The sequence below is a fragment of the Phaenicophaeus curvirostris genome, chromosome 5 (genome assembly GCF_032191515.1).
Source record: "Phaenicophaeus curvirostris isolate KB17595 chromosome 5, BPBGC_Pcur_1.0, whole genome shotgun sequence".
Taxonomy (NCBI): Eukaryota; Metazoa; Chordata; class Aves; order Cuculiformes; family Cuculidae; genus Phaenicophaeus; species Phaenicophaeus curvirostris.
The window spans coordinates 44,098,841-44,220,736 of record NC_091396.1 but is presented as its reverse complement, the minus strand read 5'-3'; the positions used below and the strand labels follow the sequence as shown (position 1 = coordinate 44,220,736).

Genomic DNA, 121,896 nt, shown 5'->3' with positions numbered 1-121,896 from the left:
CTGGGCACTGTGGGGGTGAAGCTGGCTTGCTTCCACTCCTCCCTAAAGGAGGCAGGGCTGTAAAGCAACATGGAAGTTAAACACCACTTGGCCTGAACTGGTAGGGGCAAGGGCAGGGTTATTTCTCAAAATAGTGATGAAGTATCTGATTGGGGTCTGTTTTTCTAGCAGCTTCCTTTCTGGTGCCCTGAAATGTTGTGGTGAAAGGCAGATGTCCAGTCTTGCCCCTTGTACCTGTGCCCAAAGTGTGCTCCCAAAGGCTGTGTTACCAGCCTCGAGAGAACCTCCGTGCAGGCTGTGAGATCTCAGCCTGGATTAAGTGGCAAAGGCAAATCCTCGGCTTTGGGAAGAGCACACTTGACCTTTGCCTCAGCAGAGTTATGCTTTCCCTTGGGAGGAAGTGTTGGCTTAGCTGATGAACAAAGCGCTGGCTGTCATGAGAGAGACCTGCCTGCCTCACAGAGGGAGGGCCTGAGCTAGGGGTCAGATTTATGCTCTGGAGGGGAGAAAGAGACAGCAGACCAGTGACCTGGAAGCTTAGAGGTGACCAGCTCAATTTACTGAGAAGCACAAAGCTATATTGCCTCCTCTTTTGTTAAAGTACACTGTCTGAGTTGGTCTGGGCAGATGTGAGGGGAGAAATTGCTTGGTAGGACTGAAATGATGTTTTGAATCCCCTTTCTCTCCTTATTTCCCATCCCATTCTTCTTTGTCATTGTCTTGCAGTGCCTCTTGTCCTAAATCGCTGCTAGCACCTTTGCAGGTGCTCCAGGTCCTGTGGCAGAAGTACTCAGTAACAAGCTTGGCCCTAGCGTGGACTTCATACAATGTTATATGTGCTTAGTGGTAGGTGCAGCTAAACCTGCTTGTTTTCCTCAGGCAGTGACACACATACAGCTCTTGCATTAATTCAGCCATTTTCTCCTTTGTTCCATGTAACGTGCCTCACTCTAGTGTCAGAAGGCCCAGCAAGAGTATGGACAAACAGTGGGTGTGTAGGGTGGTCTCTTTTCCGCTTTATACCTGAGGACTGAAGACAGATGGTTCATTTGAGATCACTGAAGCAGCCTGCACCAGAACCAGAACTGAACTCGAGTCCCAGCCCTGTTATCGTGGACTCTGTTTAGAAGTTGTCAGATCTCTATGCTGATGCTCTTCTGTGCTTTCACCTAAGTCAGGTAGTTCTTCTTTCCAGTTTTGTGGGTTTTTTTTTTTGAGAGCTCTGCAGCCTCAGGACCAGGCTTTTGAAACAAATACGTAAGAATGAAGAATCTGAGTGAATGCAAAGTGCTTTTGTATCGTCATCACTGCAGATAAGTGTTTGAAGGTTTTGTGTTACCCCTGATCTTCATGCCCATCCTTCCCCAGCCTCCTCCACTGGAGCTTGGAACCACTTTGAATAAGTGCCTCTAAAGAGGTAGCTCAATATTACTGAGAGCATGTGCATTAGAGAGGAAAGAGATTCACTCAGGTTGAGCCGATGACAGAATCAGATCTGACCTAGGCCATCTGAAGATCTTGTGGGAAAGAACCACCACTACGTTACCAAAGCATTCCTGCCTGCTGGGGGGCAAAGCTATCTCCCACTTCATCAGCTATACTGGTCTTCTGCGTCTCTTGCCTCTGTGTCACCCACACCTCCAAGTATCAGCTGTGTTTCTTTTGGCAAAGGATGTCTGGGAAGAGACCAAAATCAGAGCATGTTACTGAATGCTTGTATGGGAGGTCTGTTGTTAGCACAGGTGTGAGAGCTGCACATCTGAGAAACTAATATGATGAGAGGAACTGTGCACGTGAAACAACTTAGGGCAGCAGGCCACGTTCCTCCTTTAGATCTGCTTGGTGCTGACAAACCCATTTGTGGCAACTTGATGCTGATCTGGACTTTGCTGAGAGCAAAAGCCCTGGAGGCTCTTCGTGGCTGATTTCTGCACAGAACAAAGATGATGGAATCATTTATCCCCCCTAGCGCATACGGTGCAGAATCCCAACCAATTTTCTGAGCAGTGTTTCTGGAAGGTGTTTGGCTGAAGCTTAGGCTTGGTGCAGCTCTGTCAGCGGGTTCTGGGGTGGGAAGGGCACTAGATTTCACTTCCCTGTTTCCCTTCTAGAGCCTTGCTGACACAGCTTCCTCGACCACTAATGTCAGGAAGAGGCAGTTCAGTTTCTGGGGTGGGAGGGGGGGGCGCAGTGCAGCCTGCATGGAGCGTGAGAAGGGCACCAAATCATCCTGCTAGCCCAGCTGCTTCCTCCACTAAAGCATCGAGACAGAGTCTCTACCATACCCAGACTGTTTGGAAACATGTTGATAAACTTCCAAATGTCTGTTTTACAATCCAGATGTGCTAGCCTTGGCTGTAAATCCTCATCTGAAGAACAGGTGTGCTATAATGTTTCTAGCAGTGGCTCCAAAGCCAGCTGGAGGCTTGAGCTAAGCAGAGGCCAAGGGGCTGGTGCCATATAGGATATGGATACTGGGGCAGGCACAGGTGAGGCAGGGAACAATGGGTCAGCTGTAGTTCACAGCAATTGAGTCAGACTGCAAGAGAAGAAAGGGGCAAACCAGAACATCCCTCAGCCTCCAGCATCTTCTTAACAGCACTGGAGCCATCTGAGAAGAGGCTGCCCTGGCTATGTGGCTAACAAGGATGCATCTATGGGGTGCATCAGCGTTGGCTGGATTTGTCCTGGTGAGGAGGTACAGGGCTAGAGCTGGCCACCAGCCACTGTGGTACTTTCTGTGGTTGGCCTCAACCTCTCCAACAGTCCAGGAGTCACTGCAGGTCACAGCAGCTCCCTGCTGGCATTGCTGGGGAAGCTGAAATGGGGCAGCTGTTTCCTTGGGCCAAATTTCCCTTGTTGCCTTTGGCCTGAAAAGCAAGCATCCCCCTGGGCTGGACTGCTGCTGGACCTGGATCTGGCTCCCAAAAGCTGTGCTGGGGAGGACTGCAGTCCTAGGGGGAGGACTAGCAGCTGCAGTGGGCTGCCAGAGGGGTGGGCACCAGCGCTCTGATCTAGGGAGGACAGCTAGCCCTGGGTGCAGGCTGGCAGCAAGCCTGTGGGTGATATGGATAAGACAGGGCACAAGGTGCTGATACTACACTGCCTTAGCTACGCATTGTGCCTGCAGGCTCAGAGGTGAGAACCACACTGACAGGCTACTCCCCTACCCACCAAAGTCCTCAACTTGCCCTTACATAGGATTTTAACTCCATTGTACCACTGGGTGATTTGTAGCCTAAGGGCTTTGTCAGTGATGTTCATACCCTCCAGAGCTCACACAGAGCTGAACAAGCTTGCAGTAAAGCAGAGGCTGACTGAGGGCAACAAGATAGGCAGCATGTGCCACAGGGGCAGCTGCCTCTGCTGAAAGTGGGCAGCAAGGCAGGGCTAACTCAGGCCAAGGGCAGCTCTGAGGAAAGCCAAGGACGCTGTTGATTCCATCCCCTCAAGGAACAAGAGACAAAAGTGGCATTGAGAGGGGCAAGCACAGACAAGTGCTTTCTCCTGCACCTGGGGTGGCCCTGGCCATGCTCTGTGCCCAGCCAAGAGCCTTCAGCATCCCCTGGTCTCTTCTTGTGGGCATAAGGCAAGCTGTTGCTGTTGCTCCATTTTCATCTGCTCCCAGACTACACTCCTGGCTTGTTCAAACATCTTTCCTGCTCTGTACTCCTGGCTACCTGCCTTCCTCCTGCTTTTCTGTGGCAGGGGCTACCTGTAGACCAGCACAGCTCACACAGCCAGTGCAGGAGCAGGCAGTTCTGTCCTAATGCTGATGTGAAGGTGTTCCCCAGGGACATCAAAACCTCCCCATCTCCTTCAGCCATACAACCCTCCACAACATGCTTCCCTTGGCTCAGGGGATGGGAGGGAGGAAGAAGGTCTCTCCTTCCTCCAAGCTGCCAGTTGCCTTCTCAGCTGTCACCAGTGCCATTGGGACTTGCCAGTCATGAGGGAACACAGGTGGCCTTGTAGGTTGTTGGCACTGCTGAACATTTGAGCTGTGTGAGGCTGCCTTGCCTGCTCAGCTGGGCTAAGAGAGGGGAAGGGGAGAGAAATAAAAGGCAGAGACATGGCCTGAAAGTGCATGCCAGAGCTCAGCAGGAAGGCAGGTAATTTTTGGCAGAGAGGGCAGGCTTACATTGTCCCTGCTTCTGCACTGAGCTTCAAACCCAGATCTGGGAGAGGCAGGAGAATCATGAGGGCCATCTCTGTAATCCTGTTATGGATTTTTGTTCTGTGCCTGGAGTAGCCCTTGACTGGGTGGGAAGTGGATGCTTATCCATCCCAAGCTCCTTTTCCTTCTCAGTAGGTGATGGCTTGATGTGGTATGGCATGGAAAGGAGCTTTGGTCCTCTTCTCTGCAGTTGCCCTGCATTTATTTCCTTGCTAAATTCTCATTCATTATTGTTCTTTTTTTCTGTAAGAGTCTTGGCCCTTTCTTAAGGCTGTGCGCCACATCTACGTGTAGAGTGGGTGACAACAGAGTCAGGATGGCAAATGGTGAGGGAGATTTCTGGAGCTGTGATGTCAACAGAGAGCTGGATTCCCAGCCTGTGAAGTCATAGCTGGGAAATTGAGTACTCAGCCTAATCCCAATAATTACCCAATGGGACTGTAAAGCATCAATGAACTAGTCCTTTACTTGATGACTGACTGCTTTAGCTCTAACACACTCCACCTAATAATTGCCACTTTTTGCAGTTCCCTAAGATTCACTTATTAATAAGCTATTAAACATCCACTTGAAATCACTGCATTGTAATGAGCTGAAATCACTGCTCGCACAGTTATTTCAGTGCCTGAATTCATAGGAAAGCACCTAAAATCCTGTGATGAGAAGCAGGCATGAAATTTCAGAACAGCAGAATATAAAAAAAAATCAAACACAACCCCCAGAAATAATGTCAGCTCCACTGATCATTCTCATTTCAGGGTTTATGTGGCCATCATAAGTTTCCCTCTGATGTGCAAAGCTGATGAGTTGAAGGACTTCCACTCCATGTTGCCTATGATCTAGGCAGCCAAGGTGAAGGTCTAAAGGAACAGTAACTTGAAGGAAATTAAAGTCGCTGCTTTTTAGGAAGACGACTTTGGAATTAGAAGCAGGAATGAAATTACTTCTATACCAAACACTCAGTAGAATTCAAGGTTTGATTAAAGTTTGATTTTTTTTCTGGTATTTTTGTTGTTTAAGATAACATAAAGGAAATGTGGGGCTTTTGACAGAAATTCAGTGTTGGAGGAATTTCTCAGAAAGAGCATATTCAGTGCAGTTGTGGGATCACTTGGTTTCTTCTATCCCCGCTGTTGGGTCATATTGCTTGGATATCTATCTTTTCTCTCCTCCAGGTTGTGGGCTCCTTGGGAAGCACTGCCTGTGAATTGGTATCAGACACCAGGAAGAAAGACTTTCCACTGAGAACACCATGTGCTCCCTGCGCATCCTCAAGTTGTTAATCCCTCTTCACTGTTGCCTTCCAGCCTGTGACAAGCTGACATTCAACGGCTGTCTTGGGAAAAGCCTCCTGGCATTAGGACTCCAGCGAAAAGGGGAAGAGAAGGTTAGGGAAATTCACACTACTGTGGCCCTTTCCACACTCCTCTCAACGGTGCCCCAAACACAAGAGGAAGGCTCCCTTTTTGTGTGTCAGAGCCCTTAAAAATGGCAAGAGGTTCTGCACCATTCCTTCCTTTCCACCCTTAGTGAGGACAGCTAACTAATGAGCACTGCGGTTTAAGCCCCCCATCAGGCTGATGTCCTTAGCAGGCTTGCTCCTGCAGGGAATGTGTGATGGAATGGGTTTCCTGGTCAGGGCTGCCTCTGTGCTTCTGGGAGATGCTCAGGCTTTCCTGGTTTCTAGGCTCCTCTTCCCACCACGTGGGGTTCCACTGCTGGTATGGAAGAAGCAGAGAGGCTAGAGCAGCTTCCTGGAGAGAGAAGAGATTGCAGTTGGATCACTGCAAACAGGACTTAATTAATTATAAATGGGATAGGTTCCCCTGAGTCGCATTCTAGCTGTGGTGGTTTTTGGTTTTGGGTTTTTTTTCTCCTGAAGAGTTGCTGAAGGGGCTTGAAATAGCATGATGGATAAATAAGGAACCAGCTGTGCTCTGCAGCCAGTACCACCAGAGCCTTTCTGTAGCAGCAGCTCACAGCAATGTCCTCTCTGCTTCACTGCACTCACGTCCCTCGGGTTTTGCCATCGGGTCCTGCTCTCCAGGTTTCTTCTTCCTAGTGCTATGTTTTCACCTCCTGTTGTAACCTCTTTTCCAGCGTGTGGTCTCAGCCCTTGGTAATGCATGGACATACGTTTAGACAACAGCACAACCAAGGAATCCAGTTGTGGGACACCCGCTTAGCGGGTCTGTGCCTCCCTCTTCCACCTTGGAGATGGTTCTGTTTAAATGAAAGCACAAGAAACAATAAAGCCAGCAAACCTTGGCTTTTGACTACATGCTGGTGGACAGTTTTTTTCTGTTTTCTGACAACAAACCATCACTTACAGGGCTTTCAGCTGCCTGATGGCCTCCTTCTCAGAGGAAGAAGCCAGGATGTACCCTAAGGCTCTGATGGATACATCAAGAGCAGGTAGAGGTGGCTGGAGAGCCACAGTGTGTGTCTGACTAGAGTGGCTTGTCTATGGAAATGGTGTCCATGGAGGATTTGCTGGCTGTGTTCACAAATTCAGAAGCTGCTTTTCCTACTTCTCTCATGCCCATGGTTACAGAGGTCCTCTCTTGAGGTGTCTCTGGAAATGCTGCCTCAGAGTTGTTTCTCCATCCAGCTCCCCAGGACTGCTGTGTCCTCCCTCATAGTGTGAGATGGCTTTTTTTTCAGAGAAGCTGTGAGTTGTGTTTTTAAGATGCTGGCTCCACACCCTATTTTCAAGCCAATGGGGCTGGCCAGCTTTCCCCTGCCCTTCAGCCCAGAGCTGGGGGAGTGGTCCTTCTTCCTTTGTGGGAGCTGCAGGCAGCTCCTGAATCTGTGGAATGTGTCCCATCTGCAGCACGTTAGGGGTCTGCACACAGTGGAGGAAGAAGCACATGTGGGTTGTGAACCCTTCTGAAGGGGAAGAAAAAGGGCTAATTAATCTAAGGGATATGATGCCAGGAGCCACATCTGGGGGCCAACTGGCCCTGGAGGCATGGCTGCCAGGTGCTACCCTCCCTTGAGGAGGTCATGCAGAGGTGGTGTGGACCCAGTGGGTAGGAGAATGAGGATAGGAGGGTTCCTGGCACAGAGGGAAATCCATCAGCACAATGCTGAAGAGCCCCTTCTCCCTACCCTTTGAAAAGGCTCAAGGAGATACAACTCGTGTTCATCTCTCCAGGGCACAGCCCACCTCCGGCCCTGTGCCTTCCATCCTTAGCTGCCCAAGCACTCCTCCTCCTCAGCTACAGTGGTGGCAGGCAAGAAGGGCCATGCCATCAGCACAGTCTACCTCTGCTCCTCTCTTCTGCAGGGTCCAAGGAGCCCATTCCATTCTGTGCTGGCTCAGTGTCCTTGTCCCAGAAACCACAGCCTTGGAGAGGTGCTACAACAGCATTTGCCCTTGGCCTCTCCTCTGGTGTCATCTCTGCTGCCCAGATGCTCACACAGTCAATTAAGGGGAAATCAAGGCAGCAAAGAGCCCTTTGAGCTGCCCACCTGCAGCTTGCCCTTCTCTGGAGGAGCCCTGTGCTCCCTTGCTGTTGGGAGCTGTGCTGTCAAACCCTGTTTGCTGCCTCATCCTCTCTGTGCTGCTGCAGTTGCTTCCCGGGCGCAGGTTTGATCCCTGTGGCGAGCAGCCCAGCCGTGCACACTCTGCCTGCATGAGTTCCTGAGAAATGAGGTATTTCATGTTTGCCTGCTGAGCCCCCACTGAGCAGCATTCTGAAGCCCAACCTGTGCTACAACTCCACATGCACCCTGTGCTTCCCCTTTTCATAGAATCATTAGGTTGGAAGAGACCTTAGAGATCAGCAACTCCAACTATACCTGTCTACTACTAAATCATGTTGCCAAGCACCTCATCGACCTGCCTTTTAAACACCTCCAGGGGTAGTGACTCAACCACCTCCCTGGGCAGCCTTGGCCAGTGCTTGATAACACTCTCTGTGAAGTCATTGTTGCTAATGTCCAGTCTAAACTTCCCCTGACACAGCTTGAGGCCATTCCCTCTTGTCCTACTACCCATCACCTGGGAGAAGAAACCAACATCCACTTCTCTGCATCCTCCTTTTAGGTAGTTGTAGAGAGAAATAACGTCTCCCCTTAGCCTCTCAGCTAAACAACCCCAGTTCCCTCAGCTGCTCCTCATAAGATTTGTTTTCCGATGGGTTTGTTTTTGGGGATGGTAAAATATGAAATGAGCCATGCAGACGTGGGATCAAACAGTGCCGGCACCTCCCTGCGAAAGCAAATGAGTGTTTGCATGTGTGAGCTGTGAGCTCAGTGTCCAGCTCCGGGGGGTTACTGTAAACACAGAGTGAAGCTGATTCGAGGAGCAATGCCAGCTCCCTGGGCTGGAGTCCACTGCAGCCAGGGGCAGCTGTGAGAGGTACTGGAGGGCTGCCGATGGCTTTGTTGGGTTTGCACATCTCATTGCCTGACCCTGTTAGAGAGACATGGGCTCCTGCAGCCCCACTACAGTCGGGGGGCCCAGATGCAGGCTCCTGTGAAGGTGTGGTTCCTTGGGGTGACCCAGCACCTCCAAGGAGGAGGAATACACTTGCACCCTGACTAAGCCTGTGCCGAGGTTGCCTGCTTTAGCTTTGGGCTCTGCTCGGGCTCTGCTCAGGCTCTCGGCTGCTTTGTTTATGGCTTTGTTTATGGCATTGATAATTTTCTCGTGTCAGGTTTAGGCACAAGCATTCTTTCCACTGCTACATAAGAAAGTAATTAGGTGAGGATGGAAAGGACATTCCTCTTTGTTCTGATCCTCTTCCTCAGAACAAAGAAATGAGCCCCGGCTGTTACTGGGCACTGTTCACGGCATGCAGGGCCCTGCAAGCTCCTGCCCAAGTGGTGGCTTTGCCCTGGTGGGGCAGGCGGGTGAGCTGATGGCATCTCAGGAAGTGCCAATGCACCCACAGGTATTTCCTCTGATGATGCTGCCCTGTGAATCAGCTGCCAGTTCCAAGGTCAAAGCCTGAACCCACTCAGCCCCATTGCACGTGCTCTCCTGCCGAGTCACCTTTCTCCCTTGCCTGCTAGACTCCAGCTGGCAGGGATGTGCTGGGGTCCTGCTCTGCTCCAGACCCAGTGACAGGGCATTCATTCGCTGTGTTTACGCTCCTTTCCCAGCTTCCCACACCACAGAGGGCAGGCAGCAGTGCTCCAATCCCAAGGAGGGGACAGCTGTGGTCCAAGAGGACCTAAAAGCCAAGGGGCAGTGGGAAGAAGGGAGCTGGAACCACTATTTTCAAATGGGAGAAGCTTTAGGAGCACTGGGGGAGCTGGACACTTCTGCCATGAAGCTTTTGAGAAGCAGTGAGGGCCAGGGGAGGCGGCATCTGCACTGGGAGAGGCTGAAGTGAGAGGATTGTCAGTGGAAGCAGGTATTGCAAGGGGCTGGGGGAGCAGCGGGCACAGGAGAGCCAGCATTCTGTGTTGCAGCCACACCATGCATCAAAAGGGACAAAAGAAATCAGAGAAATTAACGTGCTGATATGACTATTTGCCTTTTAAAGGCAGTGGCTGAGATCTAGCAGAAGGTGCCCCTACCGCATGGGCTGCTGGAAGACATAAGGGTACAGACAAAGGAATTCCTCATGTTGTCCCACAGGCATCCAGCTGCTGTGCTCAGGGTTGGAACGTTTAGTGAGGTGCCGCCTTTCATCTCCCTGAGCTTGTCATGATGAAAATGGGCTGGTAAGTGTTACTGGCCACAGAACCCATCGCAGGGACACACACTAGTGAGCATCTCTTTCCCGTGAGCACCTGCCTCCTTGCGTTCAGAGATCCGGTGAGGGGTCTTTAGCCACACACCGCAGACACTGCTGTGGGCCAGAATGAACCCACCCCTAAAACACGGCGTTGCTGGCCCAGGAGTGAGTCTGCTTCGCTCTGGGAGGATTTGCTCCTCACCTGAGTTGACCAAGGGCAGCAGAGATGTGGCAGAGGACAAGGACAATCTGATGCATTAGGCTGAAAGGGGATGTCTGCCCCTTCTTCTCCCTCCTCCTACTCTTCCTTCAAGTCTTTCTCAGCGCACATAAAGCAGTCATTTTAAATCGTCCCTCGACCTCTAGGTGTCCACACAGAGACGGGATGGACATGTACTACTCGATGATCCTGTGGGTCTTCTCCAACCTAGTGATTCCGTGATTCTGTAAGCTGGTGGGATATGTCTCCTGAAAGACGTCTCAGCCGAAAAACCCGGAGCTTTTAGGTGGGTCCTTTCCTAGCCTGGACCTACACAAGCAAGAGCGTAAAGACTTGGGTTTGAGGGGATCTGAAAGCTCCGTAGCCAGGGTGGGATTCCAAACAAGGTTCTTCCCATCGCCGCGCCTCCCTCCCGTGAGAAGCTATCGAGAACCCCAAAGGGCTAGCGGTTCCGATGCTGCTCCAGGAGCCCCAGATGCCGGGGGCGTCGGGGTATCGCCCCGGTCTCCGCGCCTCCCGCTCCGCGCCCTCCCCACGCCGGGGGCTGCTCCCCCTCCCCGGGCGCTGCGGGCCGGGGGCTCCGGGGGCTGCACGGCCGCTCCCGGGCAGGCGGCGGACGGGTCTCCCGGTCAGGCAGGGGTTAAGGCTTCTCCGCTGTAGTTTGTTTCCCTTTGCCAAAGTGGGTGTTGCTGGAATGTCTCCTCTCCGAAGGAGGGGGGCCGAGCCGTGTCCTCCGGAGAGGGGGGGGGATGTCAGCATCAAAAAGACACAAAAGGGGGAGGTTTCCAAAAATAAAACCCTCCATCCCCTCCGGGCGCTGCCAGTGCCAGAGGCGGGCGCGAAGGTGCTCGGAGCCGCCCGGGGAGCTCGCCGGCAGCCCGGCGAGCGGGGCCGGCCGCCTTCCTCCTCCTCCTCCTCCTTCTCCTCCCGCACCCCAGCCCCGCCGTCCGCGCCCCCGGTCCCGGCGCGGGATGGGGCGGTGAGCGGAGGGCGGAGAGCCGGCGGTGCCCGCCGAGGATGCCGCCGAGGCGCTGAGCGCTCCGCGCAGCCCGCCACCGGCTGACACCATGCGGGGCGCCGCCGCCGCCGCCGGGCTCCTCCCGCTCACCTTCGCCGTCCTGCTGGGCTTGGCCGGCTGCCGGCCGGACTCGGCGGCGGGGCCGGAGCCGCGGGGCGCCGCGGGCCGCCCGTCCCCCGCGCCCGGCTCCCCGCCGCCCGCGCGGCCCCTCCCCAGCGCGCTCCACGTGCGGCGCGGCGCCGCGGCCGCTGCGGGCGGGAGGAGCCCCGCGCCCCGCGATGCCGGCCCCGGCCCGGGGCGGAGGAGCGGCCCGGAGCCCTCCCGCCAGAGGCAGGGCGGCGGGACGAAAGCCCGGGTCGCGCCGCGCGCCAAGGAGCCGAGCGGCAGAGGGAGGATGACGGGGTGAGTGCTGCGCGGAGGGTCCCCGCTCCGCGGCTCCGCGCCCCCCGCCCCGGGACGCGCCGGACGGGCGGAACGTCGCTTGCGGGGCGGTGGTGGTGGAGTCGCCGTCCCTGGGGGTGTTTCAAGGACGGGTGGGTGAGGTGCTGAGGAGCGCGGTTTGGTGGTTGACGGGAACGGTTGGGCTCGACGCTCCCGGAGGTCTTTGCCAGCCCGGTGATGCTGCGGTTAAGCGCCCTGAGCGTGCCGGAGGGGCCGCCCCGCTGCCCGGCGCGCGGGCAGGTGCAGCCGCGCCGCTCCCGCCGCTGCCCGGGCCCGTCCCGGGGAGCCGCCGGGGCCGCGGTCCGCAGGGTCGCTTGGCTCTGCGGGATGGAGCCCGGCCGCTCGCCCTGCGGCTACCTGGCCTCTCGGCTCCCTCCTCCCGCAGCGAGCCCCGTGTAAGCGCCTCGCACGGCACCTTCCCGTGGCTGGCTCGGCTGGGGAGGCTTCCTATGACCCGCCTGGCGGGGCTGCTTCCAGCTCCAGGCTCTGGCTACAGCCCCGTGGAGGTGGAAGGGAGATCGTGTGGCAAGGCCAGCTGCTCCGCAGCGAGAGGAGCCCGCGAGCAGGATGGCTGGTGCGGTACTGACGTACCCTTTGGCCTTGGGCCCCTGCTGTGGTGCCCTCTCTGCTTCCCTGTGGCTGAGGGACCTCACGATGGGCTCTTCTGTCACCTGCGAAGAGCTACTGAAGCCATCACAACAGGCGGTTTGACCAACCCGTGTGGCAGCACGTGCCCGTTCTCCGTGTGAACCGTGCCGAGGGAATACGATTTACACTAATGTAAAGAACTGATGAGGCACTGGCACAGGTTGCCCAGGGAAGCTGTGGCTGCCCCATCCCTGGAGGTGTTCAAGGCCAGGTTGGATGAGGCCTTGGGCAGCCTCATCTAGTGGGAAGTGTCCCTGCCCATGGCAGGGGGGTTGGAACTAGGTGATCTTTAAGTTCCCTTCCAACCCAAGCTATTCTGTGATACTAAGGGCAGGCTCCAGGCTTACTCTTCTCTGACGTGGGCAATAATGTCTTCTGCTAACGTTGTCTGGGGAGCTTCACTAGAATACAAAAGGCAGGTCAGTCTCTGAAGTTTCTCTCTCCCATACTCACCTCCTTGGAAAATTTCAAGACGGAGATATTCTCTGTGCCAGTCTGTGTACTTTCCTTCAACAAATCCACAGAAGCACCAAACTTGTCTTCTTCCATTATGTTTGATAGGTAAAGTATGTATTGCTAGCACCTACTCAACAGCAGGTGGTCCTGAGCAGATTTTGGCTTACCCAGTCCATTAGCCTTGGATTGTCAGCCGACCAGAGCAGGAGCCCTGGGAAGATCCGGTGCTGCTCAGTCAGGTTTGGGCTTTTTGAGCTCAGAAGGATTTTAGGCTTTCTGCAGTCAAAGTGTTGTCAGCATTACTTTGGGATTACGTGGTGGCTGAGTTGCATTTGAGTCACCTGAGATGTAGCCTGTTTCTTTTCAATGACTACCATGAATATTCTCCACCAGATTTTCGGGATGTATCTGCCTCCAGTGGCAACAGCTGGACTGCACCACTGTCAGGAGCAGGCAGGCAGCATTAAGGTTCATGCTATGTTCAAAAGAGTGCCGAATCTTTTTGCAAGTAGCTTTCTTCCATTGCTTAACGGAAGGTGTAAACGGGAATGGTTGGTCCAGCACTTAACACGCTGTTGACCTGTTATCAGCTAGATTTGTCTGCTTTGGGTATTGGACAGTGCTATTGCCTCCAAGCTTAGAGGAAGAGTCAGCTGCCTTGGTACTGTGTTCCCCACATGGGCTGTGAGGCCCTAGAAGATGAGGGCTGGGGATACGGAGCTTTCTCCAATCCCCAAGAACTTGAACTCTGGAAAGTGCATAAAATGACTTGTTGTTGGTAGCTTTCCATCTCTTCTGGAGCCCAAATTGGCACTTTTTAACCTTCTCTATGACCTACTGGCTTTGGAGCTTATGAGAAAGCCTAGCTGAAGTAATTGTCTGTGAGTAACCACATGGCGTTACTCCTTATGGAAAGCTAGCTGCTGCTGCCTCCAGCCTTTCGGTGAGACTCTATCCTTCCACTTCATCCATCTTCTTACACCCATGCTGCACCAGACACATTTCCATCCAGGAAACTCAGGGCCTCTAAAAAACTTCATTTCGTGATGTTTCTTTTTTTTTGCCAGGTTGGATATTTTCTGTTCTGCTATTTACACTGAACTTCTGCTGCTCTCTAGTATGTCAACCTTCATTTTCCCTTACTCGGGTACCTTTACAGGCTGCACCAAACCCCGCGCTATTTATTTATACAGTTACTTTGGCTTAAATTCTCAGCTCTTGCGTGGGTTGCCTTTCCTGATTCCCCAGTCAGAGTTCTCTGCTGGTACTTCCAGGGGTTCCACACAGTCCTGTAGTTGAAAAAACTGTTTATTAGTGCAATATCATTTTCTGGATAATTATTTTCTCACTTTGTTTGGTAGTGGCATATCCAAAATTGAGTTTCTTTGGTGGGGACTGTTTGGATGTGTCTGCCACCCTGTTTCTGTCTGACCTTGTTGCAGGCAAGACCAGCTCACACCCTTCCCTAAGTGCATCCAACCACAAGTCTTTCAAGAGCTTGGTTTTATTATTTTCTCTGGGAGGCTCATTGTGGGGTGACTTTTGACACTGGAGCAAAGACCACAAAAAATTACTGTCTTCTTACACTAAGTGAGGAAAACAATCCAGACTTGAAAGCATCTCCGCTTTGCTGTGTTCTGCTTAATCTAACTGTTTCTCCAGCCCCCCTGACTGGAAAGACTTTCCTCCCAGGTGTCGTGGGATAGGGAGCTCCCAAGCTCTGACACATGCCAGCCACGGCTGTACTCAGATATTGGCCAGTCCTGCTGGGAGGACACTGTAGGCATTTCCCTCCACCCCTGTGTCCCCTGGGATGTCACCTCCTCATTCCTCTGCCCCATGCCTGTGAGGATGAGTCCCAATGATGATCCTCAGGTAATGCACATGAAATCAGAGGAAGATAGGTGATAGGGGAATAGCCCAGGGAAGCCTCCACTGCTGGTACCTGCCTGTACAATTTTCAGAGGCATGTGAGGCTCCCCTAGTAATAGACTGGGCATCGCACACTCTCCCTGCTCCTTTCTCCTTTCCTTTTGTGCACTCTGCACCCCATTTCTTCTTTAATTGCTTTCATGGACACCGTTTGCAGCTAAATAGTCCTGCTTTACCCAGGCTTTGTGGGTTCTCACTGCAGTGTGTGTATAGGACTGCTGAGGAGCACAGGCAGTTAATGCTGATGTGGACTTGGCAGAGCATTTTCCGTGGCTCATTGATGCCAACAGCCTCTTACTAATGTTTTTCATTGGGTCTGCCTGCAAATATTTCATGTGCAGTTGGATGAAGTTCACTGTCCTGCAGTAGAAAGGCAGACCTGATGATCTAATGGTCCCCCTGGCCTTCTGCTAGGATGACCTGAATGGAGTCAGCCTATCTGGCAGCACAGAGTACAGCATGAGGTTGAAAGATGATGCATTGGTTGCTGTTAAAATAAATGGTGGAAAATGGTTTTACTGAATGCTTCAGAAACAGTATGTGATCATCACCGGGGCTGTGTGCATGCTCAAACTACTTGAAGTCATGATCTTACTACTGTTCTCTTGTTTTTCTTCCTCCTACTGTTTGTTACAGTTGTTTGGCTGTGGTTTCATATAACACTGCAAGATCTTGCAGGCTTGTATCATTCTAGCCTGGGCCATACTGTTCGCTCAAATCTTATTTTGGCATCAGCAGCAGGGCTGGGAATAGTGCATACATGACCTAGTGTGAGTGTCCAATGGGCCTTCAGCTTGGGAGACCTGGGTGAGGATATCTTCTGTTCTGCTCTGATCTGGGGCCATGTTGAGCTTCTTTCCACCTAGGAGACCTGCTGACTTTTCCATGTGCTCACTCCTCCTCCGATACCTCTGCACCCCAGGCTGCCCAGGGTGAGAATCCTGCTTCCCTCTCCCTGCTGCTGTGCTTCCCATTTCAAGGGGTGGGTAAGCAGGAGACAACCTGGGTACTCAGCCTTGTGCAGCTGCTGAATGCTTCAAAGTTATGAGTGTGGCTTTAGTTCACATTGTTGTTAGGCCTGACAGGGGCTTAGTGCATCATGCGACCCAGCAGGACTCCTCTATGGGAAGTTTCGCCTGCTGCCTTGGAAACCCTTGTTCCCAGTGTGATCAGGGGCTGCTCAGTGTGTACAGGTGGCTCCCCAGCAGCCACCCCTGGGGCAGTGACACCAGACCTGGAGGAATCTTGCCACTTGTTTTGTCCTCCAGAAGCAGCATTGGGTGGAGAGGCCCATGACTGGACATGACCCACAGGTGGCTCATGCCTGAGCTGTGCCTTTGTCCAAAGTGTTGGCGATGACACACACAGCAGAATCATGGAATCATAGAATCATAGAATCACCAGGTTGGAAAAGACCCTCCGGGTCATCGAGTCCAACCATTCCCATCAATCACTAAACCATGTCCCTCAGCACCTCGTCCACCCGTCCTTTCAACACCTCCAGGGAAGGTGACTCAACCACCTCCCTGGGCAGCCTGTTCCAGTGTCCAATGACCCTTTCCATGAAAAAATTTTTCCTAATGTTCAGCCTGACCCTCCCCTGGCAGAGCTTGAGGTCATTCCCTCTTGTCCTGTCCCCTGTCATGTGGGAGAAGAGGCCAGCTCCCTCCTCTCCACAACTTCCTTTTAGGTAGTTGTAGAGAGCAATGAGGTCTCCCTTCAGCCTCCTCTTCTCCAGGCTAAACAAACGCAGCTGGGGACTGCCGCTCTCTTGAGCACTGTCCCTCTACACCGTAAGCATACCGTGCTCCTTAAACCTCTTGCGATTAACTCTCAATTCTTTGTAAGGTAGTGAAAACCGTACAGCGCTCAAGACATGCAAATGTCAACTAAAGGCTTTAAGTAGAACCAGATGTGCTCAGGACTGGGTCTCGTGTGGCAAAGTCCCCATAGCTATTTTCCCACTGCTGATAGCTTTGTTCACCTGACACCCCATGCTATGTGAGGTCCTGCTTACTGTGCTTTCATTGGGAAACAGCTCTTCTCTGCCCTCCAGTACTACCTGCATGTTGCTCCTGCCAAGCGCGCCCTTACAGTCCTGGAGGTCCTCTCTGTCTCCATCTCTGCCCATCCTGTTATCCGGGAGGTTATGGAAGGAAGGGACATTCCCATTCAGGTACCCACTCTGCCCCTGCCTCTGAGGGCATCTCTGCCAGGTTGCTTCCTTCTGCACATGCTGGGCTGTCCTCCCTCGAGGAGCATCGCCCTGATGCTAGCATCTCCTTTCACCTGGAGCTGGCACCTCGTGTCTACAGCTGGCAGTGACACGGGGTGACTCTGTTAATGAGAGGCTTGTGCTGAACATAACAGGAGTTTCATGACTTCAAAAAGAGTGATCTTGTTTGCTCAGGCTTTTGGCACCTGTCTGTTTTAGTCTCACACCTTTCTTTCTACAACCTCTGGCTTGCTGGTGGCACTAAGAGCAGCTAAAAGCGTGCTTCCTCCAGCATGTGTGTGAGAGATGCAGATAAAACCTGAACTCAAGGCCAAAACAGCTTCTCTGGAGGGGGTGGTCGTTACAACTAGAAGAAACTACTTCTGATTATATCAGTAAGTTGAGGTGGAAAAAGCTTTGCTCTTTGAACAGACTGGCTGAGTATTACTTGCAAGGTGAGTTTCAGCCATGCTAAGGGAAAAATGGAAGCTGTGACAGTGTGAGCAAAGATGCTCAGGATGCTGCTACTTGGAGTCCCTCAGCACACCTTAATTACTTAAAGACCTGCTCTAGCTCAGTGGTTTTCTCTCTTTACTGATCTGAACATTTTTAAAGGATGTCTTTTTGTTTAAAAAAAGGCCTTTCATGGGCTCTTATGCAGTAAGAGCATATGTGAGTGGATGCAAAACTTACTTTGGCTTGTTCTGTTTGCAGGAAGTCACACCAAGTGAATTTAAGTGCTTTCTCCCTGTAAAAATCTACGTGGGTTAATAAAATGTTGATCCTGAAGGGCTGGATAATGCTTTGCAAATGGTGTAGCTTCAGTCCTCTTCCCCCTTGCATGTGGAGTGATTGTATCTCTACAGGCAGCTTCATTCATGAGCAGGAGAACAATCTTTGGCACGTCTGCTACTTATCGTCTTTGGCTTTCTTAAAACGTGAGCCCCACAGCTTGAGCTCTGGCACTTCTTGAGTCTCTTCTCATGCCATGTAGATGTCGGTTCAGAGCAGGGTCATCTTCTGACCCTGCTGTGTTCATCTGAAAGTCAATCCAGAAGTCAAATGTGCATCTTTCCATGGTTCCTGTGAATTCTGTCAGCAGCTCTGACTGCCTTGTCCAACATTAGAAATAAACCATGCTCCCCACTTCATTTCCAGAGACTTTCCAGAGCTTTCAGGCTGTCTATTTCTAACTCTTTATCTTTTGATGACTGTACTCTCCCATCTATCTAGACATACAAAAGTTATATATTCCCAAAACATTTCCCTCCATGATGAGTAAACACACTTGGAGAGAAACCTGCAACTTGGTATTCCTTCTCATTATAGATATGTAAAAATGAGATGTGACAAGAGGAAGCAGGATTAGCTGCCTGGGCACTGCGGAGCACTGGAGGCATTGGAGGCACAGCACTGTCACTGATAGCTGTATGTTGGCAGGGATCACTCCTTGAAAACACATAATAAAGGAGAGGTGGGGAGGTCATCGTTTATGCAAAGACAGCCAAAAAGTTATTGCAGCAAGGTGCTGGAAATGATGTGAGCATCCTGTCTAGCATTGTGCATGTTGAGCAGGTGCAAATTTCATAGGACCAGTCACCAGCCCCTGGAGTTGCTGAAACAGAGGCAGATAACAGATGCGGGACTGGGGTGCTCACAAAGGGAGAACAAGGTAGGGAGTGCCTGGCGTGCTGTCTGTCCTGGGGTGGGATTCCACAGTGAGCAGCAACAGGCGGCAGCAGTTAGGCATAGAATGAAGCGTTGTCTTCGCCTGAAGCAGCTCAGGACACTGTGGAGGCGAGATGCTATGACCAAATTTGGAATCAGGCCGGATTTACACCCCAATACCATGAAGTGCAGTGAGATCTTTAACGATTGCAGGCTGCTGGCCTCCAATTGCACTCAGTAGGAAAGTGGTTCCTCTCAGTGCTCTGCCATGAACCCAGCATAATGCCAGTTCAAAAGGGAGATACTCCCTGAGGCATCGCTCACACTGCGGCATTCACATAGTCCTTGAGGGTTTCTTTTCCAGGCACTTAAACAACTCAGCCCTTGTCCCATTGGTTTTGATCTCAGCTGCTGGTCCATCTGGAAGGAAATATCAGATGCTGCAGGAAATAATTTTACGGGTGACTCAGAGGTACTGGCTGCAGAGACCTTGGCTTCCCTCTTCTCCTAACTGCACTGCTTTGTCTCTCTGCTTAGGCCAAATGTCTGTGGCAGACAATGTTGCCCAGGATGGACCACGGCTCCCGGCACAAACCACTGCATCAAACGTGAGTATAGCAGTCTCAGCTGGTGCAGGTCTTGTGGTGCACCCCTAAAAAGTACTTGAATACTGCTGTGACCCCACATACATCTCCTGCACTGTGCCAGGGTGGGAGATGGACCCTGGAGCCAGTGCCACGGACTCCCAGTGGGGCTGCTGGGCTGTGGATTAGATCTCCCTGCCTGCTGGCAAAGTCTGAGCATGCTGAATAATTAAGGCTTTACTTTATTATTGCTGTTAGTGTCCGTCCTGAGTAGGGTCTTGTTGGGGCATGGCTTTGTGATAACACATTTATGGGAGAGTTTCAAGCCCTGGGCTCTCATCGTCCTGGAGCAAAAGGCAGGTCTATGAAAGTCCCAGCAGGTGGGAACTGGCAGAATAGGGCTGTGCTCATGTGGGAAAGCGTTGCTGACGCTGAGGGGGAAATAACGGCTGCAAATTATCTGAGTGCTATTAAGGAAAGCAATTAAGAGGGTTGGCACAAGGGCTGGGATGGGTGGGGCTGGAGCATGGTGCACGCACACGGGATGTGTGAAACGGCGAGGGGCTGCAGGGTACTCCTGTAGTGCGGAAACTGCTTGACTACAGCCCTCCTGCCTGCCTGCAGCGGGGTTAATGAGGCTCTGCTCCTCTGGATGGCACTGCCACAGCCCTGGGAGCTGAAATAATTTTGGGCTACCCAACACGGCACTGGAAGAGAAGGGATTTGGGTAGGCATTAGTGTGACATACACCAGAGGCAGCTGCACTGTCATCTCTGTCTCCGATAGCTGTGCAGCAACAGCACAGCCTCTGTCATGGTCCCTGTCCCTAAACAGCAGGGTTAGCCCATGCCTGGGCCTTCCCAGGGGACTGCCTGACCTGTGCACCTGAGTTATCCAAGGGAGGTGAGGTAGTGCCTGCAGCGCCCAAGTAGCTCGGAGAGCAGGGAGCACACAGGCATAGGGCATGCTTTCTGAACAGGAATGCCTTGCCCAGGATAGCCAAGAACATCAGCCTTCACTCCACTGGCAGCGGCTGCCCAGATGTTTAGTTGGGAAAGAGGCTCAGCTTTGTTTGCTGCGGGATCTCACAACGTTTCTGCTGCACTGGGATAATTGCATTAGCAATTGCTGTTCAGGAGCAGGGTGCCAAGGGCTGAGTCACCTCCCTTCTCCTTCCCCCCCTTGCTGACAGAAGCCAAACGGTAGAGAGCGTTCTGTGCTGCCAGACAGCATCTGTAAACAGAACGCGGGGCCAGTGATGGCAGCATCTTTCTCTCATTAGGGATTTTCACAGGAGCAGTAGATCTGGGCTTGCAGCCACGCAGGCTGTCTAGTGATTGCTCAGGTGGCTGGGCCCTTGCTCCCAAGGATTCATTAAAAGGACACTGTTGACATGATGGGGCCTGACAGTGTCCCCCAGCCTGGGGATGAGAAGTCCCAGGCAGGTTTTCGGTGAAGACCAGTGACATGTAAACAATTTAATTCCCAGCTACCTTCCTTGCTGGGCCTTTCTGCTGGAGTTCAAGCTGCTGGACAGCTGTTTTTAAGGCTGCCAAGGCAAGCTGGACAGACTCTCCCAGTTAGCTCCCAGCACTGTAGTACTGTTTAGTGTCTGATCCCATGATCTTTGATATGGGACATACCAGGGAGGTTAGCGGGGTAGAAATGCAGCTAGAGGGAACCTCTTAGCACAACAAAGCAGGGAAGAAGTTGGCATTCGAGACTTGGGCAGGACCTTGGTTTTGGTGGGTGTGAGCCTGGGTGCAGCAGAGAGGGTACACCAAATCGTTGCCTTCTTCTGCTCCCTGTCCCCTGTCAAGCATGGTGATTTCTTCCTTATCCACCCATGCTTTTCCAGAGCCTTTGCTGTTGAGCATCTCTGCGTATGACTGAGCTCCAGCCATGGACAGGTTTCTCTAGCCTTTTGGTTTGTTCCAGCTTCAAGGACCAAAGTGCAGTGAAGACGTAGGGAGTTTTCAGAGTCAATGACTGGGAAGATAATAAAAAGAAATATTTCTCTCTTTAGGATACTAGTATTTCGTGGGAAAGTGGAAGTGAGCTAAGGGAGTTCAGGAGGAAGATCTCCCTTGCTTGCAATGGGCTTGATTTCTACCTACATGCTGCCCAGTCAACACACTGGATGGCACATAGAGCATTCTGTGGGGCTCCAGAGGTCTTCCTGCAGGACTGGATGTTAGGAATAATAAGCTACATCTGAACTTGGGCCAGAAGAATTAATCCAAACTCCTGCCTATTTAACTTCGTTCTGGAGTGAGACTCGGGTCTTTGTGTCTCAGATTCATTGGAGAAGAAACCCAGAGCTGGCCAGAAGCCCCCTTGCACTGTTCCTGTTTCAGGGGCTACAGAGGCTGCAGTGTGCACTTGTTGATAACTTAGCTGCTGCCTATTAGGTCCTTCCCCTCTGCTTTGAGGACGGAAATCCTCTTGCTCAGCCTCATGACATTTGTTCATCAACCTCCACTTCCATCAGCATTATTTACTATTGTTTTCTGCTGCTTTCCCAGATAGCAATCTGGGCTGGGCTGGTAATGCAGGGTGAGCTTTTCTTCTGACATGAATATTTTAAAGCTTAAAGGAAACACTTTTAATCAGCATGTTGAGAAGGAATAAATAAATGTACTTTTCAATCTTCTGTAGATGGTCATGAAGCTGCAAGGAATTCCATTATGAGTCGCTGGCTCTGTAGTGGTCTCACAATGTGTATTCAGAAAGTTGCATTAGCACCTGAGGCTTTTCCAGATCTTCAAAATGGAGATGACATTCACATGCTCTCTCCTTTTGTCTCTCTTCTGTACAGTGACTGTAGGGTTTTTAGAGCCCAGGCTGTTTGTCATTGGAGTTCTGTTTTCCCTCTGTTATTCCTGCATTGCTGTTGGTCTTCCTGCCTGTCAGCCTGCACAGATCTCTCACTTATGTTAAATTGTCCATCCCTTCTAGCTTTGCTGACACAGTCAGAGCTTTAAATTAGAACTTAGATTGCATATTGCTCTGCATCAATAAGATGAAAAGTTCACTTTTCCACAAGAAAATGGACTAAATAACCCCAGCGGTACAAGTCCTTCAGCATCTTCCCAGTTTTCCTGTGGATGCCTAGCTGAATGGATAGGTTCCCCTACATTTAAGTGGGTCTGAGCAGGAGCTGCTTACAGTGAAGATCTACTCCACTCTCCTAGACCTAAAGCATGTGCAGAGCAGCAGGGACACGGTAATTGAATGTCACCTTGCAATGTCATTGCTCAGTTCTGGGGCAGGTGTGCCTGCAAAGCGTTGGGCTGTTAGACTTGGTCACCTTCCTCTCTGACAGTGGTGTCTGCCTGGCCTAACGGGGTGATCAGAGTAACAGCTCAGTCGTCCTTGCAAGGAGGACTGAGCCCATGCACTGAAGACTGGACAGCACCAGGCTTGGTCTGTGAGGGCACTGCTAGATGCTGTTGAACAAACTGGCATTGCTACTGATGGTATTTCAGCAGTGCTCCAAATCTCATCCTTTTATTAAGAGTTTTGAGCTGACACTTTTTGCTTTCCCTAAAGCCCCAGCTCCTGGAGCAGGTGATTACATGAGACTACGGTGAGAAGAAATGTGTGGTTGTTGTCTTAACAGAAAGTGTTCATAGCCTCCACAGCTAGTGAGAGATCTCAGAGTAACCCTTGGGCTCAGAAACCAGAAAGCAAAGAAAAAGATCCCAAATACATGTATATTTTAACCATCTTGTTTCTATCAGTTTTATGGTTTGCGAGGGCCTGACTCATGATTTCACACACTTGGCATTGGCAGTATTTGTGAATAACCTGCTCTCCCTACATCACATAGCTGGACTGAGTGAACACCAGTGACTTTTTAAAGCTATTTCAAGTTCTTCCTGGGTCTGCAAAGGCAAGGAAGGTGCTTAATCCTAGAGTTGGAGTATTGCAGCTAGGGCTGAAGTGAATAATCCCATTCCCTTCTTCCTCTTCTCCGTATCAGCTGCCTTAGGGGCTTCTAGAATGCCTGGGTGCTTATCGCTGCTTTCCTGCTGAAGGGAACAGTCTAATGTAACTATGAACATTGTTAGTGGGAGAGGTTGTGAGAACCACTGTGATCCCAGGTCCTGGCTTGGCAGCTCTGCAGTATTTCAGCACATGAAGCGATTGTTTTCAATGGCAGGCTTCCTGGTCTGGTGGCATTTGTTAGAACAGGCATTTACTGGGAGATAACGATAGGGACTGGCAGCCTATTTAAATCACAGCTGAGTTTTACATTATAAATTACATCAACTTTTGGAGTGCCAGACTTCCCAGCGACCGTTAATTCCTGCCTGACTAGGACACTGCCTCTGTTCCAGAATCTGCAGTGGTGGCTGATTTATTTTACTGGAGGATTTCACCAAAACCTCTGGTTTTAACCTATATGGGCCTGCATGACTTGGGTTCTCCCTTTCCTTGAGACCTCCCTCTCTTCCGAAGTGTTAACATGGTAATGAAGGTCAAGTGAAGCATTCCACCCAACATATCCCCAGTCTAGTTAGGAAAAGCTGATGGCAATCCAGTTTTGGGGCGAGGGAAGGGTTATGGGGGCTATACTGCTGTGAAAGGACCTCAGAGCCTGTACAAGGACTTTCCTCACTTGGCAACTGCAGAACGACATGTGGATGGCACACAAGGCTTGAGTTGTCTGTATATTTGTTGTCCAGAAGCAACAATTCTCACAGGTGTCTTTGGATCTCATGGGGATGGAGAGCACAGCTAGAGGAGGGGGGATGTGCTTATGAAACTCCAGCAGCTACATGGGAAGGTGGTGGGATGTCAGGTGCTCCTGCAGCCTCCCTGGGGCAGTCCTGGGGTAGAGGCCTTCAGCAGAAGTGATGGCTGCAGGTTTTAACCCATACACAGGGTTCCCATATGACTGGAAGTTAATGTCCAACTTGTGTCATCCAGCAAGGTTTTATTACCCCTTGGCCAGCCAGCTCTTTCCTTCTTTGAGGGAGGACGCTGTTTTCCAGTGCCTTTTTGATTACTATTGCTCAGAATAACGAGCCTGGTCCTACCTGAGCAAACTGTGGTTTCTTGGCTCTTGCTGGCTGGGCTTTGAACCCAATTTGGCATCAGTTGACTTGGGAAGTGTTAGGGTCCGGCATATAATTAATAGCACTTTTCTCCCGGGGCGCAAACTGAAGCTGATGTGCTGTAATTAGGAACACACACAGGCTCAGAGGGTGATTTGGGCATGAAATTAATGAACTGGAAGTCCTTGTAGCTGCAGAGGAATTTGAGTGCAGTGACTCCAAAATCAGCTGAGGAGGGAGAGCTGGAAAGCTCTTGAGGGGACAGCCAGGGAGACCATGCAAATCAGACCCTTAAATAGACTAAAGCAAAGTACTAATGCACACATTATTCTCAAGAGGATCTCATACTGCATGGTCATCCGTCTTCTCATCTGGCAGTCATTGCCTCCCTTTACTCTGGGACTGAAGTCCTACTCCTGCTCAGGCAGCTACGGGCAGTGCTGGAGGCTGTACACGCTCTGCAGATCACGTTGCTCATTTTTGGGCCTTCAGAAGTGAATATTGCTGGAAAAGAGATCCACAGAGCTCAGTGGGAAGAAGTGGGAACAGAAACAAGTCTTAGATGGTGGTGGTGTTGTGTTAGGAACCCATGGCTGTGGTAACACCGAGACTTTGAAGGCTACCTGCCTGCAGAGAAGAGGTGGGGCTGCCCTGGTTGTGCTGCCCACAGCCAGGTGGCACCACTGTGGGGCTGAGAAGGCTGCTGGGAGCTCCCTGTCCACTAACCATCTTTCTGTGTCTCCTCAGCTGTCTGTGACCCACCATGCCAGAACAAGGGCTCCTGCAGCCGTCCTCAGGTCTGTACATGTCGCTCAGGCTTCCAAGGCTCCCGGTGTGAAGAAGTCGTTCCCGAGCAGGAGTACCATCCGCCTGGTGCCGCTGCTGCCTTCCAGCCCTCCACAAGCTCCCTCCGGAGGAGGACCAGCATGGCAGGGCGGGATGCTTCCCTGCGAGGGGCTCAGGCACCCGTCCCACGGCACATCTCAGCTGTGTAAGTCAAACCTGGTTCCCAGCAAGATGCTTCCCTAACCCCACAAGCAGCTGACACCACACTTGGTCAGGCCACAGCCTCTGCTTTGTGAGACCAGGTAGCTCAGCTCCAGGTGGAGGCTCTTGCACAGCCTGTAGGAGCTGATGGAAGGGTGTCAGGCCCTGCTGCCCCTTCAGTGGACTCAGTTTGTCCCCACCACTGTGTCATTGTCTGCAGGCACATGCAGGAATGGGACAAGCTAATGGGCGTCCCACAGGGAAGGAGTACCATGAAGCTCAACAGTTTGCCTTTGTCCAGTTGACAAGCAGCTTTTGCTGTAGCAGCAGTGTGGATGGAGGAGTTGGGATTAAATCTCTTTCCGAAGACGATGTGTTTAAAGCAGTATGTCTAGGTATTTCCCACGGGAGTGTACATAGGTCTGAGATGTACTATTATAGTTGGTATGAGCAAGTGATGATACTCAGAGGAGTCTCCTGGCAGACTCTAGCTGTTACTGAGCCTGCTATTCTGTACTTTTGTGTCACCTTGCTGTGATATGGGTCATTTGGTGACAAGGCAGGAGCCTGCATATTTGGTATAGAAGCAAAAATGCAGCTGTTCGAGTTCAGAGAGTTCTGTGCAGGAGAGACTCTGGGAGGAATGTGTTAAACTCAAGGTGACAACTCTGTTGTCATCCAGTCCTTTTGGATGAGGAAAAGCCTATGGCTTCAGCAGACCAGCCTCAGATTAGTGCTGAGGTGGTCTTGTACCAAGCTACAACTCCTCCACACTTTGTGTTTTGTGAAGTCCTGCTGGAGCTGTGGGCTTTCTGCTGAGGGAGGCAGTAAATATGGGAAAGGTGCCTTTCCCTGACAAGCACCTCTGTGGTGCTGGCGAGTCAGTGGGAATGGAGAGGTGGGAATGGTGCCTGTTTGCTTAAAACAACCCACACATTTGTTGGGGTTTTTTTTAAAATCACCTCTGCTTTTCTGTAAGCGTCCGTGGATAGGGAGCAAAGTGTTAGACTGCAGTACCTCTAAAGGCCCCTACTCTTGCTGCTACTCACCTGGTTGCTGTGCCAGAAAGGCTGATTTTGTTGGTAGACACCACAGCAGACAATTTACATGTGGCTTGTAATTTAAGTCCCTCAGTCATAGTCAAGCAGACATTACAACAAATTACAGGTGCCTAACCAGGAGGTAACTTCAGTTTCTCCTTTTCTTCTCTGAGCTGTTTTGACTTTCTCTCTCAGCATCACTTTTTTTGCTGCCAGAGGAGAGAACAATTCAACCTTTGTTTCTCTGTGTTTCTGCAGGTTATTTTTAAAGTGTTCATTGCACTTAAAGTGGCTGTTGCCTTTCTGTCTCTTCTGAAGCAGAGGCAATGCATGGGCTGGAGACATTTCCAGATGCTTACTCTTGGTCATCTGTAGTTTTGGAGGGGCTCAAATGACTGACAAAGAATTGACTGACATGAAGTAGTTCACTGAAGCCAGCATAACTTGGTGCCCAAATGAAAGACTATCTGATGGGAACTAAATTCAGGCAAGGAGGAGGTGATGCTGGCAGGGAGGGGAGGCCAAGCCCCTGTCATCACTGCCCTGAGAGAGGCTCAGTGCCCGAGTGAGCACGCAGCCCTTGCATGTGCCTGCAATCCTGGCCATTAGCTGACAAGTTTCCCCAGCAATGACCTCCTCCTACCCCTCTGTGCCACTGCTCTGTGCACAAGGACTGGAGGGGAGGCAGAGCAGTGCCCTTGGAGATATAGCACCTGTTGAAGACTTTCCCAGTAAGGAACATGACCTCAGACTCTGTGCAGAAGACAGGGGGCTGTGCAGGCACTGGTAGAGCATTCCTGTCCAGACAGTCAGACATAGCGTCTAGCTATTGCTGAGTTGGGATTGCTGAATGCCCAGCTGCCTGCTGTACCTTAAATCCTCTGGCACTGTCCCAAGGAAATAAGACTCCATTAAAGACCATGTCATGCCTTTTCTCCTTCCCTCCTCACAGTGGCCGTAGGACATTGCCTTATCCCATAATGTTAGCAAGAGCATTTGACGTTCGTCCTTTGCGATGGCTGCAGGTAGGACCCCAGGACATGGCTAACACTGGAGCCAGCTCCTTCTGGAGCCGTCCCTGCGGATGTGCCTTTCCTGCTCGGATGATGAATAGCAATGCTGTGCTGTGCAGGCAGGTGAGGGGCTGCCTGCATCCTGGCACCGGTCTGCATTCAAACACCTCATTTCAGTCTCTGGGTATTTCCCTGTACATTAAGTTGCTTGGATTTAGTCTATAGACCATGTGACATACCATACAACTGGCATGACCTAAAAGTCATGCTGCTGTTAGATGGGTTGTTTCCTAAATATTTTTGGGTGTCCCCTTCAGCCTGCTGACTTCTCGGCTAGCTGTGGAGCACTGTCAGTGTGAGTATTTGCAGCCAAAGGCTTGCTTCTACTGCTGTTGCACCCAGCCATGCCCTCCCACTGCTTCCCTTGCACTGGCACTGGTGCTCACTTGCCTCTGGGTGAGTTGGCTCAGTTCCATAAACCAGCAAAAAATGAACACAGCAAAATTAAGGATAATTTTCTGCCACTTCAGTGGGCTAAATTGGCTTATTGAAAGATTACGTGAGGAGCAGAAGGACTGGACAGAATTGCAAGACTGGCGGAGGGGGAGACAGACTCTGTTTTTGGGGGAAATCTACATATTAGGTTGGTCGTTTGTTTTATTAAACAGTGCTTTCAGACTTGCATGAACTTGGAGCCTGCTTCTTCAGTTACAGCATCATCTATTTCTGTGCTGCCACTAAAGTACTTTCTGTGCTTCTGTGTCAGGCTTTCTCCATACAATTGGGCTGTAGCAGCTTTAAAAGCAAGAAGCATATTGTCTCTCCCAGAACCAGTAGATCTTACTCAGATCTGGAAGTATGAGGATCAGTTCACTGACAAGTCTAAGAGGAATAGCTTGGGTTTTCTAGTCCTTGGTCCACTGGATAAGGATGGGTTGTGTTGGTGGGACACTGACTTTTTCTACTGACTCCAACATGATCCCACAGGCACTGGCTTAGTTGTTTGATTTGTCATTAAAGAAGCGGTAGAAGAAGTTCTTGGGTGACTCTGTGGTCAGAGGACACTGATGGTTCCAGGTCAGTGGTTGTGAGAAGACCATGAGATCCAGGCCAAACAACCAGTCCCCAAACTCCCTGCACATTCTTATTGATAACAAGGAGGATCCCGGCAGAAGGTTAAAGCTGCTCCGTGTGCTGCAGCAGGCGGGATGGATGCTGCCACCCAGACGGAGCCACAGTGGGTGCATGCAGCTACCCAGACCCTGGACTGCAGGCAGTGCCCCCCTCCCACACCGGCTCGTGCCTCTGGTCCTGGCCCCACTTGTGAAAGCTGCGCTCGAGTGGGGGAACTCCTTCACATGGTGAAGGAGCTAAGAGAGGAGGTGAAGAGACTGAGGACCATCAGGGAGTGTGAGAGGGAGATTGACCAGTGGAGCAGGGCCCTCTCACTAACTCAGCAGCCTGCTGGGGCTGGGGTGTCCGAACATCATCCACCTGCAAACTGCAGGGTTGGGGGAACAAGAGATGGGGAGTGGCAGCAAGTTCCTGCCAGAGGAAGGAAACCTGCTCCCCTCACCCAGACAGCAAAGCCCCAGATTCCCCTGGCGAATAAGTACCAGGTGCTGCAGGTGGAATCCAGCCCTGAGGATGAGGATGGTGGCTCCCACAGCCTAGAATCCTTCCCTAGGCTGCACCATTCTCAGAAAAAGATAAAAACATCCTCCATCAAGAAGAAGAGGAGGGTGATTGTTGTAGGGGACTCCCTCCTAAAAGGAACAGAGGGACCCATTTGCAGACCGGACCTGCGCCACAGAGAGGTCTGCTGCTTACCGGGTGCATCAGGGAAGGAGGTAGCTAGAAAACTTCCTTCCCTGGTCCACGAGACAGACTACTATCCTCTGATAGTAATCCAAACTGGTAATGACGACCTAACAAACAAAAAGGCCAAAGCCATCAAGAATGGCTTCAGGGCCATTGGGAGAATGATGGAGGGCTCTGGGGCACAAGTAGTATTCTGCTCCATCCCAGTGCTAAATAGAGAGGAGGGGGAAGCCAGGATGAAGAATTCGATTGATACCTGGCTCCGAGCCTGGTGCGAGGAGAGGGGCTTTGGCTTTTTTGATCATGGGGGGGCTCACGCACCCCCAGGCTTTCTCACTAAGGGCGGGGCACATGGGTCTCCTAGGGGGGCTAAAGCCCTTCCCAGAAACCTAGCCAAGCTCATAAATCGAGCTTTAAACTAGATGTGAAGGGGGAGGGGGTTGAGCCCAGGCTAGACAGGAACGAGCCTGGATGTGGGGAATTGGTGATTGGGAGAGGGTGCGCGGGCGAGGACCACCAGTACCTCACCGCACAAAAAGTGGGGGAGAACACACCTCGGGGTGCTAAGGGAGATGCAGGCACTCTGGTGTCAACTGATCCAGTTACCAGGCAGTTGGGAACGAACCCTGTTCCCTCTAGGAGGGCTGAAGGCTCGGCAGCTCAGCTGAAGTGCATTTACACCAATGCACGCAGCATGGGGAATAAGAAGGAAGAACTGGAAGCTGTCGTAGGGCAAGGGGCCTATGATGTCGTTGCCATCACGGAAACGTGGTGGGACGACTCATATAACTGGAGTACGGCTATGGTGGGGTATAAGCTTTTCAGGCGGGACAGGAAGGGTAGGAGAGGAGGTGGGGTAGCCCTCTTTGTAAGGGACGACTTGGACATCACTGAGATGGATTGTGGCGATCAGGAGGTTGAGTGCCTCTGGGTCAAAATCAGAGGAGCCCACCAGAAGGTAGATTTTGTGATGGGAGTCTGTTACAGACCTCCCAACCAAGGAGAAGCAGCAGATGAGCTCTTCTATAAACAGCTGCGGTCAATCTCTAGATCAATGCCTCTCGTTCTGGTGGGAGACTTCAATCTGCCTGATATCTGCTGGGTGTACAACACAGCAGAAAGGAAGCAGTCTAGGAGGTTCCTGGAGTGCGTGGGAGACAACTTCCTTGCACAGTTGGTGAATGAACCAACCAGGGAAGGTGCCCTCCTGGACCTCCTGTTGGTGAACAGAGAAGGCCTTGTAGGGGATGTGGCGGTAGGTGGACGCCTAGGACTAAGCGACCATGAGATGATAGGGTTTTCTGTTCTAGGTGAAGTGAAGAGGGTGGTTAGCAAGACGGTAACATTAAATTTCCAGAGGGCAGACTTTGATCTCTTCAGCAGGCTGGTTGGTGAAGTCTCATGGGAGACAGTACTCAAGGGCAAGGGAGCCCAGGAGGGCTGGGAGCTCTTCAAAAGGGTGGTCCTAGCAGCTCAGGAGAAAGCCATCCCTGTGGTCCGGAAAAAAAGCCGGCAGGGGAGAAAGCCAGCTTGGTTGAATAGAGAGATCTTGAGGGATATCAAGAAGAAGAGAAATGTTTATGGCCTCTGGAAGAAGGGACAGGCCTCTTGGGTGGACTACAGGAGGGAAGTGAGATTGTGTAGGGAAAAAATCAGAATGGCTAAGGCTCAGCTAGAAATTGGATTGGCCAAGTCAGTGAAAGATAACAAAAAATCTTTCTACAAATATATAAATAATAAAAGGCGGACTAGGGAGACCATACAGTCCCTATTGGACACAGAAGGAACAACAGTAACAGGGGATGAGGAAAAGGCTGAGGTACTTAATGCCTTCTTTGCCTCAGTCTTTAGTCGTAAGGAGGGTCGTTCCGTCTGTGTACAAACCCAGGAGCTAGAGGAGCATAATGAGGCTCCCGTGATCCAAGAGGAGGTGGTCAGAGACTTGCTAGCCCGACTGGACAGCTACAAGTCTATGGGGCCGGACGGGATTCACCCTAGGGTACTGAAGGAGCTGGCGGATGTGCTGGCCAAACCCCTTTCCATCATCTTCCAACAGTCCTGGAAGACTGGGGAAGTCCCACTGGACTGGAGGCTGGCTGATGTTGTGCCCATCTACAAGAAGGGTCGCAGGGAGGATCCAGGGAACTACAGGCCTGTCAGTCTGACCTCAGTGCCAGGGAAAGTCATGGAGCAGGTGATCTTGAGTGCTATCATGAAGCACATGCAAGAGAACCAGGTGATCAGGCCCAGTCAACATGGGTTCACAAAAGGCAGGTCTTGCCAGACTAACCTGATCGCCTTCTATGACAAAGTGACTCGGCTGCTGGATGAGGGAAAGGCTGTGGATGTGGTCTTCCTGGACTTCAGCAAAGCCTTTGACACAGTTTCTCACAGCGTTCTGCTTGAGAAACTGTCAGCCTCTGGCCTGGACAGGCGCACACTCTCCTGGGTGGAAAACTGGTTGGATGGCCGGGCCCAGAGAGTGGTGGTAAATGGTGTGAAATCCAGCTGGAGGCCAGTGACAAGCGGGGTTCCCCAGGGCTCAGTGCTGGGTCCTTCCCTGTTCAATGTCTTCATCAATGATCTGGATGAAGGCATCGAGTGCACCCTTAGCAAGTTTGCGGACGACACTAAGCTGGGTGGAAGTGTCGATCTGCTGGAGGGTCGGGAGGCTCTGCAAAGGGATCTGAACAGGCTGGACCCCTGGGCTGAGTCCAATGGCATGAGGTTTAACAAGGCCAAATGCCGGGTCCTGCACTTGGGGCACAACAACCCTGTGCAGTGCTACAGACTAGGAGAAGTCTGTCTAGAAAGCTGCCTGGAGGAGAGGGACCTGGGTGTGTTGGTTGACAGCCGACTGAATATGAGCCAGCAGTGTGCCCAGGTGGCCAAGAAGGCCAATGGCATCTTGGCTTGTTTCAGAAACGGTGTGACCAGGCAGGTCCAGGGAGGTTATCCTCCCTCTGTACTCGGCACTGGTGAGACCGCTCCTCGAATACTGTGTTCAGTTCTGGGCCCCTCACCATAAGAAGGATGTTGAGGCTCTGGAGAGAGTCCAGAGAAGAGCAACAAAGCAGGTGAAAGGGCTGGAGAACAGGCCTTATGAGGAGCGGCTGAGAGAGCTGGGGTTGTTTAGCCTGGAGAAGAGGAGGCTGAGGGGAGACCTCATTGCTCTCTACAACTACCTGAAAGGACGTTGTAGAGAGGAGGGTGCTGGCCTCTTCTCCCAAGTGACAGGGGACAGGACAAGAGGGAATGGCCTCAAGCTCCGCCAGGGGAGGTTTAGGCTAGACGTTAGGAAAAAATTCTTTACAGAAAGGGTCATTGGGCACTGGAACAGGCTGCCCAGGGAGGTGGTTGAGTCACCTTCCCTGGAGGTGTTTAAGGCACGGGTGAACGAGGTGCTGAGGGATATGGTTTAGTGTTTGATAGGAACGGTTGGACTCGATGATCCGGTGGGTCTCTTCCAACCTGGTTATTCTGTGATTCTGTGATACTTTGCTAACACCAGAGCTGGTGATGCTCAGGCTTTCATCTCTTAAAATACAGACTGAGCAGTGAGTACCACTTCCCAAGTCCCTTCAGCAGGTAATGAGTCAGCGGAGATTTAGAGCCGGGCATCTGAGGGAGTATGTGGGGACTTGTTAGCTGCTGCAAGAGCTGGGAGGCCCCAGCACTGGGCTGCTTGGAACATGGAGTGCTCTGGAGAGCAAAATCCTGAGGGTGTTAGGGGCCCTCCCAGCACGGACTAGTTGCAAATCCTTCCTCTTCTTGATCTCAGCCTGAATCTCTGCCCGGAGAAGCAAAGCCCCGACGGATGATTGTGCGGGTGGAGCTGCACCTCAGCCCAGAAGCCAAGCTAAATGGAAACAGCTTTGTTTTCCTAAGGCTGAAGTATCAGCAGAATTCCTGTTTATTTAGCAGGGAATGGAAAGGGCTTGCACCCCTGCCCCTCGCTATCAGGATGGACAGCCAGCTGCCTCTGAGTCTGGAGAGTGTGAGGAGGGTCCCACTGCTGCCACCTTAGAAGGTCCTTCTTAGTCTGCTGGACTTAAATCTGTAACTAACATCTAAGCAAGGGAGCCATGCTGCCCGGATGGGATGTGTGTGATGGAGATGAAGGCTGCCTGGGAAACAAGGCATCCTTCTGTTTTACAAAAAGGGAGAGGTGACTGGGACCTGCAAAGCATTTTTCCAGCGACCCAGGAAAAAGAAAAAGGACATAACTGTGGTAAGAGGTGCTGAAACACTGTGCAGACAGCTTAGTGCAGCTCATCTCTTGAGGCCAGGGAGCTTCCTTTGAGAGGACTCTGTTTAGGCAAGGCAGTTGCTGGGAGTTGCCTGGTGTTTTCAGAATGGAAAAGGAAGAATGATGAGTTGTGACATGCCCGCCCCCCTGACTCTTGATCTCAGAGCCTTCTCTCCAGCACCCTGGAGGACACATCTCCTCCCTTCCTGAGGAGAGAGAGGGCTATATGCATCCCTTGCGGAGTTGCGTCAAACACTCCTGACCTGGGAATGCTGGGAACTTGATGCCAGCAGGGAGGCTACGCCAAAGTCTCAATTCTCTTTCCTGGAAGGAAAGGATGAGAGCAGCAGGGAGCAACCAAAGGTGGGATCCTGGGTGTGCAGCAGAGGTTGTTGGATGGTGAAAGTATATTTCCTTCTTTTTGAAAATTGATTGGAACAAGTTCCCATTCTGGTGGCAGTCAAATGTCTAGCATGGACCTTTGCGGAGGAAAGCAGTGTGTATGGGTGCATGTAAAGCTCTCCACCCTGTGGTGGCCACTCAAAACATGAGGTTGAGAACTGTGGCTTGGCAAAATCAGTTTAATCAGATTGTTGTTATTGAGGGCTAGCAGATAAAACAGAAGTTCATTGCAAGTTCACTTGCTTTTTAAAGATGCTGCTCCAAACAGAGACAGATTTGTCTTAATTGTTAAAACAGGATCTGGAGTCTTCTGTCTTGCCAGCTTTGAACTTTCCACATTTATGAGGAAAAGGGGAGCTTTATTACTGCCTTACTTGGGTTGAAGCTGAGTGTCTAGAGCTGTTTGTCCACGATACATCTAGTGCTAGGAGAAGGTCTGTACTAGCCATGAGTCTACTGATCACAACTCCTGCTCTTCTGCTCACAACCATCAGTCACTTTGCATTTGTGAGGGTTACAGTTTATTAATGCCCATAGCAGAGAAAATAAAAGCTGACCTTGGCTGAGAAGCCCCTCTGTAAGTGCATTCCCATAGCATGGGCTGTGTCAGGTTTCCTGCTGTGCTTGGGATGAGACCAGACCAGGAGACTCATAGTGAGTGATGTTCAATTCCTGGGACAAAATGCTGATGCCAGCCTTGCCTTCCACCACTGCAGCAAGTTTGTGCATATTTTCCCAGTGCAGATAAGACTTAATTGCATCTTTCTAAGGTGCTTCCCTTTGGCAATATAGTTTTCACAAGGTGGCCAAGCATTTACATTCCTTGATCCAGAGCCAACTTTAGTAGATATCTGAGACTTTGTTAAAAAGTTGAAACTAAAAATCCAGTGCCAGTCCATGTGAGAATATGTGAAAAGAGATTCCACTCAGGGCAATGAGATCTCCATAAGCTCCAGATTTCAGCCCCTCTCCTGCTTTGACATAGTTGAAAGTCTTTGGCAAGCTGGCTGGGAAGCCTAAAGGAAAAGCTCAGGCTACCCAAGAGAAGCATAAATGTCATTTTTCTTGTATAAAAATACTTCTATTTTTGAATTACATTATATACCTTCTATAGCCTGGCACCAGATACAGTTGTTCTACTTTCTAGTGTTTTAAAGCTGTCAGCACCATTCTGGTTTATATGTTTTATGTATTTACTTTCTGGGGGGTTGCATATGCTTCAGAGAAGCAGGAGAATAGCAGGTTTTTCAGACTCCTTTTAAACTCCAAATATAGTCTTTACATTAGGTCTGGTTCTTCTGCACCTCCTTGGGAGCCATTCCTGTAGCTTAATTTAGCCTTTAGTCTTGGGGAGAAAACATTCAAATGTACTTTTCTTTCTAACTGAAAGAAAAATGCTGCTACTGTCAGCTTAGTCTGAGGCTACATCCAAGAGAGCAGAGTACAGGGCAAATGCATTGTACGTGTGGTAGGTGAGGTAGTACAGAAAATCCAATTTATAGCCTATTTTGTATACTATACATATATCATTTGGGACATTTATGACAATACAATTTATATAGCAGCTGTATAAAAAAGAAAGATGTTAGAATAGTGGTAAGGCCACATGATCAAATGCAGGAGAGTTTTTCCCTAGTGCCTGAATTAGCATTGTTGTCCAACTTGCTTTCAGCTCCCTTGTACGTATGGATTACGCTGCAGCTTCTCATACCTGATTGTCCACTGCCTTATTTGGTTTAAGCTTGTATTTAAGCAACATCTAAGCTGTTCTTTTAAGTTTCAAGTGTTCTTCATAAATCACCAAGTTCTGGCAGGACGCAAGAGATTAATTGAAGCTGATTGGATTCTGAAATGGAAATGTGGAGGTCTCCATGTAGAATATGCTCCTTCTCCTCTCCTTTCTTCAGAAACACCTTGAGAAGTGCTGCCCTGAGTGCCTGGTGCTGGATGGGATTAGTACCTAGCTCTGTGCAGCAACCCATTTTTGTCTCAATTGCGTGGAAGCTCTCTTCAGGGACATGCAGAAACTAAACATATAGGCAGGAACTAAGAAGAGATTCAGGATGGAAAAATATTGTCTGTTACAACTGAAGGAAAAAAATGCTCCAGGGGAGGAAGAAATCTAGAAGGAGGGGCTGAGATTTTGCAGAGTAAGGTAGAACTGCAAATTAGGCAGCAGAAAGTAATGCAGTGTGACCGCATAGGAGAGACCAGTGGTGCTTAGGACTTAGGAGGCAAAATACCCAAGTCATAAGGACTTTTTTCCTATGCACCCTGGGGTCCTGCATGGAATCAAGGTAATTTTTATTGTCAGAAAAGACAAATTGAAAGAAATCCTAAGATCTACAAAAGGAGGGAGGGAGTGACTTGAGGCGAATGGTTAACAGACCCACATCTGCAAAACTGAGCCAAATGCCGGCCTTGGAGGATGGGGAGCATACTCAGAGGCTGAGGCTATCTGGAGGGGGCAGACAGGGTGTATTAGGTTGCCTGTAGCTTTGGCAGGGTGGCCGTGCTAATTTTTCAGCTATAAGGCTTTCTGTAAGAGCAAAATGCCAAACTCTTCCAGATGTAATGACAGGTTGATAACAACATTGGAGCTCTGCCTTCTCCTCTCTTTGGAGCTGCTTTGCTGAGGAGCTGGAGCCCATGTGCTGCCAAGGCAGGCGCAGCCTTCCCACCTTCTTCAGAGCCCTTCCCACCAGGAATCCCTTGAAACTTGCTCCTCCCTGCTGGTCCTCGGTGTGGATGTTGAAGGCCATTTGGGAGAGATGTGAGCGCAGATTCATCATCACAGTACCCCTGGAAGCACTGAGTTTGACACCAGGCATAATGCTTATGTGGTCAGGAGCACTTCTGGCTATGAGCAGCTGGAGGGATGGAGCCAGCGCATAACAGTGCAGAGTAAAATCACCAGGATATTCGTTCCCCAGTCTCTGGCAGGGCTGAGACTTCAAGAGTGGATAGCAATGTGTCTCATCCCAACACAACTCTCCTGGCTGGAGTGCTGCAGATGAGGGAATCCTATATGTGTCAGGGGATGGAGAGATGTGAGGATGCCTAACTGCATCAAACTAAGAGATCCCAAGTCCAGGTGTCCTGCTGAGTCTTCAACCATGATTTTTTAGATTAAAATAGATCTTAGATCCACAGTGTTCCCAGGATGAGTGGGAGACTTCCCAGCACCTCCTGCTGTAGATGAAGAGCCTCCTCTTCTCCAGATGAGAGGACTACATGTATCTCGTCTCCTGCCTGTTGCTCTCATGCCCTGTGTGTGTGCAGCTGCAAGCTCTTCACCCCACGCCTGAGATAAGAGAGGTTTTGCCTGCCCTCTCCATGCCCTGTATGATGTGGGGGGCAGGCAGCTGGCTCGCTGCACTCCCTGGGCTGTGTGTGGGTGCGAGAATGAATAGGCTAAAGTGTTTTTTTCATGGCTTTGAAGTTGGCAGCCTCGTAGAGGGGGTGAGTGTTGCTGGTCATCAAGATGGAAATGAAACTCAAGAATGCTTGTTTTCTCCCTGCTATACAAGGGAGACAAGTGACTTCCCCATGGCCAGTGGTGAGCTTCTCTCTGGTGAATGCCTCTGCAGCACATTTCATTAGATGAGGGCCAGGTCCTCACTTGTGGCTCTTGTGTCTTGTGGAAACAGAGGGCCTTTGGTCTGGAGATCTCAGTGTGCTTATGGGCACAAGGGCAAGTTGATATGTTGTCCTCTCCTCTTGCAAGCCTCTGCCTGAAATACAGATCTTTCCCCTGCTAGGCAGAAACCGTCTGCTCATTGTATGAGGGGCAGAGGGAGAAAGAGGGGGGCAGTGGGAGGCGTTGCCATGGCTGGTGGTGATGACTGAAGCATCTGTGGAGTGGTCACATGGCACAGTGGACAACCCAGTTCCAACTGTGTCAGCATCTTATACCTGATTTTGTGACAGAGCAAAAGCTGTGGCCGTGGGGTGATGTCTGAAGAAAGATGATGGCACGGACAGAGACCTTCACGTGATGGAAACTGTGAGGACACTTCTGGATAGGTCTGCTCTCTAAGGCTTGAGAGCAGCTGTGTGACTGCATCTGGCAGCAGTGCTGTGCCCGTTGATCATGCTGCTGAACACCAGCCTCTGAATCCAGGCAGGGGAGCCAACTGGAGCAACTTTCTCACCACTTCAGCCTGAAGGAGAGTGTGGCTGAGCTGAAGAGGGGAGGGCTGCACGGCTGCCTGTCTTGACTGCCACTCACCACATACACCGCAGCATATGAGCAGCTCTGCCAGAGGGGTGGTAGCTTGCCTGGTCTCCCTCTCCTTTTAAATCCCTGTTTTAGTTTATGGAGTGTGCAAGGTTTGCCCTAGATGTGGCATTTGTATTCAAGTAGCCTGGCCTGGTTTCTCTGCTCGTTCTGTTTGAAGCATTTGCAGGCTGCATTTTGATTTTGGAGGGAGGCATTGGCCCACACTTCAGCTCTAGAGACAAGCAGATGGCAAACAGCTCTTCATCACACTTGGCCTTTGGAAATCATAGTTATGACTGCTTTATGGGTCAGCAGTAAGGTTTGATGGGTCCAACCAGGAGCATGATCTGCTGTTCCTGGTGACACCTTGGTGCCCTGCCCTTGTGCAGGGCATGTTTCTGCAGCCTCGCTGGTTCAGGCAGGTGCTGTTCCCATGCTTGGAGAGCTGGACTGCTTCCAGGGAGGCAGTTGCTCACTCCCTAATACAAGACAGCAAAGAAGAGCACTCAGAGTGGCAGATGGCATGTGTGCCAATGGAAGGGCATTTAATGTCAGCAGAGAACTGTATGGAGATGTGGGAGCAGCTTTGTTGGCTAAGGAGCAAATTTGATCCCCAGAGACTGATTAAAGAGAATCTGTTTGCTGTCCTATGTGGTGTCTGACAACTTCTGAGCAGATAAAAATAGCGTTCACAGCCCATTGCCTCCTCCCTCTTTGTTCTCCTCCACTATATGGTGGGCTGGAGCACTGACACTGCTTTGGGGGGCAGAGGAAGGAAGATGCCAGGGGGTGGTGGTGGAGGGACTGAACTTGGTGACATGGGGCATACACCTGATGCCTTTGCTGCCCCATGGACTTGCACATCTGTTGCTACAGTTTGTAGTGAGACATCCCGAGAAATCTTGGCCAGCCACTGGCACATATGTCAGGGATCTGGAGTTACCACTGCAGGGTGGCACAGAGGAGAGCCCAAACTAAAGCTGTGTGGGTTTTGTAACAGCCTCTTACTAGCCATGGTGAGGGATAGTGATGGCATCTGGGTGCTGGACTGATGTGACTCCTAGGCATGTGCCAGGGGCATTGAGAGTGTGTGTGGGGTGGGGAGCCTGACCCTTGTTCCTACCTGTACAGCTCCAAGTGCTCTTTGTCAGTGCTCTTTGTGCTCAAAGCAAACGGTGTTGTCAGTAGCACCTCTGCCTACAGGAGCTTCAAGGGTCTTGCAGGAGAAGGAGGATCTGGATAACTACCTTCCTGCTTGCCCGATGAGCTGACTGTGTGTGAGCTGTGCCTGTGGCACTACGAGGTGGCAGGTGAACAAGTGAGGAGGAACCTTGGCAGCTGATATCTTTTGTGGTAAGCAACAGAGTTGCCACTCGTCTTTATGTCGCCGTGGTGGGTGTTGGTGACTGTGAATCAAAGGCATGAAGGCACCTGGATAGTCATTTGGGTGGCCTTCGTGGTACACAGGTCCTGCTTGGTTCAGCTGGAAAGGTCTCCTATCTGGGGGAGGTTGGTGACTGCTTCTTCTGGCCAAGAGAACTGCCCTTTGCTTTCCACCAAACATTGAGGAGCAGGGGGCTTTGGGTTTTGTGTCTCCCTCACTTGCTCTGGGGGTACCAGGGCTGAAGGTGGACACAGGAGGGACGGTGGGGAGCCTGAAGCAGGCAGGTTTCAGAGCTATCACTGCTGCTCACGGGGATAATAAACTGAGCCAGGGTTTATGGACACAGTGTGGGTGGGCTTGAAGTCAGGTGCCTTGCATGGTGTAGTTTCCCCCACTCCCTGAGTCCTAACAGAACTGTCTTCCTTGTCAGCATGTTTGTGAGCTAATTGATAATAAACTAGAGTGCTCTCTAAGCAATGCCTCCTCTGTGCTCCAGGGCTCCGAGTCTGAGCCATGAATCCTGTCTGCCTGCTGAGGAACCTGTTCAGAGTCCAAGAAAGGGGAAGTTTCTGGTCTGCGGTCAATTTGCGGCTTTCCAAGGCTGGCTGCTTCTCTCTCCCCCTGTAGACACAGACACTGGTGTTGAGGCTGCCCATTCTTCTGCTATGCTTTAGTGGAAAATCAGCAACTGCTGAGCATTACAAAGGGGGAAGTGAATCACTGATTTTGGTCCCCGTGGCCCCAAGCGGGAAGGGCATCTAGCCAAAGGGACAGGCGGACAGACAAGACAGACACCAAGTATATTGTTCGTTGTTCAAAAACAGGGGAAAACCCGCCTGTTGTCCTGGCAGGTTATCAGGGGCTGAGTCATGCTCAGCCCCTGTCCTGGCTGAGCCTTCTTGCCTTGGAGCTGCGCATGCAGGCTGGAGGAGCTGTGGTGGACTTCACAGTGCTGCAGTGGATCCCCTATGTGGGACTCTGCTCCCAGCCACACAGGTGGCATGCTGCCTCTCTGGGTGGCTGGAGGCAGCAGTTTCATCCCAGTCAGCAGTCTGTAGTTGGAAAGATGGAATTTGCTGAGCTTGGGGGTTCTTGGACTCTAGGAAGATGGTTGCTTCTCTGAGGGTCTCTAGTTTTGTTTTGGCCAATGCCATCCCACTCTTGTTGCCCTCCTGGAAACTGCTCCTTCGGTCTCTATAGTCTCTATAATCACTCTGTGATGCTCAGCAGGGTGCAGGTTTGTTCCCAGATGGAAGAGTGGTTTTCCAATCCTCATCTGGCCAGCCCTTGCTTTGTCTGGGGTTAGCACCCCTCCCTGCTGACCACACTGTCCAGGATTAACTCTTGACAAGTGCCTTGGGCCATCCACCCTGCTGTGGTCAGTCAGGCTGTGACTGGGGAGAGGGTGAGGCAGGCTGGATGAAAAAAGAGTAATACTCTTGTGGCACTTGGCTCTGCATTTCCTTTACGCAAATACAAAAAAACACCATTTTCCAGCTCACTAGTGATTTGGCCAAAGTCAACAGTTGGATGAAGAGTGGCCGATAGAAGCTAAATCCAGGAAAGGCTGAGGTGTTGCTTCTAGAGAGAGGGAAGTGCTTTGAAGAGTTTGCCACCTTTGCCTCCAGCCCCAGGAGGATGTCTGGCCTTAGGTCACTAAAAGAAGCCACAGCTGTATACCCATCTGGATTTCCTGTGGCTTTTGCTTACTCAGAGAACCATGATCATCAGAAATGATCAGAGATTTGAAAAAAATGCTTTCTATGTACAGTGAGTTAGAAAAACAGTTTTGTTTTCCGAACCCCATGGTCTCTTTAAAGTTGACTATTGTGGTTTCGTGTACCTAGTCTTGAAATTGCAAGCTTTAAAAAAAAAGTGGTTGATTCAGAAAATGTCAGTCCTCATGTTCATCTGTGTGGTTGCCGGGAGCCTGCTAGCTCAGTGTTCAGCTCACTATCCTCAGTGGGGTGAGAGATACTACTGACCCCTCCGGGCAGGGAGCAGGCACCTCGCAGGTTCATCTGGGACTGGTCAGGAAGGCCATTGTACCCAGGAAATACAACATGTTTGTACCTTCTCTAGCCTGCTGTCTCTGAAATAAGTATATAGCAGAGTGTAACTACTAACAAAAACTCTTAAAATTGAGCATTTATGCACAAAGGTACAGTGGTAGATGGGCAGTTCCCTTGGTACTCCTGACTTCTGGCATATGTCCTTAGAGGCTTCTGGGGAGTCCAGGTCCTTGACGTGCACCTCAGAAAAGGGCAGCTACAAGTACTTGTTGGGCAGTTTTAAACTGTTGCAGATGCAGGTCACTATCTGCAGGGCTCCCTCCCTTCCCAGATATCTCTTAATTTTGATTAGGACCTAATACCTATAGGAGTGAAACTTTCCATGTGCTGATGATTGAGGTCTTTCATCTAGTGACCTTTCAGCTGTCAGTCTGGCAGAGGTCTGCAGTGGCACACATATCCGTGCTTCTAGAACAAGAATGCTGCTCCCTCCTTCTCCCTTCCCTCCTTGACCAGTGTTTGCCCTAGACTGCTGTTGTTAGCTGGTCACCGCAGAGGTGGGCACCCCAGGAAGACCCAGAAGGAGAGGTGTCCTAGGAGTCTGCACACTGTTTCTGTCCCCCTGACCATGCTTGACGTGGGGAAAGCTGTCAGCAGCTCTGATGGATGAAGAGTAGGGAAACCAGCTGTTTGACAGGCGGTTGCCTCTAAAGGAAGAGACCACTGCCTCTTTGCAGAGATCTTTGCTGACCATGTGCTTGGCTGGAAGAGTGGAAGTGAGTAATACCATATGGAGGAAGGCTGTAAGGCTGAATGAATGTGAAGCCCTGGGACCTGAAATACGCCAGAACTAGTCTTTGAGGTCTCAGCCTCCTCTGCTTCTTAGTGCCTCTTCCCTGAGCAGGTGGAGGCATGGAAAGTGGTAGCACAAGCTGCCCACTCTGCTGATCTGGAGCTGCTCCATCTATTTTCCATCCTTGCTCTTCTGCTTAGGACAGCCGCACCTTATGACAATGTAGATCCCTGGGAAGTGGACAAGCTCAGCCATATACATTAGGATCCAGTAGATGGTTTGGGGTTGCTACTGATGTGTCTACTGGGTCTGTGCTGATGTGGTGAGCTCAGGTCCATTACCTAAGATCTTTCAAACATGCCAGTCCCTATCTGCCCAGCATGGACTGACTCTGAAGATTTGGAGAGGAGAAGCCGTTTTGTATTCCCTGACCATGAACCAGCCACTTGGCGTGACTTGTGGATGTATTAGGACCGACAAACTGAAATGGAAAGATACCCTTTGCCATTGATTTCTGTGGTCTGGAGTAGGATAGTGTTACTCAACTCAGTCTACAAATGCCAGAGCTCATCTGCCTAGAATAGAACCAAATAAACAAATTAATTCAAAGCAAATCTGCCTCCCTTGCTGTGACACACACACTGGAATGCTTTGCCAACAGGATCCCAGTAGGATGGTTTTTCCTTAAGTGTTGCAAGCCATGGAGTAATGTTCCTCCTCCAATTTTCTTTTGTGAAATAGGCACTGCCCCTTGCAGTAAGCACATATAATCCACTTTTATTTGTAAATGAAATGATAATGATTATTTTATTTATTTTATTTATTTTATTTTATTTATTTTATTTATAGCCCTTCATAGGTTAGGGTTTGGGCAGGGTTTGTTGTTTGTGTGTTGTTTTTCTCACAAAATCTGATCATCCTAGGAATGATAGGAGTTATCCATAAAGCCAAGGGGTAGAATTGCTTCAGGCAGGCAATGGGTAGCAGTCGGCCAAGCCCTGCTACTTGTATGTAGAATGCTCTCTCTCTTCCTCAAGGATAGATAGGATGTGAGTATTTTCAAGCACAAGAGCTGATATTTTCCTGTCCTATGCTGCCAGTCACCTTCACTCAGCGACTCTTCAAAACTCGGGGCTGAAGCTGCCCTCAAGTGACCAGTACTAGGACAGTGAGTGTTGCTGGACTGAGGAACGCTCACCTCTTTTCTTGGGGTGCTTCCATGTATATAGTAAAAGACCTTGGAACCTCAGCTACATTCACCCATAAGACTATGCTTGCAGTCTCACTAGAGATGAGAGAATAAAATGCGTGAGATTCCAGGGCTTGGTAGCTCTTGCCTAGCGTCCCTAGAGCTCCATATGGCTTTTCCTCTGTCACTAGCAATACCAGCAGTAGCACACCAGCTAACAAAACAGTAGGTAACAGGCACCAAAAGTTCCTCTGCTGGCAGCAGGGCTGGATTAGTATCTCAGAAAAATGTGGGCAGGTCATGCCTGGCCCCCATGGCCATCAGGTGTAGGTGGAACTCTGCAGAATCTCAGGAGAGCTTCTAGAAGAGGCTGGTAGGGACTGAGGTAGTACTGGAATAAAGTTCACTTCTCTGCAGTTATTTTGTTTAGCCTTGCTTATTATTGAAAAACAAGCACTGTTTGCTGTCCTCATCTCAATTTAGATCTTGATTTTCATAAGACAACATATATTTTTTATCAGCAGGTAATAATTCTTTTATCCATCTGTGCTCTTTGACCAATCCCACCTGCTGTTTCCATCCCTGAATGACCTGTAGCCAGACTACACTCCAGAAAGCATATGAACCTTCAGCCTGCAAAACTGGGTGTCTGTGAGAACTCAGGACTCCTGTTCATGCCTCTGCCCAGAAGCTCAGCCACTCATTTGCAAGGTTTTCTTGTGTTAGAAACACAGGAAATAAGGTAATGAATATCCTGGGGACTTCTGTCTCTGTGATAAAACCAGTCCTTCTTGGATTCCTACAACTCAAGGCCAAAACCAGTTGATAGATCAATAGGTAATCTAAAATCACCTCCAGGACAGCACAGATTATACATCTTTCTTTAGTTACATTTGCACTGTTCCAGTGATATCTCATCTCCTAGCAGCACATTTTTCCTGAGCTGAAGCAATGGTATCAGGAGTTGGGGAATCCACTACTGGGGTGTTCTTTGCGGAAGGAAAACAGCTATACTGCTGCGTGATTTCTAGTCGGGAGTCATTTGGCTTTGGTTTGCAGATGTTTCCTGGTTTGCCTTTCTTGGTTAGATTACAAGGCTCTTTACGCTTGGCATTTTGTTCCTGTAGAGAAACCTGTGCCCTGTAATCAGAGCACCTCTTCATCTTTTTTTTGCTAAATTGAAGAGATTGACTTCTTGAAAATGACAGAAAGGCATTTTCGTCAGCCCTCAAATTACTTTTGTCATGTTTTTTCTTGTATCCTCTTCAGTTTTTCAACATCCCATAGAAGATGTGACATTTTTCTCATCAAAACTAGATGCGATATTTTAGCACACATACTCCCTGCTGTGATGGGGACGTGTAGGAAGGCAAAAATACCTCCCTGTTCCTGCAGTGTTCTACTGCCTGATGTCGGGATGTTGAACTGACAGTTCATATTTAATTGCTTGTCATTACCCCCAAAAGCTTTTCAGAATTGCTAGTTTCCAGGATTGTCTCCTATCTGCAGCTGCTGCCTGCATTCCTTCTTACTAGAAGTGTAATTCTGCATTTGGCTCTATTGAAACACCGTATTGCTTGGATCTATTTCTCCTCCACAGTGATCCAAACTGCTCTGTGTGATTGCTCTGTTCTCATCACAATACACCACATTGCAAATTTCTGTGTCAGCAGCACACATTATCAATGTCAATCATATGTTTATTTTGAAATAAAAATATTTATTTCCAGATGAAGTCCTTGAATCGTGCCAGGCCTCGTACTGATCAACCTGGAACCCATCTAATTCCTTCCCCAGCAACAACTGCTTCTTGTGTTCTGTCACACAGCCAGTTTGTTACTCATTTCATGTGTGTCTGATTGACATTGTACTGCCGTGTTTATTTTTTTATCAGAATAGCACTCAGCTTGTCAGTGTGTGTGTATGTAATTCTAGCAAACGATGAAAATGGACTCCTTTGACAAGAGCGGTTCTCCACAGACCCCATTGACTGGACCTCGCTTCTATATTTTTTTCCTTTAGTTCCAAATTAATTGACCTGTTCATCATCTTTTCTATTCTTCTGTTTAGGGCTGATTTCAGGCTCACAGGCTCGCAGGCTGACAGTTACCTTGTGTATCACACTTAACCTCTTTGAACAACAGCACAGCATTATCTCCCTTTCCATCTCTCCACATCTTACCATTGTTCCAAGCTATCAAAGCTAGGAATGTCAGTGAGCCAGAGCTGCTGTCAGCCAATTCTTGTTGGATTATCCAGTTCTGTTAGATTTAGAAACACCTACCCTGTGCTGACTGTCATAGGAAAAAGGCGACAGGCAACCATGGAGTGGGATGGACCTCTCTGGGCATTTTGGTGGGACAGTTTTGGTGGTGACTAGTTTGCCCCAGCCATTTGGTCAGATATGGAGGTGTTGGACAGGGTATGCAGAAGACCTGTTGGTGTTTAAGTTTCGCTGTAGAGGCATCTAAGTCAAAGACTTCCAAAGAAACTCAAGGGGCATATTGGCAGTCAACCTATTCTGGCCCCTGGTGTACTAAAGACTTTTTCCCTGCAGATGGTACAAACAAGAGTGAGTGGCATATTTTTTTATAAGCACGGAGCCTGGCTTCTCTTCTGACTGCCTTGCTGGTTTTTCAGTGCTCACTTCAGGCTGGGAAAGCAGGCCCTGAGAAAGTTCCCACCATAAGAATAAGGAGCAGCCCTTGAGTGTGTGTGGCTGCAAGGCACCCAGAGGGTGTCACTGTGGTGAAGCAGCCTGATGTGACAGTACAGGACGGGTATCTTGGTGAGCACTATGCCCTGCCAGGCTCAGGGCGTGGGGCACAGTCCCTAGAGTGAAATGGTTCTGTTGTGGTGACTGAAAGCAGATGAGGAGTGGGATTCTGCTCAGGCAGGCAGAGAGACCTGTGATAGTGGCTCAGGCAGCTTGCAGTGAAGTTTGCCACAGTGCATCCTGGTGGATAGACACCGTAGGTCAGCACAATGACTTGTGAGGACTATTGGTTATTTTTTTTCTCTTCCACAGGACTCAGAGCAGAATTGGCTCTCCTGTCTCCCTCCAGCATACAGGGCCATCACGAACTGTCCGGCGCTACCCAGCCAGCAATGGCCAACTCAACTCTAATGCACTTCCCAATGGGAATGGACATGAACAGAGCAGCTCTGGGCCACACACAGTTTCCCAGGAGCAGACCTTGTCTGCAAGGGGTAAGGCCTCCAAGGCTGTCACTCTTTTGGGGCTTTTTGTTAGAGTTTCCTGAGGAAGGGCAATGGTGTGACTGGGGATCTCTAAGAAACCTTGGACTCTTGGGACTGTGCGACTGGGTGGGATGGAAAGGCAATGTTAGCATGGGCATTGCTGGGCTTGGTAAAGAAAGAGACCCTACTGAAAGAAGACAGAGCAGCAGGAGCAAAATGCTGCCGGCAGGGAAGAGGAGACAGGGGTGATGTGACAGTATGCCTCCCAGAGATGTGATAACCTAGGATGCTGCCCTGAAGTAGGATTGCCTCAGTCTGTAGGAGCGGTGTCTCCTAGCTTCCTTCTCAGTCTGAGCAGGTCTCAAGGTCAGATTGTGCAACCACCATCTAATTCTTCCCTTTGGCTGTCCTCTTGGTGCCTCCTGACATGAGCAGGGATCAGTCCAGGTTGTAGGCACGTGCAGTTGCTGAGGCAGGGCCTCAGCAGCTCCTCAGCTAGGACAGATGCAAGTTGTCTTCTGCAGCTTGGCTCCCTCTGAAGCCATGGTTCCCCAGGGAGGCACCATGTGGCATCTCAGCCCTTCTGAGTAGAGCCGTGAGCGTGATTGCACCTGTAATCTGAAAGTGGGGATTGAAGTAGGGAGAGTTAGGGGTGCGCATATCAAAGGGGGCACCTGCAGAAATAGCTATCTCACTGATGGAGGGCTGTGGTGCCAAGCCAGCTGCTTCATGGTTACACAATATTTCTGCCTGTTGTCTGTTTTCTGCAAACCTCAAGAGCTCTGAGTGCCATCTCCCCGTGTATCTAATATCAGAATAGTCAGGGACCAGGAGGGGACCACAGGTAGCCGCAGGTCAGGATATGCTTACAGAGAGACATGGTTTTTCTCAAGCACTGATGCCTTCTTTAACGGATACCGGTGTGGCTGTTCATATGGGAAGCCTTCCATTGTTTCAAGGGCAGACAGTCTCCTGGCTTCTGCCCTGGCTCCAGAAGGCATATTGTCTAAAGCGCAACACTGTTTATACTGAAGTTAGTGTGTGGGTGTCCCTTCACAGGGAGTTATGCCACTCTAACTGGGCAGGCAGAACATGCTACTGGCAATTCATGTGTTTACAAATCCGTACTGTTCCTGGAGCAGAGGGCCCGGTGGAGTGAGCAAGGGGCAAGAAGAGGCACTGCGGTGGGGAGGGACACAGACCCCTCCTTGCTCTGGGAAAGCTCTGGAGCTTGAGCTGCAGATTACCAGCCCCTTGGCCTAGATATGCTGTTTCCACTTTGCACTCTCTGTTTCTTTTATAGGGGCCAACCTGACAGAAAAGATTAGGAAGATAAAAATTGTTTTCACACCCACCATCTGCAAACAGACGTGCCGGAGCGGGCGCTGCTACAACAGCTGTGAGAAAGGAGACACCACCACTCTCTATAGCCAAGGCGGGCATGACCACGATCCCAAGTCTGGCTTCCGTATCTGTGAGCACCCCAAGGCCCCAGGCCTATCTTCTTGTCTGCTCCCCCACTTTCCTCCTGCTTTTCCTGTCTCTACAGACTGAGGGCTTCGGCTGGTGTGGGTATGCGATGAGATGTCCTCTCCCAGTGCCTAGGAAGATGTCTCCTGCGGCCTTTGGGGGTTACATTGTTTCTGTCTCTGGGGAGGAAGACAGACCTTCCCTCATTGATTTCTTTCCTGGGCAAGCAACTTCTGTTTCCATCCCACCCCAGGTAGTGGGGATGCATGAGTTTGAGTCAGGCTTGCAGCCAAGCCTCGCCACCCCCTCCTTCTTAGAGCCAGCTCACTGCTTTCATTGGCATCCATTCCTGGGGCTGACTTTCATCACCTAATTTCCTCCTGTTCTCTCCTTTCACTCACGTGGCAGCCAGGAGAGCTGGCTGCAGGTTGCAAGCTGTTCCTATAAACAGGGCTGCTGAAACCTCTACTCTCATTTCAGAGCTGCTGGGATTGCTCATCAGGTCACTGGGATAGGCAACTGTGGGTTGGGCACATCCTCTCGGAGCCAGTTGGTGGAGTAGCCTGCAGGACCTTGGTGGGACTTGTCCTCTAAAAACCGTTGTACCTCTCAAATTCTTCTAACAGTGAGAAAGTACAAAATCTGGTCTTTGTGTACACCAACTGATATGGGGTTCATGGGAGTTTCTGCCTAGATCTCAGTCCAAAGATGTGTCTCCTCACCTCAAAACTGGTGCCAGGCTTGAATAAAATGAACTCAGAGTAGAGTGGCAGCTCATCTGAGACGAACCTAACAAGCCTGGTATGTGCAGTAGCAACATCTCCTCTCACGCTGAAATGAGTCAGGATGATCTGTCAGGGAATCCCATGCCTTGCCTGAGCATCACTCACTCTGGGTTGCTCCAAGCATCTGATGAGGCCAGAAAAGATGTGACTTCGATTTTGATTTTGCTCATGGTTCTTTTGTCCCTCTCCACACGTCACCCACTTAAGCTGCTGGCACGGCCAAGACTAGCCAGGAAGCAGTCTCCGAAGTCATGGCCCTCTGCCCATTCTCTCCTTCTGCCTCTCACATCCCCACTGAGCTCCGTCTGAGCTCACTGCTGCCAAGTGGGAAGGGGGCGCCACAGAAGAGAAGAAATTGTGCTGACTCGGCCGCATGTGGCCATAGCGCCTGCTTGACTCTGAGGGATCCTGCAGGGCCAGCACCACCACCCTGGCTGCACTACAGCTGGCCTAAGGGCTCATAGCCATCAACCCATGACTCCAGCGTGATGCAGAGCTCAGGGAGACACCCAGTTTCTCCACTTGCTGCTTCCTCAGTGGTGGTGGGACTTGAAAGCTCCAAGTGCTGACTCCAGTGCTGGATCTGCTCCTTGAACACCATGGGACTAGTGTTGGCCCAGGTCCAGCTGCCTGGCCTCCCCTAGCTGCCTCTTGATGGAGGCAGTGTCTTGGTTTCTCTGCTAAGCAGACTTCTCTTTGCCTTACAGACTTCTGCCAAATCCCCTGCCTGAATGGAGGGCGCTGCGTGGGCCGGGATGAGTGCTGGTGCCCCTCCAACTCCACGGGGAAGTTTTGTCACTTGCCGGCTCCCTCTCTGGAAAAGAAGCAAGGAGGGAGAGCCCCCAAGACCCCAGCTGGCAGCTCCATGAAGCACTCCACCTACACCCTGCCCTTGTCCAACCAGCTGGGTGAGCATGGCTGCATTCTTCTGCCTGCTGAGGCATTTGGAATAGAGAGGAGCCCTTGGACTGATGCCTTGTTCTCTCAAAGCTGTGCTCTGACCCCCCTGGAGACCAAAAGGCGACTGGGGTGGTGGGTGCAGGAATTAGGGAGCATGGGAGAAATGCCATGGGGAGCAAGGAATGGATAGGGCAAGTGCTGGCACAGGTGAGAGAAGTGGGTGTCAAGTCCTCTGAACATTTAAACTCGGTGCTGGAACCAAATTTAAAAAGTTACCCTTGCCACTGTTTCCTGAGCAAGTGGCTCCCTGCTGGTGCTGGGTTCCTCTGACAGAAGTCCGGGTCTCCCTCATACTTCTGAGTTTTGCTATATATGTTCTCCTCAGATCTTCACGGGAGCCATTAACAGGCCTGAGGAGGTCAGCATCTCGTTATATGTGCCTTTTCAGGCCAGGCTGTTAGCAAAGTGGTTTCCTTAATTTCTGAAAGGCTCAGGCTGCTGAGGAAAGTTTTTGTAGGTTTGTTTTGGTTTTGGCCAGAGAAGTATTTTCTCTTAGATGCAATCTTCCTCTAGACTTCTTGGTGGGGGTTCAGTCTACCTCTCCTCCCTTGGGACTTTTTTGATGACAATATGCTGTTCGGATGCCAAATTGTTGCCAGATTGTCACAACTGTGGTATAAACTCATCTTCCAGCTTCCCTGAACCCTTCCCTGGTGAACGTCCACATCAACCACCCTCCAGAAGCCACCGTGCAGATTCATCAGGTGGCCAGAGTGCGGGGTGACGTGGAGGTGTCGGAGGAGAACAGTGTGGAGGCAGTCCTGGTGCCTCAGCTAGCTGCTGTGCCCTGGTACACCTATGCTCACGGGAATGGCAACAGCATTGCCACAGAGAGCAGGCAGCAGCAGCAGCAGAGAACCCCAGGGCTGCTGGGGAGGTGCTTCCGGGAGGCTCTCCATGGACAGGTAAGGGGTCACCCAACAAGTGTTGGAGTGTGTGTGTGTGTGTGTGAGAAATGTTTCTTGTTCTCGAGTGTGGGTGCTTTGGCTTATGGGGCAGGACGGGTGGCCTTTCCTCGCATGAAGCTGTTCAGCATCAGTATAGGCATCACCCAGGTGCTGTGGGCATGGACGGCAATATGTTAGTACTTTGGAAGAAAAACCATTTTCTGGCCCAGCAGAGAGACCTGGTTGGCTTGCCCTGACAAGGCTGTGCCCTGGGGCAGCACAGCCCAGACTCGATGGCTTTCACACACAGTCTCGTTTAAAAGGGGTGCCCTATTTTTAGCAACATTTACAGCCATGCTCGGCGATTATTGTAGGAAACGTATAAAACATAGGAAAATTCCTTTCCCTCTCAGACGATAAATGAAAGCCTGATTTCCATGGAACGATGCCTTCCCAGGCGGCTTAGCTGGAGCTTGGGAAGCAAATGCACGTGAGGGGCTTTCTCGCCCTTTTCCTGCAGTCATCATAATTTCTTATTTTGTCTTTCTCCATATGTTTCTCTTACGTCACTGGAAAAGCATCAGGGGTTTTTGGCACCCACAGGAACACCTGTGAGCATCCCTAGAGCAGCTTGTGCTCAGCAAGACACCCAGCTGGACAGCCTGGGACTCTACCCCCTCCCCACTGCTCCTCAGCCCTTTCTGGGGAGGCTGCTTCTGGTTCCCATTCTGTGTTTCAGTCGCTCCCATCCAAGCCATTTCTAGTGGGACACATTTTCAGCCATTCCATAGTGCAAAAATAAATGAGATCATACCCTGGGGCTGGAAAAGCCCTGCTCCCCCCTGGTGAGACAGCATCTGTCTGCCCCTGGGAGCAAATCGTGGTGCCTGGAGATGCTTGCATATGCCTGGAGAGGCTGCAGGAGACACTTTAGGGAGGGGAGGGATGTTGCAGAGGGTACCCTTGCTGTGATCACACCTCATCCAGCCAGCGTAATGCCATGGCCAGGAAAGGGCAAGGAGCCTGACGGGGGAGAGCTGCCTCACCCCAGTCAGCCGCAGCCGAGCTGATCGGTATGCAGGCGCTGGGCAGGCGGCCACACATGCCTGGATGGGGGCCAGCTCTGGCCTGTGGGCTGCAGCAGCTCTACTCTAATGGGGAAGCCTGTAATCTAGAGGGCCTTGATGGGGGTGCAGGGGTGGCAGGAAAGAGAGACTCATTAAGCAGAGGAAACTGCTCGACCACAAGCTCCCCACAGGCTGGAGTCATGCACCCATTTCACTAGCTAATCAGCCAGGCATGGGGCTGATCCTGGGGCTTTGCTGGGTGATATCATCTCTGGTTCATCTCCTACACTGTTTAATGTCCTCTTCTCCTCTGAGGGGTGCAGTCAGTGGAGTCTTGTGATCTTCTGTCTGCACCGCTGTTTACTGTATTTAACTGGCCCTGCTATACCCTGGTGGGAAGCTATGCCAGGAGGGCCATGCCAACCTCTGACTCCAAACCACTGTACCTCGTGCTGGCTCTGCTGCCGCTGCACCAGCTGGCCACCACAGACAGGTGCATGTCCTCACCCCGCAGAAGCCTGATCTCTGATTCTTTCTCCTCAGTGCACCAACCCCTTGCCAGGGCTGACCAGGCTGGAGGACTGCTGTGGCAGTGTGGGGCTTTTCTGGGGTACGGATCGGTGTCTGGCCTGCCCCCCACGGCCAGGTGAGTGCTGCTGCCACTGGAGAGAAAGAGGTAGCACCCTCAATGAGCAAAAATGGTTGGGCTGCCTCACAGAGATGAGAGGACACAGAGCGGAGCCATGGGTCCCCTGCTGTGTGTCTCTCCTTTGCCCAACGCCCTTGGGTGGTGTGTCCAAAGCAGTGTGCGGGGCCATGCTTGGGGAATTCCCAGTGTTGCACTGGGGAGCAACACTCTGGTTTGTATGCTGGCCCAAAGCTCAGTGCTTTCTTCCTAAACTGCCCCTGTGAAACCCTGCTGTGGCTGGCAGTTCCTGCCATGCCACCTCAGTCAGAGGAAGAAATGGTAAAAGCGTGGCTGTGGTTTTAGGAGGTGCAGTCCTAGACCAGTGGAGCAGGCTGCAGACTTGGCCCTATAGAATTATGGGCTTGCTCTAGGCCTGACACAGGCTTGGCAGGGGCTCTGGAAATAACACTACATCAAACAATTGGCTGGGGTGCACCTGGGGTCCATTCCAATGGCACGGGCGTCCAGCTCCACTTCTGCTGTGCTTGGGAGCTGGACAGACTGATCCAGCAGGAGATGGGGATTCCTTGGCCACTTTGCTCAGGGTCCTCCATGACAGGCTTGGCCCCTCGCACCATGGCCCCATCCTGTGTTGTGATGGAGAGGCTGTGTTGAAGGACTCCTGGCTAGGAGGAGGCAGCCCTGCAGGCACATTGGCTCCAGCAGTCGATGCTGACTGGGTTTGGTCCAGGTCAGGGTGCACAGGGCAGGGCACTGCTCACCTCTCCCCTATCTGCCTGCCCCCTTTCATCACTGCCTGGCTGGATTAAAGGACTGACATAAAAAGATACCATGATCCAGGAGACTGACCCCTGAGGAGAGCAGATGTGTCCAAGGTGGCAGATTTTATGCAAGCAGATGTGGTGTTGGTGCCTTCTAGTTCTGCCTAGAGGCTGTCCCACTCACTTACATGCATGCTTCCAAAAGCTGCTTGCCTCTCCTTGTCCTCCCTTGATTCGGTTCCTCCATAGCCAGGACCAGCTGGAGCCAAATTCCTTGCAATCACAGACAAGGTTGTCAGTATCCTGGAACCCAGCACAGAACTGGGGAGCTCTGATTGCTGTCATCTTCCCACTCTGTACAGCTCTGCTGTGGCCCCAGGCCATGATGCTGCTTACTTACCCTTATCTGCATGCCAGCCCTGATAGAACCCTGGGCTGCAGTATGGGGGTGACCATGGAGCTATTGTGCCCACTGCAGACAATGAAATGCTCCACGTGGGACTCAACCCCATCGTCTTCGTCCCAGACCTTTGCATCCCCAGTCACAGCTTTCTCTGCCTTATTTCATAGTAGCGTCACTGTTTCTCACCCTGTCTTTCTAAATACCTCCATTAGGAAGCAAGAGGGCCACATCACACTTCCATTAGGCTGCAGATGGCTGCAAAATCTCTGCACCTTTCTCTTTCTCCATGCCAGGATGCTAGGTATCACTCAGCGGCCAGAGCTCTAGCAGTGTCTACTCTGATGGACTTCATGCTCAAAATGCAACTTAAATCTCACGCTTCCAAGATGTTAAAACAAACACTGAATACCCCTATGTGCTCCTTGCAGTCAGCCAGTAGAGCACGTGCACTTAAGAAATACCTCCTAGCTGCCAGCAAGTCCCACTTCCATAGCTCAGCACATGCCCTGCATCCCAGCAGCAGCTGGAACTTGAGGGAGGTTGGTCTTCATTGAGTGGGCGGATGCTTGTCTTGCTTTTTTTCAGATTAGTTCCATTGGGACATGAAAAATGAATCCCCGTGGATCTTCCATCTTCCCATGCCACAAGAAAATCCCATTCTCAGTCTCTCTGACTTTGGGTGATTAAGTTCCCCCTTGAAGGCCACATGGCTCTTGTTGATTTTGCAGGAATGTAGGCTAGTTGAAGGGGCCATTTTCATCCTCTTTAATCACGTGCAAGTGTCTTCTTCCATTGACTATCTCTGGTTGACTGCTCCATAACCAGCTCCACATGTACGAGACCGCACAGTGCAAGTAAAGGGAGCTGTCACCAGACACTCAGTGGAGGGCAGTCCGAGAGAGCATGGCTGTTGTGAAGTGAGAAGTCCAGGCAGCTGGCATCCATTTCTCTGATGTGCTGTCTTCACACACAAGAGATCTTACCCTAGAGTGGAGCCATGGAAACAGTTCTTTCTCTGTGGTTTTAGTGCTGTAATGGAGCCATCAAGCACTGTAACCTCTCATTGCCCCATGCCTCCTCTGCCAGGGCTCCTAGATCCATGTCTGTCCAGTGTAAAGGCATCACTCCACATCATCCCTGACTGCAGATCATGTCCCATGCTTATATCCTTTCTGTCTCCTTGTTTTCCAGCCTGTGTTGTGCTTACTCAAAGTCACTGGGCTGTACTTCAGTGACCTAGTGTCTTGTGCACAGAGATAACATGTCCAGTGGATGTTTCCAGCTTTCTTCTTGGCACTGTGGTCTTCAGGGGGAACTTCTCCTTGTGCTTTTGTGTCCCAGGGAAGCGTGCACTAGAGCAGACTTGACAGCTCTGGGAATTTAATTCCAGCAACCAGAGACAGAAAAGGCAGAAGCTAGTTCAGTGTAAACACTTAAAAATGTACAGAAATGCAGCCAGGCAAGAGCTAGACAAATGGAGAACTTGTTTGGATTGACTGTCTGCCCGAGACACTGATTGTTAGTAGAGTCTGAATACGTCCGGATGTCTCCATCGACTGCAGCTTTCATGTTTGGTACATGTTTGTGTGCAGAAAGACATCAGAGCAGAAGAAGAATAATCAGAAGCGAGCATCTGTCTGAGTGAACGTGCCATGACCAATCCCCGCTATTTTTTGTATTTTGCCAAGCATCAGAAAAGTCAAGGCACTTGCTTTGTCTGCATTGTAAGGAGACTGTTAAAAGCTGAGTGCAGACTTAAGGTAGAGGTGGGGTTGACCTCACCAGGACTCTCTGTGGCAGGTCTTACATTAGTCTCAGACGTTTCCTTAGGCTCTACTCAGGCTTTTAGCTGTCTGGTTTGCTGCTGGGAGGGTGTATATTGATCGGTCCCTTCAGAGAAGTGGGCACAGAGATGGGTATTTAAGCAGACTATAATAGAAGTCACTGGGAGTTTGCCTGTGTAGGTAAGAGCTGAAGATGAAATCCCCAGCATATGTCAGAGACAGCTCTGGGAGAAAGGGGAGAGCCAAGAGCTTGCTCTTTAAGGTGTTAGGGCAAAAGCTGTCACCCAACACATGAAAGAAAGAGATGAACTAGAGGCAAGGCCCTGCAGAGTGGCAGGGCACTTAGGTGCTGTTGTGTAGCTACAGTCCTTCAGCTATGACTGGAGGTAGCTGGATGAAATGTGCTGCACTACAAGATAGGATAAATCAGGTGGAGATATTCAATGACTCTCCCGGGTCTTTAGTACTCAGAGGAGGTGCTGGAGCACACGCTGAAAGGCTAGAAGAGAGAGGAAGGGGACAGGGGAACTCGGAGGTAAAACTTGAACACTGAGTGGAAAAAGGGAATCAGACACTGATTAAGCAGCTGAAGTAGAGACACTTAGACGTGGGTGGGAGGAAGCCCAAGAACTGGCAGGGTGTTTGGGCAGTGCTGGTGAGGAAGCTGCATTGAAGCAATGTTGTGTCCCGTGGCAGACTCGGGATGTGGGGCTAGTAGCAAGCACACTGCTGGGCAGAGCTTCTGCTTGCCTGCTGGACCATGTATTATTTTGAGATATAGAGTGGAGAAAAACATACTGGAACAAGGTCTTAAAGGGACCACGAGCCCATGGGGCCCGCGGGGCAGTTTTTGCATGGGCAGAGCCTCCCCCGGCCATGGGGCAGAGCAAGTCGGGGCCGCAGGAGGAGGCGGAGGAGGCCCTGCTGATGGCCATGCTGCCCAAGCTCTTCACCGAGGAGCAGCTTCTCACCAACGTGGTCCTGTAGTTGATTCTCAGCCTCTTCACAGTCCACCGGCGGTGCCTTAAGAAAATCCCCGTGCAGGGGATGCCGAAATATCACTTCCACAAGCGGAAGGAGCGCAGCGCCATCCACACCAAGCAGTGGGCGTGGGCCAAGTGCATGAAGTCTGTGTTCAAGACTCTCCTGGACATCACCTACCCCGTCACCTCCATGTTTTCGGGCTTCGCCTTCAACGACAGCATCAACAAGGTTTTCCAGAACAAGCAGATCAAGGGCCTGTGGTTGCAAAACTATAATGTCGTTGCCATCACGGGCTCAGTGCTGGGTCCAGCCCTGTTCAATGTCTTTATCAATGACCTTAGCAAGTTTGTGGATGACGCTAAGCAGGGTGGAAGTGTGGATCTGCTGGAGGGTAGGGATGCTCTGCAAAGGGATCTGAACAGGCTGGACCCCTGGGCTGAGACCAATGGCATGAGGTTTAACAAGGCCAAATGCCGGGTCCTGCACTTGGGGCACAACAAACCTGTGCAGTGCTACAGACTAGGAGAAGTCTGGCTGGAAAGCTGCCTGGAGGAGAGGGACCTGGGTGTGTTGGTTGACAGCGACTGAACATGAGCCAGCAGTGTGCCCAGGTGGCCAAGAAGGCCAATGGCATCTTGGCTTGTATCAGAAACAGCGTGACCAGGGAGGTTATTCTCCCTCTGTGCTCTGCACTCTTAAGACCGCACTTCGAATACTGTGTTCAGTTCTGGGCCCCTCACCATAAGAAGGATGTTGAGGCTCTGGAGTGAGTCCAGAGAAGAACGACGAAGCTGATGAGGGGGCTGGAGAACAAGTCTTATGAGGAACGGCTGAGAGAGCTGGGGTTGTTTAACCTGGAGAAGAGGAGGCTGAGGGGAGACCTCATTGCTCTCTACAGCTACCTGAAAGGAAGTTGTGGAGAGGAGGGAGCTGGCCTCTTCTCCCAGGTGACAGGGGACAGGACAAGAGGGAATGGCCTCAGGCTCCGCCAGGGGAGGTTTAGGCTGGACATTAGGAAAAAGTTTTTCATGGAAACGGTCACTGGGCACTGGAACAGGCTGCCCAGGGAGGTGGTTGAGTCACCTTCCCTGGAGGTGTTTAAGGGACAGGTGGACGAGGTGCTGAGGGGCATGGTTTAGTGATTGATGGGAATGGTTGGACTCGATGATCCTGTGGGTCTTTTCCAACCTGGTGATACTATGATTCTACGATTCTAAAGTCAAGAGATGGTCTGTGGAAACTAATACAAATAAGACACAAAGAGGTCAACACAGACCCCAGGGAAAAGGTAGATTTGGACACTGATTTCCCTGAAGCGTTGTCCCTCCTCAGGCACATGGGAATAAAGGAAACTGGTAGTAGAGCATTTTTTCTAAAGGCAAGGCAAGGCGCTCTGCCCAGAGGAGGTCACAACCCTCCTCTTCTACCTCCTCCCCGTCCTTGAGACCATGTAACTCTGTGACCAGCAGTGTTCTGGGAGAAGCCCATACCAATGATGGACACTCTGTCTTCTACTGTGCAGAAGCTACAAGTCTCACCTTTCTGCTGGGGTTGGGGGCGTTTTCTGGCAGCACAGGTAAACCTGCCTCTTCTAGGTCCTGATTTTTCACTGCCTGCTGCCCTTTATTTCAGGCTGCAGTCAGCCTGAGTGTGGACTGTGCTGCGCATTCACTAGCTGTGCTCACTGCAGATCTTCCTGGGCTGCTTTCTCTCCTCCTGCCTATGGGTTTTAACTGTATTAAGAAACAAGTCTTTGAGGCTATTGTTTTGGTTTTATTCTTGCTCCCCGTGTTTTTTTAAGTTTTTTGTCCTAGAGAAAAGTCTGAATTTCACTGGAAAGTTGGATCTTGTAATGTCTGGCTTGGCGTCCGCAGCACTCCCCAAACGGACCTCCCACCACGAGAGGGGTGGCAGCTCACCCATGGAGTTGTCGTCATCAGAAATGCTGAGCAGCTCCACAAGCCACACACTCCCCTGCACTGTGCCTGCAGGCATTGAAACAGCCACAGGAAGACCCTTGAAAATCAACCCCGTGGTCTGCTCTTGTCGTGATCAGATCAGGGAGGATACGGGGGGAAAAACCTGAACATATGGAAAGGAGGCTGTGGAGGGTGCTGATTCTGCCATTGCTACGCCATGTGCCACGAGGAGTCTGTCTGGGACAGTAAAGAAGGGTTAGAGGTGGAGAAAGAAGCTGAAACCTCTGCAAGTTTGTGGCACTAGCACAGAAATCAATGCTTAACGTGGGAAGCACAGAATTTTCAGGAATGCCTTGTTCTGCAGAGTTCTTGGTTTGCCCATCATTGTAGCAAATGATGGTGGGAGCAGAATTAGATTTTCTCTGTTGGGGAGGCCCCAAAAGCCAACAGTAATTACCAGAGTACTTTTTTTCCCAAGGTTCTTTTCCACCTTGAAGATCTTTATTGACCATGAGTAGAGCAGAGGGCTTAGCTTCTTATTGCTCATCAGCACTGGTGCATGCCTTCCCCAGTCCTGCTACTGTAGCCTTTGCTGGGGTATTGGAGAAAGTCTTGTGGGAGTCTACCTATCACAGACCACACAGAGAAGAGGAGAGCAGTCATGTCACATCTGGACTAAAGGACTTGTGTCCTTTCCCTCTTGTCCATCCTGCCTGGGAACTCTGTGTCTGCAGCCAGAGCCCTGCCTACTTCTTTGTGTGACATCTTCAGTACATTTTCTCTCTGGCAGCTGTTGTGGGATTGGAGCTGCTCTGCTTTTCCGCCAGCAGGTTCAGCAGCCAAGGTACTCTCTGCAGTGAAGGCTGATCTTCTCTGTTTTGCACTAAACTGGGCTGAGGTTTGACTGAGTCCACCAGCCTCACTGCACCAGATGCAGCAAGACCATGCACGCTGGCTCCTTTCATCTCCCATATACTGGAAAATCCAGAGGAAGCAGAGGTACCATAGCCAGTGTCATGACTGCATGCTCTCTGCCCATTGTGGGGTTCTTCTGTGGAGCTAGTCCAGGGACTCCAGAAATGTCAGTGAGTCCTAAAAGTGGCAAAGAAGTTCAGCAAGGCAAGATTTCTCAGAGAGATAATGCCTTTTGTATAGTAGGTGGAAAGAGTTGAAAGAAAAGGGCTAGCTTTCGGCAGCCAAGCATTTCCTCACTTCTGACTGCAGGCTTGCCTCTTCACTTTCTAACAGAGTGATATTGACTAGCCTAATGCAATGTATTATCTCACTCTACAAACCTTGCCTCACCTAGGCCATTGTGACTACCACCACTAGAAGTGGTTTCTTTCTACTTCAGCATCAACCTGAGCTTCTTCATCCTGTCTTCAGACAGCATTTGAGGAGCCAGGGCCGTGGGATAACACCTCTTCTCCTGGGAATTGGTGGATGGATTCTGAAGCGTCCTTGGCTCCTTAAAGGTCATCCTGCTAGGCTGGAAAATTCTTCTGCCTGATTTCTGTGCATTCATTTCCCTTCTTATTCTTCTGTGCTTGAGTATTGTTCTAGCTGGGGACAAAGATTCTGGTGGGAGCCTTAGGCTGTAGCTGCTTCGTGCTCCCCTCCTCCTTTCTGGATCTGTGAGCTTATTGCACATGCGCTCCCCTGCATGACCCCAGCCTCACTGGAGATACCTGGTGCCTGCAGGGCTTTCAGAAAGCAGCATCAGGTGGTGGCATGAAGCAGAGCTGGAGGGGGTGAACGTAAGAGAGGCTGCTGCAGAGAACCGAGGGGGAATCCTGGTGTGCAGGTTCCTGGTGATCGCATTGCTTTGGTGCAGCACCTTTGGGGCTGAAGTGCCTGGGAGATGAGGCTCTGAAATCACACTCTCAGGAAGCCTGAAATCCCTCTGCCTGTCAGATGCAGCTCAGCCCCCCTATCCCCAGCCTCAGGCTCTGGGAGAACCCGTTCCTGGAGAGAGTGTAGACAGATAGACACAGGAGGTTTGGACTGCTCCAGCTGTGAATGCTGACAAATTGATGCCATCTCTTATCATCAGATCAGGTTTTTCCCAATACTGTGTTCCAGAGCAATAGCCTCCAAAGCCAGTCTCCCACTCCTACCAGCTGTGTAGGAGAGGGGTGAGTACTGATCCCCTTTGCAGGAAACTTGGGTGTCCTAGGCTGTTTTTTCCGGAGGTTTGGGCCATCTCTGGTATAGTTCATCAACATCAGAGCTGGGGGAAGGAAATGATCCTCTGCTCAAGTAACCAAGTACAAAACTGAGAGTTAATAGCTTACATCCTCCTGCAGCCACACGCTGTCTTCCTTCGTGGCCAGGTCCTGGCAGAAAAAAAGCAGCCTCCATCCAGTACTTCAGAGTTTCTTTGTAAAATTAAGACATTTGTCCACGGCCTCATGAGTGATTTGCTGCAGTAATGAGCTGCAGGTTTCTGCAGACTGGAGGCTCACAAGCGCTGAGGTGGCACAAGACCTACACACTCACTCCCATCACTGGTGTATCCTTGTCCTCTCCCCAGCAGCATCTGGTGGAAGGATGTTGCAGGATCTACTTCTCCACAAAGGCTTTTCAGAGAGGGAGCGGGGTTCTGACACATGTCATCACTGTTTGATCTCTGGCGTGCTTGGCTGCCTGTCAGAGGGCTTGCACATAACGATACTGCTTCATTTGAGCGTCTGTTATCACATCGTGCTGAGGCTGACAGATGCTTCCAAGCACAGTTAATGCCTGTCGGCAACTTCGAGCCCACAGGCTGCAGTGTGGGAGGACCTGGAATCCCACCGGGGCACTGAGCCTGGAGCCCATGAGCCAGAGGTTGTTTTTCCTTTCCAAGAAGGTTGGAAATGTACCCAGCAATTCCCAGTATCAGCAGCAACCCCCTTGCCTCTAACATCCAGATATTTCTAAGCACCTCCTGCTCACAGTTCGTGACTGAACCATTAAGGGGATTAATAGATTTTTTTTTCGCCTTAGTCATTTATCCAGTCACTGAGGATCTCTCTGCACCTGGAAAACCTTGTAGCTTCATTTAATATACCTGGGGAAATCAGGCTTTCTATTTTCCTTGCTGGATACAGGCTGATGAACGGCTTATTGTTCTCCTGCCTTTAATTTCCGAAGCACCTGTACCCTAGGAAGCGGGTCCCTAATATTTGCCTTTCAAGAAGTGTCCTAGAGTGGCTTTAAACTGCATTGTGGAGTCAAAGTGTCTAAGGCAAAGAGTTATGGACATGCCTGTTCTCTGCCCCAGTGCATTGTTTGTGTTCTCAACCTTTGCAGACTCTTTCTGACCATCTCCAGCTGCAAGGATGGTCTCAATTTGCCCCTGGTTCTTGAAGGCTGCAATGCATTAGGAATCCGCCAGATCCTTGATATGGCTGTTGCTATGGAGGGCTTTTCACATATGACACAAGGGTGTGAGCTACTAATGCCAGGCAGGAGGAATTCGAGTGGTGGGAGTACGGCTGGACAGTCACTTAGCTGTTACACACACTTCTTGTTTCCAAGTGTACAGTCCAGAAAATTAAAACAAAGCCCCACCCTGGGAAAATCCCATCCTTAATCAAAGCACCACTCTTACTACTCTACCCCATACTTACTCACTTCCCAACCCATCACCTCCTAGATTCCCTTTCCCTTGCTCCAAAATATGGTGCCTAAATTTGATGTGCTTGGAGTTTATGGGCCACATTTACTTGCCTTTAAAAATTTGGAGAGATTTAATTGTGCATGTTATAGGCCATTTTGAAACCCACAAAACTATTTTAAGTAGTGATTTGAAATTTTCTTTGATGAGAGTGATTGGGGCAGGGAATCACATGCAGTAAAAAAAGGGGGGAAATGTAATAAACAGGCCCTGGGCTTTTATTTCATAATCTTGTTCAGGACCTCCGTATCTCATTTTACTCTGATTCTCCTTGTCACGGCCCATCTGGCTATCCAAGCTGGCCTGGGAGGAGCTGAGGTGACAGTCATAGATAGAAAGTACAGGCAACAATTCTGGATTACCAGGTTGGCACCTGCTGAGCAGCAGAACACACTGCTTGGGAAATGTGGCAGCTCCCACCTTTCCCTCTGCCCTGGGAGTCATTAGAGGCCCATCCAAGGCAGACTTTTCCCCCACTTGCAGGGAGGACAGAGAGAAGATAGGATCATAGAATCATAGAACAGAATCATAGAATAGTTTAGGTTAGAAGGGACCTTAAAGATCTTCTAGTTCCAACACCCCTGCCACGGGCAGGGACGCGTCCCACTAGATCAGGCTGCCCAAGGCCCCATCCAACCTGGCCTTGAACACCTCCAGGGATGGGGCAGCCACAGCTTCCCTGAGCAACCTGTGCCCATGCCTCACCTCAGAATGCTGATGGCTGACTCAGCTGCCGATATCCCACACTTTTTTGCTTTTTTCCTAGCACGCCCTGTGATTGAGAATGGGCAGGTGGAGTGTCCCCAGGGTTACAAGAGGATGAACCGGAGCCACTGCCAAGGTAAGGATGGTGCTTTCATCATCTCTCTTTCTTTCCTACATCCACTGTCAGCATTGCATATATCTACACAAGTGAAATGTAGTTATCTAACTCCCTGATACAGATCTACAAAGAATGTGACTTATAAAAATCCCTGTACTTTCATTAAGCATGAAAAAACATGGACTGGATGACTCAGCTGACAAGCATAGTCAGTGTGTAGTTGGGCCAGCCCAAGAAAACTCACCTACTAAGTCCTGCTGACACAGTAAGGGCCTATGGTGCTGCTCTGCTATGTGTGAGTGTACAAACACTTCTCCTGTCATCTGAAGCAACATAAATTCTGTTGCCTGAAAACATTTGGCAAAATTGTCGACTTATTCAGTTGTTCATTTTCAGCTTTGAGAGTGCCACAAAAGTGAGTCCTTCAGTTCCCAACGTGTGTTTCTCCCATGCTGCCAGGCTGCCCTGCCTGCCCTACACTGCTGGGGTCTATCCATTTCTCACTTCTGCAGTCCCTCAGCTCTGTATGAGGAAGGTGCTATCTCAGCACTTTTCTCTCTGGTTCATGTTTACTTGGCATCTCTTGGACCCACAGTGTTTGTGTTTTTCTATGCTCTGACTGAGGTGGAGTTTTATGGTTCTCTTCTCGTGATTCATGATAAGCAGAGAGGTGTCATCTCAAAGATACAGCAGGGAGCCTGGGCACTAGCCATGCAAACCCAGGGCTAGCAATTCAATGACTCATCTCTTTTAGCTGGGGCTTTCCACAGTGCTTGCTTAATTAATGATTCAACCTCCCCACATTGTCCTAGAGGAGAACTTTCAACAATGCAATGACTTCTGTTCTCCTTGGTGCTCAGATGTCATCCCTCATGCAGTCATGGCCCGATGCTATGGCTGTGAGGAGCTACCTGGAGACATGGAATAGGAGCCAGGGCAGCAGAGCAGCTGGAAGGACTCATGTCAGTGAGGAGGATCCACAGCACCTGCTCTGGATTTACATCCCCTCAGGAACAGGGAGGCTCTCAGGGAGATGGCAGTGTGGAGTTGGCTAGGAAGATGTTTTTGAATAGGGAAAAACCTGAAGAAGAGATTTGTTCCTCTGCATTCTTCTTTGTAAGCTGGTCTGGAGAAGTACTACTCTGCAGACACTCTGCTGCCTCACAGTTCTTTTCCCATCACTGCTGTTGCAGCAGGGTGTTTGTTAGGAAGCCCAGCACCTCACTCATGGTCCAGCCCTGTCCCCAGCATGCTGCAAGGAGTAGGAATGTGTGGCCCCAGCATGCCTGCCTGCTTCTGTTCCCTCTGGGGATTTCCACTGCGGGTGGGTGCTCTGCTGCCAGTGGAATAGAGGGGGTTGGACTGAGGCCAGTACGTGGCCCTGTTTTAAATTAAGCTCATAAAGCTCAGCCCTTAGTGCTTATTTGTTTTGTGTTTTCATTACTCTAATCCCTTCAATCCCTTTGCTTATGCAGAGGCCAAACACTTCGTCCAGTTGGTGTGTTAGAATAACACAGCACTCTGACCGTGCCAGGGAGTCACAGGGATGAGCTCTGAGTCTCCTCCGGAGAGCCCAAGACTCTCCTCTGAGTGAGCTTCCCAGCACATTTGGGGTCCGGCCACTTTTTTTCTCATCAGTTCTGTCCTGTGCTTGGTACAGAGCAGGAATCCATTATATTATGCAGCCAAATCCTATTCCTCCCTGGCCTGCTGCGTGCCCCTGTAGCACTAGTGCTCCCAACTGACTGAACATCATGGCTGGGCCTTGACAGCCTCTGTGTGACTCAGCTGTGTGTGGGGCAGACACTGGGGTGAACAAGGGAGTTTAAGAGCACAGGACTGGGGAGGATCTCTTGGGTCATTAAATCTGAGCTCCATCTGTCATAGCTGGCTGTGTGACACTCCCATTCCCACCAAGCAATGATGCTTCAACTCTGAGGAATAAAGCAGTGCTGGGAGAGCCATTCCTGAGCCTAGTTGCTCTCTGTCAGGACTTTCTAGTATCTCCATTCTAAGTAAGGAACATCTGTGGATCACATCTCCAGATGAGCAGGACCAGGGGAAAGGTGAGAGGACAGGACTTGCCAGTACAGGCTTGCAAACAATGATCATGATGGCCATAAGAATGACCTTGCTGGATTTGCTCACTGGAGGGGCTACATCCATTTTCCATGAGGACTGCAGAGCGGAGCAGTCATTCACGAGACATCTCTGCAGCTGCAGTGAACAACCTCTGTGCCACAGATGTAGAACTGCTGTCCTGTGGAGGTCGTAACTGTGCTGCTTAGTGCAGAGGCTGCCTTGAACACCAGCTCAGCTGAGACTCCCTTGGTCTATAGCACCTGAATGGGAAGCGCTGGGCAGGGCATTCGGTTCAGCCTCGGCTTTTCCACATCTCAGCAGGCTCTCTCCTCCCTACAGATATCAACGAGTGCTTGATGCAGGGCCTGTGCAAAGATGCTGAGTGTGTGAACACCCGTGGCAGCTTCCGCTGCACCTGCAAGCCTGGCACCATGCTGGACCCATCCCATAGCCATTGCATCTGTAAGTGTTTCAGTTTGAGAAGGGATCTGAGCAGGACCCCACAGATGAGTGGAGGCTGCAGCGTGCTTCCTGCCTCTTGCAAGTGCGGTTGTGTTACACTGTCCTGCAGTTGTGTGCAGGATAGGTCCCCATGTCTCAGGCCCCCTTCATCCATCATTCTCCATGGACATCTCATGGACCCTGTGGAGCCTGAAGGGGACATACCTGTGGTGCAGCAGCAGACGATGAAGCCTCCTGAGCTGAGAGCTCCCACAGAAAATAGATTTGCTTGGTGCTGGTGCTGCTGGGTGGGGTGGCCTGATGGCTGAAGGCCGAAGTTGTTCTGGGGAGAGGATTGGGTATTCCTTGGGACAGGCTAGAAAGCATGGGGAGAGAAAGGCCTGAGGGGGAGAGACCATGTGTCCCTCGTTCTCTTTTTGGCGAGTGTAGAATTTGACCCCTGGCACTGACCCTTGCTTTTGTGTTTTAGCGGACAAAGCAGTGTCTTTGGAGCAGGGGCTGTGTTATCGCTCAGCAGCTGAAGGCGTGTGCTCCTTCCCGCTCTCCCACCGCATCACCCAGCAGATCTGCTGCTGCAGCCGTGTCGGCAAGGGCTGGGGGAAGAACTGTGAGGAATGTCCCATGCCCGGCTCAGGTGAGATGTGCCCGTTTCGGTTTTGCCTGCTCTGGTTAGACTGGGGCCTGGGCTAGCCTGAACTTGCTGCCATGCAGATGACTGCGAGACACAGAGCTTAGCAGTGCCAATGCTGCCCTGTGAGATGGGTGCGGCAGCCCAGGGAGCACACCTGGATAATACCAGGAAGTTAGAGAAATCCCTGATGAGAAACTACTCTGTACTGGAAGGAGAGCATAACCATGTCTGTGTCTGGTTTTGCTCAACAGCCCTTTTGTCTCTCTTACATCTTCTGCTGGGGTGAAAGCCAGATGAGGATGAGTTTAGCATGTCTCAGCAGGGGGTAGAGTGGAGGAGAAAAAGCCAAAATCCTCAGGGCTGGGAAAAAACTTCAGGCACTTTGTGTAGAGCATCTTGAGTGAGGTACAAAGTGCTCAGTGCCAAGGTACAAGGGGTTCACTTTTATCAGTTCTCTTGCTCAGCTTGGACCTTCCTGTGGCAGGATCACTTCCTAGCAATACTGACCCAGGGAAGGGATTTAGGTTTTGGTGTCTGAAAGTATCAGCCAGTACCTGCTAGAAACCAATCCTGCCCTGTGAGCAGATTCCTTATGCTTGAACCATCCACCCACTGCAGCCCAGACATATTTCTATTAGGATTTAACCATTAGATTTCCAGAAAATAGTAGGATAGGAGAAACTGGTACCTGCATTGACATACCTATCTGTCCATCTTCACTCCTTTCTTCCATTTGTCCCAACATCACATCTGGATGTTGTAAGCCATTTTTTCTACATGTGATCCCAGCTCTCTTCCTGCCAGACTCTGCCCTCTGAAGCTTCAATTTCATTTTCTCTCACAGAAGCTTTCAAGGAGATTTGTCCAGCAGGGCATGGTTACACCTACTCCAGCTCTGATATCCGCCTGTCAATGAGGAAGGCAGAGGTAGAAGAGCTGCCCTTCAGCTTGGAAGAGCAAAGAGAAAACAGCAACTGGACGTTGAACTGGGCAGCAAGGAGACAGCAACCACAGGACAGCCTGCGTGGGAGCATCCTGGAGGCATTCCCCCACCGTGTCACCTTGGCAGGTGAAGGTAATGTGGAGTCTACTGCTTAAAGCTGCTTCATCTGGGCTTTTAGCAAGGGTGGGCAAATTCTCAGGTCCTGCCATATCCCCATGGATGGAATTCCAGGTGATAAGAGCTTTCTACAAATATATAAATATGCCCTACCGGTATTCCTGGTGCACAAGGCACCGCTGCTTCAAGTCTTTGAACAGCAAATGAGTGTTTCAGGCTCCTGCGTCCCCATCTCTGCAGCTAGTGCTGGCTGGTCAGGCTGCCTCCACCAGGACCTCGGGTCTGAGTGGCAGCCCTGGCACTGCAGCCCAGCTGGAGGGAAGTGTGACCACCTGCTGGAGCAGAAACTCCTGGGGTCTCTACAGTGCCAGGAAAGGAGATCTGTTTTGGGAACAAGCTCTTGCAGAGGAGCGTGAGAGACTGAAAGCCAGTGTCTTAAGGTGGGGTGAAGTTAGGGGAGGCTGGATTTGAGGAGGATGCCTACTTGTTTTGTCTCTACTCACCATGCACTGTTCCACTTTCCAGGTGAAGTTTCTCCTGCTGGGCAGGTGAGTAAGGTTTGTCTTTCTGTGTCTGGGTGCATCTGCAGTAGCGTGATGGGCAGGAAGGGGGACATCATACAAATAGGTAATGTAGAAGTGTGAAATGTTTCTATCCCTCAGGGTGCTGCTGATGCCACCGCAGAGCCTGCCAGAGGTGAGCCAGCCACACGCAGAGGTGAGCACCCAGCTGACAGGAGGGCAGGGAATCCATGGGGAAGAGAGTGGAGGAGAGCAGGGGATCTGGGAGTTGCCTCTTTTGCATGGCAGCCCCTGATGCTGGGCAGGATGGCCTCCTAGCTGGGCTGGCTGTGGGGCAGCATGGGGGACCCCCACTACACAGCAATGGCTGATGTGGGACTGATGTGGAGAGGTGGCTCCAGGAAGGCGGAGGAGGCTGTATTAAATAACAACGTGATGAAGTAGCTGCAGCCACCCTGCACCCCCTTCCCTGTCCTCTCCAGGGACTGTGAGTGCAGGGATAGCAAGCACAGGTAAATCTTGGATGGGCACCTCTGCCTAGGACTGTGGGGCTGGACCTCATCTCTCTTCTTCTTTCTCTGCAGAGGATGAAGAGTACTGGCATGGGCCTCCCCAGCCTGGCCCCACCATCATCTGGGATGCTGCTCCTACACAAATGCCAGCACAGGGTGCAGGTGTGTGTCCCCTACTCTCAGGCATTTCCCTTGTCCCTCTGCTTGGTGCTATGGGGAAACGATACCCTAAGCTCTGCCCAGGGGCTCTCTCCCTTCCACAGCTTTGTTGTCTTCCCACATGACCTACTTGACTTCCCAAAGAAAAGTCCCTGCCCTGTCATCTGGAGGTGCTGTTCCAGCCTGGCCTCGGCAGCTGCCAGCCAGGCAAATTTAGCTGGCCATGGGAGGCATGAGAACAATCCTATATGAGTAGAAAACTCTTTGGCTTTCTAGGTCCTTCCCTGCCTGCAGCACACTTACCAGGAGCAGCAGTGGCTGCTGGGCGAGGGGGATCATGCACCCACTCGGGTGGCTTTGGCTGCGTTCCCCCCACAGCATGAGCTGACTCATCGGGAGGTGGGAGTGCAAGAGGAGGCATGTGGTTCCCGGGGTGGCTTGTTTACTGCGCTGGAAACAAGAGCACTGTTGTTCCAGGGTTACTTAAGTGTCTGGGAGCGTGGCCCCTGCCCTCTGCTGGGGGCTGAAGCACCTTGGGGAGCAGGCCTGGCAGAGGCACCTTGATCAGGAATGCCTCTTCCTCAATAGCCTTTTGTCTGGGTTTGGGTTACCCCCTCTCCTCCGTCCAGCTGAGTGCTGAGGGGTGTGAGATGACCCACTGCCCCCCCACTGCTGCCTGCGCCTCACTTAGCAGGACAGCAGGGAGTCCTGCTGTCAAAAGGAGCCCCCTCACTGATGCCGTGCTCTGCTGTCAGCCCTCCTCCAAGGTGAGACAGGTAAGCTTCCTTACCACCTTTTTGTGTGGCCAGGACACAGGTGAGCAGTGTAGGGGACTGGGTGTCTCAGCTGGGCTCCGGCCAGAGGAGGTGACAGGGTCTGCTGCGTCCTCCATGCAGCTCTATGGGTGCAGGCTCCCTGAAGATGTAGAGGAGCAGGCTCGGCCACCACTCTCCAAAAAGGGAAAAGGCAGCCTGCCCAATGTGGTGCTGGGGACACAGGGCAGATATTAGACTGTGCAACCTTTCAATGCTGCTCCCAACAGTGTGCTTTCTCCTCCCAGGGGTCAGCAACTGTGCATCTTCACCCCTCTCCTGTGGAGCTGGCACATGTGTGCTCACCCCAGAGGGATACAGGTGCTTGTGCCCCTCTGGCTATGTGTTGGACCCCAGCCGCCTCCACTGCATTGGTAGGTTGGCATCTCTCCTTCCTGCCGGGCCTGGATGGACCATTTGGTTCTTCAGGCTCCCAGGGGAAGGTTTTCTGGCAGCTGTGCTGAGCCCCTGCCCGCCTGCTGCATCATGAGGCTGACAGGGGGCTACTGTGGTGACTGCTTGTCTTCCTTCCTTGCCTGAGCACAGATGAAGATGAGTGCCTGAAAGATCCTTGTGCTGGAAAAGGTCGCTGCATCAACAATCTGGGCTCCTATTTGTGCCTCTGCTACTCTGGGTACACCGTTGCTGTCTTAGAGGGCAAGCAGAGCTGTGAGGGTAAGAGATGTCTGCCTGGTACAGGATTAACCACCTTCCCGTGTTCTCTCTCCCACGTTTCACCCTCATGCACGTGCATACACACCTGCATGCACTCATACACACAGTGTGCACACACCTGCACATACCTGCACACCCTCCAGAGAGCCTGATCCATGGGAGTGAACCCTTGCTCAGGAAAAGGACTGTGCCCAGGGAGATCCAGGCAGGGGCCTATGATGCCAGCCCTCATCACTGCTTCATGGCAAGGAGGGTGCAAGGACAGATGAGGGATGGAGAGCCGTGGCGTGGGTCCCCTGGGCAGAGCCTGCTGCAGGTGGATCAGTTCCTTTCCTGCACTCAGCCTTCCCCATGCTGGAGGGAGAAGGCTTCGGGACTGTCTCCCTGTGTGTTGCCAGATCGAGATGAATGTGAGCAGCCCTCTGCCTGCCAGGGTCAGCAATGCATCAACACTCTTGGCTCCTACCGCTGCGAGTGCAAGGAGGGCTTTGCCATGGGTTCCAGAGGACAGTGTGAAGGTGAAGATTGCTTATCCCTGCTCCCCTGCCCCTCCAACCCACTCTGTGTAGGGCTGAGCACCTCCTTTTCTTACCATTCCATGTCTCCTCCTGGAAGGGTAGAAGGACACGTCCTCCCATGTTTTCTGCCCTGTGCCACTCCTGAGAGCTGCTGGTCCTCTTCTCTGCCTGATGGAGGGACAGGTTTCCCTGGCCCTTAAAAGCATTTGCCCTTCTGAACATACAATGTGCCTGATCAAAGATCTCTTTCTCAGTAGCTCACCTACAACAAAAAGTGAAAAACTGTTTTAGGAGGTAGTACAGGAAACAGGGCATGCACAGAATGCTGCTCCCCTACATGACCTCCAGAAATCACTTGCCTTAAGAACTTCCTGAGCTGGAGGCTGCATCCTAATCATAGTTACGAAAGTCCCTGATGAAACAGCCCTGCACAGATGTTCTCTGATCCCTTTCTCTGCCCATGCATATTTCTGGCCTTGGCAGTGTCCCGTGGCAGTGGTTTTCGCTGCTGGATTATGTCAGCCCTCAATTGTGGGTGTAGGAGTGATAAGCAAGACTACAAAAAGCATTGCCCAAGTCCTGTCAAACTCACCTCACCTCCTCTTCAGCATTGCTGTTGCCTGCAGGGGGACTCTGAGGATACAGCTGAAGGAGTCATCCTGGAGAAGACTCCATTGTTCATCTTTGGGAGCCTGAAAGGAGTGTGTTTCTTGGCAGATATCAACGAGTGCGTGGATCCTAGCCCTTGTCCCCGTGGGAAGTGTGTCAATACACCAGGCTCTTACAAATGTGTCAGCTGTGGGGATGGCTACCAACCCAGGAATGGGAGATGTGTTGGTGAGAAACATGGACTGTCTCTGGGAGGCACCCGCACCCTCTGTGGCAGTGCTCTCTGCAAACCTCAAAAGGAGCAGGGTCATGGGCAGCACGGTCCTCCGCGGGCAGCCAGCCAGCATGGCCAGGGCACAGTGTCCTCACAATCTGGGTGGCAGGGATGGCCTTGAGCACCTCCCATCCCACACTGCTCTGTGCTGTGTCATGCAGATGTGAATGAGTGCCTTGCGGAGGGGACCTGTGCTCACGGACGGTGTGTCAACCTGGACGGCTCCTTCCACTGTTCCTGCTACCGAGGCTACAAGGTGGCATCTGATGGGAAGAGCTGCCAAGGTACCAGGGAGCCGTGGATCCAGACCCTCTGAAGTGTCATGCACCCAGTCCAGAGGTTTCCCTAGGCTGTTCCTGAGTGTTTGACTCTACTCGAGTCCTGGCCACCATGTTGGCTGATTGTTTCAACACCTCTGCCCCGGGACATGTTTGCTCCCCATCCTTCCTGCTCATCCTGCTTTCCCTTGTGTGCTTGTGCAGACATTGATGAGTGTGCGGTCCAGGCTGCTTGTCCCTCCAGACTCTGCCTTAACACCGAGGGCTCCTACTCGTGCATGGCTTGTGATGCTGGCTACACCATTTCCAACGATGGCAGCACGTGTGAAGGTATCTCTTTCCCAGGGGCAGGGGTGTGGGGAAGAGACGTTGCCATAGCTGAGTTGTTGGTGGGGTCTCGGGTCTTCTTTAATTTCAGAATCCTTCTCCAGGTCTTTAGCTCTATGATCAGCAAAGACCATGGAGGGCTGCACATGGATGGCATGTAGAGCAGCAAGATGATCTTCCTCATGCAGGAAAGGGATAGAGAGGAAGGGCACATTGATGAAACTTCTGAACTAATGGTGACCTGAGGAATGCTCACAAAGGCCAGAGGAGTGCAGGAGGCTTGGAAACATGGGCAGAGACGAGTTGTGTGGTTCAATTCAGAACTGTGTGCCTGAGAGAACATGCCTCTAATGTAGGTCCTCAACAGAGAAACCTTGGGTCCTCAGCCAGTGGAGAAACTGTGAGCACTCAGGTTTCATCATTTTTTCCCAGCCTCTAATGTAACTTGGATATGTTTAAAAGTGAAAGCTTAGTTCAAGGGCTCTGCTGTGCCAGATACGTGTGGCAGAGGGTTACACTAGCACCTATGTGTGTTGGTTGCATTGCTGAGGTGTGAGAGTGCTCCATCATAGTCTTACAGCCCAACTGCTCCAGCACAGTCAGGAAAACTCTGTCCCTGGTTTTAGCCCCCATGGGATGTCCTGGGCTTGAGATGGCTTGGTACAAATTCCCTGTATGGGGCAAGGGAAAGGAGGGGGCAGAGCTAGCAAAGGTATTTGTTTGAAGATTGGCCATGTGCTGCACATTTCTCTCTAGAGTACTGCAGAGCTCTGCAGCCTGTGCATAACTGGCAAACAGAAGATCTTGCCTTTGATGTGTCTCTCAGAAGAGCCCCCTGCATGGAGGCCTCTACTGGGGAGGAGAGGGAGGCTTTTCTCCCACTCTTTTCCTCTGTTTTGGTGTCTGTTTTGGGGAAAGCTAGCATGAAATGAGCTGATTTTTGGGTGCAATGGAAAAACTATAGTTTGATGCCTTCTGTCTGCCCTCCCTCTCTCCGAAGGCTGCTTGTGAGCCCCTTCGTGGCTGCCTTGCCCCAGCCATGTCACAAGGGCACCTTATCAGGGTTCAATACTGTTTGTGTCACACTGACCGTATGTCAGGATGGCACATTCTGCCCTGCCTTGGCTGGCGGCCTTGTCTGTGGATCTGGTGTTCATATTTGAAAAATGATAAGGGTATTGTGATAGTTTTGTGATAAATAAAGTAGGTTATGGTTCATCTTCATAAAAATCCAATAATATTGCTACTTGCAATCCTTTGAGACTGAACAGCTGGGAATCTACCCTGAGGTAGTAGGGAGCAATGCTTATTTATGCCTGTGTTGTACTCAGTGCTCTGCAAAAGGGAAGAAAAGTCCTGGCCTCATGAGCTACCAGTCTTTAGAACCTAACAGGCAAGAGGAGTAGAACAGGACCTTCCCCACTAGCAGGTCTTCTGCTGCCTGCACGCCAGCCCATCCTTCTAATTAGCATCCTCCTCCAATACTTTCCCTTACCTCATGGGCCTGCAGGCAACTGCAGTCTGCTAGCATGTCAGAGCCCTGTGTTAGAGGGAAGGCACATCTTTCCTCTGCTGTGAGCAAAACCCTCAGAGTGCCAACAGGCTCTGGCCAAAGCCTGGGGGAGTTGAGTGGTAGAGGTTTTGTGGGGAGCTCTGCAGCTGGGCAAGAGCTGATATAGGTCCTTGGTCAGCCTAGCCAGGAGGAGAAGATTGTGGGCAAGTCTGGCAGATAGGAAAGCAGAGCCACAGAACGTATGGCTGGTGCTGGGTTACTGTCTAGATGTATGGTCTTGTGTGACTAGCTGAAGAGAGGGTTTGTCAGCAACTGTGGCTCTGTGCTGGCCTGTTGGTGGTTGTGGTACCCAGTGCGGAGCTCTGCTGGCAATGGACACTGGGCTTAGCAGTATTCCTTTGCTCACAGAGTCACAGAATGGCTGAGGTTGGAAGGGACCTCTGGAGGTCATCTTGTCCAACCCCTCTTCTCAAACAGGGCCACCTAAAGCTGGTTGCCCAGGACTATGTCTAGATGCCTTTTGAATACCTCCAAGGAGGAAGACTCAAAAACCTCTCTGGGTAATCAGTCCCAGTGTTCAGTAACCCTCACAGTAAACACATGTTTCCTGATGTTCAGGTGGGACCTTCTGTGTTTTGGTTTGTTCCCATTGCCTCTGGTCCTGTCACTGGGCACCACTGACCTAGTGCTGGGATCCAGTTCATCCTGGTCCCTGTGATGGAAGGGAGCAAAGAGGTTGGGCCACCTCCTTACGCCTCAGTAACAGGAAGTCTTTGCCTGTGTCTCACGGTGGTGGGATGCTCTGGGAGGGCAGTTCAAACCCACCTTACAGGTCAATAGCTGAGTGAAGGCCTCTCTTTGTGGGCATGTTCTCCAGCAATGGTGAGAGCTGGGCTTCACTCTGTGCTGTGCCCTTCTGCTTGGCAGATATGGATGAGTGTGAGGATCCTGCTGTTCAGTGCCTGGGGGGAGAGTGCAGGAACACCCCAGGCTCCTACCAGTGCCACTGCCGGGCTGGCTTCGAGCTCCTCAACGGCACTGTGTGCGAAGGTATGAACCCTATCCCTGTAGCCCTCTGAGTCCAGGCTATACAGCCTCCCTATATATCCCCCTTCTTTCTTGGCTGGGAGGATGCCAGTGGCAAGGCAGGTGATATCACCATGCATGGCACATTCATTCGTAAGGTTGGTTGTAGCCAAATGAAGGGTCGCCATGGACAGGGAAGACTGTTGTCTCCATGGCAAGAAACCAGCAACCAGGAGCCCCACGAGGGTTGTCTGTAAGAGACTGGGAAGAGGGAATTTGTGTGGCTTAGGTGAAGAATATCTCCCTGAGCTGGGTGTATGGCCCTGCCTGCTCCCTCTGCAGATGTGAATGAGTGCCTGAATAGTGAGATCTGCAGCCCCAATGGCGAGTGTCTCAACAGTCACGGATCCTACTTCTGCATTTGTGCTCCTGGCTTCTCAAACACGGCTGGGGGAGTCAGCTGCCAAGGTGAGCTGGAGGATGGCAGGGACAGACTTTGGGTCCTGCCCTCTGCTCCATCCCCTGGTGTGAGATCCAGGTTGACAATTTTGGCTTGATTTTTCCAGATGTTGATGAATGCGCAGACAAGTCCCGGTGCTCACAAGGCCAGTGCTTGAACACAGAAGGCTCCTACAGGTGTCTGTGTGAAAATGGTTTCAAACATTCCCAGGAGACTGATGACTGCATAGGTGAGAGCTCATCACTGGGGAGATCAGCCCACTGGGATTGTGAGGATGGATGCGGCCAGTGCAGGAGGGACAGCGGTTCTGCTCCCAGCACCCAAAGTTGCGTGTGACTTGAAAGGGGGACTAGCAGTGGCTCTGGGCCTCTGGCCAGCTGAACTTTACCTGCATACTGCGGTAAACAAGCAGAATCCCTGTTTGACCATCCATATCCCCTTGCCATCCTCCCTGCAGATGTGGATGAGTGTAAAGAGTATGGGGATGCCATCTGCGGCACATGGCGGTGCCAGAACAGCCCAGGCTCTTACCGTTGTATCATGGGTTGCCAGCCCGGCTTCCACTGGACTCCCTTGGGTGACTGCATCGGTGAGTACAATTCCAGGTGTTCTTGTCCCTTCTTCTGGGAGGGACAAAGTGGCTGTGGGACATCTCTGCCAGGGCTGCGGGGAAGGAGGAGGAGGAAGTGTGTGGCTGGTGGAAAGGCAGATAATGCTGAAAATTTGTTTTCTTGGCTGAGCTGCCTGCTTGTGTCTAGACTCCTCTCTTCCTGGCATGTGGAACAGACACTGCTTTGTTTTGCTTTGCACTTGGTGAGAGTCCTGGGCAGGTTGCAGGCACTCTGGGCTTGGCGCTGGACTGCAAATCCCTGTGAACTGTGCTTGCTGGGTCTGCTGCCTGTGCCCAGTCACCTGCCTGACAGGGCTGGGTGAGTGGAAAGGCTGCTGATAACACTGTGTGCTAGGCTCGGGAGTCTGGATTTGGAGTTCAGGCTGCAGGAAAGAGGAGAGAGCAAAGGGTTTTTTGCAGATTTTTAAGCTCCCTCTGGTTCAGGGAAAGCTGCAGCAAGGAGGAGCTCAGGGCTGCACCAGGACTCAGACTTACCATGTGGAGCTACTCCTAGCCTTGGGAGCAGTGGACTGTGGGCACATGGCTGCTCTGCCTGCTTCAGGGAAATCTGTCACGTGCAGTGGCAGGAGGGGAGTGGGATGCAGCCAGCATGGCTCTAAATCTGCCACCTGTAGACAGAGGATCCAGATGTGACTGTGTACCTGCACTGGGCTAGGGCAAGGCAGAAGTTACTGTTTGACACTATAGCAATTGGAGAAGGACCACATCCAGAAGAATAGCACATGAGGGTATCACCTTAGATCTGTCAGCACTTGCCCCACACACTTCATTTGCACCCTTATATCTCCTGTTAATGTGAACCTGAAAGCTGTGTGTCCCTTTACATCTCTGCAGGGACCTGCACCACCCTCAGTTGCCCCTGCCAGCCATCTCCCACACTTTCCCATCCATTTCCCATTCCCATCCTTCTCCTGTTGCTCTATTCATTCAGCCTCTCTTCAGCTCTGGATGTTGCAGGAAGCTTCTCTTAACATGCACGCTCAGAGCAGGAGGGTGAGCGGAGCAGCCAGACCAGTCCCTCATATCAAGGAATACCTTCCCCATCCACAGGTCTGGGGGTCAGAGCAGGAGGGCCTGGGTACAGGGTGTCCACTGGGAAAGGTAGGGTCTGGGGTAATTCCTGTGCTCTGCTCTGCTGCAGACATAGATGAGTGTGCCAACGAGACGCTGTGCGGGAGCCACGGCTTCTGCGAGAACTCAGATGGCTCCTTCCGCTGCCTCTGCGACCGTGGCTATGAGAGCTCACCTTCTGGGCACTACTGCATTGGTGAGTCTCCCATCGTTGCTCTGCCAGTCAGTGAAGGAGAGCAGATGGCCGGGCTGGTGTCCCTGCTGTGTGATGTCTTCTGGGGCATGGACATGGACAGGGACTGCATCCACTCATGGAGAATCTCAGACACAGACAGGGCAGCTTATGGAGGAAAAAACTCTCCTTTTAGCACAGCAGTTCATTGGGACTGCAAGTGGCTCTCAGTGGACGTGGAGCCATGTGGAAAGAAGGAGCCTGGGGGCTGGGGGCCGTGAAGGTGCCTGGAGAGAACAGGCAGTATGTAATGTAACAAAAGACATTGTCACCATGAAGACAGGCAGGCAGTGAAGCAGATGCCCCAGATGGCTGTGCAGCCATCATCCTTGAAGGTTTTAAAGACCCAACAAGACAAAGGCCCGAGCAGACTGGTAGGATCTGTTAACTGACATTGCTTTGAGCAGGAGGTTAGACAAGAGACCTCCAGTGGTCCCTCCAAACCTGAATGATCCTGTGATCCAGTGACTCACTGCAAGCTGGAGTTCAGGCTCCTTGAATCCATTATCAGCGTGGCAGGTAGCTCTTGCCAGACTTGTGCTGAGCCACAGTGCAAACAGTTTTCCCTTCTCCCTGCTGAAGAGTGACACCATGCTGCAGACCATGCACAGGCTGTCCATGCAGAGGCAGGGCTCCAGCAGCCACTGCTGCCCCTTGCTTTGCAGATGTGAATGAGTGCGAGCTGATGGTTGCCGTCTGCGGAACTGCGCTCTGCGAGAATGTGGAAGGATCCTTTCTCTGCCTCTGCTCCAGTGACCACGAGGAGTACGACACAGAGGCAGGGCAGTGCCGGCCCCGAGCAGGCATGGGTGAGTAGGCAGCTAGGACAGGAGCACGGGTGGCAGCTAGAGCAGGAATATGGTAGCTCTGGCTGGGGTGAGATAAAGCTGAGAGGCTGCCATGACTGTACAAGCCCACACAGGCATGGGCAAAGATTTGTCTGGGAAATGCTGAGGAGCCTGAAAGTGGGGACCTGGGAAGGCTATGCTGCTGGTGATGGTTGTGCTCTGGGACCTCCTAGGTGTGTGGGATGCTGCGTTGGGGTGCCAAGGACCCCATCCCGTCCCTGCTCTGCTGTGTTCTAGAAGGCCCAGGGACACAAGCAGCCCACCTCTCTGACAGCGCAGAGCGCAAGCAGTGCTACTACCACATCAGCGACGTTCACCTGTGTGACAGTGTCCTGGCCAAGAACATCACCAAGGAGGAGTGCTGCTGTACTGTGGGGGCAGCCTGGGGTGACAACTGTGAGACTTACCCCTGTCCCATCCCAGGCACAGGTAGGACTGTGGCCCCACACACCAGGTAAGGCCAGTGCTCTGACCACCAGCTCAACCTTGGTTGCATTAACAACTGGTTTCTGTTTTTCCCATCTGCCCTTGGCATCTACCTCCTGGCCAGTGGAATACCAAGATATCTGCCCTCTCGGGAAAGGTTATGTTCCCAAGGAAGATTTGCTCTCAGGAAAAGTGTCTTTTACAGGTACTACCACCATTTTCTCTCATTTCTTCCTGGGGGAAGAGGGAGGGTGCTGTGCAAAGTGTGGAGATGCATCCACGGAAGTGTTTTTCCGGGGCTGTGGTGGGAGATGGTAACATCCTGCTGCTGCTTTCCTCCATCCAGAGGAAACACAGATTGCCATTATCACCAGGCTGGAAGTGCCCCTCCTCCAGTCCTGCCCTACTGCTGGCAGTGATTCTTTCTTGATGCAAGTCTTCCATGCCCATTTCAAACCAGGGATGAGGTCCAGTAAGACATAACCCTTCTGGTTGCTGATCAGATCTCTCAGCAGTCACCTGGCCCAGCCTTTGGCACTTCACCTTCAGGGGGTTGTGTTTATGACCTTCCAGATACTCACATGAATTTCTTGTTTGTGAAAGTATCCTGTTCCCTGTCTTCCTTACTCCTGCTCTGCCTGTGGATGCTTCCAGGCATGAGGCCAGTGGGAGAGGCAAGGGGCTCATTCAGGGACCTGCCAGTGATCCATACCAAGGTGCTGTGCTGGTTTTCTGCGAGTGCAACACCCAGCCCAGCTTGTTTCCACAACTCTGGTCGCTGAGACTCTCTCTTACTCCCTCCATCCCTTTCTCAGACATGGACGAGTGTGAGATATTTGGCTCTGAGTTCTGCCGCAATGGACAGTGTTTGAACACAGTGCCGGGCTACAAGTGCTTCTGCCGTACAGGCTACTTCTATGACTCCAGCAGGCTTGAGTGTGTTGGTAAGATGTCTTCAAAGAACAGTGGGCAACCACTGCACATGAAGGAACAGCTGTGCTGCTGCACTTATTGTTGTCCTTGCTGCCCATACTACAAGGACAGATCTGGGTGACAGGTTTCCTGGGACCTTCCTAGGGAATGAGGGAGGAGGTAGCAGGAGCCCCCAAGGTCCCCATTTGGGCAAGAAAAGCGTTGAATTGTCCATGTCTGCCAGGCTGAAATGTTGCTCTGTCCTTCTGCACGGGCAGACCAGGATGAGTGTCAAAATGAAGTGTACTGTATCAACGGAGAGTGTCTGAACACGGATGGCTCCTACCACTGTTTCTGCAGCCTCCCTCTCGTGCTGGATGCCACTGGCAACCGGTGTGTGAACCTCTCCAGCAGAGCAGGTGAGCCCAAGCTCCTGCTGCAGCACATCTTCACCCCACATCCCACCCTGCTGCTGGGTCTCCCGGGAAGGGGCACTAGATGGGGACTTGATGCCAGGCTGAGGCTGCCAATAACACCACAGTGTGCAGCCACAGCAGAGGTGGCAGGAGCTGGGGTGCATGGTCATCCCTCTCAAGTTGAGGACAGTAGCACTCTTCTGTATGATTTTCATGGCATCTTTTGCTTGTGGCATTCACAGATCCCTTAGAGGAATATGAAATCCACCTGGATGTCTGCTGGCAGACTGTCTCTGACTACATATGCCAAGACCTGCTGCGTGGCGAGCAGACCACGTACACTGAGTGCTGCTGCCGGCTTGGCGAAGCCTGGGGACAGAACTGCGCCCTCTGCCCACACAGATCCTCCGGTGAGCAGGGCAAGCATCCCTCAGGAGAAGCGGGGACGGGCTGGGCTGCTGCCAGTTGTGCCGTGCAAGGTCAGCCGTGTATAGCTGCAGCGAGGGCTCCTCCTGTCATCCACATTGCCGAAGCCACCCCTAGGAGCAGCTGAACCCCTGCCTCGTCAGGGCTGAGCTGCACCAAGGGGCAGGATATACCTCAAACTAGTTTGCAAGGAGTCTGCGGTGTCGAAGGGGAGAGTTGCTCTGTGCATGCTGCTTCTGCTTAGCTTAGGAGAGGTGAGATAGTGGCAGCCTGGGATGCGAGCGCACTGGGAATTGGGGTTCTCGGTGCTCAAGGACTGGCGGGTCCCAGACAGTAGCTGGTCTTCTTGAAGATGAGGTTCATCAGCAAACTACAGAGCTGCAGCTTTAGAGGCCATTGAACGCAGGGTTGCCCCCGCTGGCCCAGTATAGATGCACCCTCTCCAGACACAGCAACCCACCTGTCTTGAGCCTGGCTGCACTGACCCTTCCTTTTCTGTCACCACTTGCAGCTGATTTTGCTTTCCTGTGTAATGGGGCCAGTGAAGACAGTGAGAGAGGGGCTGAGCTCCGAGAAAGACCTAGATATGAGTATGGACTGGGCTTGGAAGACCCCCACTATGGCCTTCCCAGCCCAGATATGGGCCCCTACTACAACTACCTGGAGTCTGAGTATGGAAACCCTGACGCTGGTTTCCCTCGGAGGGAACACAACAGTGAGTTTCGTGGCAGCTCTCTCCACCATGGCCCAGGGCGGTCTCCACCCCGCTACCTGCCTAGCCAAACTGGTGAGTACTGGGAGACATGAAGTGGTGCTTTCCTACCCAGCCTATATCCATGGGGACTGCCTGGCAGCTCCTACCCCATCCAGGACACTCCAGGCTTGGAGCAAGTTCTTCTCCTGACTGCTCTGAGTCGATCCTGGACCCACTTGCACTGTCTCGCCTTGTGCCCAGTGCCCCCCTGTGTCTGGGCAGACGGTTACCTTGATCTGATACTGTCTTGCCATCTTCCAGGCCTCTACGAGGGCTTCGAGGGGCTGCAGGCTGAGGAGTGCGGGATCCTCAATGGCTGTGAGAATGGGCGCTGCGTGCGTGTCCGGGAGGGCTACACCTGCGACTGTTTTGACGGCTTCCAGCTGGACATGACCCGCATGGCCTGTGTGGGTGAGTGGTGGGGGAGCCAGCTCAGGGGTGCTGGGTGGTTTGGGCCCCCACATGCCAAGATGGCTGCTGCTCTCTGGCGGTGCTGGACAAGACCGCTGCCGCACAGTCAGCGTGCCCCACTCACCCTGGTGCTGCTTCCCACGGAGCTGGGAGGACCATCCTGGAGGTTCATCCAACCCCTTTCTGCCAACAGCTAGGTCAGGGGACCTTAGGGCATCATGAGGAGCAGGTGATCGCTCCCTTCTTTGCATAACACCCATGTACACCACCAGCCACTGTTAGTCTATCCTTGCTTACTCTCTGCTACATTCCCTGCTTTCCTCCCTGCCTTACAAGAGGTGGTCTCCAAAGATTCTCTCTGCATCGACCTGTGCTGTGTCTCTATCCTTTTAACAGTGCAGCTCCCCAGGCCAGCTGAGGCACTGGCACTCAACAGCGCAGATGAAGTCCCTCTTAGGCACAGCACTTACTCCTTCTCCCAGCATTCTTACTGCATGACACAATCATGCAGCTTCTTCAAACAGAACCTGTGGGCTCTGCCTCCCCCAATGCTACTGGGCAGAGTGGCTGCCTGGTCTGTTACTGCCTCTAGGGCATTTGTGCACTCTGTTACCCTTTCCTTGGCCGCACTGCTTCGAAATTGCGTTCAGTGAATTTTGTCTGGTTGATTTTTGACTACTTCTTTGCTTGATCAGAATTAGTCTGAACCCTGCAAAATGCTTGCAGCCAAGCATCACACACATACATTCTATAAGCATGGGGATTCTTCCTTTGTCCATCTTAATGACAACATTGGATGGAGCAGGGATCAGGGCAGACCTCTGCAGGCTATTATTTAGCCTTTATTGTAACAGCCAGGTATTGCTAATTATCTTTGGAGTGCAGCTTTGCAGCCAATTGTGCAATTGCTGTATTTTCTCAGTCTGCTTGAGTGTGTCATGTGAGAATGTGTTGAAATCCTCACAGTGGCCAAGACACATCATATCCACTGCTTCTCCCTTATCTGACAGTACAATTATCAGGTCAGTAAAGATTGGTTTAACGTAACCAGGCCTTAACAGATCTGCACGAGCTATTTAGTGACCGTGGTATCGTTTTGAGGATTATGACCTAATCACTCACAAACTTGGTCTTTTTGAGAGAATGGAGGTGTGTAGTCTGCAATTCTGGATTCCTCATTCTCTATTTTTGAAGATAGTTACCAGATTTACCCTTCCTTGAGTCTCTGAGACCTCCTTTATCCTCCATCTTGGACAGATTTGCCAATTTTTCAGGGACTGCAGGAGCATTATGTATGTGAAGATGAGATGCAGCAGGCCTTTAGCAATATGGATGTAACTTTTATTTATCCAATTGTCAAACATCTCTATCACAGTATGGCCTTCCCTGCACTCCTGCACCCTCATTTAAACATTTCAAACAAGGTCCACGCCCGGTCTGGTCACTACTAGCATTTTTGAGATGGCTGGAACAAAGCCTGCAGCTAGCTGCTCCAGCCAGCTATGTTGGCTCTCTTTTGTTTCCTCCCCCGATAAGGGACCAGACCAACATTCCCCATTGTTTCCTGCTAATGTATTTATGGAGCCTTCGCTTGTTGCCTTTCTGTCCTGGAATAACAAGCATTCATTTTACACTGGAGGTTGTCCCATTGTTTTTTTTCCCTTCAGTTCTCCTTTCCCATGCTTTGTCATCCCCATGTGTTTTTACCTTGCTGGTTTTAGGCCTTTCAGGGTACTCCTGCAGCTGCTGCAGTGCTTCCCCTTCTTGCCTCCCAATTGGAATAGCTTGCCCTCATCCTGCAAGATGGGTTGCCTGCCCCCACCTCTACCTGAACAAGCAGGTTCCATAGCTTGGTGTGCACTACTAGTATGACTCTGCTGCTTCTGGGGTTTGGGTGCTTCTGGGGTGTAATAGCCTTGTTTTGCTTCTTCTTTTAATTTGGTTGTCCACAGCCAAACTAGCTTGCTTGCTATTCCACTTTTCACTTTATCTTGGAGCCCCTAGCACGGCTGCTTCCCAGGCTGTGGCTCCCTTGATGTGCTGCCTAACATCTCCTCCTTGGGCTTCTGCACAAGCTTATTCTGTCCATGGCAATGTTCTGATCCTGAGGTTTAGCCCAAGTCCACAGTGCCCATTTAACCATTGCTTTGGCTATATATGAAGGCTGCCTTGTTCCTCAAGCTCTCTCATCTCACATTTCCCCTCTCCTCCTCCTTAATCTGGTGACTGCTGTGCTTCCTCCCACCACACCTGGAGGTTTTGCTTCTAGCCTTCCTCTCTGGGGTTGCACTTCCCTTTCTTTGTCAGATGGCCCCCTCCATCTGTGCTGGGGATAACTGAAGGTCCCTGCGATACAGAGCTCATCAGTCCTCCCAGGGTTCACTGGTCACTGCTGAACCCATCAGCTGAACCCATCAGCTGCTCCACGCTCCCGCTCCCTGGTTATTTGTGGGGGATGACGCTGGAGTTTGTGGTCAGAGGGCTCAGACCTACACTAGCAGGTGAGAATTTGGGCTCTGGAGGTCCTGTGGGTGCAAACAAGGGCTCTGGAGTGCACAGGAGTGCTCTGCCCAGCTGGTGGCCCCACGACAAATGGAGGTAGCTCAGGCAACGTGTCCAGGGAAGTGCATTTAGCAAAGCAGACCCTTTATAGTGGGGCAGCTGCTGTGAGCTTGCGTGCACGCTCTAGCCCAGTGATGAGCCAGCAGAGCAAGCCCTTTGGCACAGTTTGCAGGTTAGTAAAACAAGCCCTTGTTTGCATAGCATGAGGGCCCTCTGTGTTCTGGTCCTGGAGGCGATAATCAGCCGCTCAGGGCCACCATCATCTGCCTCCTGGCCTGGTCAGATCAGGAAAGGGCCTTTTCCAAGGCTGGAGGCAGCCTTTCTCCCAGATTTTTTGCTAGTACAACTTAATAGCAGGAAGCTGCTAACCCAAGGGTGTCACCAGCTGTAGAGCAGGGTGAGGACTTATCTGGTGTGCATTGCTGAGGGATTGCTCTTCTCTGCTAATGGATGCCAAATGCCGGGGGTGTCACCTGTGGGGACTGAGGGGGCTCTGTGGATATACTGAGGAGTGTTGTGGGCTAGTGGGGTCACAGTGGGTATCTTACATATGCTGGGGGAGGGGGCACGTAGGCTGCCTGTGGGAGAGGGCCAGGGGAGTAACAATGGCACAAGGAGATGCTGCCTGAGGGCTGGAACCGCTTGCTGTGCCACTGGCTCAAACCCCCCTTCCTTCTTTCCCTTGCAGACATCAATGAGTGTGAGGAGGTGGGCAGCCCTGAGCCCCTGTGCCAGGGTGGCACCTGTGAGAACACGGAGGGCTCCTACCGCTGCCACTGTTCACCAGGCTACGTGGCCCTGGCCCGGACTCACCACTGTGTGCCCCAGACAGCCCAGAGCCCAGCAGCAGCGTAGCTCTAGGGAAGCAGCGGTGAGGGTGATCCCCTCTGGCGCGCAACTCTGGCACCCATGTCCTGGGGGCATGGAGAAAGGCCCCCTGGGGCTGCAGATGCTTCAAGGCTCTTTGCTCCTTCCCTTCTGAAGCACACAACTTCCCCACCACCGCTCTCTCCAGGCCAGGGCTGAGCTCCCAGCCTCTGCACCCTGCTCTGCCCTGCCAGCCCCCGCTCCAGCCGCAGCAGAGCTCACCCTGCCCCTCAGCACCTGTCACATCACCCCATGCCACAGAGGCTCACAGGACGTCTTCCCCTGCCACGCAGCCCCAGCCTCCTCACCTTGCCTTGCCGAGAAAGGGGGGCAGGTTGTCTCCCTGCCACTGCTGCACTGACCTAACAAGCCTCACCCCCACCACAGGTGCTGGCCCCACTCCTCGTGAAGCATCCAGCCCCCAGGCCAGAGCTCTGAGGAGGGGTCAACCCCAGCTTTCTAAAGCTGCTGCCTAACTTCAGGGCACGGTGGAGAGGCCAGAGGGGCCCTATGGCCAGCTCTTCCCTACAGCCAGCCTAGGCGCACCCCTTAGCCCCACACCTTGCCTTCGTGCTCCATGCTGGGGCAGCTTCCTTTTTGTAAAGTTATTAATTTTTATTAATTTTTTTTAACTGAGTCTGCTGGAAACGTCTATTATGTTGTTAAATAAAACATTTATTTTGGGCCCCTTTGGCTCAAGACACTGGGGTTGGTCAGGAATGTGCTTGTCTTGCCTCTGCCAAGGAATACCAGAGCTACAGTCTTGCTGTGGGTCCAGTCTGGCAAGGCCACGCCCCGTCCTGTAAGCCAGTTCTTACCCCTGTCATGCTGGCACCCAGCCTCCTCTGAGCCAGAGCAGACTTTCGTCGGGCCAAATACTTGCTTATCTCCCCAGTCCAGTGCCAGCCAGAGGAGCCAACTCTGACAGTGTAGCAGTTGTGGCTCCTAACACTACGTATTATTTAAACACGTGAGGGAGCTGCAGTTTAAGCATGAGAGCACACAGTTTTCAGCAACTGGCAAGAGCCCTGGGGCAGGTCTGGAAGTTGCTTTTTCAACTCCTGAGCCCTTTCTAGAAAGGCCTTTACCTATGCTGCAGCAAGACCATGTTCCATACCAACACCTCAGAGAGCCTTTGCACGATTCCAGGCAAGCACAGGACCATCAAGGCAGTACAGCCCAATATTGCCAGCTGGACACTCTTACAGCAGAGATGTCTGGCTCCTTGCAGGTCACCCCTGCTCAGGTCGGCACACCACCTCCATTCATACCTTCAGCTGAGAAATAAGACCAGCCCAATCACAACTGAAAGATATCCAGCCACTCCGCTTTCCCCTCACACAAAACAACACAAAAAGATTTTGTCTAGGCTTTATTAAAAGGAAAGTTATAAAAAGGTTCAGGAGCTCCCAGCTGCTCCAAAATAGCAGTAGTGCAAACCACTGGTTAGAGGAAGAATCATCCCTGCAGAGACATTGAATGCCATTTGGCTTTGCATCCACAAAACAGAAGTTTTCCCAACTGCAGTCCTGCTGTGTTGAGCAGGGGCCCAGGACAGAACAGGCTGCCAGTTCATGGAAAGTCTCTACTTCAGCTGCAGGGATGGCATATGCAGGTCTCAGGGGTATCCCAGTTGCAACAGAAGTACAGAAATGTGGATACAGCCGGCATTCTAGAAGAGGCACTGAAGGGTTACCAGGTAGCAGCTCAGACACTAGCCAGGTTCATTGCAGAGAAAATCCTTTGTGAGGACAGACAGCTCCACCTCAAACAACTGATGTGCCTCTGCAGAGCAACCAGAGGATGATACTCAAGTCACTCCTGCAGCAGACCCTGCTCCCCCTTGAATTGCTGCAAGAACACTCCAGGGGGATCCAAATGGGGTACAAGCCCTCTGCTCACAGCTGACCTTGCAGACACAGTACTGGCTACTCAGAGGCTACAGAACTCTGGAGGAAGCAGTAAGAAATGCTTTTTATGTAAAAAAATTTGGCCTGTGTTTTCTTCTGTTTTTCCCCTCCCCAAGCCCTACTAATGGCAGGGCTCCTCAGCTGGTGATCTGCACTGGTATCTTCCAGCAGAACAGCATCTTGTCCTGGTCATCCACCAGTTCCCACTTCACTATCAGTTTAATCTGAAAGAGAGAAGAGCAAAGGGAAATGAAAAGCGTTCAGGAAACTTTAAGGGGGAAAACAAGGGAGAGGAATTATCATTTGTGTGGAGCAAGGACATCCTGCGAGCTCTGCACAAAGAGGATCTCACATGGCTGAAGGGTTCTGTTGCATGCCTCAAGAGACAGCCACACACTGCATTCTGATCCCTGCTCTCAAAGCAGGAAGAGAGTGGAAACAGCCTACAGCCTCCCAGCTGAACTACATTCTGGATCCCAGCACCTCAGTTTGGGAACGTTTGCCTGAATGCAGTGGGATCTGCAGGAAGGCACAGCACAGGAGGATACCTGGGCAGCTGAAGTCGCTTCTCAGCAGCTGGAGGCGGGCTGCTTCCACTGCCAGGTCTGTCCCAAAATGGGAACTTGAAACAAGAGTCATGCTCACAGCAGAAGTGCCACCAAAGAGTCCAGGGAGTGTTCTAACCTCTTCTCGACCACCACAGGACGCAGTGGGAGGCAATGGGACCATCCTTAAAGGCAGGCAGTGGGACCACCCCAGGAAGGACAGGAGCTCTGAGAAGACCAGCTGCCAGATTACTTACAGTGGGGTACTCGCTCTTCACAGGGAGTTTGTTCAGGTAGCTGTAGGAATGGCCCTTCTGAATGGGGCACTGGATCCCAGACTTGCATCCATCGGGCTCGGGAATGGGAAAGGGTATGTCCACGTGCAGCATCTCACCGTACACCTTTGCTTTGCTGCCCTGGCTTTCAATCTCTGCAGAACAGAGAGGCATGAGCAGACAACCAGAGCAAGGAATGGTCTTTTACTTTACACACTCCATGCCCCCTGCCCCCCTTTGCATGGCCTGGAGGCTGCGGGAACACAACTACAGGGATGCTCTTCCTCCCCAGCTTCCTCTTCTCACCCAGACCCCTCTGCTGGGGAATCACAGAATCATAGAATCACCAGGTGGGAAGAGACCCACAGGATCACCAAGTCCAACCATTCCTATCAAACACTAAACCATGCCCCTCAGCACCTGGTCCACCCGTGCCTTAAACACCTCCAGGGAAGGTGACTCAACCACCTCCCTGGGCAGCCTCTGCCAGTGCCCAACGACCCTTTCTGTGAAAAATTTTTTCCTAACGTTCAGCCTAAACCTCCCCTGGCGGAGCTTGAGGCCATTTCCTCTCATCCTGTCCCCCGTCACTTGGGAGAAGAGGCCAGCACCCTCCTCTCCACAACCTCCTTTCAGGTAGTTGTAGAGAGCGATGAGGTCTCCCCTCAGCCTCCTCTTCTCCAGGCTAAACAACCCCAGCTCTCTCAGCCGCTCCTCATAAGGCCTGTTCTCCAGCCCCCTCACCAGCTCCGTTGCTCAAGCGACACTTACTGCTGGAGAAGGTGACGTTGATGCTGTAGGCCGTCCCTTTGTGGAGCAGGCAGGGCTGCGTGGGGCAGGGGCTCACGTTCACCTCCAGGATGCTGCCGTCTTCGGAACCTGCGAGGCAGAGCCGGTTCTCAGCGGGCCTCCTCCCCCCCCTTCCCGTCCCCTCCCGCCGCCCCGACCCGCTCACCGCAGTCGACGAAGCGGAGGGGCTCGGCCAGGGCGGTGGCGGCGGCGCCCAGCGCCAGGAGCAGGGCGAGCGGGGACGGCGACATGACCGGAGCGGGGCGAGGCGAGGAGAGGCGACGAAGGGCAGCGGCGGCTCCTGCGCGGCGTCACATGAGCGCGGGCGGCCCCTCCGCCCACGGGGCGGGGACGGGGCGGGATACGGCCTGGGGCCCCCTCGCCGCCTCCAGCGAGCAGGGAGGGAGGAGGAACATCGAGTAGCCAAGCGTAGAATCACAGGATCGCTAGGTTGGAAAGGACCCACTGGATCATCGAGCGCAACCATCCCTATCAATCACTAAACCATGTCCCTCAGCACCTCGTCCACCCGTCCCTAAACACCTCCAGGGAAGGGGACTCAACCACCTCCCCGGGCAGCCTGTCCCAGTGCCAGCAGCAGTCTGGCCAGCAGCCTTTTTCTTAACTTACTCTGTACCTCGTGTTCTCTGCACCTGCATAACCCGAGTGCCAAGAGTTACGACTCCTCAGTAATTGCTGTGGTTGTAGCGGGTTTGGAACTAGGTGATCTTTAAGGTCGCCCCCAACCCAAACTATTCTATGATTTCACACAGCGCACACGAGCTAGTCCTGCGTCTCAGACCCCCGGCTTTGTGCTGTGGATGCTGAGACAAATCCCAGGACGATTAAGATTGTGAGAAACACTCATTCACTGGTAAAATATTAAAAAGGACAAAGTCTTCAAAGCAAAGGCAATAATATTTTTATTTTACAATTCAGTGCTGAATTGGATGCCCTTCTAAAAAAGGCATAACGTCTTCCAAAAGTAGTGGGTATATATACTAGTTTTAGACAAAGAACCATATAAATCTCTCCAAGATTTCTCATTATATTTTTGGAGTATTCGACCATGTCTGGAGACTCCCTTCAGGTTACCTCTTGACCTAAAACAACTACATCTTCCTAGACAACTAAGCAGATCAATAAATTCTCACAACTCTAAGAGAGTGTTTATTCTTTCCGGTTATTTATCCATGTCTGGAGATTGTCTGCACACCATCTCCCGATACAAGACAGACCCACATGACAAGACAATTAAACACACAAACCAGCTGCAGCAAAACCCATCAATTAATTCTCACAAGATGCTTCAGAAAGCATTTGGCCCAAGTGTAAGTTTACAGCTTCTCAACAGTTTTGTGTGGCAGCAAGTGTTACCCTGCACAGAGTCACATCAGAAACATAATAGAGATAAAGGCACATGACTGCTGATTTGGTAGGAACGCAGCACAGCTGACACAGCATCTCCCTTCAGACCTCTGTCCCAGTAAGGTATCTGCCTACTCAGCTTCAGCTGTGCTGCCGAGTGACTCAGAGACAAAACTCCCGCGCTTTGCTCAGGCTTTCCACAGAGGGGGTCACACAGAAATCCCAGAGGCGTTAGCAGGACCGAGCAGGACTCATTCTAGTGTCTCCCTGCTGAGCAGTTCAGCTCTTCAGAAAAAGAGGGATCCCTTCCTTCAGGAAGGGGAGTGGCGTTTTAAGGTTCTGAATGCTCATTCAGCTTGCAGAGGCCTCAAACAAGCAGACCCGGGTGCTTACAGCAGCCCTATCCAAAAAAGAAAAAGGCCCTGCCAAGACTCAGCTGTGTCCTTACACCCACCTAGCACATTTCCTAACTGACCCACATCAAATCTTTTGCTTGTGCCTAAGAACTAGTGCCTTTAGAGAGGCATCCTTCAAGTTTTAAGATGATAAAAAAAGCTGCCTATGTGACTGCTAGGAACAGAAGTGCTGTCAGGTCAGAGCAACACCATAAACTACCATCACACTTCACAGGACAAGCAGTGCCGTGCTCAGGAGCAAATTCCACAATGCATTAAATGGGGATGCCTGCCTGTGAAACATCTCTCCAGATATCTTTGCTTCAACAGATGCTTTTTTGCAGTGGCAGCGACTAGATACATAAATGTCTGCACGTATGAATTCATGGCTTTGCATTACAAGTTGTTGAACCTATGATCAGAAATAACATGTCTATTCCCTCCAGAACTGTATTAATAAAAAGTCTAATAAGGTTAAGTTTGCAAAACTACAGCCAAGGCCTTTACACAAGAAAGCCACAGAAACCTTCTGCCCAAGGTTTTTAGCTGGTATCACACCTTATCGTCATGCTAGTTTTGCAATAACAGTACTAAAGCTTAAACTCCCCAAGGTAGCACGGCCATCATAAGCCTGACAGGCCTTGCTTTCAGGAACATGCCCCTTTCAACATCTGACGCAAGATGTGAGCCTTCAGGTCACCTTGGAGCCCAGCATTTCACCAAAATATCTCAGAAAGACTCAATTCAGCTTTAGGCTGGTCTCATTATTTTGCAGACAGGGCTCCTTCCAGATTACCAGCATCACAGGGAGCTTGTGCTAAGAGGCTAGGAAAGTGAACAGACAAATTCATTCCAGCAGGACTGATGCTCAAGTTATTTGCTTCTGTAATCCAAACAACTCTATTACATGAGGAAAAAGTCTACAGTTCCACTTTATGAGCTAACTATACCAAATTAATCCAAATCTGTGTAATAGTGCAGCTCACTAAGCAGGCGCTCCAGCAGCAGTGAAAGCAAAAGTCAGATTCTCAAGAAAATCCACCTACAGACTAATAAATTATACTGTTTTCAGGCAGAACATGCTCTTTTGCTACAGATAATCAGCATTCAAAATGCACCACAAGCTACTCTTGCATTCAATGCCATGCCAGAAGTTTTATTGTCACCAGCTTCTGAATCACAAAAACAAGCTCAGTTTTTCCACCAAAACAAATACAAGATCATTTAAGCATACACACTGCAGAAGAGACTAGAGCAAACTGTCTAGAGAATTCAACTCTGAGACAAATCTCTTCAATACAGTGTGATTAAAGAGAACTAAAGGAACTCCCCAGACACAGATACCACAGACTAGAATAAGAAGGGGAAAACAAAACATGACCAAAGCTAAAAACAGATTCAATCAAGCTATCAGGAGCAAGATGACCAATAAAATAACATCCTGGGAAGGTGGAAAACCTAGATAAGAACTCTAAGTGAGAGAAAAACCATCGTACCACATAGCTGATAGAAGTTAAAACCAGGCCATGACAAGAAAGAGGTGCAAAGAAGCAGCTGTTCTCCTTAATTACACCCACCTCTCATAGCAGTTCAAAAAAATTGACCCCAGCACCTCAGTCACCCCTCAGCATAGTGGATCATTAATTAGATTAAATAAACACTGAGTGAGGCTAGTTGGCCTCTTTCTCATTCTTTCAGCCTGCTGTAACCATCTGACCAACATACTGAAGTGCCTTGGAGGTACTTGTCACACCTCTGACACCTAACACTGGTAAAACTGAAGGTAATTAGAAAGTTCGAGTGTCTGGATTTTGGGGCTATATCAATTTTCCAAAGGGTATTCACAGTAAATGCCGTCACAACATGGGGAAGTGCAGTGGAATCAGTCTAATATGCCCTGAAGGAGACAGCAGGAAAGCTGGTGCAATACGGAAAACAGGCATGATCCCCTGCCGTTTTTCCCAGTTCTTGATTCGCTCCTTCAAAGTCACCTGCTTTTGGGACACCACAGTGATAATAACTGGAGAAACACCTCAATATGTTTGTTTTATTAAAAAAAACCCCACATTAAATGTTTTAATATGCCTGATTGAGGATTTATCAACCATTACAGGTATGCATAGTAATATAAGCCTCCTTGGGACCTTGCCTGTGATACTTCCCTGGCTCTATCTTAACACTGTTAGAATTAACCCAAGGACAAGGAAAAGTAAACTGCTCAACCCAGTCTTTATTTACATGCTCAGGACAGGACAAGTAAGCAAAAGTGCATGGTTGCAGAAGTATCAGCTTGCTTGGAGTGCAAGGGTGAGAAAGCAAACCATCCCTGGGTCCCGAGGTCACCTGACATCAAATCACCCCCTTCCTACTGGGATGACTGGTTTTTCTCCGCCACCCTACTGTGTGACTCTCCACAGGCCTGGCCGGGGTGAGGAACAGGATTCCTCCCCCAGAAGCACATGAGGAAGAAAGAGATTAAGGCTCATCCCACCTCGGGCATGCTTTATGAGCAACCGGCCAGGCTGCTGTCACATGGCAGGTGATTAGGATTAAGAGAGACATTAGGCAGAGCTGCTCAGTTTAGGGCTGCCAGCCAGGCTCAGGGCTCTGCTGGGTAAGAGAAGATGCGTCCACGGAAACTATCTATGTAGAAGTTTTCCAAGACGAAAACTTGAATAGAAAACTTGTAATGTTTTATTAGGCCCAAGTTCCTTGCTTGCTTACCATTTTGACTGTGAAGAGGCAATGGAGAGGCATTAAGCCCCCAGGAGGGAGGTGATAGGATCAGGGAGGGTTCGGGAGTGTGAAGGAGGTGAAGCCAAAGGGAAACTGCTGCAGGAGCTGCTCAGGCAGGAGGGAAGTGAGGAGCCAGAGAGAGAACAGGAGGCTGAGCACCCTGTCCAAGGACAACCAGCCTCTGTTGGGATTTCTGAGCTGAGCCCGATAAAGGAAAGCAGAGCATTAAGGCCAGAATCGGGGAAAGCCCATAAACCCCTTCTGCCCAGCCCTGCTCCTCTGCTTGCCTGGCTCCCCTGAGCCGGCACCGGGCCCTGCTTGGGACAAACACCTCGTACGGCAGTGCTGCCTTATTTACTACTCTTTATTGCTTTATCGCTGTTCATTTCCCTCCGCCAGCGCTGCCACTCGTGCAAGCAAACACGTCCAAGGCCGAACGGCGGCGTCGTGCAACGCCCCCACGGCTGCGCGGGCCTCACCGCGACGGCAGCCAATGGGCGGGGCGGGGCGCTGCAGCCAATGGGCGGAGGCGCCAGCAGCCATGGGGCGGGGCGGGACCCCAGAAGCCAATGAACGGACGGGACGGGGGCGGGCGTAGCTCCGGCAGCAAATGAGCACGCGGGAGCCAACGGGGCGCCGCGCTGCAGCCAATGGGCGCGCGCCGTGCTGTAGCGCGTGGGCGGGGCAGCATGGCGGCGGCGGGGCTGTGGCGGCGCTGCTGGCGGCTGGCGCTGGGCGGCAGGACCAGGTACCGCTCGGTCCCCTTGCCCCGTCGCGGGGCGCCGAGCGTCCCCGAGCGCGCTGCGGCGGGGGGCGGGGGCTCGGGGAGCTCAGCGAGCGCGGGGCCGCGCTGAGGCTCCCCCTTTTCTCCCCGAGGCAGCTGGCGTACCGCGCCGCCGCCGGGCCCCGCCCGCACAGCCGCCCGCCCGCCACACAGAGCGTCGTCCTCCCGTCCCGGCCCGGCCCAGAGCGACCCCGGCGAGGGACGGGTCTTCCTCAGCGAGAGCTGCGTGCGGGTAGGAACCCCGGGGGGATCCCGAGCTGCCCGGCCTGCCCCGGGCACGCAGCGGGGCGTTTGTGCACCGCTTTGTTCGGCCGGTCTATTAATCATCTTGCTTTTGTTCTTCGCAGAGGTTGCTGGAGATCACGGAAGGCTCTGAGTTTCTTAGGCTGCAGGTGGAAGGGGGTGGCTGCTCCGGATTTCAGTACAAGTTTTCTCTGGACACAGTTATCAATCCCGATGACAGGCAAGGAGAGAGGGCTGTAGTGGTGGTTGGGTGTGACTTTTCTTTGTAAAAGTAACAAGAAGGGTGTATGTGACATGATAGTAACTTGAACTGAAGGGAGGGAGCCCTTGAGATAAGGAAACTGCTCAGGTTGTGCTTCTTTGTTGGGTGTGCGTCACGGTCAGTTGTTAAACATACTGCTTTTCTGCAGGGTGTTTGAAGAAGGTGGTGCCCGTGTGGTCGTGGATGTGGACAGCCTGGCCTTCGTGAAAGGTTCCATGGTGGACTTCAGCCAGGAGCTCATCCGCAGCTCCTTCCAGGTGGTGAGCAACCCCCAGGCAGAGAAGGGTTGCTCATGTGGGACTTCCTTCTCTGTCAAATTGTGACTGGACTTCCCATGGATGGACATTGTCTACAGACACTTCCTTGCAGTATTTAGAGGGGTATTGCTTGGGGTTTTTCCCAGCTGCTCCCTCTCCTCCCTTACTCTGTAACACAGCTGTTACACACAACTCCAGCTCTGTGTGTGTTTGCACTGAGCCTATCTGCAAGACTTGTTGGCCTTCCCTTCAGAAACATGAAGGGGCTGTGAGCACGCACATGGAAGTGTCTTTGGCGCCTTATGAACCAGCAGCCAGGTGGTGCTGACTTGCCTCTCCTTTCTCAAGTGTGGAACCACTTAACTGCTTGTCTCTGCAAGAGATGGCTGTATATATGTCTATGTGTTTATTGAAAGTTCTTACTAAAACACAATCTTTGAGGTTGATTGGTATTGCTCATGTATTCCCATGTGGGTAGAGTCTGGGTTCTTTCAGGCTAGCGTTGCTTATCTCTGTCTTCCAGCTGAATGGGCCTCAGAGTCTCTCTCCCATACACCTCTAAGTCTTGCTGGCTCGGCTTCCCAACTCACAGTGGGTTTTCCAGATACTTTACTGTCCTCTTACCCAGGAGGTCCTGGGAATTGACAGTGGGTTTGCTGTCGTACCTGGGGATGAAAGTTTTGACTTTTTGAGAGTAAGTGAAGCTGAAAAATTGAGGTAGGAAGAATCAATAGTTTATTTTATTTAAAAATATTCAAGCTTGTGTGTATATATATATATATAAATAAAATATACAGCCTTCCACCTGCTAGTGCTATTTTAGGCTGTTCCTAAATCTAACTTGGAATTTTAGGTCATACAGGCTCTTGGGTTTCATAGCATGTCTGCTGCCTTCTCTTGCTAGCAGGAAGGGAATTTAAGGTGACATGGGCAGAGGAGGATCTGGAGTACTGCTTAAGGTTCCTTTTGTCTTGGTTGTCTGAGAATCTTTTCCATAACTTGTTTCACCAATTTAATCTGTCTAACTTGTACCTGGTTTGATGAAGGAATGAAATATCTCCTTTCTTTATGAAACACCAAGGGAATGGGAAGTCTAGAAGTTTCCAGAATAACATCCTTTTGATTAGTTGTTTTCTGTGGTTTTGGGTTTTTTTTTTATCTGCCACTAGATGTCTTTTAAATCTAAGTGATTCACCTGCTTCTGAGTGAAAGGAAAGATGTTGAAGCTATTTTTGTTCCCTCTCTTGTGTTTTATCTAATCATAACCAAATTGTGTAAGACTCAAGTCTTTCATGTGAGTGTGGGAGCACTGCATAACTTTAGTCTCAAGGAAACTGCTTACAGCAAACCATGAGCTTTTTAAGACTGTGCTGCAGACGTTTTTGTTGTTAAGTTTCCCAAATGCGTTTCTAAACTGCTTGGCAGTGCATATGCTCAGCATTGATTTCCATATTGATTTCTGGTGCTCATAGAACTGATAGCCCACAAGTTTCAGTTTCATCCACAGCTGTTATGTGATCTGCTCTTTGTTGTATGGGGAATATGGACATATGGACAGGATTTGGAGCAGCAGTTCTTCTGGTTTAGCCCTCTCCATTCCCTGCAGTCAAATAGTTATGTTGCTGTCAGAGGGAGCTGGAGGTAGCATGGTCCCATTTTGTAAAAGGGAGTAAAAGGATGTGGTTAATGACTTCTCTGAACCCTTGCAGGATGTTTTGGCCCTACCCTTATGCTCCCTGATCTTGAATGTGATGTCAGCCAGAACTGCCTTTGAAAAATGGAAGACCTAAAAGCTTGTGTAGGTAGAAGACATCAGATAAACTCAGTTTCTTTCAGCTGGGCCGATGACAGTAGAAGTTGGCAGGAGGAATTGCTTTCTGAACCAGGAAGTACAGATCTGTTCTTGATCCATTGCACACAGTCTGACCTTGGTGAAGTCTCTTTTGGGATCTTTTATGGGAGATGGAAGTGCAGCAGCAGTGCTGGGGAGGTGGGAAACCAGCAGCTACCAACGCCTTTTTCCCTTCAGCCACTGTAAGTATGCAGCCTTCACCTTGGGTTACTGTTCTTACCAAATGTAAATGTGCCGTGTCTGTTCAACCTAGCCAGCTTCCACCTGCTCTTGCTCTCTCTGCACTGATGGAGCAAATCAAGCAAGTACTGTTCACGTGAAGGGCCACCCTGCTGAGTTTGCCTCCTCCCTCTCAGGGGACTGTACGGGGGATCCGGCTTTGGGTCCTCACCAGTGCCGCTGGCGGCATTGCTAGAGTCGCAGGGCAAGAGGCTTGTACGTGTGGCTGGCTCTGCCTGCGGTTCTGGCAGTACTGCTCTGACTGCACTAGGTGGACCCCTTACGCCTTGGGAGTTGCTGCGCTGGTCATGTGCGGGCGTTACGACTTCTGACTGGTGTGAGGTTAGAACTGCTTCATGCAAGACCTAGGAAAGAGTAAAAGTTTCTTTGCAGCTGCCTGCGTTGGAGGCAGGCAGGAGCGTAGTTCATCTGGTATTGCGGCAGTGTGGTTTCTAGATCAGAGAAACTGCTAGGAGCTGGAGGCGTTCCAGCTGTACAGCACATTGCTATTGGTCTCCTACTCCTGCTTCCTGGGAGCAGCCACAATCTGCTGTTCAGGGCTACTCATCTTCCAGCTCCCACTAGAGAATGGGCGCGAAGGGCTGTGTGTTACCTTCAGAGTCCTCTGGACTCAAAAGAGCCTGTCAGTACATGAGAAATTTAAAACTTTTTCCATGTCTATGAAGGGGGTGTGTTAGCAGGGGGTGGAGGTAACCGTGGTGAATTTTGGCTATGTAGGCAGGAAAAGGCTACATCCTGGTTCCTGTGGAAGAAAAAAAAACAACCTGTCAAGGTTTGTACATTGAATAGCCTTAGGTGACAAAGATGGCACCGCACAGTAGGCTGTGGAGCAAGACCAGAAGTACCAAGGAAAGAGTGCAGAGGGCTAGGCAGGGGATTTGGTTCTGCCTGGGCTGTGAGGGACTGCCAAGGCACATCAGTGAGATACCTACAGCATGGGGATAGATGGGAACCCTTGTACTGAGCCACTGAGAAAAAGCAGGAGTATGGAGCAGGAGGTTGCTGCTTTGCTTCATTGCAAATGAGAAACTACGGTGAAAAATCTTTCTCTGCTCCCACATAAAGAAGGAGGATTCTCTCTGTTCACCCACCTGACAGGGAATGAATGATCAAGAAAGATATTTATGGAAACCTACATTAACTTCAAGGGACAAAGGCACAATTATCAGTGTTGCTGACAAGCAGGTAGAAGAGGATGGAATTGAAATCCTCATTTTGGTGAGGGCTTGTTGGAGCTTTGCAGGGACTTGTTAGTAGATGACCAGCATGTCCTCAGTCCGTGACTCTGGCTCTGTTCTTCAAATTAGGATCTACCATCACCTATAAACTGTTGGTCTCTCTTCTAAGCTTCAAGCCAGGCAGTGGTAGAGAAATAGCAGGTATTTGTCATGCCCTTTCTCATTGTTTAGGGATATGCATGGGAATACCATGCTCACCTTGATGGGCTTCTGTGTGGTGTTACAAAGAGCATTTAGGGGTGAATGGCTCCTGTAGGACTGAGGGCCAGCCTAGGGTAGATGTTAGCGGAATGACTGGCCCCTCTCACCCCAAAACTTTCATCTGCAAAATGTTACTAAGCTCAGCCTTCTCCCTTGTGAAATTCCATGTCTGTACAGAGCTGGGTCAGGAAGAGAGCTAGGGATGAGGAGACAGTACCCTCCAGATGACACCCACTGGGACTTCTCCTGCCCCCATACAGCAGTATAATTTCCTGCCTGAATCCAGCACCTGAGAGAGGAATTGCTGAATGATGGAGGAGGCAATAATAGGAAGGCAGAAGTGCATGAAAGAATGGTTATCTTGTTTGTGTCTCACACTATGAAGGCAACTGCTTTTTCATCAAGACTATCTTCAGCCTTGCAAGTGTTTTGAACATCTGCTGGCAGCTGGAAGTGAATAACAGGGTATTATAAACCCCACTATTCATACCCTTAGCTGGACCTGGCCAGAGGATTTTACTGAATTCAGAGCAAGCATGCTGCATTTCCAGGATGAGCTGCTTTAGCACGTGCTTGAGGACCAAACCGCATGCTCTCTCCACAAGCAAACACAGCAGCAGGGTTCGTTAGCAGAGGGTAAGATAGGATATGTACCATTTTGATACTTTGTTCTTTTTGCCTGTTTTCATGTGCACCAGCTGAAGTGCTCACACAGCTCTTCTGGATTGGGCCGTAGCTGCTGGAGAAACTGGCAGCAGAGGAAGGGGTAACTTCACATAATGGTGTTTTTGATAGAACTATCAGCCAGACTGGATAAAAAACCCCAATTCAAGGAGACGGAGGATCAATGAGAACAAACTGCAGCCATCTGTATTGTACCAAACCCTGAACTCTTCCATTTAGGTGATGTTTTTATTGCCTTTTTTTTTTTTTTTGAGAGAGGCTGAATCCTTGAACCAAACACTGTTAGAGGCTAGATACAGGATTAATGATGCAGTTTGGATCTTGCTGGGTTCTAAGGAGTATTTTGCTCAGCATGGCTTCCTGGCTGCAACTGGCAGATATCTGCCCTGGAAACAGCTCAGTAGTTCATGAACTTGGGGTGGGTTTGGCATCCAGCTGTAGACAGAAGCAAAACCATTGATGACAGCAAGATGGGCTGTTACTCCAAGACTCTGGTTCCTTGCCTGGGGCACAGTTTGTGCATGGTGCTTTCTGCCTCTTGCCTTCCCAGCAGTTGTGTGGCTCTTAATATTTCCTGCTTGAGCAATAAGAGTTTACGGCCCTAGTCTTTGTGGTTGATTAGAGCCCAAGTTTGTGCCCCTGTTTTAATCAGTGCTCATTTACCTTTGGCATCCTTCGTAGGAACAGAATGGTATGTCTTTCAGTTGCCATGGAAACAGTGAGACTAAATGCACATTTCCATGGCAACCTGCCATTATCTTCAGCTCTATCTGTGGGTCTCATTTTCTGACCATGGGGGTGGGGTGGTGAAAATGGAACTTCATCTCTTGAAAACATAAAATTTAAAAAGAAGGAAAAGAAAGATGCTGCTACCACCACCATCACCACCACTGCTTTTCCTCCTCTAGCTCAGGTTCAGGGCTGGGAGAGGCCTGTGACTACTGCTACCATCCCATGCGCTGACGCTCCAAGGTGTTGTCTTCAGCTTTTTCCTTCCTTCACCCTTCTAAAAATAGAGATGCTCAGAACAATCTGATGACAGTGTTCCAGCACTTCTCTGAGCTTTTTGTTTCCTCAGCTAACGCTCCCAGAAAAGGCCCTTGAAGTTAATTGAACTTTCTAACAGGTTCCAAAGGTCAACATGTCCCAGCTCCTTTTGGTCTGAGGGGCCAAGGATTAATTATGAGGTCTAAAACTGAGGAGAATCCTTTGTCTGCTGGGACCGGAGGCTATAGGGCAAGTCACATTAACCTCAGGAGCTTCTTGCAAGGGGGCAGCATGGACTGCTCCAGGAGGTCGTGCCCATCAGAGAGTTAGGAATCAAAGGCGATGCTTATCCATTTAATGTGCAGCTCAGGGGGGATGCAGGTCAGAGAAACCAGGTGTTTGCTCTATGATGGGTCTTGCAGCCCTCCCAGCCAGAAGTGTTCTTGTCCACTGCCATCATCCCTGCTTCTCCCAGCCATTGCGTCAAAAAAAGGACAGAATCTGCTGTACTTTGAGCAATTGCACACAGCTGTTCCTTAAGCCTGTATTCATTATTCTTGTTCTAGCTGGCTTGACCTTTGGCTAATTCCTCTTATTCACGGTCTAATCTTGGTTGCTGAGGGGGAAAAAGCTTGTGTCCTGCACTGTTCTAGCCTGATGCAATAGAGTCATCCATGGATGGGAGGTGGCAGAGCTCTCTTTCCCCATCTAACTCACCAGCCTTTCACAGGCGGTGAAGCAGAGGACAATACAACTCTCTGCTTAAGAGCCAGCATGGAGGCAGATGTGGTCTTCAGAACAAGTCAGCCAGGTGAGGCAGGTGTTGCTCAATCACAGCTCTTTTCCTTGCTGCAGTCTACCCCAGTGCTGGTTGCTCATGACAAAGAGCTGTCATAGTCATCCTGGATTTGTGTGAGAACAAAGACCAATGAGTGCCATACATTGCTGAGCACGCAAAATTTTGACCGGGAAAAATTACTGCCTGGACACACTACTTGGGCTTGATTGGGAGCTATTGTTGGAAAACACTGAGAATGGGCTCTAAGGTGTAGGGTCCTTGTTACTGAGCTGGGCACTGAGACAAACTCTGCGTAGTTTGCATGGGCAGAAGTTTGCTGGAGGGTGTGTTCCTGATGCCAGACTGTGCTGGTTTGGCTCCATGGGGTGCTGTGGCAGAGGGTACAGTACAGAGGAAAGTTTGCTGTGTGAGCTCCATGTGTGAAGCAGTGGTGGCTGTTGGGCTGCTGTGGGGAGCAGCGTGACCTGCTGACCTGCTGCACAGTAGCCTGAGAGCAGGGACAGCCTGGGTTCCTCCTGCTGAAGACTGCTATGGGCTGGCAGGCTTGTGCCATGGGCATAGAACCGTAAGGAGGGTAGCCTGGGGGCTCAGTCATAGTCCTGCCGCTGTGGCTTGCAAGGCTGCACAGCTAGAGTGGCTTTAGGCTCTTCCCCTCATGGCCATTGCAGCTGAGCAGGGGTTGGCTGAAGGAGTGATGCAGCCTCTTGTTCAGATTCTCCTTAGTTCACATGGTCAATTCTCCTTGCTGGCATCCTGTGCTGTGTCTTAGCAAGGGTGACTGAAGCATGGCTGCGTGGCAGCCTTCCCCTTGCCTCCCTGCCTACCCACACGCCCTTGCCTCAAACTTCCAATCTGAAGTTTCTCATTAAATATAGAAACTTTTCAGGGAAGATCTAATAGTGTTTGGGAAAGAGAATTCAGTTGCTGCCTTTGGTGACAAAAGCAAAAATAATGGGGCGATGCTATTGTTAGCAGAACTTTATCTACCAGTGCCTGCAAGAGCTTAGTGGGGAGCAGGGAAGAAGTGGGCAGATCCCTCACCCTCTTAATGAAATGCTTCCTTCTGCTGCTGCTGTCCTATGTTCCCAGATAACAGGCACAGGCCAGAAATAGGACGGCTGTGGTGAAAGGAGCTACTTAATCCTTTTCAAGCTAAGCAAAAATGTATCAGTGAAGAGGCAATTCACAGGGCAGAGCTGGATTACACAGGGGAAAATTATGTCTGCAGATCAAATGGAACTCCAGCAATGTGAGAGAGTAAAGACTAAATGTGCTGATATGGGAGAAGGGGGAATAGCCCAGATTGATGCTCAGGGGTGGAAGACGACTGGAGGTATGTGCTGATCCTTCCCTGCTCCACCACAGAAGCACACGTTTGTGGATGGATGTGGCTGTCAGAAGGTGGGGGGACACTTACAGCTGTTCAGGTATTGTAAGGAGCAATAAAAACTGGTGAGACCTGGGAGCCACTGAGAAAACAAGAATTGGTGAAGGGATAGGATGTAGGTCATGTAGAGAAAAGTGAACAGAATGGAGGAACCATGGAATGGGCAGCCAGACTGAGGGGATGCAGGAGCTGAACAGAGTGCGTGTCCATGGCTGTGACTGTGCCTGCTGGGTGGCCGTCCCCCTGAGATACAGCCATGGGGGTGCCAGACCCACAAAGCCACTGACCCACTCTGCTTTGCACTGGCTGAACTTTGGATGGCAACAAACAGCCTATAGGGAAGGACCCTCAGTAAGCAGAAAGTGCCAAAATTTCAGAGATGAGAACCATACTTGCCAAAGGACTGGAAAATTACCTGCCTTTCAAGGACTGGTCTCTGTTAACCTGGAGCTGAAAAGCAAAGGTGCACAGAAAGCCTCAGTCAACGTGTTATATGCTTAGAAGCATGGGCTGCACTTCCAAATAAATCAAGGCTCCTGTTGTAAGGAGTTGAGGAACAGACTTCTGCTGCTTGAGGATGCCCTCTTCTACAATATGCTAGACGTTGCGGGTTGATGTCCTTTTGACCTGTGCTGGATGTGATAATTCTACAGGCCATTAGAAGTGTCAGGTTGGGAGGACTTCCTAAAGGCTGGGGCTTGGGGAAAAGCAGAGGGTCCTGGGCCCCCTGGGACGAGTCCAAACAGAAAATAGTTCAGCAGAAGGACAGCTTATTGAGAGTTGTTTATCTCAAGACAAAATGAGTATGCTGTGCTGGGCACAGAGGTCTCGCTCACTTCCTGAGCTCCTCGCCTACTGCTCAGGTATGAAGGGCTCACTACACTTGACCCTACAAGGTTCTTATGGCCCAGGGGAACCTGATTACATCCTCACAGAGATGCTGATTTGTGTTGCTTGTTTTGGAGTCTGTACTCCCTTTATCTCCTCCCCTCCTGCTCATGTTTTCCAGATGCATTTGATTTATACATACTCATTCCCTTCCTCACAGGAATGAGTTTTGGTGCATGTTGGTTGCGTGAGAGAAAAATTGATAGTGCAGGCTGCAGAGCAAAGCAGCTGGGATCTTTCTTAGGAGAGCCGCAGTCGTTAATTATAGGAGTCTAACTAAACCCTGGCTCAGGCAAGGAGCATTTTATAGATCTGCTTCCTTTCTTTTGTACCTCCATGCACTACTTGTCACATCAAAGCCAGGATTTGGGGACAAGTTAAAATGACACCCAGCTTCTTGAATAAAAATGGGATGCAGAATGCCAGGGAGCAGATCCTTTTTTTGGCTCCCTCCTCTCTCAGGCTGATGTGAGGTGCACCGCACCTCTCTGTGGCAGTGGTGAGGGCTGCAGATGGCACTTGTCTGTCCCCTGGGCTTGCTTCTGCTTATTCCCTGCCTCAGGCAGCATGGTGAGTCAGCTGCTGCCCTAGTAAAACACCTCAGGTCTGATCTGAGTACCAGCCTCCTCTCCCCAGATCAGGTCTGTGCGGTCTGGCTGGTACCTCGGGATAGCAGGTTCCCCAGGGGTCCGTTTTATTAGCAGAGTCACCGCAGAGCTGGGTATTTTGGTCACAAGCAGCCTCATGTGTGCATCGCGGGCAGAGCTGGCAGCACTGCAAAGGATTTTCTCTGTATGAATTTACCCCAGAGGAAAGAGTATGGGGGAAGAGAGGAAACAACCTGGATGGCATTAAAAGCCTAATATTCCCTATGCGTCTGCCTCTCTGATGTGTTTCTGGCTGATAATCCCAGTACAGGCCATGCTATTGCCCTGTTTCAGAGACTGCTTGCACAGATAACCTCATCTTGACATCTCCAGCTTGCTCACAACCTTTGCTCATGTCACTTCATGACCTGTAATACCGAGATAAGAGTGCTTCCCACAGCAGGGGTTTGCCTGCATTAACAACTAAGCGATATTAAGAGGAAAGCAAGCTACGAGTATAGCTAGGGTAGATAAAGCCGATTTGGTCTCTTTGCAGAAGAAAGTTGTATGCGTTTTCCTCAAAGTTTCATGGGGCTGCTGGGAGATGTGTGCCTAGCCAAGGGAGGTTCTGTCATCAAAGGTTCTGATTTTGGTGCCCCAGATGGATGCTCCTGGCCTTTTGCTGGGTCTGGGCAGGGAGAGAAAGGAAGCATGGCACCAACTTGCTAATTAAGGGACTTCCTCTCTCTGCCGCACAGAGCGGGAGGCAGAACTGGTGCCTGATGAGAACCTCTTGCTTGTGCTGGGACCCCTCTTAAAAGCTGCTAAGCATTAAAAAAAAAAAAAAGAAAGAAAAAGAAAATCAGTGAGGGCTTTGATAGTCCTCACAAGAAAGTGAAACAGAAGAGCCTTTGAGCTGCACGTATAAGAAAAACCTCTGTGTATTGCTGGGGGAAGAAAAGCTGGCAGAGCTGAAATCTGGCAGCAGTCCCCAGCTGGTGAGGGAGGTGCTTTTCTGCTTCAAGCTCCTGTCACGACTGATGCAGAGAGAGGGGGAGAGGAAAGCTGCAGGTTCCTCTGCAGGCAACAGCTAGCACCTCAAACCTGCTGGGGCATCAGTAGGATGGGGGGGGGTGAGCCAGCACTTGTCCTTTGCCTTTGCACAGGGGCTTGGCCCCTGGTTTACCCCAGCAGAGGCACCCAGCCTCACCACGTCACCCCTCCTCCTGTGAGACCCATTCCTGGGGGTGACGGGAGCCTTCCAGCCATGCAGAGTCCCCCTGCTCCGCACCCTTTCAGGTTTCCATAGCAATTAGTAGTGTCAGCTGCAGGGGGAAGTTGATGGAGGGAAACAAAGGTTTCACCAGCCCTGGGCCAGTGTTGGGGTAGGACAAAAAGAGAAGCATCCTGATACTTTTGATGGAGGTAGCAGCACCTGGGCTGCCCCAGTTCCCCCAGGCAGGCCAGGGCACGAGGGTGTAATGGGGATGCGTATAGTCCCCAGGGGCTCTGCAGGGCAGGTTTTGGGGGACTGTGTGCACCCTGCCCTGCCAGGGCACCCTCTGGGGGCTACCAGTACCAAACAGATGTGAGCCCTGACTTTGTGTTCTCTCCTCCTGCAGGCTCCATCTCTTTCCCCCACAGCCTGCTCCAGTTTTCCCTCCTTGGCACACTGTCAGTCAGTGAAGTCAGAAATTAATACTCGGCTTTACTCGGGGCTGGAGAGGCACAGGCAGCGTTGAAGACAACATTTTTATTCCCAGCATGGGGGGACGTGGCACTGGAGTAAAACCTCAGAAGAGGGCTCAGGTGATAGAGGAGAGTACAGATATTAAAGGCACTGTCCCTGCAAGACGAGAAGGAGAGTCCCAAGAGAGATCTCCGTATGCTTGGCACCACAGAGAGAGAGGATTTCATCATATGCTAACTGTCCCTACCCCTTCCCATGCAGACATGAGGAGCAGGGAGACCTGCCCATTCAAACCAAGCAGAAAATCTGGGGGGGGGGGGTCTTTCAGAAAATAAAATTAAAAATTCAGTCTGAACCCCGAACATTCAATATTATTTAGGATTTTTAAGAAGTTTAAAAAATATGTCACTTTTGAGATGGAACTGTCATGCTGAAAGAAAGCCAAGCTACTTCATTTAGAAAATGTCTAAACAAAATGTTTTGACATTTTCAGGAAAAAATTATCCCATACATTTTCAGACAAAACTTGCTAACAAATGTGACTGAAAAGTTTGTTGTCTTGAAAACTGCGCTTTGAGGAAGCTTGGCATGTGCCAAACATTTTTAATATGCTCCTGGGCACAAGCCAAGGAGCTGAAGCACAGCAGTGCTGGGCAGAGCCTGGAGAGCTGCCCAGGCAGCAGAGCTGCCCAGCAATACTCTGTGCAGGCTGGGCAGGTCCCAGCTGTGCCCAGGGCAGATCCACAAGGATGCCTTAGGGTTTTACCCTGACGTGGCTCCCATCAGCAGCTCTCTGCCCGCTGTGGGAAGGATCACACTGGCACCCATGGGTCAACATGCCTGCTCCTGCTTTTGTCTCAAGCCATGGCTCTGTAGGGGTGAAAACTGAGGCCCTGTTCATTTTTAACATCTGATGGTAAGGAAAGGATTGTAAATGTAAGTAAGCCAGAGCCATCCTTCAGTGGCTTGTGCAGCATGGGGAAGAGAAACACAGAGGTTTCTGGCATAACCACATTCCTGAAAAGGGATTCTTGGAGATCCTGAGTGCGTGATTTTATGATTAGAGAGAGGAGCAGGCACAGAATGCTGTATCCTTGCCTGGCCTGTCGACAAGCGTACATGATTTTCAGTGGCAAGATTAGATGTCAGGAGGAAATTGCCATTTACAACAGCAGTGTTCCAGTGTACACTGAGACCTCTGATGTCATGCAGTACCGAGCTGCTCCGAGCTCCAGCTGCATTTCTGCTTCAGCCACCTACGCTCCTCTTCCCCTTTTTCACCCCAGGCCCCTGGCACCTTAGAGAGGCTAAGGGGACATGTTGGGGGGGATTTCATAATTTCCTGTGCCAGGCAGGGCTGGGCTGGCTGGGCTTGTTTCCAGCTTGATAAAGCCCATCTGTACAAGGTATGCTCTTGAAGTGGGAGGGTGGCCAAAGCTGAAGCCAGCCAGGACCCTCTACATCATTTCATGGCATAAACAACTTAATGTTTAACTATCTCAATAGCCTGTCCTGGCACACTGGGATACCTGAGAGTCTCTGACGTACTTCCATGAATTCAGCGTTTTCCTATCTTCACCATGTCTGCTCCTGCAGCCCGAAGTAGAGAAGGAGGGGCTTGGTGGAGGAAGTGTGAGGAAAATGCATCTGCAAAGGTAAGAGAGAAAAAAGCAAGTATCAGATGTGACTTGGGCTGTCTGCAGATCTCCAGAGGGACCAGTGGACTGCTGAAAGCATCCCTTCTGAAGCAGCTTGCTCCCAGGAATGCCTCATCTCACTGCAACAGGCTGGACGCTAGCAGTCCCAGACCAGTGGCTGTGGGAAGGCAGGAGGAGCACGATGCATGCCATGAGGACCTCTCAGCCCTGACAGCTGCCAGGGAATTTTTCCTTAAAACAAAGAAGGCTTCAGAGTTAACCTTCCCTTCTGGGGATCTGAGACGTCCCACAGGGGCTAGCTGCTCCAAACTAAGCCATACATAGCAGCAGGAGATAGTGAAAAAGCTTTGCTTTGGGAGCACAAGTCTTCTTTCTGTAGCTATTCTGGCTTTAACAGAAAATAGCCCAAGAAATACAACTGGATCCTGCCCATGCATGGGGCCAAGGCTCCTTGCAGCAGCCGAGGACCATGACTGGGTGTGCAGTGGCTGCTGTGGCATCTGTGTAACCCAGAGCAGAGGGATGGAGAGGCAGAGCAGCTGCACTCACTGTCTGCAAAGCCTTTGGAAAAAAAACACTGTTTGTTCTGACATTTAGAATAGATTAAAAATCGTTACAGGCTCTTCTGGAACATTTTAGAAGGTGAAGCTATTGATTTAAAAACTCAACGTTGCTTTTGTAAAAGAGGTGAAAACTCCCCAGCTTCATTCCATGAACACCAGTGCCTAGTCCTGGCTGATGAAGAGGGATGTTCATCACCCTGCTGCCCTCAATCCCTGGTTCATCTCAGCTCTACTCCCAAAGGACTCCCAATACACAGGAGATTTTCAATCTCATTTGTTGTTGGGAATAAAGTTGTGAGATCTGGCAGCACTGCCTGCATGCCAAGTGTTTGTGCCACCAGGGAACCAGTGGTCCAGTCCTCAGTGCCCCTTGGGTCTCCTCCTCCCTGTTCCCTCACTTTTTACACACTGAGGACCCTGTATTCAAGGAGCAACTTCACACTTACCATCATTTATATTTTTTCCTGACTTTGCTGCCTTGACCTCAGATGCTAATTCCAGTCTAAGCACAGACAAAGGTCCTCCTCTTCATTCCTCCTCTTCATTCCTCCTCTTCATACCTGCACGCTCACCTACTCCATCCTTGTTTGTAGAGTTGGAGAGCTGCCCAAATTTTCCCCATTTGAGCTTTGCCCCATTGGCTGCAAGGTCCGCTGGAGCTTCTGCTTTCCTCGCCAACCAGCCTTTTTGGGAGATGAGGGGCATCCAGCCTACTCCCCAATCTCCCTTGGTGAGTATACTGACTTACTGGGTACCTCTGACCATTGCTGGGGACAGAGATGCTCAAGCATGCGTGTCCCTGCTGTGATATGCATTTGTATCCCATCTGTGAGAGCTGGTTGTGCTGTAACACAGCCCACTTCACATGTCCCCATGGCAGAGAGACAGCCAGAAAGCAGAGGGACTGATGGGGATCTCAGTACCAGGGGATTTAGGCGATACCTCTAGTGAAGACCTTTTGTTGTGCGGAGATGAGTCACTAAAAACATCATTGCAGTGTTAATGCCCAACACAGGGTGACAGCAAGCTGTTGCCAGCTTGAACAGACCCATGTGCCATGGTAACTTCGGCTTGGCTCTGATTTTCTTTATGAGTCTGGGTGTTTTGCCCTCTTGCTGAAGGAACAGAGGTGGGGGGGTGCCACACACTGCTGGCACTGGCAGTGAAGACTTGAGGCCCCCCTCTGGAGCGAGAGGATGAGCATCTTGCATCTGCTTTGAGCCCCTACTCTGCCAAATGCCATCCAGCTGTGCTTGGACACTGCCTGGAGATTTTTGAGGTCATGATGCCTCCCTTGCCGAGCTTCTCAGAGCATTCCCATGACTGCCAGGAGCCGGCAGGTCCCCCCTGCAGCAGGACATTAATACAGCAAACCACAGTGGTGCTCTGCCCCCTCAAACTTCTTTCCTTGTCAGCAGAAGCATGATGAAATTACCTCCGCTGCTGGCTCTGGAACAAGCTCGTATCGCTCGGCCCCTAATCAGGGCAGATATGAAATTTCTTATCTGCTAAGTAAAACGGAGCTGCCCTTCAATCTATCCAATTATTTTTTCCAATAAGCGTGAGTGAGGGGGCTGGAAGAACAGTCACAGGAACTTGTCCAGTCAGCAGCATACTGGAGGTGGGGGAGGCTGTCCTGGCAGGCACCTCAACACAACACTCCACACAGAACCAGCCAAAATCATACCAAAGCACAAGTTCTCCCAGCTAGCACAACCCAGAAAGGGACTTGGGGGGGGTGCTGTGGGGGTTAGGCTGGCAGGCAGGACCTTTGCAGCTTGCTGCCCACCAAGGACATGTCCAGGAATCCCCTTCATGTGGCCACAGAGCTGTGTCCTCCTTTGGCCAGGAGTGGGGACAGAGCTTTCCTTGACAACGCCCGTCCAGAGAAGACGAGGTGCTGAGGGGCACGGTTTAGTGTTTGATAGGAATGGTTGGACTCAATGATCCAGTGGGCCTTGTCCAACCTGGTGATTCTAATCTTCGAAGTGTCCTCCCTGCATTGTCCTGCTTGCAGTCACACTGAGGAGAAGCCCTGGCATCAATTTACTGAGTACTGCAATAGCTGCAGCTCCCTCCCCGTTACCCGTGTGGCTGTCCCTGCACACCAAGACACTATCTGGGAGTGAGCAAATCCTCCTTTCTTTGGTTCTGCTATGAGGGCTGAGCGAGCTCCCTTGAAGGGGTGCCTGCAGCTCAGGCTGCCAGAGCGTGTGAGCTAAACACAGGCGTGGGGACAGTGCCATAAGCCACTGGGGGCTTGGGTGCTCCTTGGGTGCTCTGAATAGCCCCAGTCAAGTTTTGCTACCTTTCCTCTCACACCTTGTTACTTGCTCGTTGCTGTGCTCCCTGAAGAACTCACTGTTCCCCCAAATCCTCCTGCATTGCTCCTCCCCCAACCAGCCCCTCTGTCCCTGTGGCTCTACCAAACCTGCCTTTGGGCCTCATTCCCCAGCCCTTATGGGATCACCTTGCAGGGACAGTGTGCCATGCAGTGCTCTGTGCATCCCAGGCAATGGGTGAAGGGTACCAGTCCTCCCTGCAGTATCCTGGTTCCTTCCCAGCACCTCACTGGACCCAAATGGTTCAAACCGGAACCAAAGCCCCTCTCTTGGGGTGGGGAGCAGGCAACAGCTATGGCTTTCACTTATAAACTCTGTTTCCAAGCAGATGACAGTGGAGGCTGCAGCAGGCCAAAAATCAGAGGCACCCACTATGACAGCATCTCCTACAGCGAGCGCATTCACAGGCTGCCACGCCAGCAGCAGAAAATATATGTTCAAATGGAGTGAGGGAAACAGCCCCTGCCAGCCTTGCTTGAAAAACCCCCAAGAAACCCCCAAGATGCTGGGTTCTGTACCACTGTCACAGCAAACATGCATTTTGGCTGAGAGCAGCCGAAACGCTGGGAGCATAGGAGCCAAGCCTCAGCTTCATGAGATGACAGCTATTTTTTTTCTCCAACCTTTTAATAATGCCAATAAAAGTGCAAAATAATTCAATGCACTTCAGCAATTAACATGCATACAGTCACCAGTTAATTGGGAAACTGTTTTCAGGGAGGGATTTGCAATCTTCTTCATTAGCAGGGGAAGAAAGAGAAGCCTGTTCATTCAGGGCAGAAAAAGTTGATCTCTATCTAATAGATAGAAATATCTACTGACAGTTTTCTTCTCTAATCTTCTGAATTCCCAGCTTTGAGTGAAATACGAAGTCTTTCCCATCTGACCGAGCTTCTGTGAAAAGTTTTTTTGGGGAAAACACCAGCATCTTTGCTCTTTGACATCAGGCATCAGGGTAGGAACTTTGCCCTAGACTTGCAGCTCTGGTTGGATGCTCGGCACTTACTGTGAGCTGGCCCCACCAGGGAAACCTCAATTAAATACCTACCAGGCTAAGGAACCAGGCACACAAGCACCAGGAGACCACCCTGGAAAGATAGCCTTGTTCCTGGGAAAAGCAAAGCTGGGTGATGCAGACTTTCTCTGAGGTGGTTTCCACCATTTTCTAAAAGGTTTTCTCTATTTAAATGTTAAATACAAAATGGATTTGCTCTTGAATATTCTGACTGAGCAACAGGGAAATTAATACAATAAAAATGCAGCTATATAAAGCAGCTCTCTGCTAACCTCTCAGCCTTCCTCTGATGGTAGCCTTTGAATCTGAACAGGATTAATTTGGTTTCCTTTCCCATTAAAGAGGCAAGCTTCGGCTCACCCCCTGCCTGCCCATGGCTGAGACAAGCTCATGCCATGTCCTGCCTAACACTGCCGACACTGGAAATAGTGGACTGGAGAAAAACTAGTCTGGAAAATAGACTGGAGAATAGGCAGCTCCTGATTTTCTGTGATCAAATTCCAGCCTGGGGGGCTCATTTGGACCCAGGGTCATGCAGCATCCCTTGTCCTTTAATACCTCTGTGCACTTCACCAAAGCACCTCACAGAGAGGAAAGCTTTCCTGTGAGAAAGGAATGAGGTGCTAAAAGCTGTCTTTAATATATGAGTCACCAAATGGACCTAAGTATCTTTTCCCTCTCTCTTTTTTTTCCGTTACATTATGACACATTATTAGAGCAAAAATACATGTGAATGAAAGGGATGGATTCAACACCTTGAAACCTCAGGCCACTCCTCTGGTGGAAGATATTCCATGTATTGGCTTTATTTCAGACAGAAGCCTAAATACTTTATTAAAAGTAAGCAAACAGGTGTGAAATGGCTTGGACCATGGAAAACAGACAAAAAGTGAGGAAGACAGCCTAAACCCCTGAGAGACCAGCCCCTAAAAAGAGCTGAAACACACATGTGTTGCCAAAATGTCTCTTTTTTTGCACACAGCCGTTGCTGGTAAAGGTCCTCCTGACATGACATTTCAAACAATTGCATTTAGACCAGCCCAGCTCAGGGGCACACAAGGGAGGCATTGCTCTGGGTTTCACTCTTAATGATGCATGCGAGTTGTTTTGCACAATAACTGGAGATGACCTCCTATTTGCCAGGCTGGCAGTGTCACATGTGTGGTGGCCCCTCAGCTGCTGCCAACAGGGGTGTCCTCATCCAAAGGGACCGAGGCCACAGTGTAAGAGCATTTACATTATCAGGGAAAACAGCATGCTGAGAGCTGTGGTCTTAAATTTCAAAAATGAAGATTTGATGAGAAGGAATTTGCTTTAATAAAACAAACAAACAAACAAACAAACAAAGAATAAGACCTCTGCCCAGTGGCCACTCCCAGCTAACACCCACGTTAGGGAGCCCTCATGCACCCTGCAAAGTCCTCTTCTGCCGTGCTTGTGCTTAGAGGTTATTCAAAACCGATACATAATCTTCCAATAAATAGTGTGCAGGCGTGGTGGTCAGCCACACCAGACTGTCTATCTTCGCCCCTCACCAACCAAAAAATTCTTCAGTGAGGTGGTCAGGTTTTCCTTCCACCTGTGGCACTGCACAATAACCATCTCAGAAACTGCTCACCCTCCAGCAGTGACGTTGCGGGGCTGGGACCCATGTCCTGTCCTGGGGGAGTAATTCCTCTGAGGCCCCAGGCAGCACGTTTTCATGAGTGGGAGCTGCACTCTTCTTGCTGTTTACAGACAAACAGGGGCTCAGGGAAATGCTAACTGCTGGCTTGTCACTTTGACAGCAATGTTTTCTTGACAGCCTGTCAACTGCTGATAACAGCAACATCCTCACGCTTAGGAGCACAAGTCCCAGCATAATAAATCCCACGCTCTTGTCCAAAGTTGAGTGGTGGAGAGAAACTGCTGCAGATTCCTTGGCGAAGTTGGGGGTGTATTCAGCAGAAAGCTGGTGGCTTGTGAAAGCTCTAATCCCATGGCTTTGATAGGCCTCACAAACGTATCATGGCATTGATGAGTTGCTGGGCTGGAGCAGAGAGGTGCGCAAATCTCTGAAGGCAAAAAGCAGAGGGAACAATAAACATCAATGTCCTTTAAGAGGAGCACAGAGGAGGGACTGTTTCTCTAGTTATTGTGATGGCTGGTCAACAAGCACTGGGATTGGTGCAAACCATCCATCAGCAAGTAGATCTAGGTAATGCCTCTGCGTGACCCTAGAAAGCGTCCCAGGAAAGGATGATTTCAGCATTGGGCTTAGAGGCAGAATCAGGAAAGCAGGTGAAGAAAGCATCTCCCTGGCACCTGTGTGGAAGAGCCAGGGGGGAATCAGCACAATAAAGAACAACTTGGTCATATGCATTATCACAGCATCAGCAGCTTCCCAAGGATTTGAGGTAGTTTTTCTTTTGGAAAGAGAATGGCTTTGATCAGATATGGCTTTCAGAGTATGTTGTGCCCTACCTAATGAACCCCTTTACCTGTTTAGACTGTTTCACCAGTGTACAAGGAAAATCAGTGAGTGAGAAGAGGCTCACAGACACAGAACTTAATTTTCTGAAAATGGCTGAGGATGCATTTTCGGGGCTCAGAGACAATTAGTCCAACCAGCCCTGGAGCTCGACCACCAATCCTAATCAAGCCATCTCTTGCTGCAGAATCCAGATGTAAAAATCTCCAGGCTAGTGCGCCCTGCTTTAACCCGGCCCCAGCTTCAGAAACTCCTTTTTCTGCTACACTGGTCCACCCCAGGCTGGCAAGGGTTAAGTAAATTGTTTTATATGACAGATGTGTCTTTTTCTACTTGCCAAAGCATGTTTCAGAGGAAATCCAGAGACGGTATAGTTTCTGATGGTCTATATGGACTTTGAATCTTATGGGCTCTGATCTATAATAAAAGCTCTGAATCACAGAGGTGTTCCTGCTGTGTATGTAGCCTATTTCTGCTCCTTACAATTGTTTCCTGTGCCCCATGATGTCCATCACAGAGTTCACATCCAAATTTGTTTTTACAGTTAAAAGACAACCAGGACTAAATACAGCATCCCAGGAAGAGAAGTGGGGCTGAATAACTGGGGCTTTGGGTGTGCAACCTTGAAGGAGAAGAATGGGTTGGGTTTTAGCTTCATACAGTGAATGAGCAGTGTGCACTCTGCATGCTTGTACAAAAAAAAAAAAAAGAAAGAAAAAATGAGATGGTGTAAGATCTGTAGAGGTTTTTGGAGAGACTGTAAATCCAGCAGAACAACCTCTGTTTTATATATTGTCACTCTTTCCTTCTCTGCAAGTGGGCAGATTTCAGCAGCACAAAGCTGTGCTAAACCAAGGAGCGAGAGCCCAGAAAGCCCACAGCACAGTTCTGTGCTCTGGTGGTATCAGCCTTGATGTATAAAGCTTTAAGCAAGAGGCTGGACAAGACTAAATGTGTTAACAAACTCATAGAGCCTGCCAGATATAAAATAAAAGTCCTGAGAGCCTGGATGCAGCCAGATACCACATGAAGTGCTGTAGCTTTTGGATTCACAAGCACAAGTATCAATTTATCAACTTTTTGTAGAGAATTTGATCTATATGAATGAAAACACTGAGCCTCCAAATTCCAGTGTTCACTCTCATTCCAGAAATGCAAGTCATTCTGGAATACAATTTTTTTTTCACAGTTTTGTTTTTTTCCTGAAACACAAAAAACCAGTCTTGGATGCTTTCCTTTATCTTATTCCTCCCTACGAAGAAGAGGACAAGACTGATCAAAACTGTACTGCGTGATAGAACCAGCACTGACACGCTTTTTTGAGTTGGTCAACTTGAGAAGACACTGAAATGGTCGCTCCGCTACTGGAGGTGTCTGGAGACATTGGTTCCAGGTGGCCATCCTTGATAGAATCTCCATACCATTGGGCCGTTGCCATGAAGATGACTTGCCATATGCATGTTGCCTCATATCCTTATGGAGAGCTGTGTGTGCTTTCCAGAGAGGAGAGAGAACAAGACTGTCCTGTGTACTCCTCAAAGCCAACACAACAGCAGCCACTGGCTTTGTGGGTCTTACACGTGATGGCTGGCACCCAGTGCCATTAGAGGAGGAATGATGGGGAGGCATCGAAAGGAGGAGTCTGTAGTGACCTCCTGGACCATCTCAAGAAGTTTCCTTTTCATCCTCTGCAGACACTTGATGGGAGGTGTGTCTGACTCAACCAAAACAGCCCATGGGTGATGGCAAAACTCAGATTGTATCACAGAAATTGGAAAGATCTATGAAGACGAATGGTACTCGTCACATCAAATCAACACCTTAGCAGCTGGCTGTGGCTTAGCAGAAAGATTTGTTCGAACAATGAAGTGAGCCCTGTGTTCTTCAGAAGAAAGAGCATCTGTTTATGAATGCCTGACTAATTTCTCATTATCTTATTGAAACAGCTTATACCACTGGAGAAACATCTCCTGCACAGCTGATGTTCAGCCAACAGTTTGGCTACCTGCTTTGATTTACTGCGACCATCAAGAATGACACATGCGATGTAGGAACAGGTGTAGGTTGTTCAAGAGGACAGGATGGTAAAAACCATTTGAAGAGGAGAGAGAAGTTAAACCCACTCCTTTAAAGCGAGGACAAACAGAATGAGCAGGAGCAGAGCTGGTGGCTTTCTGGAGCCTGATGTGTAGCCATGGCCAAGGTGAGATGCTGGGCTTGTCCAGGGGCTCCTTGGATCAACTTTCAATAAATGCACCTGCTCCCTGGGGTCTAAGTAAGGTAAGTGTTGGTCCTTCTGTATGGAGCTACATGGTCTGTGCCTGTCTCTTATGGCCTTTACTCCGCCACTGTTGTATCCGTCAACGTCTTCATCTGAGGGTGGTTGCAGCTCTGCTCCCTTGGCTTCCTTGCTAAAGGGCTGCTCCGTTTGGACTTCCCTGGCATGGTTCATGCTGCAGCCATGATCCAACCTCTGTGTGTGCTCCCTAAGAGACAGTTCCCTGCTGCCTCAACAGCAAGCTGGAGGCAGAGGAGTGCCAAACTCTGGGCTGAATTTTACATCACAGACTCCAGACCTACAATGAAAAGGTTTGTTACTGCTTTCACTGTGAGAGTCAGGCTGAACTATGGTTGCTCCCTGGGGCCAGTCCCCTTCAGTGATATTTCCCTTCAAAGCATAAGAGGGGGGGCACTCTGCTTGTGTCCCTCTCACTCATTACAGAGCGTAGTGATTTGTTTCAGCTTCTCCATCTGTGTCACAGAGATAAAGTGATTTGCCTATCACTGCAGAGCACTTGGCAATGGCCTCATGGAAAGCAGTCCGAGAGCCAGCCCTCACCTTGCTCCAGCTGTATCGTCCACAAAGGAGCTTAGCTGGGGGAGCTGGCCCTTTATGCCATCCTTCATCACTTTTGCATCTGCTGGCATGACACGGATTCTCCCCCGGCATGCTGGAGCTCCGCTTCTCTGGCTGCTGGAGAGCTGGGAAAACGAAATATGCCTGGGGTGTAAGGGGAGGAGGGAAGGGGCAGGGAGGGAACCGATGCCTGCAGTTTCCACATCTCAGGTCTTTCATCATCATTATAGTTGTAAATGCCAGTATACAATTTACTGAGAGACAGAAGTAAGGAGGAATAGGAGGGGAGGGGGGTGGGGAGGGTGGAAGAAGAAAGCGAGAAAAGGTAGAAAACAAGAAGCAAGAGAAATATGAGTGCAGTTTCAGAAAATAAAACAACAAGCACACAGAAGAACAGTGCCAGACTTTGGAAACAACAGAGGGACAAGGGAGGGATGGTGAGAAATGGGATCTGGCAGGGCAACTGGGGAGGCAGGAGAATGGTTCTCTGGGAATTACCTGGAACAGGCAGAAGGTGGCTGCTTTCCTGGTGCTCAAGAGTACTGATGGAGTATTGATCTAGGGAACCTAACATATTTCATCCAGCAATATTTCACGGCCGAGAAAAGCAGTCAGTGTTCGGGAGAAGGAATAAGCTGTTGGCAGCCTGCCTTCTGGCTTCAGGCTTTAGGCAACACTGGCACTTTTAGGGTTAAATGTGGTTTGCAGAATGCAAAGAGGACAGGGACTTAGGAGACATCCAGAGTGAAGGGCCAGCTTTTAGAAATAAAACCAAAGGAATTAAGAGATGCAGAGAAACACAAGGGACAGAGAAAAATCATTTGTCTAACATGTGGCAGAGCAGGGCTTCTCACAGAGGTCGAACAACCACCTAAAGCTTCAGCCTGTGAAAAATGCTCTGCTACTTACTTGATGAAGAAATTTTTTTTATTTATATAAGCTTCATGAAAATGCATACAAAATCACAGCATCCACCAATACAGACAGAACATCTAAGACGCCTGCACTGAAATTAAAGTGACCTACAGGACAGACCCAAGGCACTTTGGTTCACATTGGAGGGTCACAAAATACTGTGGTACCTGAGGTTCAGCTCCCTAATTGAGGCAATTCATCATCTTTTTGGCCAACTGTTTCCAATCTCATGACTTGATCCCAGCTCTCAGCCCGCAGAAGCCCATGTCTCTCCTGCTGCAATGTGGCGTGGTCCTCACAGAGGTCACCTGGCCAGATTCTTCCATTTAATTTCTCTCTCTTCCAGCCTTTGAGCCATTTTCTCCTTTTAGCAACGCACATTTTTTTTATTGCAGCCTAATGTCAGGGCTGCAGCCCTGGCTCTCCCTGCCAGCTGCCCGCTCACTGCCTGAGGGGACTGCATTTCCAGGCAGGTAACTGCAAACCCTCAGGCAACTTCTCATGCCTTGATGACTAGGGATTTTGGAGCCCAAAAATACCATCAGATGCCAGCAACCAGTCAGAAGCAGCCTGTGGGGCTTTGCATGACTGTGCAATGAAGCGCAGGCTGTGGTGGGGATGGAAGTTCTCCTTAGGTGAAGTGCGGAACAGAGGCTGTTTTTCTTCAGGAATAGGATGGCCTCTGAGTGACCTGGGGCATCTTGGGTGCCCTGCTGCTGTGTTGGCAGAGGCCAAAGTGCCATGAAGAAGGTGGAGTTGCACATGGCTGCTTAGTACACTGGTTTGAAGCTAGGCAGTGTGCTGGAGGAGGGTGTGCGGCAGCTGCCCAGGATGGCTCCCACATTCACCTGCTGCCTTTATCCTCCTTTCTTGCAGGTAACAAGGTTTGCCATCCATCTGTAGGCTGGATCCAGCCTCCGTGATGCCTCCAGAACAGAGGGGTCTATGAAGCCTGAGCACCAGCCCCTCTTCCCCAGCAAGATGCTATGGAATGCATCTTGCTGGGGATCTACCCGGATTACACCGGATTACCGAGTGATCAGGCCCAGTCCAGACAGGTTCACAAAAGGCAGGTCTTGCCAAACTAACCTGATCACCTTCTATGACAAAGTGACTTGGCTGCTGGATGAGGGAAAGGCTGTGGATGTATCTTCCTGGACTTCAGTAAAGCCTTTGACACAGTTTCTCACAGCATTCTGCTTTGGAAACTGTCAGCCTCTGGCCTGGACAGGCGCACACTCTCCTGGGTGGAAAACTGGTTGGATGGCCGGGCCCAGAGAGTGGTGGGAAATGGTGTGGAATCCAGCTGGAGGCCAGTGACAAGTGGGGATCCCCAGGGCTCAGTGCTGGGTCCAGCCCTGTTCAATGTCTTTATCAATGACCTGGATGAAGGCATCGAGTGCACCCTTAGCAAGTTTGCGGACGACACTAAGTTGGGTGGAAGTGTCGATCTGCTGGAGGGTCGGGAGGCTCTGCAAAGGGATCTGAAGAGGCTGGACCACTGGGCTGAGTCCAATGGCATGAGGTTTAACAAGGCCAAATGCCGGGTCCTGCACTTGGGGCACAACAACCCTATGCAGTGCTACAGACTAGGAGAAGTCTGTCTAGAAAGCTGCCTGGAGGAGAGGGAGCTGGGAGTGCTGGTTGACAGTGACTGAACATGAGCCAGCAGTGTGCCCAGGTGGCCAAGAAGGCCAATGGCATCTTGGTTTGTATCAGAAACAGCGTGACCAGCAGGTCCAGGGAGGTTATTCTCCCTCTGTACTCGGCACTGGTGAGACTGCTCCTCGAATACTGTGTTCATTTCTGGGCCCCTCACCACAAGAAGGATGTTGAGGCTTTGGAGCGAGTCCAGAGAAGAGCGACAAAGCTGGTGAGGGGGCTGGAGAACAGGCCTTACGAGGAGCGGCTGAGAGAGCTGGGGTTGTTTAGCCTGGAGAAGAGGAGTCTGAGGGGAGACCTCATTGCGCTCTACAAGTACCTGAAAGGAGGTTGTAGAGAGGAGAGTGCTGGCCTCTTCTCCCAAAGCCTTTGACACAGTTTCTCACAGCGTTCTGCTTGAGAAACTGTCAGCCTCTGGGCTGGACAGGCGCACACTCTCCTGGGTGGAAAACTGGTTGGATGGCCGGGCCCAGAGAGTGGTGGTAAATGGTGTGAAATCCAGCTGGAGGCCAGTGACAAGTGGGGTTCCCCAGGGCTCAGTGCTGGGTCCAGCCCTGTTCAATGTCTTCATCAATGACCTGGATGAAGGCATCGAATGCACCCTTAGCAAGTTTGCGGATGACACTAAGCTGGGTGGAAGTGTCGATCTGCTGGAGGGTCGGGAGGCTCTGCAAAGGGATCTGAACAGGCTGGACCGCTGGGCAGAGTCCAATGGCATGAGGTTTAACAAGGCCAAATGCCGGGTCCTGCACTTGGGGCACAACAACCCTATGCAGTGCTACAGACTGGGAGAAGTCTGTCTAGAAAGCTGCCTGGAGGAGAGGGACCTGGGGGTGTTGGTTGACAGCCGACTGAATATGAGCCAGCAGTGTGCCCAGGTGGCCAAGAAGGCCAATGGCATCTTGGCTTGTATCAGAAACGGCGTGACCAGCAGGTCCAGGGAGGTTATCCTCCCTCTGTACTCGGCACTGGTGAGACCGCTCCTCGAATCCTGTGTTCAGTTCTGGGCCCCTCACCACAAGAAGGATGTTGAGGCTCTGGAGAGAGTCCAGAGAAGAGCAACAAAGCTGGTGAAAGGGCTGGAGAACAGGCCTTATGAGGAGCGGCTGAGAGAGCTGGGGTTGTTTAGCCTGGAGAAGAGGAGGCTGAGGGGTGACCTCATTGCTCTCTACAACTACCTGAAAGGACGTTGTAGAGAGGAGGGTGCTGGCCTCTTCTCCCAAGTGACAGGGGACAGGACAAGAGGGAATGGCCTCAAGCTCCGACAGGGGAGGTTTAGGCTAGACGTTAGGAAAAAATTCTTTACAGAAAGGGTCATTGGGCACTGGAACAGGCTGCCCAGGGAGGTGGTTGAGTCACCTTCCCTGGAGGTGTTTAAGGCACGGGTGGACGAGGTGCTGAGGGATATGGTTTAGTGTTTGGTAGGAACGGTTGGACTCGGTGATCCGGTGGGTCTCTTCCAACCTGGTTATTCTGTGATTCTGTGATTCTGTGAAGTGACAGAGGACAGGACAAGAGGGAATGGCCTCAAGCTCCGCCAGGGGAGATTTAGGCTGGACATTAGGAAAAAATTCTTCACAGAAAGGGTCATTGGGCACTGGCAGAGGCTGCCCAGGGAGGTGGTTGAATCACCTTCCCTGGAGGTGTTTAAGGCACGGGTGGACGAGGTGCTAAGGGGCATGGGTTAGTGTTTGATAGGAATGGTTGGACTCGATGATCTGGTAGGTCTCTTCCAACCTGGTTATTCTATGATTCTATGATTCTATGATTCTATTCTATGAATCTCAGTGTCAGGGATGCAGCCCAGATGGTTGGCAGGGACACCCATGACACCCCCCACAGCTGGTAAGGAGGCAGGGTAGCTTGCTCACATGCACAGGGTGCTTTCTCCTCTAAACTCCCATCCTCTCAAAGAATGGAAGGATGGATGATCACCACTGGACTCCCAGGAGAGTGGGGCTGTTGGCTTCTTCTCAGCCCCTAAGCAGGACAGGAGGTGGCTGCTCCCCACCGATGGCTTTGCTGCTCCATTGCTTTTCAGAAGAGTGGCCTTCAGGGGACGGCAGATGGACACAAAACAGGCTGGGATGGCAGGGACAAGTCTTGTGGTGCTACAGGGACCAGACTCTCCTACAACTGCAGCATGGCTGTGGGATGAGTTGCAGGGGAATCTGCAGGAGTGACCCTTGCGGGGAGCTGGAGAGAATCTCACCAGCCTCATGGCCCCTCATACATGGCCCCTCAGAGCTCATGTCCCCAGGGGGCTCTTGTGCCAGGTTGTCCCACTCCTCAGATCTAGCCTTAAATTGGTGGCATACCTGAGCCTTTGTAATGAGACCCTTTTTCTGACTGTGGTCCGTCTCACTGAATTTTCCTGCAACTCTTATTGAATTTCAGGGTTTGGTCATTGTAGAGCCTGGATCAAACAGAATTTTAATACCTTTAATTGAAAGATAGACTCTGTCTGAAGTGAAATCTTGGCTCCACAGGAGTCAGTGAGAAGCTTGCCAACAACTCACTCGAGCCAGGATTGTACCCATTAGTGTTCAGGGCAATTTCAGAGCTCTAGCTTTTTCACAGGTTTAAAGAGAAAATGCCACAATTTGTTATAATAACCCAGCTCCCTTTAATGAGCAAATTAAAAGAAGGTGGCGTAGAACAGGAGGGAAAAATGGGATGGCAAGAATGCTAAAATTCTTCCCTACTAAAAGTCTGATATTCTTCCAGTGATGCTCCTCCCCCCTGTGACCCAAGGTTGAAACCAGCATGGGCACCTTCATCTAGCCTCTATTCCTGGCCCTGCACACCCAGCCAATGTCCAAAACTCTCCATTCTGTTGTGCCTGGCTTCCCCAGGGTCTGGCTTGCTCCACTCCATGGACAACCTTAGCTCTATTCCAGGTGCTGGTCAAAGTTATGTTTTGACAGCCCCTGCTCTGCAGCCCCCAACTATGCTCCTGCCTATCTCTGCCTTCTTCAGCCCATGCCCAATGGCAGCTGCTTCTGTCACTATGATGTGGCATAGATGGCTTTCTCTCTGTCAACTTCTTCTTTAATCAAGTTTTAATTTCTCTTCCTCACCTTCCTAACTTTATCTTCCACTCTTTTCTTTCCAGATTCAGATCACCCTTCCTGATCTCCTGACCACGTTAGCTCTGAGCTCTCCTGAAGGCATTTCCATGGCTGGCTTTGTGCTGTTATGTGCAGTATCCCAGATATGAACCCCACCTGCCTGTCTTTCACCTCCACACAATACTTGCTGCCTCAGTATTGCTTGTCACTGGCATCTCTGTGTGTTTCAAAATGGTATTTGCTGCAGTCTATATTGCAGCCAGGTGGGAAACGAGAATCATACCCACTCTGCAGCATCTTCCAGGCCCAGACCTTCTTGCTTTATAGTAGCACTACTGAAGGAACAGGTGAGGACAGATGTTTGACAAGATTTGGCAGGCAGTTTCTGTGTGGATGGAGAACAAGACTTCGGGGCATCCACAATAAACATTGGCAAAGGCTTTAAGGACTGGTGAGGCCAAGTCAGTCCATCCGCTGCTTTAAAGGCAGCAGAAATAAAGATTATGATATGATAAATGCAGCCCCAGCCAGCAAGCCAGCATGCTGCTTCTTCCAGAACTACCTGCAAGCTGTAATGGAGAAGCCCTGTGGAGAGGGATTTACAATAATTGAACCAAATGGCCATGTAGGTGTTTAGTGCTCTCGCAAGGTCGTCAAGGAGTGCAGTAGATTAGGGCAAAGCCTGTGCAAATTGTGCAGTCGGGGGAAAAAATACAGAAAACGGGTAACCTACCTGCCTGGTTTCCAGGACTGGCAGAGCTGCTGCAGGACCCCATGCTTCAAAATGATGTTGGTGTAGCATGCAGCACAGGGGAGCAGTACCCAGCAGTAAATCGCCTGGTTGGAGCAGCTTTGCAACGTTGGCACATTGGCCTGGAGCAAGAGGGTTTTTTAAAAGAAGATAGTACCTTCAGAAAGCCGTGCAATGCTGAAGCGGATAATGATGCCTGCCTGCATGTCCTGGATTTACTTCTATGAGGAGACCTTGTCTGGGACAGCTCAATCGAGAAGCTTTGTGATCATTTTGCTTTTCAGACTATATCTGCTCAGACCTAGAGCTGAGTTTCCATGATCTCACGGGTTGTGAATGAGGACAGTGAGGGTATAGCATGGAGCAAGCGTTACCTCCTGCACCCCAGACCCTGGGGAGACCCAGGCACTTCCCTCTGT

The 121,896-nt window shown here is 50.9% G+C and overlaps 3 protein-coding genes and 1 long non-coding RNA gene across 9 annotated transcripts; 3 read left to right on the top strand and 1 right to left on the bottom strand.

The window, feature by feature from the left end:
• Positions 1 to 4,071: 4,071 nt before the first annotated feature.
• Positions 4,072 to 6,515, top strand: LOC138720699 (uncharacterized). Its single transcript, XR_011337455.1, has 3 exons — positions 4,072 to 5,151; positions 5,353 to 5,564; positions 6,278 to 6,515. It is a non-coding gene; the product is annotated as an uncharacterized lncRNA (long non-coding RNA).
• Positions 6,516 to 11,142: 4,627 nt separating this feature from the next.
• On the top strand, positions 11,143 to 84,764 carry LTBP2 (latent transforming growth factor beta binding protein 2). 6 transcript variants are annotated; one of them, XM_069858536.1, is made up of 35 exons: positions 11,143 to 11,510; positions 19,006 to 19,076; positions 24,863 to 25,106; positions 46,256 to 46,437; positions 47,732 to 47,902; positions 49,391 to 49,591; positions 50,277 to 50,548; positions 52,141 to 52,243; positions 62,525 to 62,599; positions 65,003 to 65,125; positions 65,595 to 65,759; positions 66,601 to 66,831; positions 67,342 to 67,364; positions 67,479 to 67,533; positions 67,922 to 68,011; positions 69,069 to 69,194; positions 69,367 to 69,495; positions 69,894 to 70,013; positions 70,731 to 70,850; positions 71,058 to 71,180; positions 71,379 to 71,504; positions 73,942 to 74,064; positions 74,383 to 74,508; positions 74,607 to 74,729; positions 74,958 to 75,089; positions 76,273 to 76,398; positions 77,100 to 77,243; positions 77,520 to 77,711; positions 77,833 to 77,913; positions 78,524 to 78,652; positions 78,899 to 79,039; positions 79,279 to 79,446; positions 79,974 to 80,249; positions 80,478 to 80,627; positions 83,878 to 84,764. In XM_069858536.1, exons 1-35 carry the CDS (start codon positions 11,158 to 11,160, stop codon positions 84,042 to 84,044), a joined length of 5,181 nt encoding a protein of 1,726 aa, XP_069714637.1. In that variant the 5' UTR covers positions 11,143 to 11,157; the 3' UTR covers positions 84,045 to 84,764. The 6 variants fall into 6 exon arrangements, with proteins under 6 accessions (XP_069714637.1, XP_069714641.1, XP_069714639.1 ...); XM_069858540.1 differs by having other exon boundaries at positions 11,402 to 11,510; positions 67,348 to 67,364; positions 67,479 to 67,512; XM_069858538.1 differs by having other exon boundaries at positions 11,402 to 11,510; positions 67,348 to 67,364.
• A 647-nt stretch (positions 84,765 to 85,411) lies between these two features.
• NPC2 (NPC intracellular cholesterol transporter 2) lies at positions 85,412 to 87,865 on the bottom strand. The gene is made up of 4 exons (XM_069858627.1): positions 87,742 to 87,865; positions 87,558 to 87,665; positions 86,769 to 86,941; positions 85,412 to 86,190 (listed from the first exon to the last, which is right to left on the bottom strand). The coding sequence occupies exons 1-4, from the start codon at positions 87,824 to 87,826 to the stop codon at positions 86,104 to 86,106; spliced, it is 453 nt and encodes a 150-aa protein (XP_069714728.1). The 5' UTR covers positions 87,827 to 87,865; the 3' UTR covers positions 85,412 to 86,103.
• A 4,898-nt stretch (positions 87,866 to 92,763) lies between these two features.
• ISCA2 (iron-sulfur cluster assembly 2) lies at positions 92,764 to 94,066 on the top strand. The gene is made up of 4 exons (XM_069858398.1): positions 92,764 to 92,822; positions 92,955 to 93,090; positions 93,206 to 93,321; positions 93,512 to 94,066. Exons 1-4 carry the CDS (start codon positions 92,764 to 92,766, stop codon positions 93,684 to 93,686), a joined length of 486 nt encoding a protein of 161 aa, XP_069714499.1. The 3' UTR covers positions 93,687 to 94,066.
• Positions 94,067 to 121,896: the final 27,830 nt, after the last annotated feature.

Bases quoted from the DNA above. Each gene is read 5' to 3' on its own strand.
- LTBP2 (XM_069858536.1), top strand. From the start codon at position 11,158: ATGCGGGGCGCCGCCGCCGCCGCCGGGCTCCTCCCGCTCACCTTCGCC. The intron at 52,244-62,524 runs GTGAGTGCTGCT...CTTTTTTCCTAG, and splicing joins GGCCTGCCCCCCACGGCCAG to CACGCCCTGTGATTGAGAAT. The intron at 78,653-78,898 runs GTAAGATGTCTT...CTGCACGGGCAG, and splicing joins CAGCAGGCTTGAGTGTGTTG to ACCAGGATGAGTGTCAAAAT.
- NPC2 (XM_069858627.1), bottom strand. From the start codon at position 87,826: ATGTCGCCGTCCCCGCTCGCCCTGCTCCTGGCGCTGGGCGCCGCCGCC. The intron at 86,942-87,557 runs GTAAGTGTCGCT...TCTGTTCTGCAG, and splicing joins CAACGTCACCTTCTCCAGCA to AGATTGAAAGCCAGGGCAGC. The intron at 86,191-86,768 runs GTAAGTAATCTG...TCTCTCTTTCAG, and splicing joins TGAAGAGCGAGTACCCCACT to ATTAAACTGATAGTGAAGTG.
- ISCA2 (XM_069858398.1), top strand. From the start codon at position 92,764: ATGGCGGCGGCGGGGCTGTGGCGGCGCTGCTGGCGGCTGGCGCTGGGC. The intron at 92,823-92,954 runs GTACCGCTCGGT...TCCCCGAGGCAG, and splicing joins GCGCTGGGCGGCAGGACCAG to CTGGCGTACCGCGCCGCCGC. The intron at 93,322-93,511 runs GCAAGGAGAGAG...GCTTTTCTGCAG, and splicing joins GTTATCAATCCCGATGACAG to GGTGTTTGAAGAAGGTGGTG.